General features: G+C 42.1%; 6 protein-coding genes across 11 annotated transcripts in view; 1 reads left to right on the top strand and 5 right to left on the bottom strand.

The window, feature by feature from the left end:
- The window catches only part of micall2a (mical-like 2a), an 18,941-nt gene extending 4,303 nt beyond the window's left edge, over positions 1 to 14,638 (bottom strand). Inside the window, exons 1-14 of the mRNA XM_083779946.1 lie at positions 14,424 to 14,638; positions 13,961 to 14,009; positions 12,266 to 12,407; positions 11,951 to 12,114; positions 11,613 to 11,743; positions 11,016 to 11,531; positions 10,552 to 10,739; positions 9,905 to 9,965; positions 9,244 to 9,440; positions 9,025 to 9,147; positions 8,846 to 8,910; positions 8,580 to 8,703; positions 4,395 to 4,497; positions 3,998 to 4,071 (exon numbers count right to left, since the gene is read on the bottom strand). Of these exons, the coding sequence (XP_083636072.1) occupies positions 3,998 to 4,071; positions 4,395 to 4,497; positions 8,580 to 8,703; positions 8,846 to 8,910; positions 9,025 to 9,147; positions 9,244 to 9,440; positions 9,905 to 9,965; positions 10,552 to 10,739; positions 11,016 to 11,531; positions 11,613 to 11,743; positions 11,951 to 12,114; positions 12,266 to 12,407; positions 13,961 to 14,009; positions 14,424 to 14,566 (2,080 nt within the window). The 5' untranslated portion in view covers positions 14,567 to 14,638. The remainder of the gene's footprint in view (positions 1 to 3,997; positions 4,072 to 4,394; positions 4,498 to 8,579; positions 8,704 to 8,845; positions 8,911 to 9,024; positions 9,148 to 9,243; positions 9,441 to 9,904; positions 9,966 to 10,551; positions 10,740 to 11,015; positions 11,532 to 11,612; positions 11,744 to 11,950; positions 12,115 to 12,265; positions 12,408 to 13,960; positions 14,010 to 14,423) is intronic.
- Positions 14,639 to 21,057: 6,419 nt separating this feature from the next.
- LOC310868539 (uncharacterized protein) lies at positions 21,058 to 23,054 on the bottom strand (the record flags this gene model as incomplete). Its single annotated transcript, XM_083778999.1, has 3 exons — positions 21,058 to 21,525; positions 21,941 to 22,098; positions 22,817 to 23,054. 3 exons carry the CDS (start codon positions 23,052 to 23,054, stop codon positions 21,058 to 21,060), a joined length of 864 nt encoding a protein of 287 aa, XP_083635125.1.
- Positions 23,055 to 28,809: 5,755 nt separating this feature from the next.
- Positions 28,810 to 80,494, bottom strand: ints1 (integrator complex subunit 1). Of its 6 annotated transcripts, none has more exons than XM_083779985.1 (50): positions 80,382 to 80,494; positions 69,494 to 69,622; positions 68,438 to 68,725; positions 65,422 to 65,618; positions 65,167 to 65,304; positions 64,902 to 65,061; positions 64,668 to 64,773; positions 63,174 to 63,360; positions 62,617 to 62,762; positions 61,975 to 62,116; positions 60,881 to 60,940; positions 60,360 to 60,536; positions 59,686 to 59,794; positions 59,475 to 59,595; positions 59,297 to 59,374; positions 58,560 to 58,717; positions 58,386 to 58,424; positions 57,908 to 58,004; positions 57,722 to 57,813; positions 57,559 to 57,619; positions 57,045 to 57,242; positions 55,366 to 55,495; positions 54,604 to 54,783; positions 53,513 to 53,662; positions 52,889 to 53,071; positions 51,295 to 51,399; positions 50,684 to 50,854; positions 50,415 to 50,526; positions 50,084 to 50,242; positions 49,429 to 49,575; positions 49,234 to 49,332; positions 48,418 to 48,542; positions 47,634 to 47,888; positions 46,473 to 46,632; positions 46,208 to 46,339; positions 45,410 to 45,581; positions 44,435 to 44,564; positions 43,880 to 43,995; positions 43,517 to 43,604; positions 43,001 to 43,407; positions 41,054 to 41,183; positions 39,758 to 39,891; positions 37,148 to 37,340; positions 36,859 to 36,983; positions 35,462 to 35,565; positions 33,383 to 33,496; positions 32,899 to 32,969; positions 32,185 to 32,276; positions 30,559 to 30,668; positions 28,810 to 29,312 (listed from the first exon to the last, which is right to left on the bottom strand). In XM_083779985.1, exons 2-50 carry the CDS (start codon positions 69,546 to 69,548, stop codon positions 29,197 to 29,199), a joined length of 6,819 nt encoding a protein of 2,272 aa, XP_083636111.1. In that variant the 5' UTR covers positions 69,549 to 69,622; positions 80,382 to 80,494; the 3' UTR covers positions 28,810 to 29,196. The 6 variants fall into 6 exon arrangements, with proteins under 6 accessions (XP_083636111.1, XP_083636109.1, XP_083636112.1 ...); XM_083779983.1 differs by lacking the exon at positions 80,382 to 80,494 and adding an exon at positions 70,064 to 70,191; XM_083779986.1 differs by lacking the exon at positions 80,382 to 80,494 and adding an exon at positions 70,064 to 70,191 and having other exon boundaries at positions 44,435 to 44,561.
- mafk (v-maf avian musculoaponeurotic fibrosarcoma oncogene homolog K) lies at positions 77,729 to 88,236 on the top strand. The gene is made up of 3 exons (XM_083779989.1): positions 77,729 to 77,865; positions 83,162 to 83,240; positions 83,379 to 88,236. Exons 2-3 carry the CDS (start codon positions 83,205 to 83,207, stop codon positions 83,811 to 83,813), a joined length of 471 nt encoding a protein of 156 aa, XP_083636115.1. The 5' UTR covers positions 77,729 to 77,865; positions 83,162 to 83,204; the 3' UTR covers positions 83,814 to 88,236.
- Positions 88,237 to 89,760: 1,524 nt separating this feature from the next.
- tmem184a (transmembrane protein 184a) lies at positions 89,761 to 115,678 on the bottom strand. The gene is made up of 9 exons (XM_083779440.1): positions 115,294 to 115,678; positions 114,619 to 114,861; positions 105,799 to 105,964; positions 104,025 to 104,115; positions 101,108 to 101,183; positions 95,342 to 95,433; positions 93,499 to 93,668; positions 92,772 to 92,975; positions 89,761 to 90,516 (listed from the first exon to the last, which is right to left on the bottom strand). Exons 2-9 carry the CDS (start codon positions 114,859 to 114,861, stop codon positions 90,284 to 90,286), a joined length of 1,275 nt encoding a protein of 424 aa, XP_083635566.1. The 5' UTR covers positions 115,294 to 115,678; the 3' UTR covers positions 89,761 to 90,283.
- Positions 115,679 to 117,778: 2,100 nt separating this feature from the next.
- Positions 117,779 to 121,464, bottom strand: psmg3 (proteasome (prosome, macropain) assembly chaperone 3). The gene is made up of 3 exons (XM_083779428.1): positions 121,302 to 121,464; positions 119,390 to 119,619; positions 117,779 to 118,276 (listed from the first exon to the last, which is right to left on the bottom strand). Exons 2-3 carry the CDS (start codon positions 119,606 to 119,608, stop codon positions 118,124 to 118,126), a joined length of 372 nt encoding a protein of 123 aa, XP_083635554.1. The 5' UTR covers positions 119,609 to 119,619; positions 121,302 to 121,464; the 3' UTR covers positions 117,779 to 118,123.
- Positions 121,465 to 144,179: the final 22,715 nt, after the last annotated feature.

The following is a 144,179-nucleotide window of genomic DNA, read 5'->3' as shown; positions in this document are numbered from 1 at the left end:
TTCGGGACACCGGTGGCAGACCTGTTCGCTGCAGGCGGGAACGAGAAGTGTCCACTCTTCTTCTCCCCGACAGGCTCACCGACGTTGGGACTGGACGCGATGGCACATCGGTGGCCTCAGGGCCACATCTTTCCCCTCCTCTACGACCGGCCCTGGCAGCTCCCTCTATGGAGGGATCTGCTTACCCAGGCGGGTCACGAGATATTCCACCCGCACCCGCAGGACCTAGATCTCTGGGTATGGCCGGTGAAGGGTCGACCCTAGTAGCCACAGGCTTGCCCCCTAGAGTCATTGAGACGATTTTGGGAGCCAGGGCCCCTTCAACTAGACAGCGGTACAACACGGCTTGGAACGTGTTTGTGCGCTGGTGTGCTGCGAGGCCGGAACGGGCGGTTCCTTTTCAAGCCTCGGTGGTTCTTATCCTAACCTTCCTGCAGGAATTGTTGGATAGAAACTTGGGGAACTCCTCAGTCAAACTCAACCTGGCGGCCGTATCGGCCTACCATGTGGGTATGGACAACAGACCAATAAGTGAGAACTTATTGATTCGTCAGTTCATGAGGGGCGTCAAGCGTGCTCGGCCGGTATCTAGATCCTTAGTTCCGTCCTGGGACCTGACTTTGGTGCTACACGCTCTGTCAAGAGCCCCCTTCGAACCACTGGACACAGTGGGTTTGAAATTTCTCACTAAAGACCGCCCTGCTGGTCGCCTTGGCTACAGCGAAGCGATTTAGTGACATGCATTCGCTCTCAGTGAGCTCAAGCTGCATGAGGTTCAGTGGGAACGATAACAGGGTTTCGCTCAGGCCGAACCTGTCGTTCCTGCCTAAGAATTTTCCTTCCGGATGTGCTCCGGTAGATTTGGCGGCTTTCCACCCGCCCCCGTTCGCATCGGCGGAGGACGAGAGACTGAACAGTCTCTGTCCTGTCAGGGCACTGAAACTGTATGTGAACAGGACTGCTGCCTTTAGGAAGGGCAGTCAGTTGTTTGTCGCATGGGACCCTCAGAGAAGAGGGACTCCCATAACCAAGGTGAGACTTTCACAATGGGTTGTGGAAGCCCTACAGTTGACTTATGCCGAAAGAGGAGCACAACCCCCGGAGGGTTTGCGGGCTCACTCTACGAGGGGCATGTCTGCATCCTGGGCCCTTGCAAAGGGAGCCTCACTTCAGGATGTGTGTACGGCGGCGAGTTGGTCGTCCCCTTCGACATTCGCCACGTACTATAACTTGGGCGTGGCATCTTTTGGAATTGCTCACGCCGTTCTGGGAGCTGCCGCTAGGTGATGGGACAGTTGGGAACAACGGTCACACACGCGCACTTCAGGAGATAGATCCTAGGGCATATAAGATGGGGAACCATCAGCCCGCGTCTGAGTGCTTAGACAGTTTACACTGGCTAGCTCCTTAGATAGGTTCTTGTCTACTGGGCCTGTGGTCCAGATAGCCTCCTTGCCTTTCCTTCTCCCCACGGGCAGGGGACTGCTGGGGGAGGGATCCCGGGTCGGGCCTCCTTTTCAACTGGTGGTAGTGATACGGGGGGTTTATGTACACCCTTAGGCGATTCTTGAGCGAGATGAGCTTAGATAAACTCTGGGTTACTTTAGTAACCTCAGTTTATCAAGCGAATCGAGCGAGAGAATCGCCCTTACTACCCTTCTTGCTTAGAAAGAGCACAGAAAAAGGACTGGTTGATAGGAATGACGTCTTTCCGGCTGGTGGGCTGCTTTAACACTACGACGTCGGAGCAGCCGTTCTGACCGGATTTGAGATTTAAAAGTTTATTTTCTTAGCCCATGGAGTCCAGAGAAAGTTCCCCTTGCATGACTTTGTCTAAATATTCGATTGAAATCTGTTTTTTTTCTCCATTTGAAACGTTTTGTAAATATGATTTTAGGCATATATCTCTTACTCAGTCTGGCTATAATCGGCACAATCGACCGCCGTCCCCCTTTCTCCCCCACTCGCCTTTTGTTTGCGCTGCTTGATAATGGCGTTAATGGTGATTCCCCGACATTTCCTTTTCACTTGATATCGTTTCGTAGAGAGGGCGTACACAACCGATCTATATACCAAATGAAAGCCCCAATTCCGTAGTTTACATGGTATTTTGAATTTTTTTAAATGAGCAAAAAATGAGCGAGTTATGATTTAAAGAAAAGAGGGGTGGAGAAAAAAAAAGAACACACAACACAGACAGCTGGAGACGGCATTGTTCAAGCCTGCATTTCATGTCCAACGAATTAAATCATATACGTTTGGCTGGTTAATTAACTTGGAATTTGTTTATTATTTTGATAAGATAATAGGAATATGAATACAATGATTATTATCCATGATGAGGGTGGGATGTTATTGAATGCATGCTCGGTTAGACTCGACCCGACATTTACTTTCCATGAAGCGAGAATGCTTGCCGATGCGCGATACAAAATAAAAAGTGTTTGAAATAATTCCAACCAGATAGACCTCCGAACCTCTAAATGTTTTGTCAGTCAAAAGACCAGTTCTTTCTGCAAGCGACGTGGAACGTATGTAGGCCTGCTGCTGTGGATTAATTTGTTTCACAGCCTATCCTGGCATATAGGCTCAATAACGCCAGCTCTTTGTCAGTCAAAAGAGTTCAGCCTGTCCGTCCTTTATCTGTAAACTTTTCTGCAAGCGACCAGACCCGTGGAACTTTCCTTTTTCTCTCTCTCCCTCTCAGGGAAGCATGTAAATGTTCATGAATTTAATAACTGCGCGATGTTATAAACAGCAGCTGAGCTGGGGTTTCTTTATTGTATCACCAGGCTGCAGACTGTAGCCTATATTTTTCTATTTAGTGTGCAAGGCTTACATCCGGTCTAAAGCCCACCCACTGTATGCGCTGATTTCCATACACAATACATACACGATCCGTATCCTCCCCTCACCGGATGTTGAATTCACAGTGCTAACGGCCGTATTTGAACGACAAAGAAATGCGATGTTTTTTATTAATTAAACTGATATATCATAACGTGGCTAATAATTGTTTATTTGGAATGTACTTTGGCTGGTAATTTTTTAGGTAAATATAACGCGACTCACTTGTATAAGTAATGTACCGCGGACAGGCCGCATTTAATGCAATACATTGGCTTTAGTAATGTTGTTAGCTTATAATATTAGCAACGGTAAGCTAACGGCTGGAGGACTACGGACAATCCGGTCAATAACATCATTACACTTAAACATTAATACAATTATGTCATGTTTACATGCCTAGTCAAGCAGTCTGTACATCGCGTGGGGTCACATATATTAATTACATCGATAACACACAAGAAAAGACAAGTGATCTTGGCTCTTTTGGAAGGAAAAAAAAGAACAACAAAAGGCAGCAACGCGACACTCTTCCATGGCTATGTTGCAATATAGTACTAACGGACAACGGCAAAATATATATCTTTCACATGTATCATTAGTTTTATACATTTTAGGAGTGAAAACATGTGTTTAGAAACATATATGATTTAATTCGTTGGAAATGAGATGCAGCCTTGAACAATGTCTTCTCTAGCTGGAGAGGGACGAGTGTGGGAGAGAGTGGCCAATCAAATCGCACCAAAAACACGGTCCCCCTGAGCCGACTCAGCCGACTGAGTAGTAGTGAAATTTTTTCAGACTTTCTAGTGTTAAAGGCTCCGGGCGGAGCCTGCAGCTACAGCCGTGACAGACAGCTGAACGACCCAATCAGTATTGTTTCGTGAGTATATGGATTTATTCTGTGTTGGCACCATGGAAATGGCGCCACCCTTAGGTGATTCTCTCGCTCGATTCGCTTGATACTGAGGTTACTAAAGTAACCCAGAGATTCATGCTACCGACGCACAGATTGTGTCATGCGTCAGAAATGGCGGATCTACTCGAAAAATGTTGGCACGCAACACAGTTTCCGTTTTAGAGGAATAGACAGACGTTGGTGTTGTGTGTTGTTGGTGAACAGACATTTGGTGCACAAGAGCTCTCACACCTGGCTTCTCCAGCAGCCTCCGAAGTTCCCCCTCCACACTTGGCTGTTGTTCCTCAAGGTCTTGAGTCTTCACTCTTAACATATGTACAGAATTCAGATAATTACCCATCACCATTAATACACAATAGTCAAAATTAACTCATTGACTTCCAAAGGCCCTCACTGCCAAAGACGAAGACAGGGGGATGGGGGGGCCGTTTCAGTGCGGCATGTCGTTTTCAAACGACGATAACCGTAGAACGCAAGCTCCAAATGGAATATTGTTTTCCCCATGAACAGCGCACCGATGCAAGCTAAATTGTTTCTACATTTGTGCGTACATTAGGAATTAAAATCAGATATTTATTGCGTGAAATTCTTTCGGAAATCAAAAACCAGGACTGATCATGATACTCACATGTACACGAGCTCAGATTCCCTCCTGACGTACATCTGTTTCTTTCTGATAAGGTTGAACCAGTCAACCATTAGTGGGTCCATCAAAAGGTCTCCCTTCTCCTCTGAAAAAGGTAATTCCCAGTTTTAAAAGCCATTAGATAGATATATACACACACACACACACCTTGAATACCCAAAATGAAGAGTGGCTGCCAGTGGTGTAATGGTGATTTAGCAATTTGGTTTGGGTACTTCGTGAATCTAGGGGGATGTTTTATATCGATCAAGTTAGGACGGGCTCGGGCTCGTATGCAACATTCGAAAGCCTATCGGTTGCTAGGCGATTAGTCTCGATACCCAGGCTTTTACTTTCGTTCGCATTCAGCTCAAAAATGAAAGCCTGGGGGAATGAGACACATTTCCTGGTCTAGGAGTGAACTACAGTGCAGAGGGGTGTCGCTCGAAATATGGCGACGTCAGTTTTCTCCGCCGTTTTCTACCAGGGAGGGAAGGGGCAGGCGCTCAGATCGGTGAACCAATATTATACAGCGCTTGCTCCATGCGCTACCTGCACCTCTATACCATCTGCTTTACCAGATTTCATATGTAAAGCGTGGGGAAAAGGGCAGAATGTTTGGTTTGTGAGAATAATAGTGTCCTATAAGTCCATGTGGGCTGGGCACCTCTGGTGCATGACACATAAATAAAGAATCCATCTATACCAGAAAGCACACTGGCTGGGTCAGGCTACTAGACGATCGAATGAACAGGCAGTGATCGGGAAACAAGATGGTCACCCCGTCGTCCTCCACTTGTTTAAAACACTCAAGCGAAGAAGACAGTACATGCTTTTATCTCAGATTCTTTTCAGATGGGGAGTAAGATTATTAATTAATCACTTTAAAGTTTAAAGGACAACTTTAGTTTTTTTCAACCAAGGTTCATGTTTATTTTTTTTCATTTAGGTTATTAGAGAAAGTAAAGGATGAGTGTTCATTATTTGCTGCTTTCTTTCGTTTTAGGGATTTTAGCCGTTTTTGACATATATATAATATTTATTTTTTTTACAAAATTGTATAGCAATTTATTTTTATTTTATTTACTAGAGTCCTACTAGACCCTATGAAATTATATTTGACCACAAAACATCACGGGATCTACTGAATGTGTCAAATTGATTAATGAACCCTACAAATAACAAAAATCTCCCCCCCCCCCCCCCCCCAAGGGGTACCTAAGCCAAAAAAGTCTGGGAACCCCTGATGTAGATGATTAATAATCTTAACTCTTGAGTTAATAAGGATCCATTTGGTTACTAACTCTGGACCCGTGTTGAGCCAATTGATCACCATAGCAACCCCCGGCCTAGGCTGGTTTAGGTAAATTCCCAACATGTGCTAAATCCTCCAAACCTGTATCTTGATTGGAATCAATCTCCACTCACACTCAGTCACTCACACTCCTCTCAGTCATGCAGCTACAGACACATCCCAGGCACACTTTGGTAGGCCTATAGACGCCATAACAGACAACGTCACACTGATAAGCACCAGCATGCGCGCATACCGGCAGCACAAGAACCCTGCCTCATAAGATGCAATGGAAAAGTTCTAACTGCACTCGCGTGTAAAAAATGCCCCATCAAACTTTCAGATGCTGTTTTTCTGAGAATGATTAGGATTTTTATTGTGATCTCTCGCCCTTGAAATATATAATCCTTGGTTTCTGTTGCGTTTGAACAATAGAGCGTCGCAGTCCCGCCCCCTAATCATGACGACGCCAGGCCCAGGAAATGAATCCCAATGCATTTTTCCCATAGATATTTCAAAACGTATTTATTTAAAGACCTTTTAAGCGTCGTACGAAGCCAACTCTTGTTGTGACAAATCATAACACACAATATTTTGGACCAAACAAATAATTACAAAGAAGAAAAAAAAAAAAGGAAAAAAAAGTGTTGTAACCTGCCGTTTTTTTCTACTTTCGAATTCTTTGTTTGGCCCAAAACATTGTGTTTGTTGTCATGATTTGTCACGACAAGAGTTGGCTTTGTCCGCGGCGTAAACGTCTTTAAATAAATACTTTTTGAAAAGTCTATGAGGAAAATGAACAGGGATTTCTTTTCCGGGTCTCTCGAGGGGGCGGGACTGCGACGCTCTATAGCAGTATTATTGACCCCCCAGTACCTCCCCAATGTCTGCTGTACTCCTGGTGAGAGCAGGAGTGGACCTGGTGAGACGTAGGAGGGGCCCCGGACAGGAGGCAACCCACAGAGCCTAGTCCCTCCACATGCCAGAATTGTACCTCGCAGTCCTGGCATAGTAGTTCCAGAGTGGTTCCAACGGATTGTGCGGCCCTTTTTCTCTCTTTTCTTTGACCAATCTCACAATTGAAGAATGATCCGTTCTGTCTGCGTTACTTTTCAATAGGGATTATTCAAATCTTTAAGTTATCTTCAAATTTACAGAAAGCAAAGACATCTAATAAAATTGTTCCTATATCACAACAGAGTATACGACAATTTCCACATAACATCAATGTTCCCAATACTGCTACAGATAATTAGCTACAGATCACACAATTAGATATTTAATATGAATGCCAATTTTCTTCCATCTGAACTGCAGGGACGATGTCTAAATATTGAGCATATTTTTTTACTCCATGTCAAACACTCTTTTTCTGCTCTGTCACTGATACCTTTAAATCTGGGATACACCAAGCTACAAACCAACAGATTTGCACACATTTAGTCCATCCAAAAACTATGGCCAGATTCTGAGCAGTTGGGGCAGACAATTCTTCTGATTAGAGTACAATGTAAATGGGCAAGACCTTTATGCCCCATATGGAGTTCCAAAGCACTGAGACTTTGAAACACATTTAAAGTTTATAGCATTAACAACTACCAAAGCAACCAGTGGAAGCTTCAATTATCTATATTCCTTGTGAAGTGACCTTATTATTCCCTGTGAAGCCTTTGTCCAGATTTGTGCTTTCATTTCTCTTATGGCACAACATTGTTCAAACGTTTATTAAGTGGCAAAAACATCCTTGATGATGCTTTGGCTGCATTTACATCTTGAGTTAACACCAATTGTATTCCTCCATACAAATTAGTGGTCACATGTTTGCGAAATACAGTATACTGTACTTGCCACGAGTCAGGCACCATGAGTCAGGCAAAAGGAGTCTCACGTTAAGTCTAACTTTTGTCATAATACACAACATATTCATAACAATATTCTGCTAGCAAGGCAAAGGTTCAAAGCAATCAGTGTTCTAGTCCCTGTGGTTGGTTTTTGTCACAACTCATTTTCTGAGAGATGCACTTGAAATGGCTTGTCACAGCTCTCTCCACTAGCGGCCTGTAGTTGACATACTACAGTATGTGCATTCCCTATGGTCAACCGTCTACGCACGAGAACGCAACTCTAAATTGGAACTATAGTCACACTGGAGTAGAAGCATAGGGATGTTTGTAAAGTACAGTAGATTTGTGGAGGTCATTCGTGGTGCGTCAACAGGCACGGATATGGAGAATTATCCATCAAGATCCTGTACTGCCTCGAATTCAGAAAGGGTGGGAGAGGGGATGTTTTTGTTATGACTTTCCACTTTTCTAAGCAGGAACAGGAGGAAGTGACAGGAGGAAGTGCCGAGTTGGGGAAGTGATGACACGGAACAAGTGGGAATAACCAGGTGCTCACCAGAGATATAAAAAAGGTGCTCACACGGATCAAACAGGATCAAGGCATGGAAAAAAGAGACAAACCGGGCACTCAGTTAAAGAGAGGGAAGCCTTTATTAACCCATTTTGGGGCGGGAACCCCTTTTGGTGTTTCAAGCATTCTGTCATACTTTAGCTCTTGAAAAATAGCAGATCTACAAGATCATAGAGTGGCGCGCTATGAACTTTTTTTATTTCGACGTCAGGCCTAAATGTGTTAAATTAAGAAGGCAACAGCCAACATGAATCGACCGTTAACTGGTCTTCATCAGGGCGAGAATGAAGAACATCACCAAACGCACTCATTGCTTGCTTTAATGAGTGATGTTCTTCATTCTCGCCCTGATGAAGACCAGCTAACGGTCGAAAGACTCAAAACATCTTGGCTGTTGCCTTTTTAATTTAATAAAGGCTTCCCTCTCTTTTTTAACTTTGAGTGCCCGGATCGTCTTTTTTTTCCAAGTGGAAAAGTACCTCGTTCAAAGCTGCGTAGCTTCTCTTCCAGCCCAACTCCCTCCCTCTCCAAGTTGCTCAGGTTTATTGCAATCTCATCCAGCTCCCCCTCGATCTGCTCCATTGGTATGTGATGCGATTTGGCCTGTCAGAAGCACAAGAACGCCAAGTGTCACGATGCATGATTGAAAATTTAACACAGACAACATATCACTGGGAATGTAATGAAATCATATTTTGCAATGCTGTTAATTAATCTTTTAAGAGACTTAAGGGAGAGAGCTTACAGAGGGTGACCTCATTTCAGGACTGGGGGCGTTGGTGGGTGACAAATACTTTCCCTTTTTAGAAGCTAAGAGGTAGATAAAATGGGATTAGATTCACCTTTTATGGCAGCTCTTCACAAAATCATGGTCACAAGTTACATCACTTCAGTAATTTCTGTTGAAATAGAAAGAGGCCAAACCTGGGGCACAAGTATCTGTGTCTCTGTCATTTGCTGGAACAGTCACGGAAGAACCAATAGATTGCATAGTGGACCAGCTGGATGGGAATTTGATAGACGAGTAGTAGTTCGCATGCTCCAAGCCTGAAATTATGACAGGAAGGTCAACAAATACTGTGCGTACATATATGTGCATATGTTATTACACTGGGGTGGACAATATGCACAGGAAGAACTTACCCATGTTTTCAGATACCGGATGGGGATTTTGAGGAGACAGATCCTGGCGGTATGCAGGAGCAACCACAGCAGAAGCTGGTGGAGATACAATAGCTGTTGGAGTTGACGTAGTACTGACGGAGATGCTCGAGGGAGGCTTGGAGAGGACATCGGGTTCATGTGGTTCAGCGGTAGCCAGTCCATCCGTTTCTGGACTTCTACCGAGAATGAGACCAATGAGACTTTAAAAATGTGACACAATGTACAGAATCCCTAATGTTTCGAGTGCGTTTAGATCACACATATTGGTGAAACATACTGAAATACACACAATAGTCAAGTAAATGAAGAGGCCTCACCTCATATTTTGAAACGGTGAAAGGTGAAAACAATAGAGGAATTAGTATGCAGGGACAGAGCAGGGATAGAGTCAGGCATGGCACTTCTTGGAATATGGTAAGGTGGGGGACAGAGAGGGGGGCTTCTTTCTGAGCCAGCCAACAAGAACAGAGATGGGCGAAGCAGGACGAACCGGCATTCTGGAGAGTGAATGAGCTCAATGGTCAGGTCGCAAGGTCAAATGTCGAGTTATTTTATCCACCCGAGTGACTTAGCCCGTTTTCCCTTATCCAGTGAGCTACAGGGGATTCATGATTATTAAGCTTGTTGAGAGAAGACTCACCTCCGTCCTGGTTCCGTTTGAACTGGCTTGAGCATTGATTTCCAGTGATTAGGGCCCAGATCTACAGCAAAAGACAATCATTTATTCAGACAGACCCCTGGAAGAGGAGGAACTCAGGCTACCGAAATTAAATGGATGGATGTAATGCTAACTCATTACAAACTCATTTTGTTTCACACGCTCCAGTGAATGCATTTACAGAGTCAAAAACCGGTGGGGAAATGGGTGAATTAGTTTCTGTCATGTTGTCTTTTAGGTATTAGAGGGAGCACTCTGAACAGGTCATGTCAAAGACTGACTGCATAGCATATGAACACATGAATTTGACACTACATTCATTTTACAGGACAGACATTCATAGCATGGTAGTGATGGTACAAATACATTTAAACAGTGCCAATATGACCTGCTTAGTGAATGGATTCAAATTGTCCACCACTGGTAAGCAGATCTCAAAGTACTCCACCTCAGAACTTGTGTCGAAACTAAATGTAGTGTAGTGAAAGTATCGATGCAAATTGCAGAAATACAAATACTCCACTCCAAGTACAGTTACTCACAAACGCTCTTTAAGTAGCCTACAGTAACAGTACTAAATGTAGTAAAGAAGTACTTAATTACTGCCCACCACTGCTGCGCCTGCGTACCTTTGCTGTTCCAGGATCCAGGTGTTGGCTTTGTGGGGGTGTTGTTGTTGATGGCATCATCCAGGCATGGGGATTCCTTGTTTTTATGGCTGATGGAGGGTTGTCCTGACCGTTTCCCCACTGGGCCTGGCTGACACTTATCCTGTCTCATACTGACCTTGTCAGACAGTCTTGGCTCCTCTACAAACCTGGGTACAGAGGAGAGTGTCGCCTTCAGATTAAAAATCATAAGAAATCACAGCCAGCAAGTAAAAAGAGGGGGGGGGGGGGGGGGGGGTGACAATTTGACATCAACTGTGTACAAATCCATTTGGTTATGGATCCATTTGGTTACATTTGCACACTTTAAGAGTTGAATTAACACTCAGGGTACACTCAGGGTTTTAGAACGTGGGAAGAATACCAAACAAAGGGAACAAATATGAGCATACAAAAAGGGAACAAATGGTGCTCCATTCTCTCACCTTCTTTCTGCCGTTCTGATGACAAAGTGGCGTGTGTTGTTATTGTTGCAGTTTTCCTCTGCTAGATTCTTGCCAATTGTTGCCCCCGTTATGCAGTTTTGCTCACGACTCGAGGGGGCCGTCAGCCTCCCAGAACCATCCGTGGGCCCACTGGGCCACGAAGGCAACCCATTTCTGTCTGGGACGTCCGAGACCAGCTCAGCAGCCTGGAAGAACCTCTGTCGAGCCGTCTGCGTCTTCTGGGCTGCGGCTGTCCAGGAGTGAGGGGCCGGGGCAGGAGCAACAGACTTCAGGACATTCTTCTGAGGGATGGAGAGCACCGAGGAGGGACGCGGTGGGGCGGGACGGGTTTGGCCATCACCGTTTCGCCGGAGGACAGCACCACCGGTGGGTCCGTTTTCGATCACGGCCCCAGACGACGACGACGGTTTGCAAGGAGTATTACACATGAAAGTATCTGGTGCCTTCCCGGCTTTGTAAGCTCCAGGGTGGAGCACACTGGAGCATTCACTGCATCTGGGATACGTTTTAAAATGCAATGGTTAGCACAGTGTACAACTTTAAATTCAAAACGGACAGGATATATTGAATTATTACTTGAAGCAGCTCCTGTGATAGAGCCTCCCTTCCAAAAATTGCCTCTGCACGAGATGAACATGGCTCTTGCATGCAGCACATTTGCTGTTGAGTGTCCCCGTTTTATTAGAGCTCTCAGCCAGGACAGTCTTCTGTGGAAGAAGAAATTCCAACACACATGACCATGTTAGAAGGTACTATACATTATTTCTATGTACTTTACATAATAACAATTACAAGCCTGAGCATTTTTGTTTAATATATCACATGAAATAACATCAACAGTGAGGTTTTGTAAACATAGCCTTAAACTTAACTGAAGACCATGTGATTGTTGTGTCATCCAATATAATACTGACCTTATCAGCAGCAGCTCGATTCGTTTTGGATGAGGTGTCAGCAATCAACTTGGAAGGTGAACAATTGGCTGTTTTAGACACAAAGGTTTTGGCAACCACAGGGAGATTCTTCTTTTCTGATGGCTCCTCCTTGGAGCCCTCTGCTGGCCTCTTTACACCTCCCACTGAAAAATTATTATTACAATTATCACAGAAAACATGCCAACGTGTCAATTCAACAACATTGTGTTGATGAGGCAGAAGCACACACAAAAAAAGGAAATCTTCGAAAATCTTGCAAATATTGGAGAAAAGGGACAATGCGAGTGTTCCTACAGGGAGAGCGTCCTTTGAAGTAATTGTAGTACTGCGACACATAGGTGAGAATGCTCAGTCTGTCTGGGACCCTCAAGGCCACCATGTCTTCTGCATCCAGCAAGGCAGGAATCCCCAGCTTCTCTTCAGCAATCCGGAATGCCTGGTGGTTAAAAAATAAAGTAAACACATACAGAGTACAGGTATGTTACTTTGAAGCTCTACATGGCGTTCTTGAAATCTGTGTCCATAGAATCTCATTAGCTCGTCAACATTTCGTTTACTAGGGTTCATGACATCGTTAGTTCACACTTGTTCTGGATAGTGTCTGCTAAATGCCTAAATTGATAATTGTATGGTAGACTTAAGACTAAATAAGCACTTGTTTTACTACACAAAGTCAGCCACTAAAAGGTTGCTCCCACAAATCATTTGAAAACTGTCAAGAAAGACAAAGGTTTTCTATAAATAGAGAAGTAGTACTGAATGCATGTTGTGACCCGACACGTGGGGCCTCTGGACAAGGGCTGTATAATGAATAGCACGTTTCCTGTGCAGTCTTGTGGACAAAGCAAAAGAAAAGAAAAGTAAACGAACAGGAGGATGGAGGGAGCAGGATATCAGGTCATTGTTTAGGATCACACATGGGACATGCTCATTAAAATCTAACAGCAGTGCTGAATACCACGTCTGCCAATGTACAGTTAGTTAGTAACACAATAAAATAAAGAATAGACACAATGACTGGCTTTGTGAGGCGGTTTGTTGTACATTTTCCAAAAAGGGGGGGGTAAAAAATAACTTGCCAGTGGCCACCTGTGAGAAAAAATTATAACATTACAAGCTGCCATGAAAATAAATGACAATTCTCAAACAGCCTACATTTCAATACGAGTAGCCTAAGACCTCAGCTATAGCCAAAAGTTAGACAAGCCCAATTAAACACACTATGACACATCGTGTTCTGCTTTAGACAAAACCGTTTCGTGAAATTAACTCTTCTTGGATAACCCTCCAGGAGTGTGTCATCATGACACCCCGTCTTAAAATGGACCAAGTATCGTGAGGATCAAGTGGCCTATGTGACAGTAAGCCTCATTCAAAATGAATACCCTGCAGATCTTCTCTCTGCTGAGCAAGCTCAGGTTCTCTGCTCACAGTGCCTCACACTGTCATGGGGGACCTGGACAGGTAGATCAGCTCTGTATGTACACTCTGAGTTCTCTGAGAAGAGAACAAATGAAACCTTGAGGTCAATTTGGTTCCATTTGTACTCCCTCTCTTGAGCTACAAATGGATAAAGGAAGACAGAGGATTTTTACTGGGCTCTGTAATCCTCAAATGTATAGGAAGCCAGGGGAGTTTATGTCACCCTGGACTGGAGGGGTAAAAATAAAGTAGGTCAAATGGCCAAAGGTAAATAGAAGACTCTGTCACTGAATAGTTAAAGTTTGAAATTAGTTTTAAATTTAACATTCTGCCTGGGATTATGCCGATTGTCACATTAATGTCAACTGTGTTTAGTCCACAATCACTAACCTCTTAATCAAAATATTTCACCTTGCATTACATTTACATAATTATTAATAAACACCTTGTTTTCTTTGCACTGTACAGAACTGATGTTTGTCTGATCTTTCAGATTTGACTAAATAATATAGAATAATAATTTCAAGTTCTCCAGACAAAAAAACAACAAATTGGGTGACATCTTACCAAGTCGTTGTTCTCAAACGTATCCTCTTTACTGAGAGCTTTAAAGTCTCTGGGAAAAGAAAGACATCCAATTGATGGCAAGTTAAATTAAAACATTAATTTGATAATTAAATTGTTACACTCGCTCTCTCCCCCTCTCTCTGTGTGTGTGTGTGTGTGTGTGTGTGTGTGTGTGTGTGTGTGTGTGTGTGTGTGTGTGTCTCCATTATTTCCATAATAGTCTACCACTGGCAGCAATTTTACAATAGGCTATAATTACGATCCAGAGCAAAATGATAAATAATTAATTGGCTGCAGGTGGTAGGCTACAAGTTACAGTCTGGCCGACTGGCCCACATTTATTTTCGTCCACGTTGCCCGTCATTAAGCGGGTGAATCTCTTGACACGAATTCCTACAAACTTGCAAGGAGGGGTGGTGGAGGAGGATCGAGGGGAATAACCGGCTGACTGTTACATGCTTACATGAGGTCCGGTCTGTATTTGTGGATAATGGCACAGAACGCTAATCCATTCTTGAATGAAGTCGTCATGTTGGTGATCGCCACATCTTCATATCCGTCACACTGCGTCTTGCACCACAGCTCCAGCGCCTTGATGGCTGCCATCCTTGTCAATGCTGTCTCGCCGTTAAGGTTTATTAAGCTCCCAGACAGTTTATTACAAACACAGCCCACGGACACGCTGTCTGACACGGTAAAAGCAGGACAAGGGTGGTCACCGCTGGCTATCACACAGACACACACACCGCTGCAGGAGGAAAGGAAAAGACGCGCCGCCAGAAGTAGAGAAGAATAGAAATAAAAACCCCGAATCCGGTGGTGCTCTCCTCTGTGTGTTGTTTGACCACGAACTGAACTGAAATGCAGCAGCTGCGTCCGGTTTCCTCTCCTCTTTTACCTGAGTGAGGAGAACACAACGGCCATTGATGAACACCACCACCGGTGTGAATAATAATGAAGCACCACCGGGGAAGGTTCATTAGACTAATTAACACACAGAGAGACACTTCACCTTTCACCACCGTGCACGGGCCGCGCAATGTTGATTGGAAAACGCATAGTAGCCTAATTTTAGCACCCTGGGCGTTTTCCCAAGTCTGTCTGTGTCTGATTAGATAGCCCTATAGTTCCCCGTTCGACCCCAAACCACTGAATATTATACTAGTAAAGAAACTATCCCATTCATTCAGACTCCTGCATTGGTTTATTAATTGGTAATTAATCTGTGTGTACTGTGTATACACACAGTTGCCTATGATATATAATTATAACCTCTCAAAGTAAGCAGCATGATATTAAAAAAATATATAAATAAAAAAAAGTAGGCCTGGCCTACTAACAATGTAGTTGTGCGGTCTATTTTTGGTAATCCATGTGGTATTGGCTGAGCTTCGTATGGGTCGAATATTAGGTTCTGCAATGGATTTATTTTTGCAGAGTTGGGGGTGCCATGGGGCCCAATTTGATGTAATTCCATGGGGTCCAAGTCCCAAGAGATGCATGCAGTGCCCCTGGACACTAGGCCTATATAGGCTACAGCTACACTATGTGTCCCACCCTTATATTATAGCCTATATAACATTTTAAATCTTAAAAGGTTCTCATAATTTATCGACTCAAACGTTATCAGTGACCTTTTGGTTTGATTCAAGTAGGCTTTCACTGATCATCAAATTATGGATAAATCATCTGAAATTTAAATTATGTAAATCCATTTATATACATCAAATCGAGCAATTTGTTCACATTGGGTTACAATGGATACTTTTGAGAAAATAATATAGACTTGGCTAAAGAGCGCACTGTATTGTAATTTTACAAAGGATGCTGTTGTGCTCTTTTCTCATATTGTGTCAGAATTTATGTTCAGGACAAAAGCCTCATGCAACCATCATTCAGATGGGCCTAAATAAAGATGTCTAGAATAAAACTATAATGAAGCTTATTTGCTTTACCAAGATTGAGAAGATGAAATTATTTCGTAAAGATATATGACATTTGACAGCCAGTGTAATGAGGTCAGTGTGCTTGGGGAGAATCAATGTTAGAATCAATCTATGGAAGAAGTTCTTCCTAATGCTCGTCTTTGTGTAGGACAGAGCAGGGCAGGACTAGCCTGGCTAATAAGCCAGACCGAATTAGCCAGGCTAGGGCAGGGCAGGCCACAGTATTAATTATTAATGCTCGTCTTTGTGTATAGGAGTACAGACTACAGAGTATTCAGTCTACCATTCACATTGTTGCTGTGAAGATTGAAGATCTGACCGATTATGATTACATCTGACCAATTACGATTACATCTGACCAATTACAGCTGACCGATTACTGTACATCTGACCGATTACGATGACATCTGACCGATTACATGATCTGACCGATTACTGTACATCTGACCGATTACGATGACATCTGACCGATTACATGATCTGACCGATTACGATTACATCTGACCGATTACATGATCTGACCGATTACATCTGACCGATTACATCTGACCGATTACATGATCTGACCGATTACGATTACATCTGACCGATTACATGATCTGACCGATTACATCTGACCGATTACATGATCTGACCGATTACATCTGACCGATTACATCTGACCGATTACATCTGACTGATTACATCTGACCGATTACATGATCTGACCGATTACATCTGACCGATTACATCTGACCAATTACATCTGACAGATTACATGATCTGACCGATTACGATTACATCTGACCGATTACATGATCTGACCGATTACATCTGACCGATTACATCTGACTGATTACATCTGACCAATTACATCTGACCGATTACTGTACATCTTTCCCATTACAGCTGACAGATTACATCTCACCGATTCAATCTGACCGATTACATCTGACCGATTACAGCTGACCGATTACAGCTGACTGATTACTGTACATCTGACCGATTATTGTACATCCGACTGATTACAGCTGACCGATTAGGCCTACTGTACATCTGACCGATTACTGTAGGCCTACATCTGACTGATTACAGCTGACCGATTACTGTACATCTGACTGATTACAGTTGACCGATTTAGCTGACAGATTACTGTCAGCTCACAGCCTTACCTTATTGGGTTCATTGTTTTAGTTTTATTTTATTTTATTGCGGGGTGATATCCCCTCCAACGTCTGGCTTTCACTCGTGAGAGTCGTGACTTCATGTGGCAGCCAAGTCTATGGACTTTTTACGGTCGCAGATTACTATGAAAACCTGCAAAACCTGACAGTACGCCCATCGATCCATCCGTCATACCACCATGTCCGTCAGTCCGTTACGCCTCATGACACATCACACCACCATATATGGTCGACGCTCCATATATGGCCGTCTCCATATATGAAGATCACGACACTGACCTCATCAAACCCTATAGCTATACATGGAGAGAAGACTGGATCATCACTTAGATCTGTATATATATGGAGCCGGCCAGCAACTCTACATCTGACCTCAAACCTCAAACCCTTAGATCTCCATATATGGGGCTGACCTGTTCTGACATTCCATAGGCTATGTTGATCCTTCTCCACCCATCCTTCCTCTTTGATGTCTCCCTTTTGACTGATACCTGTCCATTCAAACTCTAGATGGCACAAAGTTATTAGTGCAGCCGCACCAGGCAGCCGGCGAAAACTAGAGTTCTCAACAGGCCCGAAAAGTAAGGCCTGCCTGTACACTCAAGACACACACCATATATGGCCAGTACAGAATGAATTCCATACTGTATGTTGATCTGACAAAACTGACACCCCATGCCAAAGCTGCAGCACTCGCCCAGCAGTCTGCCATCACACAGGCGGATGCGTGCACACACAGGGCGTCTTACTGGTGGTAATGTGTGCTTTAAGCATCAAGCCGTGACGTCACGTTCAGGAAATGATGTCATGTGGCAGCCAAATCTATTATCATCGTACACCATGACGTAAATTCTCCATTCATTGTCAATAGGAATTTAATCTTTGTGTAGGACAAAAATAGACAATGTGGTTGTCCACATTAGAATAATAACTAACAGGAAACAAAACTGATTTTCAAAAGCGTTTCACTTATCAAGCTTCGAACGGCAGTCTCAATTGTGACCTACAGACCTACTAAGCAATTTTCAAATGTCTGACCTGGGAAATGTAATTCGTTTTATACCGTTGAACTTGAGTCTCCCTGAAACTTGAGAGCGACCCAAGCTGACCTCATTTACAGAAATGGGGCACATCGTGGGATATTTAAATTTGCAAAAATAGATATAAAGAAAAATCCCATCATTGTAAAAGTCTCACAGGGGTGCATGCATGCAACACATGAAGCACATGTATCAATGATTCAGTAATGATGATTAATGGAAAAAACTTTCCTCCTACATTGCCCTGTCTGAATTGATGTTTTAAGACAGTGGTTTTCAACCAGTGGTCTGGTTGAAAACCAGACCAGACCAGTCCCCTCAAGGACCACTGGTCCTTTGACCAGTGGACCAAATGACCCTTCCGGGTCCATTTGGTTTCATTTTACACTATCAAGAGTTACATTAATGTTAAACATCTGCATTACTTAATTTGCAAGAAGTCTACACAATTAGAGAATGTAAAACAATTGATCAACGTTTTGCCTGTTATCTCTCCTATGGTACCAAAACATCAAAACATGAAATTGTGTAAAAAATCTTATCCAACGATAGCAAAATGTTGCTTAGTTTTGGGTGTGCGAAGGCTAAATCTCATCAAATGGTGGTCCGTGGGCCGTGGCTCAAATGCCTGATATGAAAAAGTTTGAAAACCACAGTTTTAAGAATGTGCATGTCCAGTGGGGGGTGCTGTCACACAACATCTACACACGTTTTGCCACACTTTGGGGTAGAAAAAGTAGGCTACTCACAATCTCACATTTCTTCTTACTTAAGTAAAAGTATAAATACTGTAATGCAGAAGTACTTTGTTAAAAGTGAAAGTCCACTGTTCAAAATTTACTTGAGTATAAAAGTACAAAAGTAAAAGTTGTTGTGCAGATTGTCCCATTTCAAATGTATTAAAAATCCTTTGATAATAGCATATCTACAAGCTGAGCTTGTACATCGGCTATTTGCAAATAGCCGGAACGACTGAAGTTGTTTAATACTGTATGTTTTGTAATAATAATCCAAATCTACTAAAGTTTGCAAATAAATGTAGTAGAGTGAAAGTACAACCTCTAAGATGTAGTAGAGTAGAAGTAAAAGTACTGGAAACTGGAAATATACCTCAAAATTGTACAGTACTTATACTTGCACTACATAAATTATACCACATGAACTGTACACCAGAGGCACAAATAAAACAATGAATATTTCTCCAATAAAGTCAGTGATTTTACTAAAAGATTTTGAGAAATATTGGGTCATAGAAATTGAGCATTATTTCGTGCATTATTTTGAATGATACAAGGCTTGTGCCTTATATGAAAATAATATGTTCTCTTTTTACACACTTGATGTGCTAATAATACGTGGATTAATTCACTGTAAAACAGATATAGTATTATATAACACTGGTTACACTGGTTTTGAACAGTTACTGTAAGGTTTTTCTTTTTTAAGACAAAATATATTCTTTTATCATTGTCCTCACCAAATTTAGAGTTTGAAATTAAACCAAAACACTTTGACATGATTGCCTGTGTGCTGAAAAATATTTCCTGCTTTTACAATTAAGCATTTACTACTCCCACCTTAAAACACGTACGACTTACAGTATTCAATGGACTCACGTTCAGTTTATAATATTGTTTCTGAGTCATGTAATAAAATATTCACAAAGCACCTCCTTTTTAGTGTGTAGGGATCAATGAATCAACTACGAAGTTACAGACAGCGTATGTACCTTTCATCTTCATACATTACATATAGGCTACATATACAGTAGGCTCCAACATTATCCTGAATGTGTAAGAAATAACACTCAAATTAAACCTAGTTGTTTGTTTAAAGGGCTAAGGAGCTTAGCCAAACTGCCCAAGATGCCAAAGCATGTTTACCATAAAGTGCAAAGAGACTTTGACACGGTACGGCCTCTCGTCCCATATAGCCTTAGAGTGAGACGGATCTGGGCAGGTATACTACAGCAAGAAACGAGTTATAATGATGTGCCTACCATATATTCATGCAGAATGTGATGTGAAACATATAGCTCTATATTTTATAAATCACTTTAAGGTATAAAAGATTATTCCAAAACAATTGCTTTTAAATGAGCAACTCTGTACTGAACCCATGTCAAAAGCAATGGGCAAAAGGATATCTTTCCAAAATGCAAGATAATCAACAAGCTATATTTGCCATGTTATCTTTATAGGCTCACTGTTCCTGAGGTCATTTGTCAGCTATTTCCATGGTTTCCTTTGAGGACTTGTGGGTGCATGCAAACATCCTGCCTCTGTCTGTGACGGTAACAGGATAGCTCAGGGAATGGACTTGTCATCAATGAGATCATTGAGAAATTGTCATGAGTGTTTTCATTTTCAATTCTTCCTGAACAGAGTCAATTGGGCAACATTTCTCAGCAGATATACTTGGGAACAATAACCTAAAGCCCCAGAATGGACCATTCATCATTATGCATTACACTAGACATCATACTAGAATGACATCATACACATAATGTAGGAGGCAATTAAGGTAGGCTATATGAATTTGACATGTATGTGTAACATAACACAATTTGTTGCATTTAATAACAAAAAAGAAATAGTGACCGCTGTACAATCTAAAATATATAACTATAAGCAACTGTCTCTAAATGTGTTTTAAAGTGTCTTGCAGAATGGTTCACCACTAAATAATTTGTTCAAATGTACAGTTTTAGAACTTAGAAAAAAAGAAAAAAAAAGAATACGGCATAGAAGGCCAAGAAAGAAACACTTGTTTTGTGTATGACAAAAAGGCCCAGCCAACCATGATAATATTAATAACACATCAATCCCCCAAACAACACAGAATACTGATAATTTATACATGTTTATAATGATCATGCCTGGACTAAGGTTATTATTATTATTCACATTTTTGTTCTTTTTCTCTGTACACAGGAACAAGGAAAGCTATCAATCATTCTGCATGGCATCAGCTTCCTGTGTTTGTAACGGTTTGTTCCCTTCTGATGATGAGACGGCTACAGTGTTCTGGATCTCAGCCGGTTGCTCCCGGGCCATGGCCCGTACCTGGTGCTCCCGGGCCATGGCGCGTAGCTTTGCAATGCTACAGGTGCGGAGCTCCTCTGAGCTGGGCCTGTCTGCTGACCTGTCCCCCCAGCAGTCCCCTGGCCCCAGGTCAACAGCCAGCTCGTGTTGGGTGACCGTAGCAGCACTTTTTGCAGTGTTTGTCCACGGGTAGACTCCTCCTGCCTCCTGTCTCCTCTCCAAGTGTTCACTGTCAGAGTCCGCCTCTGTTTTACCATTGTTCAGTTTCTCCACTTTTTCGTCATGGTCCTTATTCCTGACATATGGCCCCACAAGCTGGCCCTGGAGTTTCAGCTGCCTCCGCATCTTAGCGCGGCGGTTTTGAAACCACACCTGGATGAAAAAAAATATATATAAATATAATTAAAAAATAATTATAAATAATTATAATAATAATAAAACATATATATAGTTTGTTAAAGTAAACAAGTAAAAAATAAAAATAAAACAATATTCCACTATTGGTCTGCTGTTTCCACTAGTTTTAAAATAGTGCTTAAAGAGATATTTCACTTTCAAATTAAAGAAAAGTCACAGCCCCCTCACCATTTAGAAGAACATTCTAATGGGGACATGCTTTTTCCATTACTTTTTCCCTTTATTTTGTATATATTTTATATATTTTTGTCATGTCTATTTCATTTGAAAGTGAAATATCCCCTAAAATACCAAAGTGTGCATGTGCTACATTCGTTTTTTTTAATGGCACCTGTACAATAGTGCCATAAAGTAGTTGTGAACAGAATACCTGAACCCTTGCTTCTATGAGGTCCAGTCTGAGGGCCAGGGCTTCTCTCATGAAGATGTCGGGGTAGTGGGTGGTCTCGAAGGCTTTCTCCAGCTCCTCCAGCTGCCAGCTGCTGTAGTTGGCCCGCGCACGCCGCTGCTTCACTGGCCTCTGTTCATCTGGAAAGCACACAGCACAAGCGCCAATTACACAATTGCCAACGGGTGACAAGAAACTAATGGCTCTAGATTGGATAATTAGCATAACGTTCATTAGACCCACTTTAACACTGCTTTGATAATTGATTGTTAGTTACGAGCTGTTAGCCAATCTTTTGTAAACATTTATACTGCTGCAATCAAATGGCGTCACTATGGCGACTATATGAATGTTGTCCGCACAAGTATTTAAATTCAGTTAATTGTGAGGTGTGACACACAATGAAGCATCAATTCTAGATCATCTGTGTTTATTTATCTATTTGTAACTCTGAAAGTGTGCAAATGTAACCAAATAGACATTTGTGCACTCATAGTTAAATTAACACTTTACAGCAGTGGTTCTCAATCTTTTTAGCCCGTGACCCAAACTAATGAAAATAGCAGACCTACAACTTGTGTGAGCTTGTAGATTGGCTATTTTCACTACTTCTTAAACTTTTTTTGAATTTACTGGAGGAAAAAAATATATATATCACTGTTTTTAATTCATGAACATTTTAGTTTTTTGGGAAGGTTTTTTGAAAATGTTTTGAAATAATAATTAAAAGCCAAATGTAGGAAACAAAAAATGAAGGGACCCTTACAAATGTGTCCGCGACCCACAAATGGGTCCCGAGCCAGTGTTTGGGAAACAGTGCTTTACAGTGAAGCGGCGATTTGAAGGCAATGAACTCACCTATGACCTCGGTGAGTTGCCCCATCCCTGCTGCATGTGTTGCAAGAAGCAGGGCTTCCTTGCATGGCTCTGGTTGGAGGTAATTCCTCAGGGACTCATAGCTGATCAGTGGTCCAGGGATCAGGATTTGAGCAGGCGAGCCCAGTCTGGTGGTCGGAAATGCAGGGAAGAAGTGAGCCATCGGCGAGTGGAACACAGCAGGTAAGAGGGTAGACACTAGTTGCCCGGGACCAAACATGTCCACGTTCTGAGATGAGTCCAGTCTTTGGTGTCAATCCTGTAAAAAATAAAAAGGGGGGCCAAGATTGCGTTCTACAGGGATGCTGTTTGAATAGTAGATAGCATCACCAGTGCAAAGTAGAAACAAACAAAAGTAGGCCTAATTATGAAATCGTAATGAAGGCACTGTATTGTAGCCACAACACTAATCTTTCCAATTAGTCGTCTGACAAGTTAAGAGTTGCACTGGAGTTAGGGAGCTCAGGTGAGACACAAGGTGCTAGTTGGAAAGACGAGGTATAAGACTAGAGTGGTGGAGGTGGTCTCACCTTAGGCTGATAATGTTCCACTCCCATCGGCTCCCCTCCTTCCCCTGGCTGTCACATGACTCCCAGTGGCTTCTGACAGACAGCAGTGTTGTGCTCATTCACACAACGTGTAAATTACCTGTTATTCACCCAACCTTTGATTGATTGTGAATTCATAGGATAATTTCAACAGTGGTTGCGGTTATAGTTTTCCCAACTAAAATGGCACCTGAAATGCCATATGATCTCCTTTTATTACACGGTGTTGATATGGTGTATTTACCCCAAGTCTTTCTCTGTTGAACTTGGACAAGTTAAGACACTCAGAGCTTCTGAAGTTTCAATCGGTGACATGGATGTCAGATCATTGTTTGGAAATGCAATTGGGGCGGGGGGCGGGGGGACGACTAATATGCGAATGCACAGTCAGACACGTACTCAATATTTTCTCATGTTCAACAGTTGCCAAGATTGAAAACAAATTACTTCAATGATGACATCATGAAAACGTTGTCGTTGCAATGATGACAACACAGAACCATTGGTTCCAGAATAAACACATTCTTCTCCGTAGCAAGGCAAATATGAAAGCTTGCTTGCTTGAATGTTTTCTTTCTGCCCCTTGCCCTCTTACACAGAGCCTGTTATTTTATCCCACTGTAGATCTGATTAGTTAATAAATACAATCGTTAATGATTTAGAAAATCTAAGTGCACACACACACACACACACACACACACACACACACACACACACACACACACACACACGCGCATGAAGAACCCAAAACAACACAGCTTCTCCACAGGTCCTCTGCGGTTTATACCTTAACACATTAAGAGCTCAGACAGAAAGATCATTAACACGTTTCTGTTTTTCTTTCTTAAAGGAAGGCAGCTGTGACTGCTTGTTGAAAGACGTCTGATGATGGGATATGATACTATGCAACAGTCTATGAGGATGAGACACAGGTGTGTCAATTAATCTGAAGATACATATCCTGTGGACGACATATCAGTTCAGAGTGACGGCAGCGAAAACATGCCGCTGTCAGTGTTGTCAGTTGTCACCACTAAACTGTTCTGGGCCAAGCAGCCTTTGATCAGCCCAGAACCGGAGCAGAACACAGCTGGTCATGGCTCATGGCTGTGCTCAGACCTATAGGAGCTGGTGAATCAGTGTCTGGTCATTCTACAGCAGCAGTGAGGACAGCAGCACCTCTCTCACCTGTTGGGCCTTTCATCTGCACCTGTTCAAACACTAAATTAATACCCATGTAGAGGTAATAACGAGGCCAGGGTGCAACACTGAAAATGTGTGTGCGGTGCGCGCACACAAACACATGAGAGAGAGAGAGAGAGACAGAGATTTAGAGGTGAGGGGGTGTGAGATTGAAAGTGTGTGTGAGAGAGAGAGAGAGAGACAGGGAGAGAGGGGGAGACAGAGAGAATCTTAGGATTTGCCATTTCTGAGGTGAAAAGGAAAATAGATTATAAGCGTGTCATTTGAGCGGTGGCTAAATAAACAGTGTGTGTGTGGTGGGATTGACGAGTGAATAGCCATTTCAGTTTGTCCCTGGCACACAGGTAGACAGAGCCAAGGATTTCTGTCAAGTCTGAAAGTAGATGCTGTGTTTGTCTGAGCGTTGGTCCTTTAATGCCTATTGATCCAGATAATCAGGCAAGAAATTGGCGAAGAACCAATGGGGTGATTGTGACATCAGTCTGCAAATGCTTGTTCAAATGAGCTGGTTGTGGATAATTGAAGGGGGCATTAAGGCAACAATGGTAATGGCTAACGCTAGCCTTTACTGGCCTCACAGGTATTTCCAACTCCCCGGATCACAAGGCAACCTTCGAGATCCACTGCCGCCTTATATGACAATCATAGTGTCATTAGCAGGGTCTAAAATGGAGGGAAGGATGCACATTCTCCATGGGTTTAGAAAACCACCAAAGGAGTGCCTCTTACCCATTAGTGTGGCTTTAGCTAGAAATGGACTTGTTTGAGCTTGCATCCATTCATTAAGAGCTACAGGGGAAAGGGACACCTGGAAGCCCCTTTGGAATAGAATGTGACAGAGCCATGGATCTCAGATAATGTACACCTTCCCATCCCAATTTGCTAATATGCATTTTAAATTATATATTAATTGCATTAACATTGATTAATGATTACACCCACACAACAGCATAATTTTAAATATTAATTGCACACAAAGTCTCAGAAAATTGTTAATTTATTTTTGTAAAATATTCTGTCATGAAATCTTTGAATGGAGGGGGTGCAATTTACCTTTTAGGAAATGGAAAAAAATAATGTGTACCAATTGATCCAGTGTAGTAATTTGTAAAAAGAAAAGCGCTATTTAATACTTTTCATTGGTTCAATATTTTTGTAACCAACACACAGACTAATACAAATAAATAAATAAACCTAAAAAATGGAGTTAGGTGGTTTCCCTACAACAGTAACTATGTATGACTTTCAACCAGGCATCCCCATTTTGTTACTTCAAGCTGTATCTATACATGTCCTGTGTTGCAACAGTTGCATAACTGATGTATTACCATGACAACTGAATTTCCCCATGTGGATAAACATCTGTCTGTTTGTTCATCCATCCATCCATCCATCCATCCAACCATTAGGGGACAACATAGACATGACAAAACAACACAAAATATGAAATATGGAGTTACAAGATTTCTGCCCTAGAGCGACAAAATGTTCACGTCCATGGCTGAAGTGGCTAAACTCTCTTCTCTCCTGATGTTTTCAAATAAAACCTGAGATTAGGCAACGAACAATGCACAGTATCATTCCCACCCGTCCATTAGAATGACACTTTAACTCATAAAACAAGAGTTCTGCCAAATGTCACGTCAAGATGGATGATTATCGTTAGTTCCGGTGTCATGGGAATATATCTATCTGGTGTAATTTGCAGCCTGGAACAGCAATGAGCAAAGATAAGATCAATATTTAATGAAAGTATAAGTGAGGCTTAAGGGCTGTCACTTGTGCCTCTGCCGTTAATGACATGTCACATTATCACACTTATCAGACTGGGTCAATCTTAACTGAAATTACTAGCCTTCTTTTATTTTTTTTATTCATTACAAATGCTAAACAGTTGGTCTTTTCCTTGTCTGTGCAAAATTGTCAAGAATGTGCTCGTGTCAGGGTACTTCCATTCATATTTTTACTTGTGTAGACAAACAAGCACAGCACAAACTCAAAAACTAAAATCTATTAACGGCCCCACAAACGCGTCTAATTCAATCATCACAGTGGAAACGTCTTTGTATCTCAGACAAGATAAAGAATAGTGTATTTCATGGCTGAAGAAGCCCCTATGCACGGTGCCCCACTCTCTCTGGTAATAGTATCCCACAGTGAGCAGGCTGATTGTTTTAGTCCTGGATCACTGGCCATGGGATAAACCTGAGAGCCCAGCCTGCTTTTCATGTCAAGACCTTCAAGGGAAAGCGGCCACAATCCAAGAGCAATCACACTTCAGACATCAAAGTGCCAGCTAGAAGAGAGGCGAGACCTAGTCCACATTTTTTTCCACGCAAGCCAAGTGCAACTCATGCGTGGAGGAAGAGGAGATGATCTAAGCAAGGGGTGCCATTGAGAGGAAGACACAGAGCCGACAGATGTGCGCGGCCGGGCAGGTAGCAGCACATCGGGGGCCCTCCTATAGTTGAATGCTGGGTGCAATTTGTAAAAACTAAAAAAAAAACAAAGAAACTGAGGGGGGAACTTTGACAATTTGCCTAAAATAGGGGGACATAGTGATATTATTATACAGAACTATGAAATATATCAGACTGTCTACAGTACATTTCCCAAAAGGAAATGCATGCATTTAATTCAGTCTGACAAAAAGCAGGGATAAAACATAAAAATTAATGACCAGAGTCCAGAGTGGGAAAAACGTCTGCCTCATGCCTCAAAAGAGGCATGGATCCGTGCCGAAGGGTTCCTTGTGTGTAGAAGAGCCTAATTGGTGACGCGGCTGGCCGGTGGACAACATGCACTGATTTCAGACACAAACAGAAACCGTTGCCTAACACCACAGATATGCACCCCACCTAGAGGGTGTGGTCGGTCGGTTCGGTGGACCGCAAACATCTGCCACAAACTTGCGATCACGTCACGGTCAGTCAGTGGACAACATTGCACCGATATCAGACATGGGTTATTACAAACTATGTATTGAAAGAATGTGTGTGTCACAGTTGCACTCACTGTATGGATAATGAATACATGTTCACACTGGGCATTCGAGAGTGGAAGGGTTTTAAAAGTTGCTTTGGAGGACATCAAACCTGCTGGGATGAATAAAACCAGAAGTTGTTAAGTTGTCAGTGGTTCATCAGGCTACTCAGTGACAAGCTGCCTCCCCTCCTCCTCGTTAACTGTCACTCATCTCTGTTCCGCCTCGCTGCCACCCAGCCAATAGGATGCTGGCGCCCTACCAAGAGCCTCGGCTGCTGCGACTTGTGTCGTAAGTTGATGGATAACTATAAACAGTGCTTTTCAGCCAGCTACAGGACACCGTACAGGTGCAATTAACACATCAGCCAGAAGGTCAGCAAATCTGGGGCACAGTTGAAGTATGATGGCAAAGACCCATTAGATAGATAGATAGTCAAGTGCATGTTAGTCCTAAATGACAGTTTCCACTGACCCGCCAGTGTGGACTTGTCTCACCCGCACAGCGAGGCGAAGCTAACCTTCACTGTGCAGCAGGTTAATCTCTGCATTCTCACATGTAACAAAACACCAGCGACAGCCTTTTGGGATGTGTAATGGTCTACCCACACCACGTCTTCAAAGGGCCCTCTGGTCTGAATGATTGACCAATTACTGCCACGGTTAATTTACCATAAATGGGAGCGTCCATTTCCAGCGCGTCGCAAGCATGCCTGCACATCATTCGACCGACCGCTTTGACTTCTCCCGAGAGGTTTTCAGATGAAGTCTGTCTGTGGCACTGGGCAAAACAACTCACACTTTCATGGCAAAACGGTTTCCATCACACTGGCAACATGCATGCCTTTAATTTGTTTGCAACACCTCAGTTAAAAGTGAGCACACTTGTGACAGCCGTTTCCAGTTTTATCAGGACACAAAAATTATTGGAATGAAATGAAAGGACACATGGTCTTGCTCCATTTATTTTCTCCCCATCCGTCTCGTTTGAGGTGCCGGAATATTAATATGAAAGGCAATAATTGGTTCTTGTGAAATTACCATGCTTTATGCTACAGTATACAATTTCTCCACTAAACTGCAACTGAAATTAAACTGTAGTAAAACTTTTAGCTGGTGGAGGTAACAAAGCTAACTGTTGAAAGATGCAACATAATTTATTTTAGTGTGGGATGAAAGTGGGATGAAAATTAAGTAAGATCATTTTTTTTCCAAAAAACCTTTTTATTCAGAAAACATTGCAGAGGTTTACATAATGGTATGGCATTTGAATGTACTGTATAATGCAAAGCTTAAGGAACTTTGAGTTTAGCCATTGAAGGAATTCACATACAATAAGCTCCAGTATGATGCCAGTAAAACAGTTTCCCCCCCTTTTTACAGTGAATTTGTATGTATTATATGTTATTATATGTATTGGATAAACACTTAAAGAGTGTTATTCTGCCTTTTTATGTACTTAAGTCAAGATAAGCCAAGATGAAAAGTGGGCCACCGACCAAATACTTATGGAAATAACTATCAATCACTGTCCATCAAGATAAAATTACCTTAGAGGGTTAAGATAACCACAGAAAAAAAGGAAAATTTTAATTATACTATAATTTCTGGACTTGTGCTAATGGGGATTTATGTTGTTGCTTCCATATGAAGGACCTTCATAGACTCGGAGATCATCGAACTGGTGTCAATTTGTCCATAGATCCCAACTAAGAAAGCCTTGTGGAGCAAGATGTCTGCATGCTCTGCAAGGGGGAAAATGGCACATAGATGTGTATGAATTATTTTGAGCACTGAAAAAACACACTTAATATTACCTGAATATTTTGTAGCAAGAGTCTGTCTTCTAACTGTGGTGTAGGTCGGACACACCACAGATTTAGTATTGATACCAAAGTGAAAGACCTTATTCTGCTTTGTGACATTATGGAATTAAAATAATCTATGGGTGAGAAAACCTGAGAGCGTACCATAGGCTCTAATGTTGGCACTAGCTGCCGGCTTAATTCTAGTATTATCTTAGTAGTCAAGATTCCAGAGAATAGTGTAATCCATTTTCTAGTAACAATAACATGATTGCTGCTGAGATTTACATTTTCTTTACCAACTTAATTTTCTTGCCTCAAAGAGGGGGTATTAAAAATAAACAAAAAATACAACATACAAGTTTGAGTTATGAAGCAATATGTAAAACAATGCTGACAGTGCACAACCAAGTATACATCAGGTATAAGTAAGTTAATTCCACTATTCATGTTTTTTTTCACCATGTGATGGAAAAGCGCCTGGACTACATTTGCTACAGTACTACCTCTAGCGACCGTAGTGGACACTTTTTCATGATTGGTTGCCACGTCTCTAGGCTGCCTCCAAGCCAATAAGAGACTTGCCCATAAAACCCATAGTCTGAACGGCATAAAACCCATACTCTGAACACCGCGACATGAAGCTGTGAGCTGATGCAGAGGCTGCACACACACTGATTATACTGTAATGTTCATAAAGAGAGAGCTTTCTGCACCGGGCAGTTTATATGACAAATTATGAAAATGATGTAAGTTATTTGTCATATCTTCCCTGTAGTACACCTTTTGATTATGAAGCCTGAAGCCAAACAGAAATGTAATTTTTTAAGAGGGAGTGCCACAATCTTTGTATTCTTCCAGTTTTTCATGTGTCTATGAGGTGACAGTACTTCATTAGACACCCTGGAATCGTAACATTATGTGCAATGGTGTATTAACTTTGTATTTAGGGTTTCTTCCTGGAGGCTGAACCCTTGACAGTCAAACGGGCCAATTAAATAAATAATAATATAGTAATAATAATATAGTGACATCACACTATCAGACCCTCCCCTAACCCCACATAAAACATAAACAAAAATACTGTACACTTTTTTGAAAAAATGACTCCATCTTTAAGTGACAATTAATCGTCAAGGTGAACGTCATAATGGTGACAGCTCTCTAGAGTAGACTCTGTTCTTACCTTGACAGAGAAGTACATATTCTGGCAGATTCCTGAGGGCTGTCTGTACCACGTCAAAGTTACCACTACCCAGGCAGTACATGAAGGTGGGCAGGAAGTCAGTCGCCAGGCTGGACCAGAAAAAGCATGTTACTGAACCTACATTTAGACCTGAGGCCGCTTCTAAAAGATGTCTCCTTTTTTTTTTAAATATATTTTTTATCCCACGATTTTGTAACCCATTTTTCACCCCTGTGTCAATCATCTAATGTGATCCTGGGCTCTACACACCCTCTGCCAACCTGGGGAGAGGAACGGACTTGAACTCATGCTTCCTTCATACCTTAGTTTCCCTGGTTGGACGTAGCGCGTGGAAGGAACACGTTATTCCAACCAGTTCCTTTCCCCTCCATCAGTCGCCCCGGCTGGCCAGGGGGAGGCAGTTTAGAGACCAGGATTACTGCATGTTTTAAAATATGTCTCCTAAATTATAACAGTTCAGTCAGGACAACTCATGAATGGATGGAATATATATTTATTGAAAATAAAATGAGCAATATATTTATTATTGGATCTGCTTTTTAGGTACTCTGATCAAGCGCATCAGTCCCAACCATAAGGACTCCGAATCCCCCGTACCTAAACAGCAGATCCAAAACGACAGGTGGTAGCTAGCTACTAGCTAGGGTGGAGGAGGGTGAGCAGAAAAAGATTAGCAGAACACAGCGCAGCAGCAGAGAGCAGGATGAGCAACGCAAATTTCCAGTTTAAATAGCCGGTATGAAGCTGGAATGAGTGTGTGATTGGATGAGTGAACCATGTGAATGAGCTACGTGATGCTGAGGCGGCCCAATGAACGGCCGGCAGCAACTGCACCGAGTTTCCTGACTGAACTTGCTTTGTGCATGTCTGTGACAGGCTCATTTTTCTGAAAAACGTATGTTGCTAAATATCAACGGTACTCAAAACATTTTCATGTCAAGAACTCCCAAAATGATATGCATTTGGTCACGGACCCCAATGTCTAGAGGCCGCAAGGCAAACCGAAGGTCAGGCGTTTCATTCCTGGACCCTGCATTGTGTCAAGGTGTCCCTGAGCAAGACACATAACCCTACCTGCTGCTCCCCCCCCCTGCGCTCAAGTCTGACCACTTGGGTAGCAATCAGCTGTAAGTACGTATTCAGTAAGTAAGCCTTGAGGAGCCATGAGACCCATAGCCTATCTCCTGTTTCTGTAGCGTGAGGCAGCTTGATGTACGAATACTGTACACCCCCTGGACACTAGTATGTCACAGGGACTTACCCCCAATCTAACCATTGATGCCGAGTGCCAAGCAGGGAGGCAGTGGGTCATTGGTATGACCCGGGCGGGGTCGGGCCTTCAGCTGGGTGAAGCTGAATTCCTCACGCGGGATCAAATAGGTCTAATTAATCATTATTATTATTCCAACAAATCTTGATTCGCATGAATACCCCATTTCAGTTCCGTCTGAACAGAATGGACATCGTACACTGTCCTCTCACGGTTCATTACAAGTAGTAGAATTAGTAATTAATGTGCCAGGCACAAAGAGGAATTCCTCCCTCACTCTCTCCACCTTCCAGAGCATCCATAGGGGGATGAATGTTTGAGCGCCGTGAACTTACCAGGGATTGTTCTGGATGCAGCGCAGGGCCAGGCTGAAGGCCATGTTCCGACATAGCTCCTCTGACGAAGTCATCAGTCTCTGTAGATCATTCTAAATTGAGAAGAAAAAAATAATAGAGGTAATACAACAAATAAGTACTATACCATAGCCTTTTTCTTTTTAGTTGGTGGATATTCAGTTGTAGGACCCTACGGAAACTACAGTATGTCATTTGGTTACAGCTTGCAGTTGGTTCAGCATTCAGAGTGAGCAACTGCTCAGACGTGGATTGATTTGAAAAGTCGATCTGAAAATAGTTCCAGGAAAAAAAGATTGATTTACAAAGAAAATGTCAACTTTTATGACTTCTTAACCACACAATGATGTTTAGCCATCACTGACATATACAGTATAAGAAAGGCTAGATGACTCGCCCGTACTGCTGGCCAATGGAGAGCGACGTTGCTGAATTTACGTGATTGGTTAGCCGATTTGCTACATAAGGTGGTTCCTTATTGGCTTATAATAATAATCATTGGGATTTCAATAGGGCTTCGCACTACTGTGCAGTGCTCAGTGCTTTTATTACATTGTGTGCACTGAATCTATAATCTATGAATAGAATTATGGAAATAAACCAACATTTCCATGATATTAATTTTCTTTAAAGGTGCTGTAAGTATGCTGACGTCAGAGCCTTTCTGTTTTTAGCTGCTGTTGTTCATTGACTCACGGTGAAGTACTGGATGATCTCTGGGCTCCTCCTGGACTTGTCGTCTACCTCCGTCAACACCTCCAGTACATCTGCAACACACAGTAGAAAACATTGAATGATCTGTATTTGATTGATAAACCTATGTTTCTATGTCAGTGGTGCTCAACCTTTTTCATGTCAAGGACCCCTAGAATTATCTGTATTTGACTGTGGACCCCCATCTGAAAATATGTTGTTCCGGGGACCAACCAGAAGCAAAGATTTGTGTTGAAAATGTTCGCTCTGAAAGAATATATATTCAAAGGTTTGCGCCACATTTTCGGGATTTTTCTAAAATAGCAGACCTACAAGCTATTTTTCAACAGCTAAAGTATAACAAAACAAAAGGTTGATAGAAAACATTATGGTCATCAACATGATGACCATAATGTCAAAAACAATGTACTGCTGCCTATTTCTGGTCCTTGACATGAAAAGGTTTGAGAAGCACTGCGTTAGTTACCCTCCACCGCCTCTCCTCTGGACATCTTCTTCAGGTACATGGTCATGTCAGCCGCGGTCAGAGAAACGGGGGCTGACATGTTGACCAGTGGAAGGGAGCCTGTCGATGACTCATCTGATGGAAGGCAAAAAAACAGAGAAGCCACCGACATTAATCTTTTGTGTTTTTGAGGAGCGCTAGCCCCTCCAATTGCTGGCTTTTGAAATGACGTCATATGGCAGCCAAGTCTGTGGACTTTTAATGTTGGAACACAAGAAGTGAGAATCTACCCTGGACGCTGAACACAAGCCATTCTGGATCATTCCATTTTTTTTTTTTTTTTTTTAAGATATTTTTTTTGCGGCTTACGCCTTTTATTGATTTTTTAAGGGACAGATAGTAGGCTGACAGGAAAATGGGAGAGAGATGGGGGGATGACATGCGGTAAAGGCCGTGTCGGGTCCGGGAGTCGAACCCGCGGCACACCGCGACTGGATCACCAGTCCGGTGCCCAGACCGTTACGCTACGGCCTGGGCCCATTCCATTTTTTAAGGGGTTTAAGTGAGTCTAGTCTGTCTAACCTAACGGGAGACCAACACGGAGCAAGGATGGAGTTGCAATAGTCAAGTCTGGAGATTACTGAGGCTTGGTTCAGGAGAGCTGGATGCCTTGATGAGGACATGGTAAAGTGTAACCCCTACTTGATCATACCATGGCGTCACACAGAAGTATCTAAAGTAGCAGATCCACAAACGAGCTTGTAGATCTGCTACTTTTGCTGTGTTCACAATGTAACGTAATGTCATTATTACATCATATTGTCTCTTTATTGTTAATGGCATTTAATGTTTCAGTTTGTGTTGGCACCGTTGGTTTTACATCACCGTTACATCACCTAATCAACATGAGTTAGACTTTAATATATTAGCACTCCTCACTTCACACAGGTGTGATTTTTTAATTTGAATCATGAAAAGTAACAGCTTTGGACACACAAGGTTTCTACTCGACAGAGACGATAATGTATCACTCATTGCATTTTCACGTAGCCTAATACTAATTTAGGCTACGTATACCTTACGTTAGGGCTGGGCTAATACTATTTATACACAGTGTTACACGCCGAAAATTGCGGCTTTACAAGCTCACAGCGTGTTGCGCACCAACGTGTTGTGAGCTTATAGATCGCCTATTTGTGGAAGGATAAATCGGGCTTAAATGAAACCGTGAGCCAGGCAGGCTCTGCAGACAATACAGGGACATGGGTGAATGACGGCCAGCTTGCTGGAAATGGCTTGATATCTCGCCTATTCAAAACAAGATTTACAAAAACATACCGAGGTGCTTTCAACATGCTGATAATAGAGTGAGTGCTACAGGGATGATGTCTTTCTGTAGTCCAACACCGTAGATTTCCAATGGATTGGGTATATTGGATAAATTATATCCACAATCCCGACAAATCAACACACCTTTTTACAATTTCTAAAGTTTCAAAAATCACACCCATGTGAAGTGAGGCGCGCTCTTATCATCATACATCATCCATTCACCCCTCAAAAAGCACATACCAGTTTAGATATTAAATAGAGTAATTTAGGTTGTAGTAGAAAATAAATCATGAAAACTATATTTTAACACGGTTTCATTAGATTTTTTTGCAGGCATGGAAATGCCTTGAAAGTTGGCGGAGGAGGCCATTGTGAAGCAGGGACGTGCACACATAGACGTCAAAGGGGGCTTCAGCCCCTGCCCTTTTACCCGTCTGTAAAACAACTGCCCTCACCAGACCACGAATGCAGCATTTACTATAGTGAAAGCAATGCAAATGCCTTCTTCCCCTTTCCATGCCATGCCGGAAGGCAGCATTCAGGATAATTGCTTTAATTGTTTCAGTCTCCTGAACTTGGAATGCAGCATTTTGTGTTGAACAAATTTGTTTCGAAATCCATGTTGTTCACCGCAGCTCCAGTAGATAAAGAGTGCTGGGTTGCGCCCCGAAAATAGCAGATCTACAACTTTACAAGCTCTCAACACGTCGCGCTGATCTGCTATTTCTTCTCTTTGCACGTCCCTGTTGTGAAGTGTGTTGTGTTTACCATCGTCACTGGCAACGTCTGAGGAGCGGCTCTTCACAGGCAGGGTGAGTCCAGCCAGGAGAGACTTCAGTTGGACCAGGTCTGGGTTCTCAGAACACAAACCCCTTTGGAAAAGAAAGAGAGAGAGAAAAAGGCAATGTTCATATCAGTGGAATTCCCACCGAAGACTGGAACAATTGCCAAAATCAATTCTACGTAACGAAATTCATTCAGCGGTTAACTTTTGTACTTTCACCAATGTCTTTTTAATTTATCAAAACAGTCAATCTATAATCTAGATCATACACATGTCTTTTGGTCTTGTCCTGTAATTCAACCATTTTGGAAGGAAGTGACAACACTTATCTCAAACATTATGGGTTTTGGAATAGATGATACATTCACATCTTTGTACCTAGGACAACTCCCAGATGGGCTAAATCAGGATGACTCCTACTTACTTAAGATTTTACTTGTAGCAAGCAAAAAAGCTATTACAAGAAATTGGCCCACTGCTGACCTATTTATCAACATTGTTTGTCTTTTGTGTCTCGTCTTGCATTATTAAAAAATTCAAAAATAAAAACAGTCAATCTACAACATGCTCACAACTAGGGCTGGGGCGGTATGGGATTTTTATTACCCGGTATGGCGGTTATTACTCTTATTATTGGGAATAATAAGAGTTACAGGTGCGATATTAATTGTGAGATTACCATAATGACGGTAATCATTAAAGGACCACTTTTGAACCTATCTTCATATAATAGGTCCTCAATAATAATCATGATAAAATGGCACGTTTTTTTCTACTCGGTCTGTGTCACATAGGAGGCCTAATCTAATTGAATACCCCTGCCATAAAGCATTACACTTGTTTACAAGAGGGTCCACCATTTTCAATTCATCATATCATTTTGTACACTATGCACTTCTATAAAGCCAAAAACAGGAAATCATCATAAAGGAGGTAAAAAGGGGGAAAAACGTATACAGTGAGGGGGGAAAGGGGTGGGTGGGTGGAGTCAAGGGATTTACATCTTAATGACAGTTGGTAGGGCGTTCCACATTTATGTGGCATAGGAGTGAAATGAATCTGGGTTGCACATGGTTTTTTGAACTCCCTCTGGTGTTGTTGTGTTGCTGGCATGATTAGACTGACTGAGCGTCACTGTTTATTATGATACACTTTTCATTTCATAAAAAAAAGAGAAAGAAATCATTTTTTATTTTTTAACCGCGGTAATTAACCCGATACCGCGGTATGCGTTACATACCGGCGGTATGGCGGTATTGCGGTTATTGCACCCAGCCCTACTCACAACACAGCTTGTAGATCTGCCATTTTAAAAATTGTATGATTTGTTTTGGCTATAAAAATGATTACATGCAGTCGTGCATGGGTTTGACAAACTCACTGTAAGATGTCAGAGTGCTTCTGAAGGTAGGGAATGCAGGCAGCGGCATCGTTAGTGATGTACTTCTGCGTGAACTGCAGAAACTTGTTGATGAACACCAACGGAGAGCGGCTCCTCTGGAAGTTCTACGTGGAGGACGTGGCACATTCAATAACACAATGAATATTAATTGTCAAAGTACATTATAGTAAGTCCGTAAAACAATTAAGACATCGCTCCACTTAATCCTAAATCCTCTGGAGCTGAAACACAAAAGAGGCGTGTGGGCTCTGCGCCGCGGTCTCCCCACCTGAAGGACCTTCATGAATGACAGAAGGCTGTCTTGCAGCGCCCTCTGGTGGTCACTGTGGAAAACCAGTGGCTGCAGCAGCTCCAGGATGGCCAGCACGTTGGTGAAGAACGTCAGGTGGTTCTGCTGCCGGAACTCCTGGAAGTTGAGGTGGATGCGGCCGTGGAGGAGCCCCGCGATCATGGGCAGGTGTCTGGGAGGGAGTACGGAAAAACGAATAAAGTCAATAGGCCTATGCATGGAATGAAGCAAAATAAAGACTGAAAATGTAATGATGTTTAAGGCATGATCAGTCTAAACCTATTGTTGCTGCATTTCCACATTACAGCCCACCAGCTGAAGAAATCTAGCCTCGAGTAGCCATCACAGATTTAATGCATTGCTTTTTATTAACATTTGTGAGACCATTCATGTTCATGGAAGATGCTTCTACACTTGAATTATATAATATTCCTAGTTTCATCATTTTAATCACTTTCATCTTAAATAACGAATGAACGAAAATAGCCAATCTACAAGCTCACGACATGTTACGGTGGGACGTATTGTGAGCTTGTAGATCTGCTATTTTCGGTGCACAGCAGCATGCTTTCACAGAAGACACGCCGTGGCTTCTATGACTGAAATCAGTCGTGGCGACTGAGAACTTCAATCCTTTAATCCGTGCCTATGTTGTGCCCATTCCATGTAGGCAAGGTGTCCGAGAGTATGGAAATATAAAATAAAGTCATTATGTTGAGGCCCCTTCCATAATAGCAAAGATTCAGATCCGTCTATCCGTCTGCCGAGTAAACGTCAACAAGCAGTAAAAATAGTTAACATGTTGTCGCTTGTTGGGCAGAAATCTTGGATCAACTTTTTAGGCTTTATCATGAATTAATTTCTTTTACATTGTTGCTCAAAAGTTGTAAAAATAGGCGATATATACGATGCAATGCATCACGATGTGACACGTTGGGGACTTGTAGATTCACTATTTTCCATAATGAACCAAAATAGAGCGTCGCAGTCCCGCCCCCTTTCATGACAAAGAGAGACCCAGAAAATAATTCCCTGTTTATTTTCGTCATTTAAAGACGTTTACGCTGCGGACAAAGCCAACTCGAGTTATGACAAATCACGACAACAAACACATTATTTTTGGACCAAACAAATAATTAGAAAGAAGAAAAAAACTGCAGGTTACAACACTTTTTGTATTGTTTTTCTTCTTTGTAATTATTTGTTTGGTACAAAATATTGTGTTTGTTGTTATGATTTGTCACAATTCGGGTTGGCTTTGTACGACGCTTAAAAGGTCTTACTTTTTAAAATGTCTATGGGAAAAATGCATTGGGAATTATTTCCTGGGCCTGGCGTCGTCATGGAAGGGGGCGGGACTGCGACGCTCTATAGTGATGCCAAGTTGAAAATGGTTAAGTCTGTCGGTAGGTTGTATAAATATTTAACCAATAAGAAGCCTTAACATGATATTTTTGACTAAATAATAACTACACTAATCCATTGGAACACAGGTTCTTGATTCCATTTCCTTTAAAGTATTTTGGTTCCCCCCTGATAGCGATGATAGAATAAAATGCTAAATAACTTTTCTTGTTGCCACCGACTTCTCTGGTGCGCTATCCTCTTTGATCAATATCATTCATGAAGGTACTGGGTTGCACACAGTGCGAGAGTGAGTTTTTCTCTTTTATTGAATTTTTACAAGTCACAAGAGATGCTATGCAGTGGCTGTCCAGTGTCACATTGACAAAGGCTGGATAGCCGAAACGTTTGTCTCTTGTGACATGTAATTTTTTTTTAAATACAATAAAAGAAAAAAACTCACTCTTGCCACTGTTTGTGACCAAGTACCTTTATGAATAATAAATTGTTAGCCACCCTCTACCTCTACTTTTTTTTATCAGCTTGCAGAGCTGATCAATGATCAGAGTTTCTAGTCCAAGCCCCCAGTAAGGCTATCCCACGTTGAAGCTGCCACTACCTACTGGCGAAATGTGGAATTGCAGCACTTCAATGGAGGTGGACGGACGTTCATGATGTCACGTGCGTAAGCCCGGACCGCAAAATTGAGGTCCGGTGCTAGGCTAGGCTAAACTTCCGCTCGCTCGAGCCATTGAGTTATAATTGTACTTCCGGAAATCTTCCGGGGGGCTTCAAAATGCCACTGAGCAACTTCTATTGAAATGAATAGCGGGGGGCTAACACTCCGGTTCGGTCTCTATCCTTTTATTACTCTATGTTCTAGCTTAGTCACGTGGTCTAGTAGCCATGCATGTAGTGGCGAGATTTTCATTATTGGCTGGCCTTTGAGCCAATGGGAGACTAGCCTTATACAGCCAATGGGATATTTCTGGCAGAAGCCATTGGCGGCTGATTTCACCCTTCTGCTGGGACACTAAGCCCCACGGCCAATGGGACACTAAGCCCCATGGCCAATGGGACACTAAGCCTGCGCTCCTCTCCCCCACCACACCATGACTAGACTGCAAACGCGACTACAGAAAGCACCACTAAGGTAGTAAAGGTACAATATGTAAGAGAATGGAATGCAAGCCGATAATATATAATAACTGGAGTCATTTCTTGTTTCATTCCTGTAGTGTTTACCTGAGCAAAAGGACAGGATGGGACACAGCCAGCTTCCGACATGCCAGGTTGGCGTCCGACATGCGGTTCTCAGCGCTCTTTGATTCTCCAGTCTCAGCGAGCAACGTGACCAGACGATGAACCAACACATCCAGCTGAACGACACAAAATACATACAACCATTTACACTGGTGCAGTGGTGATTCCATCGACTAATACTATAACGAAAAATGTTTGTCAACTACCTTTTTTCACTGACGAAAACTAAATGGAAACTAAATCAAAACTAAGCTATGCTGACTAAAACTAAGACTAAATATATTGACAATTTCGTCCACAAATAAAAACTAGACTAAATGTTAGGAAGGAACTAGTGGACAAGAGATCTAGTAGAACTAAAAGACACGTCATTTTACACTTGGTTGTACGCTGAAAATAGCAGATCTAAAATACCAAAAGTATATTGTGATGCCAAGTAAATTCTGAATACCAGACTTTTACTTTTAACACATTATTTCTACATTGCGCTAAAGTAAAAAACAATTGAGTACTTCTTCCACCACTGATCATTTACCTTACCGGTACCATCAACCTAAGCAACTAGCAATAGATCAGTTTATGTAAAATGGTCATTATTTCTCAGATCTTTGGAACATCTTATTAACAATGCAGCAAGACCTGGATAATCACAAAAGGCCAAAAACTATAATAAAACTTAACAGTTTATTTTGAAAATGTATTAGCTGTCCAAACTTTTCAGTGGTTGGCAGAACAAGTGTAAACTTGATCCAATCCGGCACAATTAAACATTCCTGGCTAGTGGCTACAGCTGCCAAATTGTAGGTCATGCCAAAACTCTCAGAAATTATTTTAGGAATCAGTGATTCAGTTATTAGTTGCGCGGTGTGAAGTGAGTGCATAATAAGTTGTACATTAGTTTGTTTGATTATCTATGTGTGTATGGTTATTGTTTTTAATTTATTTGTTTGTATTGTTTATTATTTATTTTAAAACCATTGAGATGTGTATCTCATCATTATCATGTGCCTGGCCAATGCAGCAGATCATTCTGTCCACCAGAGGGTGCTGACAATGCAACTCAACTACTTACACTTCTAGATTGTTTTACCATTGTTGCCAAGCAAGATGAACCAAAACACCTTTTTCTGCTGAAACGGTTAGTCTCCGCTGGTAACATTATAGCTTCTCAAGGATTCTACTGGGAGAACGGACTGTACAGCACCTTCTCAGAAAGATTGCCTAGTATCTAGGCAATATTTCTAGAAAGGATGCAAGGAAATTGCAAGGAATCCTCACCTTGCAGCTGCTGCCGTCGACTGCCCCCCCACTGTTCAAGGTGGCATCAGGCAGGGTCACATGCTGGATGACTTCGGGGAAGTGCAGGTAGATCTGAAGCAGCAGGATCTGGCAACGCTTGCTCATCACACTGAAGAGAACAAATCCACATTTAGCCGTGATTTACGCTTAGAATTTGCGCCGGTGTCTCGCACCCAAAACAGCCGACCAAAACATACCGATACGGTATAGAGGGTATGCGCATGCTTAAAGTGAATGGCAAATCGAGTGGCAAAGCAACATGCAAAGTGAGTTTAACATTGTTTAACGTTGTTTAATGCAATCAGATAGGACTTTTCTGTTTAGATGCATTGGGCTGTCAAGGCGAGAAAGTAGTTTTTTGCCACTCTGTGGGCATTCCTGCATAACTTCCGGGTTTGATGATGATGTCACGTGCATACCCTCTATAGGTGAGGCTTTAGCTCTAGTGTAGATAGAAGCTACAAACTACAGGGGCACACCAAGCCTTTCATTAGCTATTTTGCTTCCTGATTTTATTTACAGTGAATTTCTGGGTTTTCAAAATAAAATACCCTGTGCATCTTGTTGACAGGGAGCCACAGTGCCGGGTTGCGAGTTAAGTGTGTGTACTTGACTATACAGTAGACTAATTTGAATAATGAAATGCATACGTATTCTTTTCCAAGTTACTGCCATCTTGTAAAATCCTTGTGCTGGTGAAGGCTGTTATCAGTCTCACATGATGTTGCGTTCTCCAAACTCATGTTTATTAGTACTATACTGTATGTACAGTGAGCGCACTGTGCACTGGTCACACCAGCGTGCCCTTGCACGAGCATATTATATAGATAAACTTAACTAGTAATTCTGTACTTGGGAACAAACAAACACCATCTAATCTATTGTAGAAATGGGCTTTTACTAAAAGAACACTCAGCACACAACCAAGTGTTTATTCAACAGAAAGCCAAAGCCTTCAACTTTTAACACGGTTTTATCCCACCATGTTTTCAGCAGGAGCCATTTTACAAAACAGCTTAGCAGTACTTAAAATATTGTAATTCGGAAGCTAATTTTGCTCGACCTTGGCCAAAGTTTCCTCATTAAAATGGTTTAATAACCACAGACACATTCATGGAAGAAGGTTCTGCCTCCACAAAGAGTTGCACCCTGATCTTTGACAGCCAAGTCAGAGCAGGAATTCACAACACAGGCAAGTTTAGAGCTTCATGCCTTAATCCCCTTGGCTTCATTATAACACACTGAGCTTTTAAAGAGATCACAGTAGAGACGACTTCTGCTGGTTTTAATTTCACACCAATAGACCTAATTATCGACTTTCCCCGGGTCCACACAGCATTGTGCCGCACAGAGGATGCCTGAAAAGTTCATCTGCTCTAAGAGGGGAAATCTAGTGTGATTTATTTAACAGAGTCGATCAGCACATCCTAACAGAAAGCCCCCCCCCCCACATTCAGCATTCTGGGGCTAATTAGTAGGAGCAGGAAAATGTGTCCAACTGCATGACCTGCGAGCAGCCGAGCACTGGTGGTGAACCATGTGGGGAAAAACACTTAGACCTGTCACAATTATTGCATAATCGTCTAATAGCAATGATTTGGGACAATCGCAATTATTTTGTCATAATTCGTCATAATTGTTGTTGAAAAACGTTCATACATTAAAAAACATGCATGTAATCCTGGTCTCTAAACTGCCTCCCACTGGCCAGCTGGGGCGCCTGGAAAGGAATTGGTTGGAATTACGTGTTCCTTCCACACGCTACGCCCAACAGTGAAACTCCCCCCTGTCAGGTGTAAAGGAGTGACTTGGACACTCATGCATGAAGGAAGCGCGAATCTCAATTATCGGTGTGGCACGAGGCAGGAATTAGGATAAAATATGTTCCTATAACAAACATCGAAGAATACTGGACACCATCTTTACCTGTCGCCCCATTTCTTTGTGCAGCTGATGAGGTATTCTGCGACATTCTTGATGTTCTCCAGGTTCCCGTTGCAGCAGGACTGAAGGAGCGGCAGCCTGGACTGGATGAGGGAGCAGGAGGCCTGGTCCAGGGTGGTGCTCTTGGCTCTAGACTGGATGAGGGAGCAGGAGGCCTGGTCCAGGGTGGTGCTCTTGGCTCTAGACTGGATGAGGGAGCAGGAGGCCTGGTCCAGGGTGCTGCTCTTGGACTGGATGAGGGAGCAGGAGGCCTGGTCCAGGGTAGTGGTGCTCTTGTTGTCCTGATGGGGGGAGTCCGAGTGGCCACTGAGCTCCGGCTCAGACAGGATCAGGTCCACCAGGCTGATCAGCTCCTCCGGGTTCAGCCGCAGGACAAACTTTTCCGTTTTCTTCATTCAGACGAGGACAGAGAGGAGGCGGGATATAAGATGAACGCATTAACAACTCCGAACAAAACGGTGCGTAACAAATTTGTGGTAGACTTTGTTTTCATCTTACTTGAGGGGTCTTCTGGTCACGACCCTGCCAGATACGTGGGATATGGCTGCAGGCCCACAGGAAGTCCAGGGCAGATGAAGGGTCCAGTCTGATAAATAACAACAGGCAACTGTTTAATATAGAGGCTCACACATGGATTAGTTATTATTAGTTATGTCAAAAGGCCTACTTTCGTGTTCACAGTCCAAAACTGCTCCCGAAGTTGTTTATTACCATAAGTACAATAAACAGCGTATCTTCATATGGAAGAAAATAACACCCCAACAATGGAGTTTATACAGGAGATCAGTGCTGGGTCGGACGGGGGTTAACAGGTGAGAGGAAAGCGTGAAAGGTCCAACGTGTGCAGGTGTTTTAATGTACCTCAGGTCTCTGCGCTTGCTGAGAAGAGCACTGATGCACTGCAACAGAGTGGTCCAGTTGGACTGATGAGTCAGCAGAGCCAGAAGGTACGGCCTGTATGCAGGTGTGCCTCGCCCCTGAAATTGGTCAGAATTTTGGTCAGGATTTATTGAGAGCCTTGAGATGCAGCATCTAATTTTAGAGGGGGTCCTATACACATACAGTAGTAAAAGTAAAACATTACATATAATACAAATACACAATACACACACGTAGACGGTACAGTTAGCTTGCTTGCCAATTCTCACCCACACTCCCAGCCCTCAACTCATTTGAAACAAAAAAAAGAATGGAGAAAACTACTATGACCTGTGTCAAAGTTAGAAATAAACGCAAGTACAAGCAGTATTAAAAGCATCATGAACAGGTTGTTTCGAGATGTGAATACAGGGAAGTCCTGAAGCGGCATATCTGAGGGAAAGTGGAAGATTATGCTAACTAGGCTAAGTCACAATACCGACCCAAAAATGAATACAACACTACGACGAGGCAAGAAAAACAGCGGTTTACATTTACCTTGTTGTTGACGGCAAACAGCAGCTTCTGCTGCAGGTCTGGACAGACGGAGGTGACCTCTGGGTCGAGATGCTCGAGCCAATCAACCAGCAGGCCTGAGCTCAGGCCTGTTCTCGTCACCTCACAGCTGCTGAGGAAGGTGAGAATAGATTGACTGAGTGGTTACCCACGGAGGACAAACATGAACGGTCGGTGCCGAGTGAACACCTATTGAATTCCAATAATGTGCGGGTTCCCAGAAAGAGAGCATGGTATGGATGGTGTGTACAGTACTGTATGTTAACCACATGAACCCTAGCATCCCTAATCCGAGGCATGCGTTCAGTGAAAATAGCCGATCTGTTCGATTGATTATTGTAGATTGGCTATTTTCCATTGTGATCCTCTCTACTCAGTGTGTGTGGTGAGCTTGTAGATTGGCAATTTTCTGCAAAGATGCTTAGCGCAAAGCGAAAACAGGAGGGGGCCTAGTACAGTACATAGAGCCTTGGAGGACTGACTCTATAGGGCTTTAAGTGTAATAAGTACCTACTCTAAGCTCTTGTGTCGAAAAGCATTCAAACACCATGGAAAGTAGCAGTGCAAGAATATCACTTCAACAAATGTGTTGTATTTTATGTCCAGTAAGCAGAAGCAGTAAGCACAACCAGCTGCCTCGTTGACAACACTGATATGGCTTTCAAAAGGTGCCTGTCCGTGGCGTGAACACACTGGTGAACAGGACAGGCGTGCTCCACGTTATCCACACCTTCCGATTGTGCACACGGCTATTGGGCAACATTTAAAAAACCCAACATATCAAAGCTCCAAAAACAATACACGTAAAAGCCATCTTGTCTCCACGCGGCAATAGAGACGAGAAGTTTCAATTTTGCTATGTCGTGTCACTGTTGTCACGACCATGTTCGTTTGTCAAATATAAATGTGTCTTGCGTGAGTTCAGATGGAAATAGAATTGCCGCGGGTTGAGCTCACTTGTTGGAATCCACTTCTTTTTTCACAGCTCCCCGTTCCTCGGCCTCCTGGAGCAGCAGCGAGATCACCATGGCAACAGGGCCAGCTGTCCCATTCTGTGTACCGATGGTCATTAGCAGGGACAGCAGCTCCTCCAGATAGGGTGACTTCACCTCCATCAAGCCCTGCAACACTGTGGGGAATAAACAAGGTGCTTACTAATGGGGTTTTGGGTATGGCTGTCATTACAGTTGTTGTTGTTGTTGTTACGTAAGCAAAACTGGCACCAGTTTAATATTACACTGCACCGTCATCAAGCTTCATGTGAACATGTTGGAACAAAATGCTCATACACTAAAGTACTTTACAAGGCAGGTGGCCATTGTTAGAGCTAGTCTGTAGTTTGTGGTTTTAACCACATTAATGCTAGTGTCTCTTACTCTGGGACAAACGTTAGAGCAAAAATACCAGATCAGCTATTTTCAGCAAAGAGATTTGGTGTAGAGAGAAAAAATGAGCAGAGCCCTGTGTCACCCTGGTTAACAAAGTACTGTATATAGGGTTTAAGTGGTTATTAAGAATGCCTTCAAAACTCAGGGGGGGGAATGGGGTGCACAAGGGAACAGGAACATACTGTATAGAGATCCTGAAGGAGATGGTGAAGGACACAAGCAAGTCGGAGGCAATTGTGCAACACCGGCCACCAATTCAAAAGGACAGCAATAACAGAGCTACAGTTATTGCCACGGACAGTTTCCGACTGTCCTTGTTCACACACGGTGACACAGCCCCATAACAGCAGTAATAAAAGCTTCATACCTTTGCCAATGAGTTCGGCCTCTGCGTTGCACCGCTCCCCTGCCCTCAGCATGGCTATGATGGTTCTCACAGGCACCTCGGTGTCGCTGCGATAGGCCAGAGCCTCGGCCAAGTGGAGGAACCCTGTACGCACTGTGTGAGGCAGACATGCTCAGTCCTTTTAGATTGTATCGTTGGCCATTAAGATATACAAGCTCACACCTATTTAAAGAAATCTTTAAAGTGTGAGAACTACCTAAAAGGCTAAAAAAGAAGGGGTACTCACCATCCGTAAGCCTGTGTTTGTGAGAATATTCCCCAGCGAAGGACTTGAGCAGAGTCTTCAGCGGTCCCGCCTCCACAGTGGGGTTCTCCAACCACTTCACCATCTCTACGATGACCTTGAGGAACAGCGAGGAGAACGCAACGTCCTGGGAGACCAGGCGCTGCATGGATGGGGAGACACAGGACACCACGATTAATACTAATAATAATAATAATAAGACCAGGCGCTGCATGGATGGGGAGACACAGGACACCACGATTAATACTAATAATAATAATAAGACCAGGCGCTGTATGGGTGGGGAGGCACGATTAATACTAATACTAATATTACGAATAATAATAAAAAGATAAAGCAAAGTCCTGGGAGACCAGGCACTGCATGAGGAGGCACAGGACACGACGATTAATAATACTAATACTAATACTAATACCAATACTAATAATAAGATAAAGTAAAGTCCTGGGAGACCAGGCACTGCATGGGTGGGGAGACACAGGACACCACGATTAATACTAATAATAATAATAATACTACTAATAATAATAAGAGAAAGCAACGTCCTGGTCACTGCATTAGCCTAAAAGAATTGCCTGCCGGCATACCACGACAGTGTGATATTAGTCTGGCTTATTAGCCAGGCTAGCGCTGCATGGGTGGGAAGGCAAAGGACACGATTACTACTCAAAATAATGTTTTTGAGCGGTGCACACCACTCCAATGCCTGGCTTCGTGTGTCCCTATGACCATATGTCCCTATGTATGTTTAGAGTAAAAAAGTACCACTGGATGAAGTTTTACGTGATGATTAATTGTCATACAAATTATTGCGACTGATGATTAACGATTTAATTGTGTGGCTTTTAGGCAGGGCAGATATGAGCAAATTAAAATGGCATAAATACACAAAGAAATGACAATGGTCAAGGCTCAATACCAATAATCAAAATAAACAATACGGCATATTTTATACTAAAGATTTGTAATAAAATAGTGGAATTAGATGATCTACAACTCACAACACGTTGTGTTGTCCATTTCCACGATTTATGAAGATGTTTCAAAATGTATGAACATGGAAAAGGCTAAAAAAGATAATTGCGACTATCTCAAATAATTTCGATTAGACGATTGTGTAAATAATCGTGACAGGCCATGCACCTGGTAGAGGTGGAGCTGCCGCATCAGTGGGCAGGAGAGGGCGTGGCTTCGGTTCATCGCCAGGACGACGGGCCCGGCGTGGGCGGAGCTGAGCAGGGCCGCCATGGCCTGGAGGAGGCGGACGGACAGGCCGGCCTGCTGGACGTGACCCTGCTTGGCACGGAGCAGCTCCTTGGCCAGAGCCTGCTGCAGAGCCAGGGACAGCTGGCTGGGAGGGGGGCCGTGCCAGCGAGGGTCCGCCTTCAACGGGAAGATCTGTAGGAGGCAAATATAGAGATCATATATAGACACTGAACGCTGGCTGGGAGGGGGGCCGTGTCAAAACATGATCATCAGGTACTATGATTGATTATACTAGGAGGAAGATTTATTTCAAAAACGTGTACAGAAAGTGTTAAAATTGTGTTTTTATGTGGCCATTGTGTTTTTATGTGTGATGGGTGGTGAACCACCTGAACTGAAGCCACAGCTGTTGTCGTATGATACAGGGTGAGGGGGTTAGGGGATGATATTGTGATGTCACAATATCACTGGGAAGACATATTTGAATCTTCTAACCACACCTGGGGCTAATGTTAACTCCATAGGCAAGGCAAGAGACATCAGAAGGTCAGAGAAACTACTGGTGATACCACACAGAAAAATGCTTGTTGAGTATAAAATGTAACCAAATGAGCCCATGAATGGATAACCTAACACTGAATTCACATCATAGTCTGCTCAATGAGTAACAAATGCTATTGACACGACAGAAAACAACACAAATGGTAAGAAGCCGTAGTACCTGTAGCAGCATGCCAGTGAGGTCATCATCGGGCCCGACCACAGGGATCTGATTGGCTGCTCTCATCTTCACAGAACCATGGGGGGCTTCCACGGTCACTTTGGCCTTACTCACTTCAGCTGAATCTGTCATAAGGGTGGGCAGGTGGTGCAATACAGGCATGATCACCAGGCATCGTTTTCAATTATTCGTGGTCTATCCACGCATTCATGCAATTACATTTAGTACACACTGCGAGACCTTTATTGCTCAAAATAGGGCCAGTGATATGGGGTTTTAGTAGAGCAGTGGTTCTTAACCTGTGGGTTTTGGGGGGTCCCCATATGACAGTATAGTGACAATTTGAACCATTGAAAACATTTAATGACAAAATGTATCAACAAACTATTCTAACAACTGGTGAAACATTGGCCAAATTGTCAAATAATAGAAGAAACCAGAAAAAATGTTAATCTACAAGCTCACAATGCCGTTGCGAGGCATGCCTCAACTCCTACAATTCCAAGTGCGTGTCAGGGTGGAGGTTCAAGTATTCAAGTATGAACCTTTTCGGGTCACAGCCTGAAAAGGTTGACAACCACTGCATTAGAGCAGTGGTTTTCAAGCCTTTTAATATTATTATTTGGGTATTTGAGCCACGGACCACCATTTGATGACATTTAGCCTCTCAGATCCAAAACTAACGAATATTTTGTTGTCGTTGGACAAGATTTTGTCCACAATTACATTCTGTATTGATGTTTGTACCATTAGGAACGTTGAATTGTGTAGACTTCTTGTAAATTAAGCAATGCAGCGTAAAATGGTCACACTGACCTCTGCGTGGAGGCAGAGAGGAGCTCAGCAGGGTGTGGAAAGTGTGCCCCCCGGTGGCACCTCGCTCATGCTGCACCTCCACCAGGTGGGCCATGTAGTCTAAAGCAGAGGGAAATAAATGACATTGTTGTGAGATGATTATTGCCAAAAAACCATCAATGCACGTACAACAACGTCTTCAGATCACATCCTTACGCTTGTCCATGATGTTCTGCTCCAGGGTCTGTGGGTCGTGGCCGACAGCCTGGTCCAGATACTGCAGCAGTTTACTCATGCTGGACACCGGGATGCCAAAGGACTGGACAAACAGCAGCAGCTGCTGAGGCTCCAAGTCTTGTAGAGCTACCGGGTCACAAATTAAATATTCATCGTGTTGTCCTCGGAAATATGAGAACAGAGAGAGTGATGAGCTTGCTCTTACTTGTAGACTTATGTACTGTTCTTTATGAACTTTTAATCTTTTAAACCAATGACCTCTTCCTACAGGAAAGGATTCAAAATAAGCCTTCTGGCTTCTTCCCTTCCTTGCATTGTATTTTTGTTCTTCGATATGTTATGTCTATTTTTTGTACTACATGCTAAATAAATAAACCTAAAACCTTACTGGTCAGCTGACGTAACTTCTGTAAGGGTTGCCAATCGGCGACATTGCTACTCTGACATAAATATCTCCAGACAAGGGAAATTGGCCCCGATTCACTACTAAGCTATTTTACACACATATTTTGGGTGCACTCAAAATATGTGTGTAAACCGCGTAGTGAATCGGGCCCATTGGGATTATGCAGCCAACGCACTAAAACAACTAAATCACTAGTCTGGTGCACCCCTTATTTTGTGAACGTCGTACCTGCGTCAACCAATCGAGACACCTCGGAGCGGATCATCCTCAGCTTCAGCCAATCGGGCAGCAGAAGGGCCTCCTCCGAGGTGTCGACCAGGAAGGCGGTCGGGAGAGGCTTCTTGTCGGGAAACCAAATGTCCAAAAGACCGTAGAAGTCGCTCTCTCCTGCAAATGTATAGAGAATAACAGAAGTATAAAAGATTCATTTGAAGCCCGAAAATCATGCATACACACTGTTCATTTATTTCCCAAGATTGTACAAAGTAAACAAATGTCCATTTGGTTACATCCATCTGGATAAATGAACAGTGGAATTTTACGCCGTGGCCAGGTTCACCTTTAGGCGGCCCCAGGGTCAGCAGGATGACCATAGCATGGACGACCAGGATGTGCATGGTGGCCGTCTCTCCTGTAGTCCAGCGTAGAAACACCTGGTCCTGAGATTCAGACTGGAAGAAGGAAACATTCATCACGCTCAGCGATGACTTCCAAAAACACAACGTTTCATCACGGTTGAACACATTTTCCCTTAGACTCAGCACAGCAGCTCTTACAGGCAGATAGAAGGAGCATGTAAGTAAAGACAAGAGGTCTTCGCTCTCTCACCCAGCTGTAGAGGTCCTCTCCGTCCTTGGTCTTTCTCATCCTCTTGATGTAGGTGGAGAAGATGGTGAGGAAGGCGGAGAGCACGGCGTCAGACTCCGGCCTGTAGAAGGTGTGCTTGGAGAACAGGCTGTTCATGATGGTGGAGCGCTCCACGATCAGCCGCGCCACGTCCTGAACGCACGGTGCACCGACAACATGAGGGACAATATTATTGATGCCACTTCATTAAAGAAAAAACAAGACAAGCATTGGCTTCCCTGTGACTTCATGTGGCCAGGCAGTGAATGATGAAATCTAGGACCCCACATTTGGGCAAAGATTCAGCTCGATCCATCAGCATTCACTTCCATCCATTAGAAAAAGTTATATTTAAGAAAATATGAAATATGTGGAAATGAAATGTTCATGTAATTGGAGGCGGTTTCACACACACACACACACACACACACACACACACACACACACACACACACACACACACACACACACACACACACACACACACACACACACACACACACACACACACAGCAACATATAAAAAAAACATAATGCATGGTAGCAATGTACCCACAGTTAAATTAGATTAAGCAACAGTGCCGTGTGATTACCAGAGCCAGGTCGTTATGGGATGCCTGCTCTTCCACTGGTGCATGCTGGGATAGGTAGATGAGATAGGCGCTGATGGTCTGTGGATCCGTCTCCATGTGAATGGCCTTGAGAACAGACAGACGGCACATAACTACTTCAGCTACCATTGAAACCATACTTATTTTACATTAAAAAAAATATTTGGGATTATTTTTATTAACCATTGAATTGACCCATTAAGACCTGGTTCTATAAATTCCATCTAAATCAGCAGTTCTCCAACTTTTTCATAATTCAAAATGATTCAAACTTTTTCAAAGATAAAAAAAAGGTTTGTGTGTGTGTGTGTGTGTGTGTGTGTGTGTGGGTGGAGGGGAGGGGGGGGGGAGCATGCAGTTTATAGTTAAGTTCTCATCTAAGGGGTTAAGCCCAAAATAACTTGTGACAAATAGTGAAGATATTTAAAAAATATATATATATATATAATATATGCCTTGAATATGGGTGCCAGGGTTAACCAGTGGTTATAATCATTGAGCCATTATTGTATGGCAGTGGTTTTCAACCTTTTTCACATCAAGGCCCATTATTTATTCAGCATTTGAGCCACGGACCACCATTTGATGAGATTTAGCCTCTAAGTCGAAAATATTCTTTAGTTTTTGGTCTTAACCGTCTTCCTGCCATTGCCGAAGCCCTTCGGCAATTGAAGCATTAATTTGATATTAACGCTTGCTGCCATTGCCGAAGCCCTTCGGCAATTGCTCTTTTATAGTGCTTATGATTGATCAAGCCATAATGCTACTCACGTTAGCCGGTTAGCTAGCAATGTTGTTAGCACTGCACTGGATCGTTCATATTAATTCACCGTCGCCATAAGAATCCATTCTATCCGTTTCTTTCAATCGCCTGTATCTCCTATTCCTTGTCCCAGATGGCATTTTTGGTCAAAACAGCGTTTCTTTGACGGCACGAGCCGACGTTGTGGAGTGCTAAAATGTACCGGCATGATTCGATCATGTAAACAAAGGTTGTCTTGGCAACGTAAAGCTGGCAGGGATAAGCTCACTTCCGGTTGAGGCAAAATGTGGCTTTTCAAAATAAGAGCTCAAATTAAAAAAATGCTGGCATGAATTAGGTCCTAATTTCTCAATAAATGGCAGCAGTAAAAGGGTTAAGAGTCTAAGACCAAAAGCTAAAGAATATTTTGTTATCGTTGGATACGATTTTGTCCACAATTCCATGTTGGCAAATGTTGACCAAAATACCAATTATTCTACATTCTCTAATTGTGTAGACTTCTTGTATTCTTGTTTGACAGTAATGTAACTCTCAAGAGTTAAAGATCTATAAGGATCCATTTGGTTACCAACTCTCCTACCGTCAAATCATTTAGCTGGGGACGACCTGGAACCCCCCAAAAAAGGACCACTGGTGGTCCCCGGACCACTGGTTGAAAAAAACCACTGATCTATAAGGATCCATTTGGTTACCAACTCTCCTACCGTCCTATCATTTAGCTGGGGACCACCTGGAACCCCCCAAAAAAGACCACTAGTGGTCCACGGACCACTGGTTGAAATGAACACCATTGTTGTATGGGTAGATGCTGACCTGCTGCAGGGCGGTGGAGGTCATGCCTCTCACGGTGTCAAACAGAGGCAGCTTCGGGAGGTCCTGCAGCAGCCACTGGTATCCTGGCAGGAGCTCAGCAGAGTCTACAGAGTCCTCCTCCATGGGCTGGTCCCGCTCCTCGCCGTCCCGCAGGCTGCCCTCCGTCAGCACCAAAGACAAGCCCTGGAGAACAACGGTTGGAATTATGTTCCTGCGATGTAAGGTCCCGAGTGTTCACTCAAAGCTGCAATCGGCAACGCTTTTGTCTTAGCTCCCCTAGTACAAATGTACTGTGAGGTTTGAACCCCAAGGGCATACTGTACGTCTTATGGACTGCAGGTTTAACTCTAAGAGTGTACAAATGTTAGACGGATTACTGTTTAGACAGATGTTCTTAGCTTACTTATGATACTTTGACTATTTATATGTATTTGATGTATTACCGTTGTGTTGTTCTCGCTTACTGTAAGTCGCTCTGTATCAAGAGCATCTGCTAAATGCCTAAATTGTAAACATACGCTCTGCTCTCAGAGTTACAAATGGATAGATGAACACTGAGGATTTTACTGTGGGCACACGACGGCGGCGGCGATAAGCATCATCTTCTTCCCAGACGTTACTTACCTTCATGGCGAGGATTCTGGACGCCACCTGAGAGGAGCTGAGTCTACGAAGGAAGTAGTCGAGCACCTCGCATGTGGTCTGCTCGTCGGCCTTGGGGCCCAACAGCAGGTCCTGGAGCCTTCCCAGGAGCTGACGCTGCTTCTGTTGTCTCTGAACACGGGAGGAGAAATACAATGCATGTGTTGAGAATGGAATGGGATGCCGATGTGCTGCTGAGCCACCACAAGAGTGTGTCTAACTTTATTACAATGCGTTTACTTTGAGAGACACAGTAGAGATTTAGATGCATTACTGAGAAGAATTACAAATGGTACCAGTCTACCAATAGTGTCGTGCCGCCCTTGTGTAGTGGTTAGAGCATATGCCTTTCATGCGGAAGGTTGTGGGTTCGAACCATAGAGTTATAATATATCTAGAGAGTGGATGAGGAGCCCCCGTTCTGGGGGTTTGGTTCGAACCCTGCCTGGGGTCGACGTCAGCAAGGGCATGCGGTCGCAACGGGTTCCTAATGCCAAATCAAATGGGTTCAGAATAGATCTGAGCCAAGTCTCCTGAGGAGGCACGTCTGAAGTGTTTCCTCCTCCGCGTCATCAGTGCCCATACCCGAGGCGGGGTTGACGAAAGGGCCTTTCTGTGTGGAGTTTGCATGTTCTCCCCGTGTCCCCTAGGGTAGGTACCCTCACAAAAAACATGCAGTAATCCTGGTCTCTAAACTGTCTCCCCCTGGCCAGCTGGGGCGCCTGATGGAGGGGAAAGGAACTGGTTGGAAATAACGTGTTCCTTCCACGTGCTACGTCCAACCAGGGTGGTTACACCCTGTCAGGTGTAAAGGAGCCACTTGGACACTCGGACATGAAGGAAGCATGAGTTCATGTCCGTTGCTCTCCCCATGTCCCCCATATATTCAGGTTGGCGGAGGGTGTGTAGAGCCCAGGATCACATTAGATAATTGACACAGGGGTGAAAAATGGGTTAAAAAAATCATGGGATAAAAATTATATATATATATAAAACAAAATCCACCAGTCTACCAATACAAATATATAAAGGAGTTTGCTCACTGTGTTTTTGCTCACAGTTTGCTCACATACTTGTCTCTTCTTGGCCCTCTGCTCTTTGCTCTCTGCCTCGTCGTCATCCTCCACTGGCAGGCTGTCGTCCGCCGCGTCGTGGAGGAGGAATTCACACAGGCACTGGACGGGCAGCACGTCCAAGGACCCCTCACTGGACTGGACCAGGTCAGCCAGCCAGGGCATGGACTGAGAGGACGCCTGCAGATCACACACATACAAATGGTGCATTTATATAGCGCTTATATCCAAAGGGCTTTACATAGATTGTGCATTGCATGCATTTCACCCATTCATTCACACACACACACACACACACACACACACACACACACACACACACACACACACACACACACACACACACACACACACACACACACACCGATGGCGGAGGAAACCATGCAAGGCACCAACCTGCACATTGGGAGCAATTAGGGGTTCAGCATCAATAATCATACGTAAGCTAAGAACCTAACATCCATCTATATCATGAAACTATGCATATGCACTATAGAGTGCTATGTCTACGTGAAATGCGAACTAAATTACATAACTTCAGCCGTTTGTAAGGTCACATCAGACTTTGAAGATATTGGGGTGCCTTTGGTTGCTTTGAAGGCCAGCATCAGAGTTTTATACTCTGTGCGGGCAGCAATCGGCGGGCAGCAACCGGTAGCCAATGGAGGGAGTGGAGAAGGGGGAAGACATGCGAGAATTTTGGAGTGCGCATGCCAGTAAGGAGCTCAAGGACACTTTGACACCAACTGTTTGTTCACGTACCTGCCGCTGGATGATGTTGAGCAGGAAGTCTGGGTTGCGGCTCCGGCAGAGCAGGTGTCCCAGACGGAGGGACTGGTTGAGGCTCTTCACCTGCTCCTGGACCGCTGGGGGAGGTCGGCGAGGAGGGCCCCTGGAATTAGGACACACATGGTTTAACATTGCACTCCATGCTCCTACTAGCAGTGGTGGAAAAAGTACTCACATTTTGTACTTGAGGAAAATCAATACTGCAATATACTTGCAGATGATACTAAAATTACAAAAGAATTGGCTTAAAAATGTACTTAAAACTACCGAAAGTAGAAGTTTTGAAAATAACAGATCTACAAGCTCACAATGCATCGCATTGTGAGCCGAAATGTGTATAGAGCTGAAGTGGTTAATGTATGTTTTGTAATAATGATCAAAATCTACAATGTAAAAGTACAAGATTTGGATTGGAGATGTAGAGGAGTAGAAGTAAAAATATTAGAAATAATAATTGGAAAAGTAAAGTACAAATACCAAAAAGAAAATGCTTTATGTACACCACTGAAAGTTTTAACATTGCACCCTATGTTCCTACTAGTCCTGAATATATTCACCTTATAAGAGCATATGATCTAAAATTAGGTGTCGGGCAGGTGGCCTCGATCACATTCTGCATTCTGGAACACTGCAAATTCCTCAATGTCAATTTAACTGCGTTGAGCGTACAGATGGAACTGTGGGATAATTGAATAAGGGCTTTAAGGGCAGAGTATCTCAAATTGCGTGTGTAGGTGTCCTTGATCATGTTCTGGTATGAAAACCAAGGCCAAGCTGCATCAACATTCCCACTCAGGGACTCTTGATTAATTTGAGGTCGCCTACATGGAACTGATTTAAATCCTCCGAGGTTAAGGCTGAGTTATTTTTGCTGGCAGAAATATGAGTTAGTCCGTTAAATGTTGCTATGCAACCATATTTATTTTACAGGCAGCACCATTTAAACATGCTCCACAGCCAAGTAAGGAGTCAACGTTTCTGTTTGACCACATATCTTTAAGATATTTTTGGGCGCTTTTTTAGTCTGACATGAAATGGGGAGCGAGATGGGGCGGGGGGTTTGAATTTGACACGCAGCTAAGGTCGTCGGGATCTGGACTCGAACCGGATTACCAGCCTAGGTGCCCAGACGGCTACAAGGTACATTCTCTTAAGATTTTCTTTTTTTGAGTGGTGCAACCACTCCTATAGACAGCTATGTGTGTCCCTGGGTCCCTGTGCTGGATCCTGTGGCTGTGTCCGAGTATGAAAATAGCGTTTGGTTGGTTTTCACCACCAAGTGTCACTGTTGAGCAGCCTAACACAGTAACACATGCACACATATTAACTGTATATATGATGATTTTGGGTGTGACAGTATAGTGACAGTACAGTACAGTAGAGGGACCTCCTGGGGAACTCCACACGGTAACTCTTACCGTAGCACATTTACCGTAGCAGCTGCAGTCATGAGTGACAAACGGACTCTCAAGGCTTCATCAGCATATACACTGATGAAGGCCTGAAAATGTACAATGCGAGTACAGACGGTTTCTATAGTTCACTGAGAGTCTGCACCCATCCATCCTTCTCTTAATAAACTGTCCATAGAACATGTTCAGCTCAGGACTTCTTCAACTATGTATAACGGTATGAATGAGCGAGCGTCTTACTGTGGGTCCAGACTGGTGAGCTGACACAACAGCAAACTGTTGCTCTCTGTGATGGTCTGCTTGGTGGAGGCTGCTGCCAGGTGGCTCTCGAAGGCCAAGATCTCCTGCTTCTCCCTCTGGGAGACCTGCAGCTCCCGGCCAATCATCTCCGTCTTTGTGTCGTCGTCCGCAACGGTGCAAGGAGGGTACGAATAGTTACTGTAAGGAACAGAAAACAAAAAAGGTACAGTACTGTAGGTGGCTTCAAAACATGAACCCTGGCGTCCCTTTTCTGGGCATGCCCCAGTCCGCTGGAGCTGCCGGAGTTGTGCCTTGCTCAAGGGCACGTCAGCAGTGTTGGGGGTGGGTTAAGTCCTGACCATTCACATTCCCACCCAGATATGTCCTGCCGGTCCATTGAATCAAATCAGGAACCTTTTCAGGTCCTAAACGTGCTCCTCTAACCTTTAGGCCTTAATTGGTTAAGTATTATAACTTTGAAGTTAGGGTAAAGTATGCTGCTTGTATTACTTACTTTGTCATAACCATTTCCATGAGCATTTTCAGTGTAGGGTAGCTATCCCAGGCAGCCAAACCTGTAGGAAAATAATAATTATACTGTTATAGTGGAGTTGCAGTTAAAAAAAACATTATGCGACCAACAGATATTCAACTACTATCACAGAAAATTGTCATACCTATCTTCTGTGGATTGAATGCAGCCACCACAAGCAGCAGAAGCCATGCCTTCCAGTAGAGCGCCGATATAGCCAAATTCGGTGGTTGATATCTACAACAACAGTTATCATCAGTATCAAATAAGACTTTTTCAAATGTTTTACAAATGTTTTAGAACCCTGAGCAACAGAAACGTGAGGAGGTACCCTGCAGGCATCTGAATGTTCTCAGGGTGGTGGTATGTGCACAGGTTCAGCACCGCGTCAATCAGCTGGATCCTCTCCACTCTCAAAACATTCAGATCTTCAAAGCGAAAACAAAAAGGTAAAACAGTCGGACAGTTCACTGACATTGACTAATATGATTTAATTTTGACACTCAGTGATGTCCCAAGCTACTATCCACTTTGAAAAAGTACCGTGTTTAATATCAATGTACTGCATAGTAGCTTTAGTAATTGCCATTATTTTTGGGGAAAAGCCACAATCCATGAATTAACACCTATGTATAAATACCAGGAGCAGCCAAAATAATAATAATATTTAGTTATATAGTGTGAAAAGTGCTTAAAACTTAATAAAACAGCGAAAACACACACAATAGCAGTATCAGTGAGAATAGATGCATAGTTGCATACATACTGTTAAGGGGTAAAAGAAAAAAATGGTTATGGCGCTTGCAAACCTGAGGTCCAATGAGAGGCGGTTCCAGAGTCTAGGGGCCCTGATGGCAGACATAGTCTACTCATTACAAGGAGGCATTCCGTTTTGATAGAAAATAATTAATGATGTTCTGCCATAAGAAAAATACACATTTTTTAAATCGAATGTAATAACACTGTTGGCATTCTCCACGTACCATCAGAGCAGACTCCAGCAGCCCTCTTTACCAAGTGGTCTGCGAGCTCCATGGCATCGGCCGGCCCCAGGGGCAGGTCCCGGGACAGCCCGATGACCAGGATGCGCATCAGGGTGTCCTCAAGCAGAGGCACTTCAGAGCACAGGCGAAGGAAGAAACTGGGAGAGTGACAAATATGTATGTTTTTGTGTCAAATCAGATGTTGAAGCTCTAATTTGTACAGATAAAATGTAAATCATCGTATCCCTCTGTAACTCAGCGAGTGTATGAATGTAAGCGTACACTCCGAGTTAAATTATAGATGCAATCCATAACTGTGTGAATAAAAAGGACATTGTAATCAATGTGTATGAAGATACAATATAATTTGTACATCTGGTGTTCTCCCTATTCTTCTGTTGAGAAATCTAGACCCTATGCTTGGATAGCACACCTTTAATGAGTTTCAAATGTTGTCCTACACCTGCCATGTTGGGGACCAAACAGGTGTTGCAAACAAATTAATTTGTTCTACGCCAATCACACTGTTCAGACAAATTGAAACATGTGTTGATCCCCAACATGGCAGGTGTAGGACTACATTTGAAAACTCATGAATTGCCCAAATAGGCTATCCATTTAAAATCAGCAGCAGAAATGTTGGGTTCAAATCCAGCGTAGGACATGCATTTAACAGACAGCACCTCTAAAACTCACAGTGAAGTAAGTTAATTTGTAAAATGTAAGAGGACGCTCACTTCCTGTCGCTCTCAGGGGGCCAGTTGTCCCACTTGTAGTAGGTCTCGGGTTGCTCTGTGAAGAGCACTTTGTGAAGGCTGCGGACATGAGAAGGGACAGACCAGACGCATCATTGTTTCGTGTGCGACTTATCTCATTAAGCGCGTACACTTTAAGTTCAAGGAAAGCGATACCCACCAATGGATGTAGTCTTTTGACGCGACCTTGCTGATGGTGGGAACCACCGTGTGAAGCCACCAGACGGCGTCTCTCTGGATGGCGGCGATCTGATTCTGGAAGGACCTCAGGACATCCAGGTCTGACACAAGGAGGGGACATTCAAGGCAAGCTCTCTCTCTCTCTCTCAAATACCAACCGGGGTGAAATCAACACGGCGGACAATACTCACTCTTCTTCTCTCCTTTGTCCCATGCGACGCCAGCTTCTTTGACCTGAGCGGTGATGCCCAGCATCATGGACACGGTCAGTAAATCTGTCACCTGGATCACAAAGCGCTCCTATAGGGGAGACGATGACAGACAGTTTACATTCACATGCAGGGCAGTAACTATTGATTATTTTATCGATTGCTCGAGAAGTGTTTTTTTCTTTTTTCAGGTCAATGTGAAAAGATTAACATTGATTTTGTACTACATTGATTAATCGGATTAACCACTTAAGCCCTTATCAAATAAATTGATAATTTGATTTAAATCTATTACTTTTGAGGGGCGCTAGAACCTCCAATGCATGGCTTTTGAAGATTACGTCATACTATGGCAGCCATGTCTATGGGATTTTTAATTTGTTTGTTTAGATCACTTAACTCATTTGCCTAGTCTATGGACTTTAATGTTTGTTTAGGGCACAAAATGACGACGTAAGACGCCATGTGGCCGATACAAATAAGGTGGCCGCCCTTCACTTCACAGGAGTGTGATTTTATTTTTTATAATCAATTTAAATTACTTTGATTAACTGTACACTTTGATAAACTGCACACCCATTCACATGGAGGTGCATAGTATAAAGGGTGCGGTTGAAGAGGGGATTTTGTCGTAAATACTACAGTCATGTGCCGACCTTGAACTCCATCTCCACATAGGTGGCCTCCTTCCTCTCCTGCATCAGACCCAAGCAGAACGGCTGGAAGTTGATCTCGTGCTTGGTCTGCTTGATGATCTCTCTGAGCAGAGCGCGGGAGGCGCGCAGGTAGTCGTCTTTATTGGTCAGCAGGTCCTGGAACACCATGGCCAAGAACTGAAGAAGGGACAATGTGAGAAAAGGATGAGTAATGTATTTCAGTAAACACAGCATTCTATACAAAAAGGGGAGGGCAATCTGTGAGTGTCGAGCGGGCAAGGCAATAAATGAGTAGAGTCATATTCAAGACAACCTGTCATCACTCGGGGTAGAGACAACTGACTGCCTTTTATAGGGTGGGAACTGGGAACCCATTACCTGGTTAGCCCATACCATTCCCCCAGGTAACAACAACAATATTCCCCACTCTTAGAATCACACAATGCCATTTTATATAAACCTACTACATGTATATGCACCCTCAATACCTATTCACCGTTAGCATAGAAATATATACACACCCCCGGAACTATAAAAGGGGTGCCTATACCCAGAGGGAACTCATTTGCCCGAACACCACCCTGAAAGGAGGATGAGAATAAACAGAGGTAAGTTTAGACATCAGAGATTTACATTCCTTCTTCACAAGTCTTCTCATTATACTGGTCAATTAGAAAGTATGCTGTCCTATTTATTCCTAAACTAATGTGCCTTATATGTGTTCATTTGTAGGTGTATGAGGAGATCCGCCCCTTCAATGAATGAAATTAGACAATACTGTAAATCACTACACAAAGTACAAATTATAGTGTAATGAAGATTGTGTAATGATTACACAATATTTAAAAAGCACAAGAAACAACACCAACAGTCTGAAAGTTCCATTATTGGCTCACAAAAACAAGTTTCACACACTCTTTTACTTGTAAAACTGTGATGTGACGATAAAGACGATTCTGGTTCTGATTCTAGACATTTTGACTTTGAGTGGTGTAGATGAAAGGTCATAGTTTAGCATTCAGATGGTCAGCATTCAGCTTCCGAGGTTGCATGAATGAGGTCAGCAAGTTTCATGACAAATTGACCATTACATTTTTATATACATTGTGTGCACTGTGCAGTGGACATTCTAAGCCAAGGGTGGTGCTAGAGGAAAGGCCACAGGTTCCTCGATATCAGTAGTCTTTGGCCTCTGTGGAACATAAAGATGTACAGCAAACCCCTTTGCCAACTTGTAGACTTTTCTATTGTTCTTTATGAACTTTTAATCTGTTTAAACAAATGACCTCTTCCATACAGGAAAGGATTCCAAATAAGCCAGCTGGCTTTTTCCCTTCCTTGCATTGTATTTTTGTTCTTTGATATGTTATTGTCTATTTATTTATTTTATACTAAATAAATAAACCTAAACCTAAACCCCATGGCAATCCATACAGCAGACGGGCATACAGATGGACAGACATCACCATCATTAGAGTGCCAATCGCAATGCCTGCCAAACTAACGATAAATGGCAGATATATTACCCAGCTCTAACTGTATGAAATGTATAATGACAAAAATGCCCAAAACACTATTGGTCTTATGACTGTAGTAGTGTTAGTTTCAAATTCACCTTTGGAGCCTGCTCTGAGCTGTGCTGCAGGACTGTGTGGAGAACCTGCATGTTGTTAGGATTCCTGGCATTGGACAGCTCATTGAAGATCACCAGCTTCACCATGGTGCCCAGGTTATCTCTGTGTGCGTTCAGCAGCTCCCTGGAGGTGAGGTGACAAGACGCCCCAAGAAGGAAACGGGTTCATATAATATTGCGGATGAGAAGATCTTGACAGTGACAGTACACCAACTAACGGGGGACTAGGGATGGGACGATAATCCCTATATCGTTCATCGTGATAAACAACACTCACAATAATTGCATGGTTGGGATTTAAATGTATTGAAATTGTCCTCCGTCATACACTAGGACGAATTGGCGTTTTTTGAGCTGCAAATTCAGTACCACTTAAACCCTCTATACTTCATAAAAACTGACATGAAAAAGCTCTACTCTACAGAAATCGATTAGTTTTTGCAAAATAAATAGCCGATCTACAAGTTAAACCTGCGTTGCAACGCGTGGTGAGCTTATAGATCTGCTATTCCCCCAAGAATAGGGATGCTGGTGGTTCAACTGGTTAGCAAAAGTGGCATTTTAAGTTTAAAGCATATTTTGATATTTTCATATCGTCCCATCCCGGCAGTGGACCTCACAGACCTGACACAGAGCATGTAGTGATTGAGGAGGACTTTGGGTTTCAGTCGGATCTTGATCAGGTTGGAGATCACCTCCATGTCCTCTGTTCCGTGGGTGTTGCAGTTCATACAGAGGGACATGAGAAGGTCTTGAGCCGGTCGAGTCAGCTGCAAGATGCAGAAACGGGATCAGTTAACGGTCAACACTGATATTTTGAGTTGACTGGTCAAAAACAAAGTAATAATACATACCTACCCCATAACATGGCACCGTGTTGTAATAAACAAACCAGTAAACTATATTATACTTACACAATAGTTCCTCTTGAATAGAAAGGAAGTTAAAATGTATGTAGCTTAGTTTACACGGTCTGACATGTGTCACTTAAAGCCGGAATGGATTAAATGCACGCTGTGGTTAAACTCCTCCGAGTGTGTACACATAGAATCAAACGGATCCTTACGGATCCACTTGTACTTGATTCATCTGTACAATGTTAGTACGATGAACCACTGAGAGGAATTTTACTGCGTGGCAGCAGGCTGTCCTTTGCGGACGAGGGTTCTTCTACCATTCACCTTTGGGTTCTGCAGCCACATTTCCAGCCTCTGCACGGCCATAAGTCGTGCCTCCTTGAAGCCACACGTGGCTGTGAGGAGACGCAGTAGGTTCCGGGACACGTTGTCCATGGGCTGCCTGCGGTTCAGCTGATCCTTGAGGACGTCGAGCACATAGTCTTCCACACTCTCCGCCAGTTCCTCATACCTATATATATTATACCCATCATGGCAAAATCACAGAATAAATGAGACAGTCTTCTCGTCTTCCACACTCTCCACCATTTCCTATACCATGGAACGCCCTACCAACAGTCATTAAGACATGTGAATCCCTTGACTCCTTCAAAACCGCTCTCAAAGGGCACCTACGGATGGCTGCAATTCAAAACTGGCCTCTGTAAAATCTGAATCCCCCCACCCCCCCACCCCATTTCCCTCACTGTATATTGTATATTTTCCCAGTGCTTGTATATTTTCCCTTTTTTGCTTCCCATATGATGAATTCCTGTTGTTCTTTAACTACATAGAAATGTCTATTTGTATGTCTCTAAATGGTTGTATGTCTTTAAATGTTTTGATGAATTGAACAATGTGGACCCTGTTGTAAACAAGTGTAATGCTTAATTGGGTCGTCCACTCACAGTTGACAGTCTTTGTATTGAGTTTGTGCTTAAAATGTACTGTAAATTCTACAAACTGTTAATAAATATTTCAATCAATCAATCAATACCATGGCAAAATCACAGAAGAAGCGGGAATAACATTTCAGTGAGACGCTTGTGATATATGAAGGTTTATGGTCGAGCTGAGATCATAAATAATACATAAATATGCAAGTGCATAATTGTGCTTAAGGCATACATGTCGACTTCTTCAGGGTAAGTGCTAATATGGAAGTGAGATGTTATGGCATTAATACTGCAGAGACTTTCAAACAAAGGAAGATAATTTAATAATGAATGTGAGGATATATCCGTATAATTTTGCCTGTAAAATTGCCATACCATACAGCCCTGTAGACATTTTTGAACAATGCAAGCCTCGATAGTCCACGTTTTTAAGCTGCCTTAGAAGTAATACTCGATGAGTGTTCTGAAGAAAATACTTGATGAATGTCTATCAAAATACAAAATATCAGAGAATCTCAAAATGTTTATTGATGCAATGATGCTACACTATAGCATAGTAGCCATCCCATGATTTAACCCCCAGCTGCTTTTGTAATGCATTCAGTCAACATAATGATTCCATGGTGCTGTAGTGGCATACGGCAGTAAATGTGACATTTAACGTTACACAGGCTGAAATGGGCTGGAACAGATGGCCCGGCGACAAAACAGGTGATGCCAACAGCTTGAACTTTCTGCTTCACAAAACGATCTGCAGGGAAATCAGAGCTGGGCTAAATGCCCCATCTCTCTTTAGAGTGGAAATCCATCCATTTCAACTGGTGTCTGTCCGACCACTCAGCCTGTTCCATGAAGCATGTGTGTACACGGCTCCTCATTTTACCTGGGCATAACCTGTCCATCATCCTCCGGGCTAAGTTTCTCCTCCGCTATCAGCAACTCAGTCTGGCTGTCATCCTCGTCGGGTGTTGACGGGTGAGGGCTGCTGCCTGGAATAGAGATCAAAACAGAAACAGAAAATAGAATTAAGCATACCGATTAGCATGCATTCAGTCCATCACAACATTTTCATCAGTGCGTCAATGTGTGCCTTTTCGTTCTTCTTGGTATACCATACCGGCACTGAGATCCCCACCAGATCGACCGGTGTCAGCCTGCAGCAGCATACTTTTGGGGGGCATCTTGGTACCAAAAGCAGTCTGGATGTTGTCCACAAAATTCTTACAATGGGAGCTGTCCACCCAGATTCTTTCCCCGAGTGAGTCCTCAATGTACACCTGAAAACATAACCAATAAAACAATGTCAGATTTCCAATACCGTTAAGCAGGCGGCCGCAAAAATCCAACACATTTCTTATTTTCTTTTATTGGAGTGTTCTCACCTTGACAAAGATTTCTGGCCAGTTTTCATCCTCCTCATATGCAGACATCAACAGATTACAAGCCAGCACAGAAACCAGGCTGTTCCCCTTTGCTTTAAAGTTGATAGAAGCATCCCGACGCAGAAGACTGCACAAAGCCTTGTGATAGAAACAAAAATAAGGCAGGTGGGGCTTCAGTTAACCAGTTTTCTGTGACCCTTGTAAACATTTCATTACACAGCACAATGATATGTCGATATCATTCATTTCACTTACCTCTATAATGCCTTCAGTGGCAAAAACATTGGGCTTGATTTTGGCCAGAAACATGAGACTGAGGAACAGTGTGGTGTCAGGCTTGGCCCGATTCAGTTTGAGCTGTTTGACCGCTCCACACAGCAGCCCCTCGATGCGCTCATCATTTCCTTCATTCTCCGATGCATCAATTTCATCCAGCAGTACTGCTGCCGGAACTAAAACAAAGAAAGAATTATGAAGTCATATACAATTAGTGTCAGATTACATTTGGGTGTTCACACCAGACTTTAAATGCCAGTAGTCACACCATGACACAGTCAGACGCTCTCTGTTCTTGTCTATTTCATCTACCGGTAATAGAAATCATTTCCTGTATAGTATGATTCATCAATGGCATTGATTACATTACCATTATTGGGTCTATTTAATGGTTGTGGCTGTACCACTTGTGGTATAAACACTGCAGCTCGCTTGGTCTTCAACCAGCCAAAATTCTCACATGTCTCCCCCCTGCTCCGCTCCCTCCACTGGCTCCCGGTCGCTGCCCGCACAGAATACAAAACTCTGATGCTGGCATTCAAAGCAACCAAAGGTATGGCTCCCCCATATCTTACAAGTATGATTGAACCCTACAAACCCTCCCGCGCACTCAGATCAGCCAACGCAGGGAAACTGGAAGTACCCTCACTAAAAACGCCGGGACAACGCTCCACACGTCCCAAACTCTTCTCCCTTCTGGCTCCAAAACTGTGGAATGCACTTCCCATTGCAGTCAGAACTGCAGCATCACTCCCAATCTTCCGCCGTAGCCTGAAAACCCACCTTTTCAGACTCCATCATGGCCCATAGCACTTACCCTAACCCCTTAGATAGCATTTCTGTTGGCTTAGATAGCATTTGACACAGACTTATAGCATGTTATGTAGACAGCACTATAATTGTATTGTATATAGTCATAGCACGCCATAGTACATATGTATAGCATAGTAGTGAATATGTATAGTTTATTATGTATAGTGTATGTATAGTTTCATCATATAGATATTCCACTGTTACCTTCTTAGCTTACGCATGTTTCATGATAAATGCTTTTATGTGATGTATTCCCATGCTTTTGTTCTTGCTTAAATGTAAGTCGCTCTGGATTAAGAGCGTCTGCTAAATGCCTAAATTGTAAATTGTAAATTGTATTGTAAACCTGATGAAGCCTGTGATGAAACATGTTGTTCACATAGTTAGTTGCACTTTGTTACATGGTATCTAATACATGGCATCTAATACATGGTATTACTGAAGAAATACCCATATAAGCACCCTTGTGCATGATTCAACTTTTAGATTCATGATTTACTTAAACCTCTCTTCTTTCAACAACCCAAAGGACCTCTGTCTGAACTGAGGTAAGCATACTTCATTGCTATCATTATTATTACCGAGCATACCTATTTACACGCATCTCGACAGTGGGTGCAGGGCCAATAAGGCAATTATGGAAGGAGGTACACCATTCTTTTGGTAAAAGAATGACTTTATTGAATAAATAGACAACGTTTCGATCTTGACAGATCTTCGTCAGGTCAGTATCATTATTATTACCACCAAGTAGTACTGGACTATTATTTTATATAATATGATCTTACTTTGGAAAGAGCCTGCTATCTACAGCAGGGGTTCCCAAACTTTTTTGGACCAGGTACCCCTTTTGGGGTAGATATTTTTCCAGGTACCCCCTCATCCTCGCAACACAGATAACAATATATTTACAACCACAAGCAGTGTTTCCTGCAGGAAAAAGCTTTGGCATGGTGCTGGGCGCAGGCCGTAGGGGGGCCTTCTTGCGTCGAACATTTTGATTAATTAATTAATTTGATTCAATAATTAATTAATAAGATTAATAAATTAAGATTAATTTGTATTATTGCTCTTGTATTGCTATTGGAGACACTGGGGGGACACTGGGGGACACTGGGCAGGCACTGGGGAGACACTGGCGAGGCACTGAGGGGACACTGGGGAGGCACTGGGGAGGCACTGGGAAGGCACTGAGGGGACACTGGGGAGGCACTGGGGAGACACTGGGGAGCATGGGGAGGCACTCAGGGGAACACTGGGGAGGCACTCAGGGGGACACTGGGGAGGCACTCGGCTGGGCACTGGGGAGGCACTGGGGAGGCACTCAGGGGGACACTGGGGAGGCACTGGGAAGGCACTGAGGGGACACTGGGGAGGCACTGAGGGGACACTGGGGAGGCACTGGGGAGGCACTGGGAAGGCACTGAGGGGACACTGGGGAGGCACTGGGGAGACACTGGGGAGGCACTGGGGAGACACTGGGGAGGCACTCAGGGGGACACTGGGGAGGCACTCAGGGGGACACTGGGGAGGCACTCGGCTGGGCACTGGGGAGGCACTGGGGAGGCACTCAGGGGGACACTGGGGAGGCACTGGGAAGGCACTGAGGGGACACTGGGGAGGCACTGAGGGGACACTGGGGAGGCACTGGGAAGGCACTGAGGGGACACTGGGGAGGCACTGGGGAGACACTGGGGAGGCACTCAGGGGGACACTGGGGAGGCACTCAGGGGGACACTGGGGGGACACTGGGGGGACACTGGGGGGACACTGGGGAGGCACTCAGGGGGACACTGGGGAGGTACTGGGGAAGCACTGAGGGGACACTGGGAAGGCACTGGGGAGAAACTGCAGCCACTGGGGAGACATTGGGGAGACACTGGGGAGGCACTCAGGGGGACACTGGGGAGGCACTCAGGGGACACTGGGGAGGTACTGGGGAGCCACTGGGCAGACACTGGGGAGGCACCATGGCGGACACTGGGGAGGCACTGGGCAGACACTGCAGGGCAGACACTGGGGTGGCACTTGGGGAGGCACTGGGGAGGTACTGGACATTTCATATCACACACACACCATGATTCACTAGCCCCCTCAACAACAAAAAAATACCCCCTGGCTATGCGTCGCGTACCCCTAGGGGTCCGCGGACCCCACTTTGGGAACCACTGATCTACAGTACCTTCAATAGGAACCACTGATGGCTCCTTAATGGAGGGTGATATCGCCCTCTTGTCCACAGCAGCAACCTCAGCGAGTCGGCCCAGGGCACTCACTGGAGGTGTGGAGGACAGCTTGGGGCGCTTGGCTAGGCTGGATATCCCCGAAGAAGACGGGATAGAGGAAGAAGACTCTCTTTTACGGTCCGCCGGTAAGCCTGCAGGTGCTGGCTTCAGTAGAACAGCAGGTGCTTTGGACTCTCCCCCACCTTTCGACCCCAGAGCTATGAAATCCCCCGTTGGAGGATGCCCTGGAACAAGAGCACAACATTATGAATCGCAGGATTACACCTTCTGTCCTCAAGCCCTTGGATACAGTTTATAATTCTGCTCTGCGATGTGTATCTGGTGAACCTAATAGAATTCATCACTGCATCCTATATGACAGAGTGGGTTGACCTTCCTTGGCCGACAGGCGAAATAAACACTTGAGGGTTGCACACATCCAGTCCCTCGCTGGTGCTGGACTAAAGGTTGATACAGTGAAGGAGGAAGGGAAGCCCTTCCTTCTTCATTGAAATAAACACTTTTAAAGCAATTGATGGGACTTTACCGTTGTATTGGAATCCTGTAACATAAGTTACGTAACATGCTGAGTGCTGACATGCTACAGTTACTGGCTCAAGTCACAACTAAAGGTTCAATGGGTTCTCAAAGGTTACGAAGGCCAACGCAAGTCCAGGTCCATGCAAGTATGCAAAAGGAAATGAACACTGACCTGGCCCAGCCGGCACAAATCCCTAGTGTCATACCCCATGTGTACATGAGTTGTTATTTACATACTTGTGTATTAATGGTGGTGTTGTCTATCTATGTGAATGAAACAAGACAATGACATATTCCTATATCAACTCTGTTGAAATAGCAATAAATGGAACACTAAAGATGAGTAGTAGTATGAGATGTAGTTTAATGCTTTCCACATATTGCTATTGTTTCCATGTCAAACAGCAGTATATATAAACAGCAGTCAAACAGTGAGTATATATATATACTCACTATGTAATATTATTACATACCTGATGGTTTTGCAGTGCTGGGGCGTCTGAGTGTTGTGGGCTTGGGTCGATTCATTATGAATCAGTCCGTGTGTTGCTGTGTGGCCCCGAGCAGGTTAAATACTGTCCATCAACATTAGCTAGCCAGCTCTGTAACAAGAAACATAATTTAATGTTAGCTGAACCATTACACACATTTACGCAGAAGTACTATATAGTAGCGAGCTAGGCATGGTTCATGACGCTCGTATTAATATATATAATCATCATGTGATACAGTCATGTTTCAGGGCTAGTAGCGAGCATGCTATTTAGATCAGACACTCAAAATGTCATTCGATCATAGCAACATTATGACATGACTGTTCAAACCTAGCAGTCTGGTACTGGTAGCTGTAATGTTTATGCCAAAATCATAAAACAACGACTTCATAATTCATATGAAACAATGCCACGAATGATGCTAATGCTAGCTTAGAGTCAGTGTAGTGATAGTCATAGCAACTTAGCAGTGAAACTTCAGCTAGCATTACATTACAGGAGTCAAAATAGTAAGCCTAACAGCATAGCTAAAAGGAAGAAACACTGAACTTTACGTGTTTTTCTTTCTTTCGGGTTCATTCAATGTTGTGTCGTGTTTGTTTATATTCCTGTAAAACAGTTAACACCAGGTTAACACCGATAATCAACTATGAACTGAGCAGTGAGCACTCTTCTTCTGAATCTAAATGGGTCGCACTCGCACACACCAACATAAAAAGCGCTCGATTACTGCCATCTACCGTAAAGGATAATACATGTCACACAATGAAACGGCTCTATATTCTGATAGTAACTAATCATTGATATAGCCAGGCCTCCCTGTCTCTCCAGCTCAAAAACAGTAAACAGAAAATGCATTTTGGGATAGGCCTACTTGTATTCATTCATACAGTACATACTCTCATGATTCACTGAAATTGGCACCCTCCAAATAGCTGGACTGGAGCGATGGGGAGACCCCTGTGAGGCTGTGACTGACCATACATTTAGTAATGTAGGAAATTGAATATTTGTTTTATCGACCACTATTTGGGAAATACGTGCACTAAATGACCTGGTGACGTGCATTCATGCATCCATATCCGTGGATATGCATATGCTCCTGAGGAGGAGGATTCTAAAAACGACTTATAAATCCTAAAGCCTTGTTTATACTTCACTGTGCAACGGTCCTATATGCTGGAAAATAGCAGATATGCAAACTCACAGCACATCTCATTCAAGACCATTTTTGCCCTAAGAGATGCAGAAATTAACTAGAAAAAGTGCCCTTCTGGGCACAGGTCTCCACCAGGAGAATAGGAGATTGTGTGATGTTTGGCAAAATGTTTAGGAGTAATTTAAACATGTTTGTTTGGGTTTGTGTGTGTGTGTGTGTGTGTGTGTGTGTGTGTGTGTGTGTGTGTGTGTGTGTGTGTGTGTGTGTGTGTGTGTGTGTGTGTGTGTGAGAGAGACGCAACTTGGCCTGTTGTAGCGCCACCATGAGGCTGATTTTAAAAATGTCAAGTGGCATTTCTTCCTCAGCCTAGTGGGAATCCGTGGATATGCACGGATTGGATATCCGTGGATATGCTCCTGAGGAGGAGGATTCTAAAAACAACTTATAAATCCTAAAGCCTGTTTATACTGTCCAACGGTCCTATGCTGGAAAATAGCAGATATGCAAACTCACAGCACATCTCATTCAAGACACTGAACTTGCAGATCTGCCTTTCTTTACCTATAACTGGCAGGTTAAGTGCTCTGGAAATATCCTCTTTAATGAAACTGCGGGTGCTACCCCCATCTAATAGGCACCTGGCTACTTGGCTTTGCGTTGGTGCATCTATCCAAATGGTAGCTGTCTGCAGTAATACTGTACTATTGTCAGAGTTGCTTGCTACACTACTAACTGCATCTGCAACACTGGTCAGCCTGTCTGTCGTTGCCGTGGTCGGCGCGTCTATCATGCGCTGTATAGCAGGTATTGACTGGCTGTTGGATTGCAAACTGTTTTGTGGTGTATGTCACTCTTCACAGTGAATGCCCTGCGTTCTACAATTAGGCCTACGCGCGGCATGCTGAGAGATAACAAAAAAGATAAGGATAATAGGAATATTCTGAGTTTCAACAAACTGCAGTTGAACTTGAGCCAGGCTCTGTTTCACTCTCATCATGCAGTTGAACCAATCCATGCTGTTCCTCCGTCTGAACACTGGGTGGCAGTAAAACACATGCTATTGTATAAACTTCCTCCAGAAAGCTTTTCAAGCAGGAGGAATACGCCTCAAGGGATTCCTTTATATTATAAGTTTCTCTTTTGTTCTTTTTTTCTCTTTTTCTTCTATCTTTTTCACATGGATCACCTTTAACCACTAAGACAAGCATCTCCCTTTTACACTAACCTTGCAGAGTAGGTATAGTTATAAATGTATTGTAATTGTATCATATTACTGTTCTTCCTAGAATTGTGGGAGAGTGTAATGCTAACCTTATTTCATTTCCCAGAGGTCATATCTGTGACTGACCCATATCCCATTACTCCTCAGGTCACTTTGTTGGCTCTCGATAAATATAAAAATATATTTCTAAAGTAGGCCTACTTCTTATTGTTTACAAGGCTACAAATGGTTTCACTCCTGAATACACCTCTAACCTGAATTTGACCTGCTTACTGCCAATAAATAAACCAATCACAGACTTCTCAGATCATCACGTCTGCTAAACTGTACAAATGTACAAAATGTAAATCTGGCAATGGTGCATTTAGTCATTATAGGGAACTACTCTCTGAAACAAACCATGATGACCTGAGTGGTGTGACTGTGTGAGTGTGAGTGTGTGCGACTGTGCGTGCGCGTGTGCGCGCGCGTGCGTGTGCGTGCATGCGTGGCGTGCGTGCGTAGTCTGTTATGAGATGCTCAAGGGCGTTTGGGGAAGAGTTTCTTTCTTTCTTTTTACTTTTAATATTAAACATACGGAGATTACTCTGTATGAAATGTGCAATACAAATAAAATGAACTTGACTTATTCAGAGAGATGATGGCTGTATACCAAACAATACTGTATTGTTGCTGTTCCCATGGATGTAATGGTAGAGACTGGGAGTGAAGCTCCATTACAAAACCACATTGGCCCCAGTTTATCAGATTTCATTGTGTTTCAATTATGGTCGACACTAAATTGCACTATGCAGTAGATTTTCCTTAATATGAAGCTTAAAAATCACACCTGTGTGAACTGAGCGGTGCAGGCTGTGTGTGACGTATGTGTGACCCGAATGCGTGTTTTTGATTGATTGATTGAAATATTTATTAACAGTTTGCAGAATTACAGTAAATTTCAAGCACAACTCAATACAAAGACTGTTAACTGTGAGTGGACGACCCAATAAAGCATTACACTTGTTTACAAGAGGGTCCACCTTGTTCAATTCATTAAAAAATTTAGAGACGTCCAAATAGGCACTTCTATATAGCCAAAGAACCGAACAAGAATTCATCATAAAGGAGGTAAAAAGGGAAAAGAAACATATACAGTGAGGGGAAAAAGGGGTTGGTGGGGGTCTTCAGATTTTACGGGGGCCAGTTTCGAATTGCAGCCGTCCGTATGTGCCCTTTGAGAGCGGTTTTGAAGGAGTCAAGGGATTTGCATGTCTTAATGACTTTTGGTAGGGCGTTCCACATTTTGGTGTGACCCGAATGCGACCCCAATCATCTGCAGGGGTCAATGGGTCATGCTACAAACAGACAGACAGACACACACACAGCCCTTTATTGGAGCGGTGTGTACTGCTCAAACATAAATTACATATAATGCTCAGGTGACCTCATGACCTCAGATCTCTATCCCTATCTTGCACACACACACGCATAAAAAATGCCATGAAGAATAAATAACTTGTAACTGTAACCATTAATCAGTGAAATGAAGTCAGTCACTCTACAGTGCAGAGACATGGAGGACCACTGTGGACACCACAAATCCAACACCTGTCTGCGATCAATCCTCCAGATCCGCTGGCCTAACACCATCAGCAACAAAGAACTGTGTCAAATGTCAACGCACCAACCAAAAACCAGCAGAGGAAGAGATCCTCAAACGGCATTGCATTGGAGATGGATAGGCCATACTCTACCTACAACCACAATACAGTCCATCAAGTGGAACGAGAGGTCGGCCACGAAACACCTGGTGCAGAGACCTGGAGGCAGATGTCAAGAGAATGGGAGGTGTTGGCTCAAGACCGAGATGCTTGGAGAACTCTTGTAGATGACCTAAGGACTTTAGGAGGGTACCCCCCCCCCCCCCCCCGGCTCTAAAATAGGAGTATGAATCGCGCCTAAGCCCCAGAAGTGGTTGGAATCATTTTGAATGTGAAGCAAATTCCGTAACGACTAAACAATTCTCATAAGAGGTCTGTAGAAGCCCTCTTCACCAAAAAAAGCCTATTAACAAGCTCTCAAAGCATTGCAGCACATGTTTGCGTCGAATATTTGTATTGCCAAACGTTCACCCCCAGTACAGGGATGCTACCGTTCATGTGGTTAAAGAGCTGTGTTATTGGCTTTAAAGAACTATACTGTAGTCTGGTACTGCTACAGAGAGTAACTTTACTTCACCATGTGTTCATGCGACTTTAACGTGCCAACGTATTACGTAAAGTGTTTTCAAATTAAAAAGCAGTTCAGTGAAGTCAGTGGAATGTTTAGTCAGTGTTCTACTTTTAAATCCCGTGTCACTCATACGGCAGGTCCGCAAATCTGTGAAAACAATTAGGTTTAAAGAAGTCGTCATAATACTTTAAAAACTATTTGTTTGATCCTTTACTGTTTTCTCTGGTATCTGTACTTGAGTGGTTTTTTGCATCTATTGCACTACATACATAGACTTTTTTACTCCAATACATTTCCCAGTGCTCAAATACTGTCAATGAAAAAACGTGTTTCCTTTCAAAAGAAAATAGCGAGCAAGCTCTTATTGCTGCCAGCATGTTCAGCCCAGTCAACACGTCATTACCAAGATGGCAGCAGCAGATGCAGCTCTTCCCACGATGATGAAGAGCCAGCTGTTCATCACCAATGGGTGCTACAATGTTACGTGACTCTTAAAGTGTACAAATTTCAATCAATCAAACAATCAATAATAAAATACCCATCAGGACTTTACCGAGTAGCCTATGGGATCGAAGGGGAGATTATTATCATCTGCAATGTCTTTGTATGGTGTGCGGGTGGATGAAATTTAAGCATTCAAACATTCACCCATTTTAAATGTTATTGTCTTTTTATGTCCAACTAGAGCTAGATCCTCTACAGCGGTGCCCGTTGAGCACTGGCCTACTTGGAATGATGCAAGTTGGAAATGCATGCCCCACCCAGATATGATGTCTGTGTCCCTTTTATGTCCATTTATGGAGTTATTTGTCAGGCATGCCCAAATATGGAGTCTATGCAGACGTCAGCTCCATATTATGGACACTGGTAGGGGCCCTGTCCAGAGCCCGGACAGAGGCCTTTTTGGGGCGCTTCTGGACAACCGTGGGTCCGACCGACTCGACACCGGGCACTGCAACCCCTGTGGTGGGGTGGAACGCGTGTGACAGCTTTGAAGTCGGTGGGGTGAACGGTTCTCAAGTTACGTGGATTACAACAGTACACACACACACACACACACACACACACACACACACACACACACACACACAGAGAGAGACCTGCTGCATTTATACTAGAGTTAAATATGTAAGACAGTACCATATACAGTAGAACAAACACAATGGTATTAACAAAACAATGTCCATAGCAAAGTACCAACATCAATAGGGTTCATCCTGCAATAGTTAGGGTTCATTCTCTCAGGAGCAGTTTAACGGCAATCCGTTTACATCTTAAGGTATTTTTTTATTTAACCTTTATTTGACCAGTAAAAGCACATTCACCAAAATCAGTAAAGCCCTCCTCTAGGGAGCAGGATTCACGGCAATAGAGGGTATGAGCATACATAAAGTGAGTGACAAATCAAGTGGCAAAGTGAGTGGCAAAGTGAGTTTAACGTTGTTTAACGTTGTTTAATGATTGTTGTTTAATGATCAGATTTTCTGTTTGGATGTATGGGCTGTCAAGGTCAGAAAGTAGTTTTTTTGCCACTCAGTAGGCGTTCCCACATAACTTCTAGATATGATGATGATGTGACGCGCATACCCTCTCTATTCACCCATAGCTTGTGTCCAAGTAGAGATTTTGGCATAGTGGTGACACTAAAGGACAGGACCATCTGGGGATCAGGAAGCTGCATGGCAAATTGCATGGCGATCTAGCCAGTAGTTTTCCAGATATGCTGTTTGGGACCAAAGTGGTGGATGGATGGATGGACTAACATGTGTCACCCGTCACCCGTGATCCGCCACCACTAATGGGGCTAAAAAGTGCAAGAAGTTAACTCAATTAAGTCACCCAGAACACAGGGTGAAGTGCATGATTACTCATCTGATGAAGTTTATTTGCCTCCTACTCAAAACATACTCAAAAAACGTACTCACATGAAAGAATTCAGCACGCCATCACAAGTCTATAATTAATTCCATATGTCTCCCTCAGAGCGAGGAAGATTCATCTGGTGAGTCACTAGTGGTAATCCACATTCAGAAATGGTCACTGTCGGGCAGAAACCTTGTATGTCCAAATTTAATCTGTTTGTTTTTGTTTTTCATAAATGTATTTACAATAGATTCGAGATTTTTTTTAAAGTATCGATATTTAACTAATGAAAAGTACTGACAAGAGCTTTACTACAGATAAAGTGTTTCCCCCAAGTAACGGTTTTATTTTGGACAAGGTTTCCGTCTGACAGTGTCAAAATGTAAAAACATTACCATCCAGGACTCCAGGCAAAAAGTCCCTGTAAACGGAATACATTCCCAGGAATTACACATTTCCAGTTTGAGGATATCTTTCTACATTGTGCAAGAGACTGGACTGAAATAATAATGGGGACTGGACATCCCGTTAGTCCGACATCTGTGACCGGTTAAGACTTGCGCGTGGTTATGGTTAGTAATGTCAGAATAAATATTCACCCTCTTTCACTTTCCCAATTTACAGTATTGTTCAATGTCACATATTTTTCTTTAAATCTAGGTACACAAACTAAAATGTATAAAGAACATACATTTTGATGAATGAATGAATGAATTTGATCTTGCATTACATCATCACATGCTCCTCCAACAATCATCAACAACATAAAAGAACATCTGACATGAAATGACATCTGTACACATCCTATGATCAGAGTCACTGTGTGTGCGTGGGTGGTTGCATAGTCCATGTGACAGTGTATGTGTGTGGGTGGGAACCTGGGAGGGGGTATTATGATCACACAGTCAGTGTTGTTGGGGGAAGGGGGCACAGTCCAAGTGTGTACATGTGTGGGGTGGCGGGTGGGGGTTTGATCACCTCCTCCGTCAGTTGAACAGTGTTATAGAGTGAGGAACAAAATAGTACAGAATAGTATACATAATATAATTATGCAAAATATGTGACATAAAGCTCCAAAGCGGTAGTGTATTGATGTTGGATTTAATTTTAGGATTAACTATTTGGTGGAAATATGCTTGATGCTGTCCTTATCCTTATACATTCTGCTGACTTAATAGCTAATTTTCTCTTAGTGGTCAATTTCCCAAGAATAGCTTGACATTGCAGGCAACAGTGCACCTAAAATAACAGAAATCCTGTGACTCCTAGTCTACTATGGCACATACTCTCCTTTGGAATGGAATGCTACTGCTGTTCTGTTCTCAAGTCTGACCTTAACATTAGTCTACTTATGAGAGAGGGGGAGGGGGTTGCCACAGTTTATTTCATTCAATAAACTTAATCATTGTCTATCTAAAACACAATGCAAAAAGGTAGGCAGGAAATTTCATTTTTAAAATGAATATCTCCTCTGATGTTGTTCTTAGTATAGGCTAAGTCTAGCCAAGGCTTTAATACATTATGAACCGAATATTGTGTAGAGATAAGTTTCGTAAACTAAGCAAAAAACATTCACCAGCTGTATCTATCTTCTATTTATGGCCTCCCAAAGCCCCCCTCTCTCACTCTGATTCACGTCAGCAGAAAGCTATTTTCATGAATGGAGGGGGCGGTCACGAGGAATTGGTGACGTGAGTGGTTGCGGAAGCAAAGCGTGGAATGTTGATACATTGTTGTTGTTTTGTAGTTAATTTAGTACGCGGGGATACGTTGCTGGTCGCACGCGGGACGCTTTCAGCGCTTCTGTCACAAGTAAACTTCAAGACTTCTTCAAAGGATTCTTTACTTCACAAGTTTTTACGCAATCCCGTCACAGATATCCGCGATCAAAAGGTGAGGTTGTTTTTGGGGATATGTTTTGACATTCCTTTCTAAATTGCTCAAGTTCTCATGGTGACACATTAACGCATGTAGGTGGTCTTATTACATGCAGCCCATGTCGTACACATATAATTTAACTACTTGTAAAAACATAGTATTTAAAATTATCTATAGATTATGGAATGTTGTAGTCCTTTTGGACACGTGTGTATCGTAAAAAATGACAATTGTGTCGGGCGCGTGGAAGATTAAAATTATTTATAGAATAATTATTAGTATTATTTATACAATAATTGTACTTGCCCGAATATGATAATTTAATCCATTACGCTTTAGGCAAATTATCATATAATTATTAATCAATGTGGGCCAATATTTGGCTATTATCTAATTATTACAACACTCGAGTTAGCTTTTTGGAAGAAACGATGTGAAGTGAAGGATATTATAACTTTAGGCTATATTTAAAGTAACGTAGGCTATATAGCCACGTGTGTTCCCTTAATTATCCAGAAGCTGGTTTATTGCGCGCGCATTTCCTATATGGCAAAATATTGCTACTTTTTGACATTAGGAAACAAACAACACGTGGTCTGCATTTTAGACTAGTGGGACAAAGGGCACGGCGATCGTGAAGTGCGATCACCAGGACAGGGCTGGGCGAGAGAAACGCGCGCCGGCGAGTCTCCATCGCGGCGTCGCTTGCCGAAAAGAGCCGATTTACAAGCTACTATATGAATGAAGATGAAATAAACCATTATAAATGTCCCGAAACGCGCCTCCTTCACAAAACTCTCAAAAGGAGCCTTTGTCTTCTGAGTGGGACAGAAGACAGTTGGAGATGAATGATGACAGAAAGGTGTGTACTGTATAGCCTAACTGTAGGCCATCCAGGAAAAAAACTATGTGGATGATATAATACATTATTTACTAAGCAATTACACTATTACTCAGCAGCATGATTGGAGTGTCAACACTGCTGCCCCCCCCCCTTGTTGTGCTGATTTGACAGTTTTCCCCACATTTGTAAACGGTTATTTTAGTAGGTTGTATAACAAATTACGAATTTGACTTTCCTCTTTCCCCCTTTGATGGTATGAGATTGTTTGATTGACCATTTTATACCTTGAAATGTAGGCTAGGTTCTATTAAGTATTACGTGCTGTGTTTGTTTAGAGAAACGCAGGCAGATGTGTGTGCAATCCTCGTGGGGTTGACATGTGCTTCAATCAATGTGATGACGTCTTCATCAAATGATGAAGTTAGGCTGACTCATAACAACTCGGTTGTCAGACAGTGACTGAAGACATAAATGAGAACTTGAATGTGTATAATAATCCTAATTTGCTACTTAGTGTTGTGTTTTAACTTAGTTGTGAACTTGCAAAGGATGCAGCAACCAGCAGCCTACTTTACTGGTGTTATTTGTGGCTGAGTGCTGTGGAAGTGAAACAGCAGGGATTAGTGTATTATGGAATGACTCCCAGCCAGGGAATGCATGTTTGTTTATTAGAATTTGTTTCATTATTTTTCTGGGTTATTTTTTATAACATGGTGTTTTGATTAATGACATTAAGGTGTAGAAACTACAGGCTAAAACAAATAGAGATGTGTGTAGCCTACCAAACCAAACTGGGTTATATCCAGTCAAACTGTTCCACTCACTCACTCGGGCCACTCTCCTGTATGTCCTGGCTGGGGCTCGGTACACATACATGCTGCTCATCACATCACCACATATCGACCGAACATCGTACCCTCTCACTCTGCCACCCACAATGATGCACTTCCTGTCCATCCCTGCTTTTGTCTTTCTGAGAGTTCCTGGATTTAAAACCAGCGTTCTAACCACATTACACACAGGGGGCTGTGGATGGACCGATGGACTAAATGGAAATGCTTAGTGTTTTTGTTTTGTGGAGATTATGCTATTAAGATGAATGCTATAAATATAATTTACCCCTTCATTTACTGCTTTTCAAAGCTCTAATGTGATATTTAAGTAGTAGAGAGTGTGTGTGTGTGTGTGTGTGTGTGTGTGTGTGTGTGTGTGCGTGCGTGTGCGTGTGTTGCTCACAACCTGTCATGTCCTCAGTTTGGAAGGAAAATAAACATCAAATTAGTTATAAGACGTGAAGCCCTGCTCTCTTGTTGGCATTTCTCACTGGAAAATGTGAGCGGTAATCTATTTTCTTTCCCAAGAGTATTCCCTTTCCACTTGTAGCAGCTGAGCTGATCACCTGATTAGCAAAAAAACGGGACAGGTATTTCCTTGTTTTTTTTGCATATTTGTCATTCCTCAGAATCCCTGCATCGTTAGTTGGGGAATAGCTTTGCTGAGGTATTAAAGCTAGATCTCCTCCCTTTCCGCAGAAACGTTCTGGTACCAATGGCAACCATTTCTAAGGTTCTCTGTACTTTTCCTTCCTCCCTCTGAAACAACGGGATTTTCCAGGAAACGTCAGTTTGGGAGGGTGTGATTCCCTGCCGCTCGCCATCGTTTTTTACCAGTAAACAGCATGACTCACCCCTCAGCTATGTTCTCCATTTCCTTTACATAATATCCCACCAAAATGTGCTGCGCTGGAGAAAGCGTAGAATGCAGCAACACCCCAGTCTGTAGAATAATCTCTCCACCTCCCTGAGAAAACAGAGAAAGAGAAGACATTGTAAGCAGAAGGCAGCGCTTGCTTTCTCAGAGGAACTTTGAGCAGCTGTTTGTGTGAAGGCAAGCAACTTCCACTCGCAGCGGAACCAAATCCCAAAACTGAGAAATGAAAAGGCGAAACATGAGTAAAATGATTGTAACATACTCAACAGTACTCAATGTAATCATTACCAGTCATGATTAAAAACAGACGTGAGTTTGAACAAATACTTACGACTACTGTATAAGAAACTAAGTGAAGTGAAGATCAGTGTGAACTACAAGGAGGTTTGCATATCCCTGACCTATACAGACTATATTTTGGAACATATGCAATTACGCATGAGACACTTTGGAATTCCAGACATTTTAAGAATTTTGTAGGTTTTACTAGTGGGATTGGTTAAACTCCACCCCCACATTTGGGTGCATTGCAGGACATATTCTGACTGCATTTTTACCCAAATGAAGATTTGTGTGCGTTTTTCTTTTCCCTTCAGGAATGTGGTTCTTTCAACCATTATTTATCCATTGTCAATGGCTTTTCTTTGAAGTGTTTTCTGATAATCATTCTTTTAACATTACAGTGAAAATAAAATAATGAAATCAGGAGAAAATATTACAATCAAGTTAATTATAGAATATAATATAATTGTATGAAATTGTACGAAAATAAATACATTTAGCCTTGTAGCATATGTTCTAGTCCTCTCTGAAGCAACTTGTGCATGTTGATCTGGAAGGCTCTTCCTGGTGGTATTTGCAAAACATAAACACATGTATAAAGAATTCCAATGTGGCCTCTTAGCTAAAGATTGAGGCCTCTTGTATGGAGAGAGGGAGGGAGGCCCCACACCACTTTTCCAAAATCCTTGCAAGGAATACACCCAGGGACCCCCTCTGACGCAACTCTGGCTAAAGCAGGCTGTTTGGGTCGGCGTTGCTGTCGAGGAATCTTTGTTTGTGCCTGTGTTTCCGATATGGCTTTCCAAGTTCTGCACCATTACAACAATATAGTAATTGTGATTGGAGAACAAATTATTTTGATGCAGTTTTAAATGGATCATAAAGTCACTAGTATACACAGGAATGCATGTGGTTCTTGGTTGGATTCATCAGTTCAATTGGGGGATGATCTGTTTATTTTCTCTGTCAGGACTATCTGGGGCTCTGTTCCTTTATTATATGCTCATGGCTAAAACAGCATGGACACAAGGTGGCTGTCGCTGTTCTTCCAGTGATGTTAGGATAAGGATAGACCTTTGTTAATCCCACGGGAAATTCAGTCATAGCAGAATGTTGCATGCATGTTGACAGAAGGATAATGGATGACTAAGTGTATAGTATTAAATATAATTAATCCAGATGCATTAAACACTTTGTATTGCTTAAATTATAATTTCATATTTTAAAAAGAGAAGAGAGTAGCAGATGTCAAACTTGAACTGCAGATGGAACTGCACATCAGCAGTAATCACAGCACGAGAGCCGCACAAAATATTTGCCCTCTTACTGAGATATCACTTATCGCATGCTCACTTAAATTGTTTAGCTGGCAGAAATTTGTGTCAGCACAAGCGAGCTAAATATATCTGCTCGAGTTAAATAAGGGCATATGGCCGCTCGCTCGCTCAGGAAAGCCCAGTGTAAGAGGATCCAACAGACGAGACAGCACTAAATCTATGGGAGTACATTGTCTCACAGCGAAAATACACCAGTGACTAGAAAGGAAACTATTCCTCTGTGACACTCTATCTCCAGGAATGTTCCACATGCGTATCTGCTGCCCTGTAAAGTTCAGCATACCTTTAAATGTTATACTGATGTGATGGCCACTTTTACTGCCGCTGTCTGTGATGACGAGACACAGTGCTGAAGAAGAATGGCCTACATGGGTCTCGGGATGGTAACTGTTAAAAAGAAGACCACAGTCTTTTTGGAAACGTGGAATTGTATATATCCTACTGTACATTTTGAGCCAATTGACCAACACAAGTTAGCCAGGCCTGTTTCGATCATCTATAGGTTTATGCCGGTATTATGAATTAAGACTTGTTTACCCCTTTTTGCTGAACATGTGATTCACACTCCCACACCCATTTGCAGGGTGTTTCCATGGCAGCGGTCTAGTATGGAACAGTGCACTCGCAGTAAGCCTGGTCTTCAGGTCCTGAAATGGAGCCTTGGGGGGATGTGTGCCTCTCACAGGATCATAGCACAGTGATCTCTCTTTTTTTGGCCATGGCAGTAATCTCAGAAGCATGTGGCTCATGGTACTGAATACAGAGGGGCCATTCTAAAAAACACTGACAAAATGGCTCAGGAAGACTGTTTAGGCACAGAGATGTATGGAGACATGGAGAGATGGGACAGAGATGTATGGAGACATGGAGAGATGGGGTCTGTTTCTAATCTTGCTTGGTCTAGTGAACTACATTGTTGAGGCCCTCCAGGAAGTAAATAAGGGCACACAACAGTGCTGCCATCTCATGGTATGGTATAGTGCTGCCCTCTGCTGGCCAGCTCGGTCTCTCTCACAGAGCACCATGTAATGTGATTCATTGTATGGACAAACATGCCTATATTATACATACAAACTAAACCTTGATTCAAATTTATTAGATATCTTTCACTAATTAATTCTATCATCTCTTTCCACAGCGTGACTTCTGTGAGACTCAGCCAAATTGTTCGCATTCAGGGTATGACGACTCATTTTAAACCGAGCAACGCTTTGAAGGCAAGTGTGAATATCAATGTTTCACGTTATGGCTGTGTTTTACTACTGTAGGTTTGATTCAATAATGAAGAGAGACAGGATCATTCCTCATGGCCGATTTAGTAGTATATAAACCACCACTTCTGATTTGCCCAGCAGGTTAAGAAGGAGGGAGAAAATGCCCCGGGGGTCAGCGACGATGAGCTGGTGGCCATGTCGGTGCGGGAGCTCAACCAGCACCTGCGCGGCCTGACCAAGGACGACGTGGTGCGGCTGAAGCAGCGCCGGCGGACCCTAAAGAACCGGGGCTACGCCGCCAGCTGCCGCATCAAGCGGGTCACCCAGAAGGAGGAGCTGGAGAGGCAGAAGATGGACCTGCAGCAGGAGGTGGACAAGCTGGCCCGCGAGAACGCCAGCATGCGGCTGGAGCTGGACGCGCTGCGGGCCAAGTACGAGGCCCTGCAGTGCTTCGCCCGGACTGTGACACGCGGGCCGCTCGCCCCCGGCAAGGTGGCCACCACCAGTGTCATCACCATTGTCAAGTCCACCAACCACAACAAGTCCAGCGTGAGCCCGTTCTCGGCCGCCTCCTAGTGTTGACAGGACTGGTGCTCTCTCCGTCACCCACCCGCCTGGTCCTTCCTGACCCCCAGGCTGACCCCACTCGTCCCGTACTGAGAGGAAGCTCAGTGTTTAGACTGAGGGATGGAGTGGGGGGCGGGGGCGAACTCCGTGTGATACGATGCTGCATTCACTACTCTCACACTCACCCTCTCTCTCTCTCTCTCTCTTTCTCTTAAATAATCAACATTGTCTGTGCACTGTGCGACCCCACCCCCACCCACCCCACCAGCACCGGCAGGGCTTTTGGGCCTCACTGACCGTACCTCCATGACTGTTAGCAGAGATTTGCTGTTACTCCAGGGTGAATTGTGTATGGCATGTCTTGCTATGAGAGCACTGGTGTAAGACAGCTCTGATATTTATGGTGTTATTGCGCATATTATACACACCATCAGAGAGGATAAGAAATGTGTATTACTTTGATGGCCCTTCCCCCCCCCCCCCCCCCAACAGTGTCTCAATGTAAGTTAGTTGAGTCATATAAGCTTTGCCTTAAAACAACCTGTGAGTGATTTCTGTAATATAGATACTGATGGTCACACAGTTTAACATATTAAGGAAAAAAAATCTTTAAATCTGTTCACTCAGCCAGTATGCAATGAAAACTGACCAATGTTGAACACCAACCAGGGCACCACGTGCATCCAATCATGCCAAATAGTTTGCTTAGCAATGAGAAAGTCGTGCTACAAAAAAGGGCACCCACTATACTTCAGTGAACTAATCAGGACCCTATAGGCTACTGGGAACAAGTTTAGTGACATGCTCATGAGCAAGTTTTTCTCATGTAAGCATGGTTCAGATTTTAGAAGAAGCCTACCTGATTCATCAAAAACCTGCTGCCCATTTCTCCAAGTAGCTCTTCTGCCTGTATGTTGGGCGAAAAATGGTTTAATCATTGTTTTAACAATGCAATTGAAAGGGGCTGCTGGATACAATTTATCTGAAAAGCATATAGTTGTTTTTTTTTTCAATGAAAGCTTAAGGTCATATTATGGCAAGTGCTATGTTGGAGGAACTGAAAGGATTTGCCGTTACACATTTGTTTGGCTTAGGAAGATTTGACAATTTACCTGGGTTCATCATTAAATAGCACTTACTCTAAAACTGCAAAGAAACAGTATAAAAGCTATACACATTCAGAAATAACCTAAAATCACAGGGTATCTGTGGCCTGTGATAGAGGAACATTACAAACAGAGCAGAGTGTTGCATTTCTGAAGTTATAGGGGTTTGACTGTATGAGGAGGACTATATTGTGTGTGGTCTGAGCACTTATTGCATAGTCAAGCCAAGTTATAACTAATGCCAGGGGGGGCGTATTTATATTATCCAGAGAAGCACTTATGATCTTTTTGCCTATTTCCTTCATATGCAATGCCATTTTTGTGGTAGGTAATCCATATTGGATAAACTGATAATGGGATCTGCTCTGACAAATGAAATGCAATGCAACGCATTTCTTGTATATTACAGACAAAAGCCTGTAAATCAGTGCTTTTCAGTGAGGCTTTAGATGTTTCTTTTTTTCGTTTTGTTTTACCTGTGAGAGAAGGAAACTCAACTCTACAGCTCTCAATTGCCTCCTTTGTCACTTTACATTGAGAACTCCGTCCACGTAAAAATCATTCCTACTGCTACGTCATGAGAAAACGCTGCTGCCGGTGTTGGTACTGTATCTGAAACTGTAGTAACGTACCTTTTATGACACAGACTCTTATGCAAGAGAACTCCTGACACCCGTCTCTAGACGCCATGGTGCAGTGAAACATGTTGCTATTGTGATTGCAACACGATTGAAAATGAAATTAACTTGAAATTAATTAAGTCATACTTACCTAGGATCCATTCCTAATGTGGAGTGAAGCCAAATAGAGATTGTTCACGTCAGGATTTTCTCTTTGCAAAGAGGACATGACTGTTCTTCCTCTGTTCCATAGCTGCAAAGAAAACTATGGGGGACTTTGCTGCTGTATCACCTGCTGAGATTGTAAGCAGGGCCATTGCTGTGCTCTTATTCTCATTTTGTATTTTCACTTGGTTTATATGTTGATACATCCATGTTTTCTCTTGATATTTAGTTTTTATATTATATACTATATCTATATTATATATACATACATATTTTTCTATATTTATGTCTTGTAATATCCTGGGAGTGGTGTGATCCAGTAATCATTCTTTCGAGTCAAATTAGTATTGTTGAACTTTCTTAGAAAAATAGTTGTATTCATGTATGACTGAACACTTCTTGTGACCTAATCCTGTTTTATGCATTGAACACCCTGTGAATAGACCTTCCCGCCACCTAACACTCATTTAATCTGCAATTTGGACAGTCAATGATTAGGTGTGTCTACAATATACACAATGCAACTGGATTATCTCTGCAGTCTGCACAACCTGACTCAAGTCATGGAAATGTATCTGGATTAACATTTAATGTTGTCCTTAACAACTTGCAATTCAGTTGAACATTATAGTGAAAAAGGCTATTCTCCTTTAGAAGCACAAACACCCAATATCTATAAAATGCTGAGGTGAAAGGTAGCGGAACAAATATCTATGCAAAGGAAAGGACCGTAACCGCAAAGATTATGCATATTTTAGGCTGTCTAGTTTAAATATTCGTATGACAAATGCTTCATACAAGTGAAGACGTAATGTGAACAGGTTTTTTAAATGACCAATATTCTATGGCAGAAATTCAGAGGTAAATTACAGGCTATGTATGCCGTCTGAGCTGAAATGTAAGCAGTAATGGTGTGGATGCCTTAGTTTAAGTGTTAATGGGATAATTTCATTTATAAGTAATAAGATATCATGTAAACCTAGTTAGTTATATTACAGCCGTTGGTTGAAGTATAGAAAGACTTGAGATCATGCTTTTCTAAAGAGGCTTGATTTAGTGCACAGAAATTTAAATGATGATGGTAAAGCTTTTGTGACAACCACAAAACCTTACCTGAAAGTAATTCCAGAGCTGCTAGACTGTCCACCCTGACCTTTATTCTATCAATGAACTGTATTCAACACGAGTATAGATCGAGGCAGTGGAAAACACAAATCTATTTTTATTTTTACACAAGTTCACTTTTTCAGCACATTAGGCAACACTAATGTGGTATGCTTATTTTGCTACACTTTTCAAAGCATTACAGTGACCTCTTGTGGTAAAGTTCCAAACCTAAATGCTTTGTTTTTTACCACTCAATACTGTTGTGTAAGTCAATTGGATACAAGGTGAATGAATGCCCTTTAGTCGTTCACCTTTGAAAGAAAACATTTAATGTCTTCAATCGATACAAATATATACAGTATATGTTCTGTACTTCAATAACAGAGACAAACCTCACTCCAGGTGAATTAAGTAAAGATAAAGAAAACTTGTTTCGATCTTCTGATAGGTGGCAATGAGACCTATCGGTCTCAGATATTCTTAGTATCAGTTAACAAAAGTCCATTTTCAAGTGTCTTATTTTTTTTGCATTAACAGAACTTAGGGAGTTATCTACGTTTTTAAAGGGAGCCCTGTTCGTCCAGTTGAACACAAGTGCTTGTCTGTTTAATGTGTTTTAAGACATTGCACTGGGACTGTTAGGATACCATTGACTTGCTCAGATTTCCAGACAAACGACAATGCAATTTTATAGAAGTTTGGGTTGGTAATATATGAGTACTCCTTCCTTGTATATGTCCTGTATGCAGCCTTAAAGATTTGTTATATTATCTCAGAGTTTGTATTCGTGTAAGTAAGCTCTCACACACACAAGCTTTCTCAGTCCTAAAAGCTATTTGCATTCAAACAAATCACCCTTGCAATACCCAAGTCTTCTACATTAAGTGAACTAAATTTCACTTCATTAAATTTCACAACAAGCTTCATAATACAGACATCAAGTCTTCATGAATTGGCCGTTTGGTTAGGGGTGAAAGAACTATGGCTAAATTAAATGGTATGTTGCATTCATCGTATTGGTTCGTATCTTTTAAGTTATACAATGGACTTTAAAGACAAATGGAATCTCCCATTATAGTCTCATGGCCGTGTATATTTGTATAATGAAGTGCTCACAGCCAATGGTGACTGCAAATGAGGATATTAAGGCAGCATAAACTGAGTATATGTAACATACCTTTCTGACTTGTCATTACTCTGCTCGTATATATATATATTATATTTATTACATTGATTTTTCTCTAATTTTATTTTCAACATCTAAATTATTTTATTTACATACATTTATTTACATATTGTCTCAAACTACACTCATGTACAAATAAAATCTGTATTGGTTTGTTATGATTGAAAATGAGGTAAATTATTCCTATACATACCGTAGGTCTGCTGTGTCTGTTTTTGTACTTTTAAATAAAGCTTTTACTCAATAAATAGCTCTCCTCGTTAAACTCTTTAACACAAATGTTCAGAATGGGGAAGAAAAATAAGTTTTATTTTTCATGCATGTAAAATATAAATAAGAAAGACAAATGATACTACTTGTAAAAAATACAATATTTTGAATTATGACTTTATTCCGAACTAATTCTGTCTGCTTTCCCAGAAAGGCAGCCATCATTGGCACAAAAGGGTATCAAAAGACTCTTCTCTATTGCATTGTAATATATGCAATATGCAATTAGATTCTACGCTAAAAATTGATACACATCTCTCCCTTAGTGACATAAACTTATAGAATTGATTGTCTGGTTGGGGAAAGGGGAAAAGAACACCCACACAAGTATACTAAAAACACTGTTTTAAAAAGGTGTTTGCACACTTTCCGAGGACGTAAAAGATTAAAAAAAACTAAAAAGCAACCTCACTTTATGCAGAATATTTCATCTGTATGAAGTTTATTCGGACCAAGATCAATTTTATCCATTTTCCGCAGCTGTCTAGTGGGGTGTTGGTGACGGGCTAGTCGACAGCTAGTGATAGCTGACTACTTTCGGATATGCAAAACGGAGCGAAAGTGTGCAACCACCTTTAGTGTTTGCCTTCCCTCACTGTTAAGCTAACCCAATTCATATATTGAATATGTGCAACAGAATAAGAGATGTTCCAGAGCATAATATCAGAGCTTTGTTTCCCCCCCAACATTTTAACAAGAAAACAATTGATGTACATTTCTTATCAGATGAACAGGGACCTGAAACATCAATACAAGTCTGAATATCACAAATAAACAAGGCTCCGTCAAAGGTTTTCACAAGACAGAAGCTGCAGAATAATAGATTTCTAACCAAAGACAAAGCCATGTTTTCAAACATTCTAAAATATTTTCTTTCAGTTTCTTTATAGCCCATTTACAAGCTCACAACGTGCAGCATCATGACATGTTGTGAACTTGTAGAACAGATATTTTTGAAAGATATTTTTTTTTAAATCTTTAATGGCATGCCCAGAATAGGGACACCTGGGTTAAAGTGGTTAATGGTTACTAAACCACTGTCTAAGTTGCATTGGATTTTTACTCTCTTTGTGCATGCTGAGCAAATTAATGAGGATAAAACAATCATGCAGTTTACTGGAGACAGGTTTATCATCCAATTTGTAGAAGCTATGTTGAGAAGCGAGGAATTTCAAAGCAACCGACGCCTGCAGTTTGAAGTGGCTGCTCCACAGCCGGTGTGGAGCAGCCACTTTGAAAGACTTCCTTCTATTTGTTGAAACACTACAGAGGGACTGCTCTGCAAATACTTCAAACAAGCAAACGCACAAGTCCCCCCGCCCCCCACACACACACACACACACACACACACACACACACACACACACACACACACACACACACACACACACACACACACACACACACACACACACACACACACACACACACACACACACACACACACACACACACACACACACACACACACACACACACACACACACACACACACACACACACACACACGTGTCAGTCCTCAACATCAGTCACTAGTGGCTTCCTGGGTGCACTCCTGGTATTAATCCACTTCCTCTTTGAAACAGACAACAGAATTGGCCAGCCAGACAAGCACAAACCAATATGCCTGAAACAGACTCTGTAAGAGACCCAAGTGGGGGGAACACAGCTCCAGATTTGTCTGATCGCGTCGAGAAGAGAGGCCATTTTCCTGTGATTACTGCTGATGAGGTGACAATTGACATCACGTCACCTCATCTAAAAATCGACTTGCTCAACGATGACCCCCCCCCACCACCACCACCAAAAAGACAAAAATCCATTTCAGTCAATCTCTTGATGTTTGCATTATTCGTTAAAACCAGACAGAAGAAAGAAATTGATCTTAAAGGCTGAGATGATGAAACTTAAGGGCACGGATAGAAGCTGTTCATGTGGCCTAATATGCAAAACATCGGTTTCATCAGGATGGGCAGCACAGCAACAGTCTCTCCCTGTTACACCTCCACGTTGCTGGGTAACAGCCTAGAACTCATCGTCTGATGTGATCAGCATTATTTTGTCAGACTTACGGGGGCCCTTGTTGCTTCCCGGGCCTGCCTTGCCATTCTGGCTGGGCTGGATCACCTCCTGTGTGGACTGCTGGGTGTATTGTTGATAGGCTGGAGAGAAGTTGTGGATGGCATCCTGGACCATATCCCCGTGGTTTATCGTTTCTTTCAGACCACTAGAGATGCTCTGCATGGGGGCGATATTGTCTGCAACATAAATAAAGAGCAGAAATGGTGGGTCAGACAAATCGATGAGGATTCAAAGCTCCAGATCATTAGTGCTTCCCAAACGGTGTACCACTACCACATGTTTTGTTTGTGACCAGCTTCGGTAACCCACTACCCAGGCTTTTATTTTCGTTCGCGTTCGGCTCAAAAATAAATAAAGCCTGGGGAAACCCATTGGAAAATCTGCCATAGGAAGTGGGAGTCAACTTGTATTTTTCGCTAACCAATAACAGTGCAGAGGGGAAGGGTGGAGGGGGGTGGGGGCAGGCACTCAGATTGGTGAACCAATAGGATCCCCCGGCTGTCTTCTTCTAGACCAGAAATCACACAGGCTGGGGCAGGCTAGTTTGTGAAAAGTGACAACCACACATTATTGTTGATTGCAATAATATACAACGATGAACCAGGTATGCATTTTTTATTTACTGCATTAGTACTCTGTATGAACATATTTCCCAATACAGAGACAAATTCTATACCCTAAAAAGTCGTACTTTAAATACACTCAACCCCGATATACAAGCTCACACGTCACGTATTGCGAGCTTGTAGATCGTCTTTTCCCCCCCGCTATGGATACAGCCATATATTGGCATAACATGTTAATATATTTAAAATAAAACCATAGCACCACCATTAGACATTTTAGGACCAGAAGAAATACCCTCCCTTTCCTCTCATGGACAGTGGCAGTGATAGCACACAGCTGCACAATCCTGTTAATGGTAATGCTAATTTAACTACAAAGCGTGTGCTTCCATTTGTACAATGGCAATGACCACAGAATAAATTTAATGTGTGTGTGGTGTTGATGCAACATATTGGTTAAGAAATCTAATTATTAGTCTAGTCTATTACATAACTCTTATAATTGATAGCAGTTGGACAGCAAACAAAATAATGCCTGTTTTTTCCCTTATTGCCATGGACCAGAAAAACAGAAAATCTGCGACGATTATTTGATTCTCAAAATAAAAAGACTTATGCGTAAATTGATATTAAAGTGTTTATCAGCCCTTATCTCTCTCTCTCTCTCTCTCTCTCTCTCCCTCTCTCCCTCTCCCTCTCCCTCTCTCCCCCTCTCCCTCTCTCCCTCTCTCCCTCCCTCCCTCCCTCCCTCCCTCCCTCCCTCCCTCCCTCCCTCCCTCCCTCCCTCCCCCATAGCAGGGAAATGTGAATAATGATTGATAACACTGCAGAAGGCTTTTCCCTTGGTTTCTATTTGTCTTGGAAGGGTGAACAGTATTGACGTCAAAGGGCTACCTCTAGCTCCCTGCTAGTCTCTCCACTGAGGCTGTGAATACCACTTCATCTTCCCCTGCTTTGCTGTGCTAGCAAGTGTTTCCTCTGAGGAAGGGCGATCATGGAAGTTTAGTTAATTTTGGTTTACAATCATCATGTCAATCATACACACAATTACGATTAGTGTGGTTGGCCACAGGGCAACCAGACTATTGTTATTGTTAGTTTTTATTGTATGGGAATGAACTGGTGGTCCGTGGCTCAAATGCTGAAATAATGGCAAAATGACTGTTGCTTAAATTATGTGAATATGCTCAGAGCGAGCAGCAGTGGCTCAGGAGGTACTTAGAGCAGCCGCTTGGGAAATGAAATCAGAAGGTTCCCAGTTTGATACCTGGCTCCACAGGGCCAGTGTTTGTCTCCTTCCTTGAGCAAGACACTGAACTGAACCCATAACTACTCCTGATGAGCAGGTTGGTTGGTGTCCTTTCTTCACCATCACTGTATGAATGTGTGTGAAAGAAAGTGAATGTAAAGTATTATATTGTAAAGCGTTTAACAAAAAGGGTTAGCATTTATTTATTTGTTTTCCTTGTAGTTGGAATTGAATGCCAGCCCCATACTCTGTGATGGATAGGCAGGGACAGATTAACCCCCACGAGGGCCCTTGGGCTGGTAATTTTTGCAGAGCCCCCATAGTGTGACATTTTCATGTTTTTATCATCTTTTTGACTAAATCAATGGCTAATGAATGGCCCTAGGAGCCCTTTTCAGGGCATCAAACTCAGTACCGCACGGTCCAATTTCCCTTAAGGGCCCCTGAAAGCCACGGCCCCACTGGCCCAATGGCTAATTTGTCCCTGTCCAGGATAGGGACAATTACACCGTGTAACCTATTTTCAGGGTGGGGAATGAGGGAGGAGGGGCGTGGCATGTAATGATCCTCTGAACAGCTTGCGTGCCTCTCTCTAAAGACAGTGGTATGTGTTTACCTGGTCCTGGTAGGTCGTTCTTCTTCTCCTGGTAGACGTTGCAGGTGAAGGCGTAGCGCAGGGCGATGGCAGCGAAGAACATCTCGATACAGATGATGAAACTCTGCCACCCAGCTGCCACGGTGCCAGCACCAACCTCCTGGCCGTTGATCACCAGCGCTTTATCGATGACCCCACATCGTTCCAAGATGGCCAACACCATTCCTACATAAGAGATCAATATCCCACTGTAAGTGCTTTAATAGTGGCAAAGGACACAGTAAAACCCTTAGCGTAGATTGCTAAATAGCTTCTTCCACCAGACAATCAGGCATATGACCAATCAGGCGAGGGTAAAGAAAAATAAGCAGCTTGGGAAACAATAACCAATACAATCCATTTGTATCACTGAGAGTGCAAAGACGTAACCAAATGGACCCTCACTGGGCTACGTTTGTAGACTCTCAGTTCTCTCAGAGTTAAATTGACACAGACTGTGCATTGTTCATATCTTTGAAATGACAATTTACTATAATAATAATAATAATAATAATGGATTGCATTTTTATAGGGCTTTTCAATGCACTACGTGCTTACTCAAAGCGCTTTACAATGGTCCATTCATTCATACATTGGGTGAAGCGGCAAACAGTCAACGCCAGCGTCCTCACTCCACACACCAATTGTGGCAACTCTTTAGAGATAGTGGCTGTTGGTACAAATGAAGCTGAGGGATGGGTGGACTTGCCTTGCCAGAAAGACAGGAAGATAACAGATTTGATGGTGAGGAATTTGAGCACGGGTTCGAATGGTCTGAGCAGGTCGCTGGTGGCGAAGAAGAAGAGGAACAGGGCGTAGAGGGCCAGACTGACTGAAAAATTGTAGATGATGGTAATGTACAGGTAGCCTCCATTTACACTGTAAATGAAAAGAAGAAACAGTCAGTCAGTCAGTCAAAAGGCCCATCTTTCCACTCTCAGAGTTAAACTGACAATAGGGATTTTAGTTGGAAAGGTGAGTTGATCCAAGTATATTTGTTACAGTAAAATCGAGAAACCAAATCAGTAAAATCTGGGCGAGGAGTGCCCGGTTTCGGGGAGGAGCGCCCCCGGACCATGACTGGGGGGGGGGCAAACGGGAAGGCAGAGGCAAGCGAGCGGGCGCCCCCTCTGCCGCCCCTTTAACTGAAAGAAATTACCCGTAATGGACCCAGCAAGATGGGACAAAATGCAAACCATTCGCTTTAATCGATGGCATCTGCAGTTGAAGAATGAATAGCAAAAGAGCTGTAGGACTTCTTGTACATGGTCACCCGATTTCAGGATACAGCCCATAAACTCCACCAGATTCTTCAAGAATTTAACAGATCCGCTTTCCAGCCTTTCTGCAATTGAGTCTATTTTCCCAAGGATTCAGCTATATAACTATGCACTGCTCAGTAAATGAGATGCCAATTAGCCCGGCCTTAAATCACTGTGCCCCTTCACAGAGATTAAAGACCAACATTAACGGTTTCTCTCCGCCAACTGTCCTGTTCACCTCTGTGAGAGAATAAGCAGAGGGAAACAACAAGTTATTGATGTCTTTGTTTATACTCTGGCCGACTGAATGACTATCGTGAGCTAATTAAGAATCAAGTGAAGTCACAGCTTCATTAAAGAAGCTCCATGAAATAGAATGTCTTAAAAGGGAGCTGTTAAAACGTTATCCATGTTTTACCTGCCATTTCCAGACTTTTGACTACAAACTAATTGCATATATGATTATTAGGGATGCCCCGATCACGTTTTTTTGCTCCCAATACGATTCCGATCATTTGATTGTGAGCCCGATACCAATCTTTCCCAATCCGATATTTATATAGAACACGTTTATGCCATATCACAATAGTACAATATCCAGTCTAATATCATGTTATGGATATAATATTGATACTAGGTAATGTCCCAATCACTTTTTCTGGCTCCCGATCCCGATCCAACCGTAATGATTATGAATGAGTCTTTTTACCTTTGACAGGGGAAATGGCCTGAGAAAAGGCTGCAAAGCCTGTAATTAAGTGCCAATACCTCATAGCTGAAAATGTGTCAAAATATCAAAGTAACCGGTTCAACCTACTCTTAGGCTGTGCCTGCCAACAGCTTTGGACGCTACTGGCAAATACAAGTGTTTACATGAGTCACAAACATGCCTCCATACAAGTACTTTTAAAACGTGTGGGTATGCAAGATAGACAAATGAAACATTAAAAGGAAATGTAAGGGAAGGTGGGGCCCTCTTAATTGTCTCTCGAGACAGACTGTTGGCTCACACGATTTTCAAATGCTTTCCGCTTATGCTATAGAGCAAACAGAAGTGCTGCAAATGTGAAGAAACTACAGCGTCCCGTTTCGCATTTGCAGTCACATTACATTTGTCCTACTGTAAATCAAATTAGTCAAAGCATAGTTTAGAATGGAAATATATATGAAAGATATTAAAAAATATATATTTTCATTACTGGTCATTCACAGCTTTCTGTAGGCGCAATTGATTCCTTGCAGCGTTCAGAGAGTGTGTTATAGTTGTCTGGCTTGAGAGACTATACTCACTTAAAATCTCCATCATGGTATTTGCCAAAGGCCTGCAGAACGATGGTGATGACAGCCATGAGGGGTTTGACAACACAGAACTGAAGGGTTGCCTGGAGAGAACAATGACAAGCATGACTGAATAAGCCAAATTCCGAACCCTAATTTGACAGTGAACAAACAGATCTAATGAAGTTTTAGATCATATTTAAATATAGACAATTCTAGAGGGTTCACAAACTTTCAAGCACCATATATTCAACTATATATATAGTAAATCATATCATCATCATATTATTATAATTCAGTCAATGTCTGAGTGTGTGTTGCAATGGGTCTGGTCCACAAGATTCGATACACCACCAAGATACCCATGTACCTGTCTAAATACTTCCTTAATGTAAACGAAGTCCACACCCACAACACCAGAGGGAGTGCAACAAACCATGTACAACCCAGATTCGGCACAAACAAGGGACTAAATTCTTTTCGCTCCTATGCCACCAAAATGTGGAACGCCCTACCAACAGTCATTAAGACATGTGAATCCCTTGACTCCTTCAAAACCGCTCTCAAAGGGCACCTACGGATGGCTGCAATTCGAAACTGGCCTCTGTAAAATCTGAATCCCCCCCACCCCCCCCACCCCATTTTCCCTCACTGTATATTGTATCTTTTCCCTTTTTTGCTTCCCATATGATGAATTTAGCTACATAGAAATGTCTATTTGTATGTCTCTAAATGTTTGTATGTCTTTAAATGTTTTGATGAATTGAACAATGTGGACCCTGTTGTAAACAAGTGTAATGCTTAATTGGGTCGTCCACTCACAGTTGACAGTCTTTGTATTGAGTTTGTGCTTAAAATGTACTGTAAATTCTACAAACTGTTAATAAATATTTCAATCAATCAAAAAAAAAGTCTGTCTGTCTGTGTGTCACTGTGACTGCCGTAGCTCCTTACTGCATGCACCAATCACAATTACACAGGCATTGACCATAATAATATGGAGGTCTTCACAAAGCCCTTTTTTCGATTTGACACATTAATGATTAATAATGAATTTATTAGTGAATTAAAAATGTGAAAACACACCCAGGGCGCAGTACCCCCCGCGGCCAAATATCTCACAACGGGTAAGAGCTAGTATTACCAACATAGTTGCTGAGGTAAATTCCAGAAATGCGTAGAGCGGTGAGCTCTGCATTCATACAGTATACACAAACAGTATACACAGACTTTCTGGTGCAAGATTTGGTTGCTTTGTTAGTGGTGTGGATGGCATCTCTGCTCCATTGTCGGCTTGCTTATCACAGGCTTATGACACACCAGGGCAATGTGCACACCCATACCGTCAACACAGATCCTTTCAAATAACAGCGTCATCACTCATTGTAAAATGGAGAAGCGGTTTGAAATGCAGCAGGCAACTCATGGTGGAGAGATGGAAGTTGAAGTAGTCATAAACAAGGACTCTGCAGATTCTTATTAAATTATTTACGCCAGAATGCTTTGCATCGGCGGCCCCCCACACACACACACCCCCGTGCCCCCCTCCTCCTCCCTGCCATCATTCCAAATGTTTTTCTACAGAGTAAGGCAATTATAAGTAAAAGAATAAGAATGTTGGCGATAATGGGGCATACAACTTTCAGTGACTATTAGGGCTGACCTCGATTAGTCGAATAGTCGACTAATCGATCGGAACGGGTCTCAATCGACTGACCACCTCTTAGTCGACTGAGCAAAAAATAAAAAAAATAAAAATATTATTATTATTCCACTAGGTCTGTGGGGGACATAAACACATTTGAACATTCTGACTGTTAAAATCTCCAATGTGCATGTGGAGTGTGTCTAGCCTGGTTAATAAACCAGACTAATATCGCACGGACCGCGGGATATTAGTCTGGGGAGGCTCAGCTTGGATTTCATTTCCAGGGGAGCGGGTTGAAACATTTTCTCTTTGACACAATTGGTCAGAGCTACTGTCAGTCAAAGGTCTCAAGCATTGAAAGTCACTGTACCAAAGCCCGCCCATATTGCATACCGTGTCCCGATTGGCCGCCCCATTTCTCTGATGTGGGAAATGGGCGTACAATTGAGCCTCTCCAGACCGTAATCCGCCGGCAGGCAATTTATTTTTGCCAACGGCTGATTCGGTCTGGTTTATTAACCAGGCTAGAGTGTGTCTGCCTGTGTGGCAATGTGCCACTGCCTGTGACTTGAATCGCACAGTGCGCTGGCCTGATAGACTCCAGAATCTCAATCTCACCTGCTGTGCTCAATCTGGCTAATGACAAGCCTCTCAGTTGTTCACAAAAAAAAAAGTCTATCAGTCGACTAACAGCAAATTTATTCATCTAGCTGTGCACTAAAGCACAGCTAATGTCCCTGGGTCTGCGGTTCTGTACCACTTGACCCAACACATTAACTGTGAACTGTCTGCATGGGGGGATGCAGTAGCTGTTAGATTCTTAGAACTTTGGATAAATCAGTGCTACAACGCTGCCGTTGAGAATCTTGTCATCAACATATCAACTGTCATGAAGGAAGCATGAGTTCAAGTCCGTTGCTCTCCCCATGTCCCCCATATATGGGGACTAGGTTGGCGGAGAGTGTGTGTAGAGCCCAGGATCACATTAGATAATTGACACAGGGTGAAAATTGGGTTACAAAATCGTGGGATAAAAAAATAATAAGAAAAAAACATATCAACTGTCCATTTACTGAACTGGAAATTCATAATTTGTTCAGAAAGCATTAGTGGTGTACTGGTCGTGTACAGCTTGCAGGGTGCCGTCTCATTTATAGTGCTACCTTAAAGTTACTACCCAATTTTAATTGGAAGGTTTATAGTATCTTCTTTTGTCATGAGTAGATAAATTAGAATAAATCTGTTTCACTTTTCATTAAGATTAATAAGTATGATCATAACTCATTTAATTCATCTTAACTTGACTTCCAGTTGACCGCCATGTGGATACCACTATAAATACCACTTAAATCTATAGGTTCATGTACTGATCGATAGGAAAGGTTTTTAATAATATAAAGCACTGCAGCTGTTTTCAAAGTGTAATATTGGTCACACAAGCCAACCTGCAAAAACAGAATTAACTAGAACTGCACTCTGTCGAGTGCATACTTGCTTGTTGCACACTAGTAGGCCATAAATGGCCAACTAGTGCGCAAGCAGAGCGCGCAAGTCCTTTCGACCGCTGTAAACTGTCAAATCTCAGTATCTCTGTGAAGGAACGTTTGAAATGTATAATGTTTAGATGTAACTATTTGCTACCTACCTACTTTATGCATATAAACACCTAGTATTATTAAGTATGATTCAAGTTTCTATCTATATTTTGGGTGAAGAGCTAGTGAAGAGCTAGTCATACATATACACACCACGTACTCTGGTCCCAGCAGATCAGGCACAACTTGCTATTTTATTTTTACTGATTATGTATATAGTATACGTATGACTAGCTCTAAATGATGACGTAAGATATATGGTCATTTGTGGTCGTTTGGTCCCAGCAAAGCAGGCATAAGGCATATACTATATATAGTATATAATAGTATATAGGCATATACTATATACGTATACATATATACTATATAGAGTGTGTAGTTGTAAGTTGATTAGCGGTATACTGTGGTTACTTTGCGCCAAAAACCGTGACAGCTGTCCCGCCATTTGATGTTTATGCAAGAAAACAGCAAATCTGTGCCTGGTTTGCTGGGACCAAATTACCACAAATGACCATATTTCTTACGTCATCATTAAGAGCTAGTCATACATATACACACCACGTACTCTGGTCCCAGCAGATCAGGCACAATTTGCTATTTTATTTTACTGATTATGTATATAGTATATGTATGACTAGCTCTAAATGATGACGTAAGAAATATATATAGTATATACCGGTATATAGTATATAGGCATATACTATATACGTATACATATATACTCTATACTCTATACTGTATAAAGTGTGTAGTTGTAAGTTGATTAGCGGTATACTGTGTGGTTACTTTGCGCCAAAAACTGTGACAGCTGTCCCGCCATTTGATGTTTATGCAAGAAAACAGCAAATCTGTGCCTGGTTTGCTGGGACCAAATGACCACAAATGACCATATTTCTTACGTCATCATACGTATACTATATACATAATCAGTCAAAATAAAATAGCAAATTGTGCCTGATCTGCTGGGACCAGAGTACGTGGTGTGTAAATGTATGACTCTAAATGATATATGGTCATTTGTGGTCATTTGGTCCCAGCAAAACAGGCACAGATTTGATGTTTCTCTGCATAAACACCGAATGACGGGACAGCTGTCACGGCGGAAGAGACCGGGCGAAAACATTACTTGCGCGCTCTGCTTGCGCAAGTAAAAAGCCAAAGAACTGTCTTTTTCAGTGAATGCAAATGAGGATATTATATTTAAACAAGAAATGTCATGTCATTCTCTTGCATATTGTACCTTACTGGGGCTTTCTGTCGTCACGTTTGCAGTCTCTAGTCATGGTACGGTGGGGGAGAGGAGAGTTAGTGTCCCATTGGCCGTATAGGGCTAGTCTCCCATTGGCTTAGAGGCCAGCCAATCATGAAAATCACGCCACTACATCACTAATAGTACTCAGGGCTCGCATTGATCAGCTCTGTAAACTGATAAAATAATCTAAGCGCCAGACAAAACATGGCTTATATGGATTTTTAAAAACAGCCACAATCTCTACTCCTGCTATCATTTTTGTGACACACCTTGGGGGGGGGAATTGGCTCCCCAATTTCAAAATATGCCTGGTGGTGGTGTTGGTGTTGGTGGTGGTGTTGTTTTAATTCTGAACAGTGGATCCAGAGATCATGATTCATTAAAATAATGCCACCAGAGGAAACGACAAGGCTTTGCTTTTAAAACACACCACGTACTGTATGAGCTGTCAAAAAGTGTTTATCATTTCCCGTTTAAAAGAAAAAGACAAAGCACATTTCATCTTGGATTCCGTTTTGGAGACGCCTCTCAGATCCAATTTCCATCATCATAGTTAAACAGGGAGCTCGAGCTGCATCCCGAGACACTGAGCAGGGCTCTGAGCTGACAGCTCATGTCATTTCTCAGTGTTTATTACTAAACAGGATTCACCTGCTTTAAATTACCTTTTCTTTTTTTAAGCAGCGAATGTCATTCTCCAAAATGTATACAACCAATGAACGGCTGCCATTTTGAAAAAAACCCAGCAATCAGTTTATTTAATGGGTAAATTACATAATATATTTTTATCCAGGTACCCCTTGTGAGATGGAACAGAAGGCACAAACAAGGGACTAAATTAATTTAGCTCCTATGCCACCAAAATGTGGAACGCCCTACCAAAGGTCAAGACATGCGAATCCCTTGACTCCTTCAAAACCACTCTCAAAGCCTTTGAGAGTGGTTTTCAGTCAAAGGGCTGCAATTCTAAACTGGCCCCCGTAAAATCTTAATCCCCCACCCACCCCTTCTTCTCCCTTCACTGTATATGTTTTCTTTTCCCTTTTTATCTCCTTTATGATGATGATTTCCTGTTTTTCACTATATAGAAGTGTATATTTGTATGTCTCTAAATGTTATGATGAATTGAACAAGGTGGACCCTCTTGTAAACAAGTCTAGGGCTTTATTGGTCGTCCACTCAATGTTTTGTATCGAGTTGTGCTTGAAATGTAATACTGTAATTCTGCAAACTGTTAATAAATACTTCAATCAATCAATCAAAAAAAGGAAAGTGAAGCTCACCTGTTTGCAGAATCTTAGAAATCCGATGGAATAGCTCATTCCATACAAGCAGCAGGTACCGTATAGACAACTCGACCTGTGAATACAATTTGATTAATTTGCATTTAGAGAACAAATCATCATTCATAAATGATTACCGTGGCTATGCAGGATATTTTGAAAATCACTCATCAAAATACCTCCCCTTTTTTTCCTCTATTGTGCGTAAATGTTTAAATGTTGCATTTATATAGCGTTTTTATCCATGGTGCTTTACATAGATTGTAGAGCTTGTAGATCTGCTATTTTGAGTTATTATGAAACAAGCATGGATATTATGGATATAGACTAGTAATACAAATACAATCAAATAGACTTAACCACCAAAATGAATTCTCATCCATCAATTATTCACACAGTGAAGCCTTGAATACATGGTGTTTTTGTCTCATTCCTTTACATTGAATGAAAAACTAAGCCAAAATCTATTCCTTATGACACAAAACGTATTGCCTCGTCTCCACTGGCCAAGGTCAGAGCCATGTCTGGCTCATAGACAGAGTCTCCACTGCCTTTCTCCAGCTGCCTTTTTCACAAACTGGGCAGGTGTGGCCAAATCCAGAACATTAATCAGAGTATGCACATCATGCACATGTATCACTTTTAGCCCCGGACCCCCCCCCCCCCCCCCCCCCCTCGTCTAGACTGAGTGGCAAAACATTGAGCAGCATGGAGCATTGGAGTTTGAGGTCCTGCGAACCACCTGTTTTTAAATTGCACATAATGCAGGAGGCAGCAGGACGTTGCGTTATTGAAACGATCGCTTCCAAACTCTGACACTCAAGAAAGATAATCACCTGCACGGAATTTCTTGACAGAAACTAGCTCATAACATGTCTATATGGTGGAACTTTATGAAACAAAAAGAAATATAGATGATAATATGTTGCAGAGTTTAACGTTATTTAATGCAATCAGATGCAACTTTCCTGTTTGGATGTCTTGGATGTATGGGTGTCTGTCAAGGCCAGAAATTAGTTTTTGCCACTCAGTAGGCGTTTCCGCATAACTTCAGGGTACGATGATGTCACGCTCATAGCTTATTTGGCAGTCCCTGTCAGCTGGCCAGGGGAGGGTGTGTAGACAACCACATGTCTCCTCCAAATCACCAGCTGCTGAGTTTCCCCGAGAGAGAGCATAACATACACAACGTTTCATGCCGTCTCCCTCAGATCCCCTCCCTGCTGAACAGGTGCCTCTACCAACCAACCAGTAGGAGTTCCTAGTGCTGCAACAAGGACACGATCCCCCGCCGCCTTCCCACGCGAGGAGGGAGTCGTCCTCGGATTCGGGTTCTTGGAAACGCCCCCAGCCACTGCGTTAGTTTTACTGAGGTTAGGTTTACTGAGGTTAGGTTTAGGTATAGTTTACTGAGGTTAGATTTAGGTATAGTTTTACTGAGGTTAAGGTTAGGGTTAGGTTTAGGTATAGTTTTATTGAGGTTAGGGTTAGGTATAGTTTACTGAGGTTAGGTTTAGGTATAGTTTTACTGAGGTTAAGGTTAGGGTTAGGGTTAGGTTTAGGTATAGTTTTACTGAGGTTAGGGTTAGGTATAGTTTTACTGAGGTTAAGGTTAGGTGTAGGTGTAGGCTGACAATCACAGCGACTGGCCAGTCACAGCGCACCCTCTACGTCACTCTGTACTCAACCCGAGGACGGAACCATGCTCGCCCTTCCCACACGTACTGTAAAACCCACTGCAAATGGGCTCTATGCACACAGAATAATTCTTCCTACTTCCAGGTCGCTTCGCTACTTCCTTCACGGGTGTTACAGATTAAATAAGGCTCTGTTCCATTTAGTGTGCAGTGGCTCTCAAACGTTTTAATTTCAAGGACCACAAATGGAACCAAATGGACCCGTATTTGGACACTCTCAGAGTTGCACACCCATACGGGGCCATTTGGAACCCACTCAAGGACACTTTGAGACCCACTGGTGTGTAGCAGAGTGTTTACAGTGAGCCAACATGCACAATAGCAGCAGCACCCTGACTCTGTTTGACAAGAATGGAACAGAGCCATCATGAGTATCATCGTAGGGAAGGGGCCCCAAGTTATTTCCAAAATGGCGTGTGTGCATGATAGAGCCCAATTGTGTTAGTGCACCTGGCCAAGACAGAGTTACTGTTGCCGTCGTGGAACAAGCCCGGGCGAGTGTTTTATATAGTCATATAATACTAATATAACTGAAGAACACCCAGGGGAGGTCGGAACGTTGTTTAAAATAAAAAAGGAGATTTGCAAGCCTTCCGTTTTTATATTAAACTCATATAATCCACAAATTAAGCAATGAGAGAACAATACAGGTGAAACGATTAACTGCTTGTTTTGCCGTTTTCTCTGTCTTGTGCCGACATTATATACAGGTTTTAATTAACACTAGTACTTGTTGTTCTCAAGTCCTGCTGTTCTTTGGGTAGACAGTGGAAATATAAACCAAACATAAACCATACCATTGGTTATATAGTCCAAGAGAGACAAGACATACCGGTATGTTGTGAATCCTAAAATAAGTTGCATTGTTTGAAGAACAGTAGGGGGTCTGCAGCCTTAAACCACTTTGTTAGGGCTCTATACTCTCTTTTTCCCCACTAAATCTCTACACCTGAAATCTCTACAAGGGTTACAACAATATACAATCTCACAACGCGTCGCAGCACAACGTGCTGTGAGCTTGTACAGGGCTTAAAGCCAAAGAAATCCCAAGACTGAAATCCGTCCCCAGGACTGAAAACTTGAAGCCCCGCTTGTAGATCTACTATTTTCATTGAATGTCATGTTGTGACTTGCCCAGAATAGGGACGCCGAGGTTCATGTGGTAGAAATGGCCAACAGTTCTTGAAGAACAACAACAAGACAGGAATGAGGTCACTCACTGAATGGGCTTTCCTCGGATCTCTGACATGATTGCACTTTCTCCACCCAGATACTCAAATGACAAGGTCAGGAAGTTGTATATGACAAAGGCTGTGATGGAGAGAGAAGAATTGCTTGTTTACATCATATACAGTAGCATGTATGTCAAGACATGATGTAACTGTAAACAATATTACCTTACAGTTTATGTCATAAATATGTGATATAATCTTCAAGGGAGAAAAAACATATTTCAAATAATAATAATAAACGTAATTGGACCTGTATTTTTGAATAATCACACAGTTTCAGTTTCTAACATTAAGAGGCTTTCTGAGCGACCCTGTGCTGGAAATCCCCTCCTAATCTTTTGTTGCTATTTAAGGAGGGCTTAAGTCAAGCTAATGTTAGTGGTGTCCACTGAAGAGCAAGACCATCACGTTTTACGCATAACACATTTCCCTGCTTTCCAATTCCGAACGTAGTGCAGTATCAGCCAACCACAAAATTGACCCACACTGGAAATTAATCTACTCAATTATGTAATTACCAAACTCTTTAAAGTTTTGCTGTTCTCTCAGATTACACCTAATTCATTTTGCATAACAGTTGACCTCTGCCTCTGATAGATTCAGTACATATTCATAATTATAGTAATTATATAAATGGCAAATTAAAGAGCAATCTACTGAATTTTTGTCATTTAAAAAAAAAATGAATTTCTGCATGAAAAATGAATATTTCTATTATATTTGTAATAAAGAAAGAAACACAAAACAAAAATAATCCATCTCAAATGGATAGGATGTAATACGATAAGACATCCACTAGGTTACACCTCCTGAGGGCAAAACACCACAGACAATAACACATGGAAACAATGACGGGTAAGAAAAACGAGTTTGGTCAGTTGCACTTAGTCTCCATCAACTACCCATCTTACAAGTGGGGGTAGGGGTGCACATCCTATGCACTTGCTACAATTGTAAAGTCCTGTGGGGCCACTCTGAACTGGTTCAACTCTAGTGGAAAAGGGGCCACTCTGAACTGGTACAACTCTAGTGGAAAAGGGGCCACTCTGAACTGGTTCAACTATAGTGGAAAAGGGGCCACTCTGAACTGGTTCAACTGTAGTGGAAAAGGGGCCACTCTGAACTGGTACAACTGTAGTGGAAAAGGGGCCACTCTGAACTGGTTCAACTCTGGTGGAAAAGGGGCCACTCTGAACTGGTTCAACTCTGGTGGAAAAGGGGCCTAAATGTTTCAATAGAAGAGCTGTACAACCACAAGATACAGTACAACCACCCCAATAGAGCGTCGCAGTCCCCCCCCCCTCCCTCGAGAGACCCGGAAAAGAAATCCCCGTTCATTTTCCTCATAGACTTTTCAGAAAGTATTTATTTAGAGACGTTTACGCCGCGAACAAAGCCAACTCTTGTCGTTGTTTTTCTTCTTTGTAATTATTTGTTTGGTCCAAAATATTGTGTGTGTTGTCATGATTTGTCACGACAAGAGTTGGCTTCGTACAACGCTTAAAAGGTCTTTAAATAAATACGTTTTGAAATGTCTATGGGAAAAATAATCTATTAGGGAGGGGCTCACCTTCCTATAGCAGTCTCTAATGGGGAGGGAGAGGCTCACCTTCGTAGCAGTCTCTAATGGGGAGGGAGGGGCTCACCTTCGTAGCAGTCTCTAATGGGGAGGGAGGTGCTCACCTTCCTATAATCAGTCTCTAATGGGGAGGGAGGGGCTCACCTTCCTATAGCAGTCTCTAATGGGGAGGGAGGGGCTCACCTTCGTAGCAGTCTCTCACAGAATCAAAGTAGACAAAGTACTGGTCGTTGCTGATGAAGAGCAGGCTGAGCCACGAATCAAAGGCATACACTGGCACAATAAATAGGATCCGGATGATGTAACGCTGCTCATTGGGGACAGTGTAGTTCCTGAGGTGTGTATAGATCTGCAATGGAAGGTGTGCAAACATCAGTGGTGCAAAGTAGCCAAGTACACTAACTGTAGGACTGCACCTACGTACATTTGAGGTAATTATACTTTACTCGAGTATTTTCGATACCAATACTCCACAACATCTCAGACTCTACTACACTTATTTGACAACTTTAGTTACTTCGTACATTTGGATTATATTACAAAACATATACATTACCCACGTCCCCTATATACATTTTGGCCATTTGAAAATAGCCGATCTGGAAGCTCACAATGTGTCGCATCCCAACAAATCGGCTATTTTCAAAAGATTGTTATACATTCGAAAACCTTAAATGAGATATTCTGCATAAAGAGTACTTTCTACTTTTGGTACTTTAAGTACATTTTTTTGATACCAATACTTTTGTACTTTTACTCACGTATTTTTTTTATTCCATACATTTACTTGTAACAGAGTATATCTATCTATGTTGCCGTATTGACACTTTTACTTAAAGGACCACTTCACAACTTTTCATCTTATCTTCATATATAATTGGTTCTTCTCACTAATGTTCATGATAAAATACCACAATTTGTTTCTACTCAGTCTGTGTCTCGGCTGTGGGCAGTTCAGAAACCCCATGAACATCAGTGAGGACCAATTATTATGAAGGTAGGTTGAAAAGTGGTGAAGTGGTTCTTTAAAGGTTTCATGGCATTCATTTTCATTTATTTTTCGTTTTTCTTTTAGGTTTTATGACCTCAATTACATAAAAAAACCTGAACTTTGAACATTCAGTGGATTTTCTGCGGTCTGGAGCTTTCTCTGGGGTTTGGAAGCCTTTGTGAGCTGCAATGAAAACAGGCAAAACTGTGACATCTGCTGGCAAATCCCATTGACATATATGGGATGTTCTGTCTCTTACACAAACAGCAGGAAACTCAAGAGCACCTGTTTGAGCCAGAAAACCCCACACCACAGAAAATCTCAGGGTTCTTTGGGTGCAATTGAGCTCAGAAAAAATGAGCTCAGAAAAAATTAAGAAAAACTACAAAAATCTATGTCACAATCCCTTTAAGTAAAATCTTTGAGTACTTTTTCCAACACTGGCAAACATGCAAGCATTATGATGAACATCATCAGACTGTAGTGAATGATACAATGACTGAAATGTCCACCCCAATTTCACCTCTAAAGAGATACATTCATTTCCCCTAGTCCAGTTACAGGTCGGTTTCAAATATCAAGTTCATGAATTACCATAGAAAGAAAGGGGCCGTTTTGTTTTTTGAAAGGTGAAGACGGTAAGTAACCTATAAAGACCTGAAGCCGAATCAGTAGTTCTCACACTTTCAAGATTTAAAAAAGATGTTAAAAAATAGCAGAATGTAAAAGCTTGCAGCGTGGCACGAAGTGACGTGTTGTGAGCTTGCATATCTGCTATTTTTGAATAGAGGGTATGCATGTGACAACATCATCAAACCCGGAAGTTGCGCAGGAACGCGTACAGAGTGGCAAAAAACTACTTTCTGGACTTGACAACCCATGCATCCAAACAGAAAAGTCCTATCTGATTGCATTAAACAACGTTAAACAAAACAATGTTAAACTCACTTTGCATGTTGCTTTGACACTCGATTTGCCACTCGATGTGCCATTCACTTTAAGCATGCGCATACCCTCTATAAGTAAGTAGCCTTGCCGAGCCATGAGGCCCATAGGGCAGGAGCCTATCTCCCGTTTCTGTAGCGTGAGGCAGCTTGATGTACAAGTACACCCCCTGGACATGACGCTAGTATGTTGCAGGGACTACCCTCTATAGCCAATGCTAAAATGACAGATGCTTTCCCGGTTTTAATGGTTAACAAATTGCAGTCATACCAACTAAACTAAAAGTCACTTTTTCTTATTCGTTTTTTGTATGATAGATAATGTGTTATTAACTATCATGAAGCAAAAGGAGAGTAATTGATTTGGTCGTTTCTTGGAGTCTAACAACCATCCTGCATTTTGCTCAGTTTAATGATGTGTTAAGCACTTTGCTTCCTTCTGATCTGCTGACTAATGTACTCACAAGTAGGGCTGCAATTATTGATTATTTTCTTAGCGATTGTTCTATCAATAAATGTTTTGATTAATTGAATAACCGAGAAGCGTGCGCGCACGCGCACACACACACACACACACACACACACACACACACACACACACACACACACACACACACACACACACACACACACACACACACACACACACACACACACACACACACACACACACACACACACACACACACACACACACACACACACACACAAATTATCACACAATTATCTGCCATTACTTACATACTGTAAGTAAAAGCAATATGTATTAAATTCTCTTTATTCAAGAAGGAGTTATTTAATTCTATTAACCAGAATTCCTCTGCTGACACAGATTGTGCCAGTCATGGGTGTCTAACTAGAAGCGTGGATCACCTTAAGATTTCAACTTGCAATTACAAAACCGGGTCTGCAATGAGGCTTTTGGGTAGGTGTCCTGCTCAAAAGAAATAAAAGTATGTTTATAATCCATCAAACAAGTCTACGGTAGGAGACTCAATTGAAGGTCAGGAATGCCGTAAAAACGAAATAAGTCATTTTTGGGGTGGACTATTCTTTTAAGCCTAAATCAAATGTATCATCAATCTACAGGTGGTCATTACAGAAGTGAAGTTGACGCAATCATTTCTCCTGATTCTACTTAGAAGACCTCCTGCATACTTTTGAAAATAGCTGACTTTTCAGACATAAAGAGAGGTAGCAAGAAAGAAAACACGTGTTCAAAATATCATTAGAAGCCAACAAAGCCACAGGATTTTAAAAGACAAGAAGAAAATCCCATGACATCATCTGTTAAACACCAGAGGGAGACACGGTATTCTCTCAAATGACGTAGCCTGCCATGATGTGGAATGAGAAACAGCTGGTTGTGCTTGCTTTTAAAGAAGAAGGCGGGGAAACAGTTGAAAGCCCAAATAATTCATGCAGATATTATTGTTTGTTTACCTAATTAAACCAAGTTTCAAGAAAGACTATTGCCATTTGCCTCATATGAGGTCCATACAAGGATTTTTCTTTTTTAAGACCAACAAACTGTCTGAACACACTAAACTAGACAATAATCATTGATGGTGAGGTAGACAAATGTAAAATTGCATATGGTGTAGGAGTAGGCTTGCAACCCATGAATTCTATTCTATTCTGCACCAAATATTTGGCCAACTTAAAATAAAAAATGGTGTCGAGGGAAAAGGAGGGGACCAAGTATAGACCCCTGGGTGCCCGCCTCGGTCAACTTACTAAGGCGCGATTCATACTCCTATTTTAGAGCCGAATAAAAGTCATGCCAAGAACCCTGATTGGGAGCCCCATTTAAAAGATGTTGTGCCAGGGAGAGAGGGTCTTTGTTGTTAAATTAGATCAGAACTGCAGTGGGGAGAGTGAAACCCACGCACTGAATAGTATTTTTTTCTTCTTCTTTTTTTACTTAATTTGAAAGAATAGTCATTCTTAAAACAGTACATTCTCTCTCATTTGGCAAACTAGCTGGAGACATAATCATGACATTTAGATTTATTTCAGCAATTTAAAACCAAATGGTCTGACTGTTTTATATAAGCTAAGGCTAACTATTTTCCCGACAACAATAGCTTCTCAAAAGGCAAAGTGAACGGAATAGGATATGTACCATGACAGCTGTGACAGGAAGTATCATATTACGTGACCTGTCCTTGAGAACACTGTCTGCAACAGAACAGACAACAAAAGCAGAGCAAACATGTAGGCCATTGGTTCTCAACTTTTTCAGGCTGTGACCCCCTGCCAAAAATAATAAATAAAAATAATAATAATCATTAAAGTTGAAGCATTAGATTTAGTTTCTTGGTTCCACAGATAAATATTGTGAAAATAGCCGATCTACGTGAGATTGTGCTTCAGCTATGTTCACAATCTTTGCCTCTTTCTTATATTATTTGACAATTTGCCAATAGTTTGTTGATTACTTTTCTCCATTTCATTTATTTAAGTATTAAAAAGTACTAAAGGTAATTACATTGTCACTTTACTGTCATCTAGGGTTGAGAACCACAGTGGGCGACTGTTCAGAAACAGGGGTTAAATGTTTGAAGATGTGTTGATTTGTTAGTTAGTTAAATTGCTAGTAGAATAGAATATGTACGGTTTTTCATCTTAAAATTAACCAATTATAACCAATGATTAGTTAAATTAATTGCGACTGCAGGTCGCAATTAACTATGAAATTGTGCATTTCCCGTCAGTTGGTCACGACCCATATATGGTCATGCCTCGTGACATCACGTGATGAAATCAATATTAAGTCCATATATGGAGATCCCTGATGTCATCAATATTGGCCAGCAATTCAAACCCTTAGTTCTCCATATATGGAGCTGAACTGTTCTGACATTCCATATGTTGATCCTTCCCCATCCATCCTCCGATGTCTCCCGTTTGACTGATACCTGTCCATTCAAACACTAGACGGGCCTGCCCCAAAGTTATTAGTGCAGCCGCGCGCGGCAGGCGGTGAAAACTAGAGTTCTCAACAGGCACGAAAATTAAGACACGGCCCTAACTGCACCCTCATCAAACCATGTGCGGCCTGGGCCACAGCTAAACGGTCCTGGTGCCTGGGCCGGTGGTCCGGCCTGGCGGAATGTTGCAGGTTCAAGTCCCGAGCCCCTCTGCCTTTGCCGCGTGTCTTCCACCCCCCCACCCCCCCCCCCCATCTCTCTCCCCCTTTCCTGTCTAATTACTGTACCGGGTGTACCCTATCAATAAAAGGCCAAAGACGCCAACACTGCCCCTGCTGCCACCCATATATGGAGTTGACCTGTTCTGACATTCCATATGTTGATCTGACCTCATCAAATCCTGTACACTCTCAAGACATGCTCCATTTATGGCCAGAACAGAATTCATTCCATATGTTGATCCGACATCAAAGCGCCAGCGCTCGCCCAACAGCCTGCTGTCACCCAGGCGGATATGTTGATCTGACCCCCCCCCCCCCCATTTCAAAGCGCCAGCGCTCTCCCAGCAGTCTGCTGTCACCCAGGCAGATGCGTGCACACTTCTCGCCCTCAGGCGTCTTACTGGTATATTAATAAAAATCAACTGCAGGGATGACCCAGTCAATGTGTCATTTTACCACTAATTATGGCATTCTCCCTAGCGTAATCTATGGTCTTTCTTGCATAATCCGTTATGTTGTGCGGTAGAATTTCAGCAATTATACATTTAACAGTGACATGATGGGTGTGTTTGGATATGCGATCATGCGCACAGGGAATGCACTCACGTATTAAGTTTGTATTGCACAGTGTGCTATATCCGAATGCACACGATGATAGTGGTGTTGCTGGTGTATTAGTGAACATGTTACAACACTTCCCTCCATGAATGTTGCATTAACTTTGCAGCCGACGTGTATGTTCCATTATGGTGAGCCATTCATTTAATGTTTAATGTAATCTATTCTGGTTCCTTGACATCGTGTTACTAGTTTGAAGAGATAAAAGGACATAGTTTCTGTTCCTTAAGTGAGATATAGTAAAAAGCAAGCAAGTTTTGTATAGAATCACGATGAGTGACTGTTAATTAATACATGGCTAATTGTAAAGTGATGGAAGGTTTTTAGTGTAGTGTAGCGTGATTTGAATATAATTTTAATTAAATGACCTATACTGAATAATTATCATCATACACATGTTCAACTCACACATGAATATTCATAAAAGACGGCACAAGTTCAAAGTTCACAATCTACTTAAACACATGAACAATTCGGAGGAGAAGATTACGTGTCGTTATTGGTCACCTTCAAGTTCACTGTATTAGAAGCTTGTGGCATGATTTAATGGCCATTAGAGGCTGCACATTAAAGCGTGACCACAGTGAGCCTGGGGGGGGGGTGATGTATCTGGCCCTGTTGAGAAGTGAAGCGAACAGGCTGTGTAGACGGATGTCTTCCATTTTGCTAGAATGGCTAGAGAAAGCTATGGTACTCCCGGCACCACAATGCTGACCTCACAGTTAATACAAAGATGCACCCTGGATAACTGCCCCAAGCGCAGACTAATTTCAGCTCAGAAAGCCAGCCCATCATTCCACTGAGGTGATTAAAAGTGTAAGCTTAAATCAGCCCCGTTGTGACAATAAAACGAAATAAATAAATAAAACCGTAGTGGTGATTGCATAATATTGATGTTGAGTAGTGTATCTGAGTGAGAAAGGCCATTAAGCTGCTATACAGAATAGACTGTGTTGATCCTCTTTATATCTGCTGACGTAAAGTGCAGACACCAATAAGCCCACCAGATGGATGAGACAAACAAACGGACAAGCAGCAGACAAACAAGTATTGACAACTTTACAGCTAGGGGGATGTGAGGTGGTTGTGTTTAGTATGCACATTGTGAGAACAGCCAAGGTCTTAGAGCAAAGTCAGATTGCACTTGACCAGCATTCTAAAACTAGAGCTGAAGACAATGTTATCCTCCCATGGGATTCTAACTTATCTACCTGGCTGGTGTTATTATTTCTCCACATCGCTACTTATTTAACTGCACAATTAATATGCGTTAATGGAAAGTGATTGGACAAGCAAAACTATGATCAGACGAAAATTGTGTGTCACAAATTCCATGAACAACTAGAAAAAGTGCCCTTCTGGGCACAGGTCTCCACCAGGATAGGAATGTAGGACATTGCAGCTTGCCTTCATCTGGTGGTTGGATAAAAGGGCAACAAAAGTAAACTAGGGAGTTGGCATACAAAGTTATCCACAGATCCGTGCAGTTAGAGGTAAAAACACTTTTCGGCCAGTTATAGTGCCACCTTGAGGCTGAGTTGAAATTGTTCATGTGGCATTTCTTCCTCGGCTTAGTGGGAATGTGCGTGCACAATTTCACGGAAATCACGCGATGTGTTCATGATTTGCAGCATTTTGTTTGAAACTGAGCACTTTGGAAGCCAATCTTAACCAATCAGGATGGAGTCTGAGAAATCTGAAAGACCCGTTTCGTTGAATGGCTCTAGAGACTGTGTACCAATTTGCGCGATGTTTGGACAAAATCTGTAGTTGTACTGTGCAAAAACTTGTTTTGCACAAAGCGGCCTCCTGGTGGCGCTATAACAGGCCGTTCTGGAAAGTTTGGGGCAGAGGTTCATCGTTGGCATCCAGGGAGTGTGTGTGCAAAATTTGGCATCGACCGGGTTAACGGTGGCCGAGATTAGCTGCTCACAGACACACACACGGACGGACACACGGACGGACACACGGACGGACACACGGACGGACGGAGTGCAAAACATACTCTCCCCCCATGCCTTCGGCCTGGTGGAGACAATGATGGCTTTTAAGTGAGACTGTAAAGTAACTCATCCCGAGTGTACCACACACGTGACTTGACCATCCCTGCCAATCCTGTTGGAGAATGCAAGTTGCAGGTACAGTCATTACTGTAAGTGTAATTCATGAGCCAAATGTGAAAATTAGGGATGTTCAATATTTGTTTTTTTGCCAATATGTGATTTTACGATATTGTTCAACTCTTAATATCAACCGATACAGATATATAGGCTTTTTCAACAAATACAGATACATGCAGATATAATAATATAATAATATAGTTCGGACTACACTGATGCACAACGGACAGAAAAACATACAAGTTGATTCTTCTGATGAAGATTTTTGTTCAGTCGGTAAAATCTTTTCCAATATAACATTTTTAAGCTATTATCTGCCAATAATATCAGGAGGCCAATAAGCAGACATCCCTAGTGAGACTGCTGACTAGTACGCACATTTGGCAAGCAGGCCTGAAAGCAAGACTTTAGTTCTTTATGATGCTGTAAATGAGTTCTCAATATCAATTGATTTCCCCGTTTATAACTTACTGCGCCCAACTGCATTTCTGAGAAATGTACTTATATAATAAAGATAAGCTATCGCGTGGCCCCTACAGAACAAAAACTAACCACCACACCCACTCAAAAGGCAAAATTCATTTATAAAGAACCCTCTACTTGCTTTTTAATAAATGTTGTTACGGTCAATCCACATGCCCTGATGAGCTATAAGGCTATGTATTCTACAGACTGTCCATTGGATTGTATCAACCCATTTAAATCGCCTGAAGCAGCTCATTCCATTTCAATGTGATTGTCACTGATAAGATGAAAGCCAGCAAGGAAAATGTCCCATGATAGCATGAAGGAAACGATAGCATCTGTCAACACAGAACACACCATTACCTTGACTCATGAATAAATGTGGTTATAGAATAGGCTGCACTGTACTGGAATCATTAGCTCTAAGAAACTAAACAAAAAACAACATTGAAACCTAAAGTGATGGCCGCCATTATTCATGTGTATTATGTCACTGTCCTCTGGCAGGGGTGGAGACAAAACAGATCCTTACTATCTCTTATTACCCTTTGAGTACACTGAGACAGTGAGTAAATACCTTGAGGCTACTTCTCTTTAAGACAGGTGTGGTAGAAGCAGAGATTTTGTTTCCTTGGCGTGTAGAAATATTAATTTAATATCAAAAGGTACAAGTTAAGAACTTAAGATCATTGCAAGATTCACAAAACTCACCTGATAGCAAGTAATAAGCAAGGCTGCCCAGACAAAAATCCCCGATATGGCTTGGGCAGCCACTGTATTTAAAAACATCTGGTCTGCTTCTATGAGTGACCCATTGCTTGTTTGGATTATTGTCAAATTGGATTTGGAGATATCAGTCTCGCGTCCAATAATTGGTGCTGCAGGCAAGTGAGGTATAGAACCATTCGAACCATTCTTGTTTGTCGAGTCCATGTAGTCCAAAGAAATATTCATCTGAAACAGGAAAACACACACAATGTGTAATAATTAAAGGCCTCCATGTAAAAGTTAATGACATTCCCATGTAGTGGCAGTCTGGCAGACAGTGTTGCTTCACTCCTATCTTCTCATACAGTAGGCCTATCATACTGTATCATGCATGTAAAATCAGAGCACAGTGGCTCTGATTAAAGACTACTGTTTCAGCACATGAAACATGATCAGATTTGTTTATTAGAGTAAAGAAGGAACAATAATTAGCCAGAGGCAATATAGTTGTCAGATCAAGCATGGTACAGGAGTTGTGTGTAGCTACTATATCTGTAATTAATTTCATGTAGCCAACACACACACACACACACGCACACACGCACACACACACACACACACACACACACACACACACACGCACACACACACACACACACAGAATAGCAGCTCACGCACCTCGTCCTTGATGTCGTGGTGACGTGACCAGCTTGATGATCCAAATAGCTTTAATTCCACGACGAGGTAACCATTTGTCCACGCAGAGACGCAGACGAGTAATGTATTAAAAATAGGACTTTGCCTATTCAAATACCATGATCGTCCGCTTAGAAATGCCCCGACAACTGCGTCAATGGACAGTTCCAACAGTCAGCCAGAGGCAGCTACTTCCTTGTTTGAAACAAACAGGTAAACTGATAAGGTCGAAGTCCACACCGGCGGCTGCTAGGCTACTGTAAGCACGGATCGATAAAACATATATATAATACTATGGTACTTGACCTTGTTCCGCTAAGCAACCGGTACACTAGAGTCGTGCTAATATTATCATCGTTGAGCGACAAGTCGCACACACGGGCACCGGGCAGCAGATAAACAGGTTCAGAACAGGTGAATGCCTGGCTGGGTCACGTGATCAGTCAACATCATCAACATCACGTTGCCTCACTGCAGTCAGAGCATTACACAGCTCATCCTGGCTGTGTCACGGACTGACTGCATAATAATGTCCCTTTGTCCTGTCATCAGTCACACAGACTATTGAATGGTTTTGTAAAAATAAATAGTGTATACATAGGTGTATCAAAAAAGTTGAGTTAAAATGACTTAGGCAGAAAGAGATTTTGCAATGTAACAATAAGCATTCTGATAGGACATATAGCCAATAAGGCACAATGAATGAAGCAGCAGTGGAGTTAGGCAGAAAGATTTGACCACCAAATTACGTAGACAATTTTGCTATGACTCAGGCTAACGACATTGGCATTCCAAAGATTGGAATTGTCGTGGAATTTAACTTAGTGATCAGTGATGGATGTGCATCTGACAGGGAAGGGTTGGTGCACTGTTATTTGCCTTGGGGAATGTGTAAGGCCTATTCAGTATTCATACTCAATAAGGTGACCACCGAAATGGTGGTTAGTAAAAACAGAGATGTGTTTGTGTGAGTGGTGACCACCGTCATATTGTATGAATAGGCCTTAACAGTACTATGTATTTTCATATCATTTATTCACCATTACTATGGCTTTTATTTTCTCTAAATTTGAAGGGAACCTAGCCCCTCTCGGAACCCTCCATAAAGCTTTTCTGAAATGTTGATGAGTTTTATGTAGGGTCCCTGTTCATAACTATATTTTCGTATGGGAATTTTGGAACGCGGACATAAATATGCTCGCTAAGATCGTATCTGCAGCGTTTGACGGCTTTTTTTTGTTTGAGTTATTCTGAATTCGTGAACTATAAGTACCTATACATCCCGCTGCGAATATCTCCTGTGGCGCGGAAGCCGTTAAGTATTTTTAATCTATGTTTGACCGATTTGGTCGCTTTGATTCTTCTTGTTTGTTTACCGTTTATTGTACCGCCTCCCGGCGTGCGGTTGGCTTGTGCCGGCTACGTCCCTGCCTCTGATCTGCTCTGTCATAGCTATAGCGCCACTAGCTAGCCAGATAGGCGGTACAATGAGGTGTCAATAAACAAGGAAGGAAGAGAAGAATCAAAGCGGCCAAATCGGTTTAAACGGCTTCCGCGCCACAGGAGATATTCGCAGCGGCATGTATAGGTACTTATACTTCACAGATTCAGAAGCCCTCACACGAAAAAAAGTCTTCAAAGAGCGCAGACAGGCCGTAAACACGTTGTTTATGTTTTATGTATGTCCGCGTATCAGGTGGCATGGTACTGCTGGAACAGGACCCCATGGTCTGTGTCGTCAAAAAGTCAGAAACTTCAGTACCATTGGGTTCTGCTTGGAGGGCTAAAGGGAACCCTGAACAGGGGCAATTACATGAGTTTGAGTTGTAACAGTACCCACTATACCCATGTTGTTCTTTGCCATTTAACTTTTCTGGATGCCTCTGCTACCAAACCCACCTCAAAACACATGACACTCAGTGTACACACATTAGCACACAAAGGACCACAATGGAAGTAAGCTCAGGAGTTGTTTCATCCTTTTGACATCCAATTAAATGTATTGAAATATTGAATTGAGTTGACAGATTTTGTAACAACTTAAACCCTAAATACATAGTTAATATTAATATCCCAAATGTATATAGTGCTTTTCTAAGTACCCAAAGACGCTTTACGAGAGTAGAAAACGACAAAAGGAAAGAAACTTTATTACGTAAAGCACTAAGAAAAGGCTAAGACTCAAAATGACTGAAATGGTGAGACAAGGGGGTGAGCAGCTGGGGAAAGCCATATTGAAGAGGTGGGTTTAGGCGGTTTTGCTTCTCTGTCTTGGGGACTTCAAGGAGGTTGGTGGTATTACCCGTTACCAGACCCGAGGGTACTATGAAAGTCTATGATGTACGTAACTCTACTGATGTCAGCCTACACATCATCGGTTTGATCAAGTAGTGGAAGGTGGTGTATTTTAAAAATACAAAAACCCTATAATAAAGATTTTATTTATTTAAAATACATACATCCTTCAGGTTTAGCAGGACCAAGTGGCATTAACACGGAATACAGTAAACTTGCTTTTAAAACAACACATTTTATTGCCAAGATTCAACTCAGTGCAAGAATTTGAAACATTAACTTTAGTTTAATGTAACTTGGCCCAAGCCAAGGACATATTCCTTTAGGCTACCTCATTACAATTGTTACATTCCAAGTTGACCTTTACATAAATGAACATTTAGAAAACAAGCAAATACAACTTTAAAAGGTGAAAAAACAGAATGAAAATAAGAGGTTCAGCACAAAGGCTGAATTGAACAAAAGTTAGGCTCTATGTCCTTTGTTTGAGTTACCTTGTTTCTCCAGCTGACTAATGCTACCATACTTGACAACTTTTGATAACAGCTTTCATTTGTTTTATAGAGTCAATGGAGGAGTCCTTAAGTGACAGTCCCAGCAAAACAGGCCTGTTGCCAGCTTCTTGTGACACAGACGTTGCCAAGTTTTTGGCACAGACATGTGTCAGAGCCTGCAAAATCAAACACAAGACATTGTTACATTCATCATACAGTATACACGCCATGTATAGCACTGCCACTGTCACGCTTTCATGTCACACAAAGGAATTCAGTTTTTTTGCTTTTAATTAACCACCCTAGCTCCCTATTCTGGAAAGAACCCCCAAAACACTCACCCCAGGTCAAATCCGGCGACTTCAGAGTGGTCGCCACCAGGTTTTCCTAAATCAGTCAAACTATCCCTAACCTTATTCCACAACATAACCTCAGTAAAGCTATGCATAATGTTAGTAAAACAAATACAAGACTACAAGAAAAGCTGGGTCCAGTGGTCCACCACTGTCCACGGGGGGGAAATGGGGCGAGTACTGTATGTTTTATTTTGAGTGACTTTTCCTATCCACTCCCATTACTCCAGACATCGCATTTGGCATACAAGTATATATATGCCTCGTTGACCAAGATGCAATAGACCATGGATAATATGCATTTCTTTATTGATGTTCCTACAACGAACACAGATCGTTTATATGGAAAGAAGCCAGGCAGACCTCTGAAGTGAAATCTATCCTTGGGCACATTTAATTAGGCTCGCTATCTACCACAGCAGTCTCTCTACACCTGCATTTTGTTTTTGATTATACAGTATTATTTCAAAGCATTTTAAAAAAACATTCCCCAAAAATGCAACATTTTCCATGAATTAAAAACAAAACATTCAGCAATTTCACGAAGTAAAAGAAAAATCTAAGCAATTCCATGACTTAGAAAACAAATGTTTAAGAAGTAGTGAAAATAGCCGATCTACAAGCGACATGTTGTGAGCTTGTCGATCTGCTATTCTCACTAGTTTGGGTCATGGGCAAACGTCAAATTTATTTATTTTTGGGTCTTACTCTTGAGTCAATACATTTAGGAACCACTGCTTTACAGTCTACAGTAAAGACTAAAGGTTCCTGTAGACTCTACACAACCTTTCTTGCCTATTTATTTGCAGCATGAAATGAGAGCCCCACACTGTAAAACAGCTGGGAGTGACTACTAGTCTCGCAATTATGGTCCATCTGATCGAAGCCGTCATGTTGACAGTACCATTTATTAGAAAACGTCCATTTACAGCGTACCTCATCTTTTCCCAGCAGGACTTTGGTGGAGAACATTGAAGAGATGGTATCATGGGTTCGGGAGTCAGGTGTCACGGATACCAGTGTTCCAATCTTGCCATACTGTGTGATAACAATGAATATGTAATTGCTAAATGCAGTACAAACAACTTGCGTTGAGATGCCATTGATTTCTTGCTCCGTCTGCTTTGATCTGATGAGGGGCTCGGTGGAAGGCATATTTTAATATCCTGTGTGGGGTGACAGGAGAAAAGCAAATGAATAACAATTAAGTCTTTTTTTCCTCTGCACATTCAGTATCCTGTGTGTGTGTGTGTGTGTGTGTGTGTGTGTGTGTGTGTGTGTGTGTGTGTGTGCATATTGCCATCCCTGATGAGTGTGTGTGTGTGGCTTTTAATTAGGTTTTTAATCATAATGATCCTGGCCTACATTTCTATTGAATAATAAATTAAGCGATCCATCCAGGCTCCAGCCATCTCTGCAGCTTTCAACTGTGTAGGCTACTATAGCTCTGGTCCATAGCTAATAGCTATAATCTAATGCGTTTCATTTCATTCTAAATGCAACGCATTAGAGCTATATGGACCAGAGCGCTACTAGACTACTACCCACTGCAATATCATATTATGTATTGTATTATTTATTGACTTATAACATTAAACTACAGGCAAACACTGCAAAGACTGGAAGGCTGAATCAATGTGAATGCGAGTGTAATAATTCATGAGATTCAATCATTCAATCACTTCAAGATAATCTGAAGCAAGCCCCATCGTACGACGTACGTGTCGCTTCCCGAAATGGCAGATATTCAATTCAAGCACACGGGTTTGCAAAGCGTTGTTGAGCTTACATACAGGTAGCCCTGTAAACATGACTCTCGTATTCATAATTATCATGGCAGTCATGTTTCAGGGTAGCCCTCCAAGCAGACCCCAAATGCTACTGAAGTTTCTGACATTTGTTCGACCCAGTGCATTGGGTCCTGTTCCTCGTCGTCCATGCCACCTGATTAAAACATTTACTGGCTGTGTTTACATGTTAAAACGCCTCCCCGCGGCATGTGACGCCATTATTTTCCTTGAGTTATTCTGAATTCGGTAACTTTAAGTAGCTATACATCCCGGTGCGAATATCTCCTGTGGCGCGGAAGCCGTTAAGTATTTTTAATATATGTTTGCCCGATTTGGAAGCTTGGATTCTTCTTGTTTATTGACACCTCATTGTACCGCCTATCTGGCTAGCTAGTGGCGCTATAGCTATGACACAGCAGATCAGAGGCAGGGACGTAGCCTCACAAGCCAACCGCACACCGGGAGGCGGTACAATAAACGGTAAACAAACAAGAAGAAATAAAGCGACCAAATCGGTCAAACAAAGATTAAAAATACTTAACGGCTTCCGCGCCACAGGAGATATTCGCACCGGGATGTATAGCTACTTAAAGTTACCGAATTCAGAATAACTCAAGGAAAATAATGGCGTCACATGCCGCGGGGAGGCGTTTTAGAGAGAATCTCCACATCCGCATTTAGGAATTTCCATACGAAAATACACTAGCGAGCAGGGACCCAACGTAAAACTAAACAAAATATCAAAAAAGTTTTACGTAGGGTCCCGAAAGGGGCTAGTTTCAGGGCTAACATACAGGCAGCTGTTATTTTCTTCGACTGGCACCAGCGTACGATTAAAATATAAAAAATAAAGTAAACTGTGATATGTGGTTTCTGTTTTAATGCAGCGGAAATGCTAGAGGAGTTGCCTTTATGTCTCGGCTGCAGAAACTAGGACACACCGAGGCTGATCATGACAGCCAGGGCTACAGCTAATGTTAGCAAACTGCTACGAATGTGTTCTCTCAAATCACAGGACTTGCTATTTGTTCTGAATAAAAATGAATACAAATCCTCACCCTGTGTGTGTCTTCTATGGAAACCGAAAGTCTGACTGATTGGTGTTGCGTTAACACAGACCACGCATCCAACTTTTTAGGTTATTTGTTATAACTAACATACATGTGTTGTGAAATCTATGAAGGAAACGGCCCTCATTCATTATTTGTACATGTGCACAGCGTCTCCAATAAGATCCCTTTAGCGTGATGACGTCATATGTATTCTAGCAAGGCTGCCTAAAGAAGGAGAGGTCATATACGTCACGTTGTAGGCAAACTGCTAGTGGAAGGCAGAGGTGGATTTTGAGCCCAAAATAAATGGCCACCTCGGCTCAAACACAGTAGAGTACAGCATAGTTTTTTTTCTTCTCTTTTCTGTTTTATTGAGTATGTGTGTACAGTAAAAAATATATCAAATTTTTGCACACTATTTGTGAAATAAAATAATTATACATTGTATTGTATGTCTTGTATTATTTATTGATTTATGTAATTGTATATATATATATATATATATATATATATATATATATATATACATACACATACAGTGTATATATATACAATTACATAAATAAATAAATAATACATATACATATATATATATATATATATATATATCCGCTTGGGGTCCGCCAACAAAAGGACAATGCTCATTAATCAACATGTCAGTTTTCACATCCATGTAAATGGGCCAGAGTTAGCCAGAAGCTAATTTACATCTGTAGTCCTTGAGCAGGCTCTTAAAAATGATAAAACTATCCATACAAAAAACACATACAATAAATTCAGGAACAAATAAACATTGTACAGGGGACAGAACGAAATAAATGACACCAGTGAAAATAAACTCGTGATTATAGATTTGATTTGTTTTTAGCCACCTCTTAAGGTTGAATTTGAAGGTCAGATAGTTGGAGGTCTCTCTTACTTCTGTAGGGAGACTGTTCCAGTGATGGGAGGCTCTAACGGAGAAGACTGTTTTACCAAACACACTTCGCAGTCTCTTCTGGTAGTTGCCCTTGTTGCTCTATCACCACTGTCCCTTTGACCTACAGTTTCAGTGGTGGAGGTGCAAGTCCATTTAAGATCTTTAAAATTAGACAAACATCTGCAAAATCAAAATGTTAAGCTGTCAAAAAATTTAAAAAAATCAATAAATTGTACTTTTGACAATGGTGGTAACGGTTGGGCTTTCGGTCCAGTGTTTTTAATGTATTTTTGTAAAGTGATTCTATGGGTTTTAAAGTTGTCATATTTGTCTGTGACCAGGTTGTGAAACAGTATGTTATGTGTGGAAAGAAAATCATAGCATGCATGAAGAGTTTAGCTGCATCTGTTGTTACAGGTAGATATGGTCTTATGTGTCTGGAATTGGATACATTTAATTAGATTTTATTGGCTACATTTTTAACATGTTATGTGTCAAGTTTGAGTCTAGTGAAATTCCAAGGTAGGTGTGGTGCTCCACCTCAGTAATCCATCTCCCAGGGGTCTAGCGCATTGTAATGGGAGTGGGGACAGACTCCCGTGTGTTACCGGCTGATACTGACAATAAGCCACTCCCGACCTACTTATGTAACAGTAAAAATGTTAGGTGGCCCACTGGCCAGGTTTAATTCCAGAATCTCATCACATTTAGGCAATGATATGTGGGTTATTCTCTTGCCTGCGAATGGAAAAATAAGATAAAAGATAAGATAACATAGAACTTTATTGATGCTTGAAAGTAAGTTAGAGAGATAGAATTAATTAATAATACAATAAATATACCTGGAATCTTACCTTCATCTGCACATGGTCTGATATGTTCTACCAATATATTAATATAATGTATAATCTATCACTAATATATGCATGACTATAGAGTACATATTACCTATGAGTGGATCTATGTAGATCATTGCTGTCAAACTTTTCATGACCAAACCGTTACTTTTTAGGAAATGTGGTGAAAATCAGTGAACAGTGAACACTAACAGTGAATATGTAATTCTCATATCTATATTAAAAAGTTAAGTTGAGTAAACCTCAACACAAAATAACTCTGCCTCCAATATAATCCATAGGCCATGCCAGAATTTGGTACCATAATTTAATTTCGGCCGCATTATGCAATAATTAAGTTTGAGTCCCAATCTCATGCATAAAATAACATGCACAAAGAATATAAACAGGTTCTATGAGTTTGTCCATTGCATGGCAGGTTCCATTCTGTGGAGGAGAACCCCCTCCTCCCTCTACTATGTAGATATAAATAGTACCAGGCATTTTACCCCAAATGTGGGTCAACCTCACACAACTTGCAACAAAAAAAGTTGAGGGAGTTTGTGTCCTCAGTATGTTCTGAATGAGAAACATTTCTCAGGAATTGTATGTACAGTAGGTTGAAATATTTGAAAACCAGCTAATGGTTATATGATGCTTTAAGCCCTTATTTTGTTGATACAGTCAACAAAATCAGGGCTAAAAGCATCATATTTAGGTATACATTTGGTATGCACGTACATATTTCATTAAGACCTTTTGTATGGTACACTGTCTATGATTGGCCACATGGGTCACATGGGTGAAAGCTGTGAATAATGGTCTCCTTGCATAGAAGATTTCTATCATTTTCAGAACAATTTATTCCAGCGTTAGGGCGTTCATTTTGCGATACAAACACATATAATCTCCAATGTCCACCTTCAGAAAGAATCCTATAGAGAATTGGGAGGCAGCTAATGCCAGGGCCATGACATGTAGGCATATGGCTACAATGTGGACAGAGTTGACCCATCATGGCTGGAAATTGAAAATAATCTAATCTTCAAAACCTCTCTCCCTGCTCTGCTTTTCTCAGCTTCGAGGCCTCCTAAGGTTTTTAGGGGGGACCACTTCATCTTGTCCCTTGGCCCAGAAAATTTGGAACCAGATCAGAAAATCCTGTGAACTCCCAGACATCTCATTACACACCCTGATTTGGCACAATTTGGTTTCTCACCATCTGTTACGGAGGATGCCTTTAGAGAATAGAGTCAGAAGGGCATATTCAGTATAAAAGATCTCTACATAAACAAAAAGTTTGCATAATTCGAGAAATTACACTCAAAATTCTCACTACAGTACAACTCTTCTGATACTTACCACAACAAAATTACAAGTTAACATATGACATAATTTGAAGCACAACCATCATTGCTCAAATATGCTGAGAAAGAGTTGAGAAATATGGTTTGTGGCCAATTGTTTTTAGTAATTTAAACAGCAAAACAAGCCTGGGAAGAGGAGCTGGACATTGAGATTGATGATACTGTCAGGGATGACGCTTTGGCAGTTATTAAATCTGTTAATGCCAGATTACAACTGCTTCAAAGATACTCCATAGACCAGAATCATTCCTGATGTGTCACCAGTTTGCAGCAGATGTAAGGGTGCTGATGGTATAGCACAACTCTTCTGGTTCATAAATTTTTGGTGTTTAATGTTCCAATGGTATTCTACTGTGTTTTACATTTACACAATACTTGACACAGGAACTGCTTTATTGCTTTGACAATCCACTGCTCTTGGAAGATTTGACGCCAGCACTGATCATGCACCTGCTGACTGTAATGTATGGCATGCCAACTGCCAAGAGATGCATTGTCTAGTGTTGAGAGAACTGGTGGACATTTTACTGTACATGCAGAAAGACTGAAGTTCAAACTGTCAGGTAGCCAGGATGTTTTGTTGCTAGCTGCGTGTATGTTGATTATTTCCCTTTCTATTGATTGTTTGCTTTGTTAAATTAAACAACATTTTGCCAAGACTTTATGTATGTCAAAGAGGACACACACTGAACATGCTATATTCATCATTTACAGATTTACCTTTATTGTTTTGGTATATTATTTGCCAGTGTTGCTACTTGTTGTACTATAGGCTTCTCTTATTAATAGGGTATAGGGAATGAGACATTACCCCAGGTGAAGGAGTTTAAGTATCTCAGAGTCTTGTTCACGAGTGAGGGGAAGGCTGAGAAGGAAGGGGCAGTATTGCAGTCGCTGTACTGCACTGTTGTGAGTTGTGACGAAAAGAGATCAGCTGAGCCAAATGGAAAAGCTCTCTGTCTACCGTGCAATCTTTGTTCCTACTCTCACCTATGGTCATGAAGTGTGGGTCATGACCAAAAGAATAAGGTCGCGAATACAAGCGGCCGAAATGAAAAATGATTTGACGGGTGGCTGGCATCTCCCTTAGAGATACTGTATATATGGTGAGAAGTTCAGTCAAGCGAGAGAGACTCAGGGTAGTAGTAGTAGTAGTAGTACTGCTTCACTTGGAAAGGAGCCAGCTTAGATGGTTCGGTTCGGGCATCTGGATGCCTCTCGGGCATCTCCCTAGGGAGGTCCTCGAGGCACGTCCCACTGGGAGGAGACCCCGGGGCAGACCAAGGCGCAGTTGGAGGAATCATATCGGACTCACTGGCCGTGGAACGCCTCGGGATCCCCCAGGAGGAAGTTATTATTGTTGCTCTGGAGAGGGAAGTCTAGAGCTCTCTGGTGGAGCTGTTGCCCCCACGACCCGACTACGGATAAGCTGTTAATAGGGACAATATCTCTTTGTAAATGCTTCGTAAGAATTCCTGTCCTATACCTTCCCAGATTATAATACAGTCTCCACTGTAGAATGATTTGTTTTTAATATGCATGCCCTTGTCAGAAATTCTTGTGTGGACAAAAGCCAATATTGGATTAACACCGAAATACACGTTCATAAACATGATTGACAACATATTAGAGTCCTCCAATCGTGGTAGTTAAACGGCATGTTATTTGGTGTCACCCATACTGGATGTAAGACAGGGCCCTAATGTCCACACACACTTTCAATTCAGTCAGAGCTGTCTTATGTCAGTTTTTAGCCCCTTTGAGATTAGACTGCTGGCGTTTGCCAATGCATGCATAAAAAATAATATACCCAATGCAGCTCTCTGTGTTGACATCACAGATACAGTGTACAGTTGACAAACAGGCATGCTGGAGTTGAAATTAACATGTTTTTGTTGATTTGATCAGCGCATCACTACTGAATTTAATGTTAATTATATCATAATAGTGACTGGTATTCTCTCTCTCTCTCTCTCTCTCCCTCCCTCCATCTCATGTGGATTGTCACGCACGTACACACACGTCTGATGTCTCTTTCCTGAGACCGTACTGCCATGGTCTGCCACCTTCCAGATAGCTGTGTACATATCATCCTATACATGCCATTAGCTTTTCAGTTTCATGTACAATTAACTGTCAACTTGTGGAGCCATAATGTTATCGTAAAGCAAATGTGTTGAGAGACAGCTAGGCAGATAGTAGAGATGAAGCACAACTGGTAATACTTTGTAATAGTTCTGATATGACATCAATTCAATGTCTTGATTTGAAAACGTTTGCCTCGTTTACGATTAAAGAACGACCCTAAAAATATATAGTGAAAATAGCAGATCTACAAGCTCACAAAGTGTTGCGATGCAACATTTCACTGCATAAATCATTATTATTTTAAGGGTATAAATCCACCCTTCCACTATCCGTATAGGCCCGGTGTATGGCACGTACTACTACATATCTGAAGTGTTTCATAACACACACGCACGCACACGCACATGCACACGCGCGCACATGCACACACACACACACACACACACACACACACACACACACACACACACACACACACACACATATACACACACACACACACACACACACACACACACACACACACACACACACACACACACACACACACACACACACACACACACACACACACACACACAATCATTAGGCTTGTGGCCACTAGAGTGCTGTGCTGTATTACAGATAGAAGAAAGGTATGGAGTTACTTTACAGTGAGATTTATAGTAGTAATGATCTGTATTCTTTTGTACTTGTAGTCATTTGGACTTCCTTCTGTTAAACCACAGTTAAAGCACAGTCTAAATTAAGAAAAAATATCTTAATTAAGGATATTTGTTATTCACAAATAAATATGGATTTACAATCTGTGACCAATTTGTGAATATATATCAGTGATATTTTATTTTATAACGATAATAATATTCAGTATTATAATTATTTCATTTACTGCCCAATTTAGTAGTTTTGGGCAATTCCCCCATGTTTGTATATTCCCTGTCACTGCCAACCCTGCCGTGGGTGATGTGGGGAGGGTGGTTTCTTTTTTAGAGTATAGACAAACAACCACATCTTCTCCAGTACACAAGGAGTCAGCCGCTTCTCTTCACCTGACAGTGAAGAGTTTCACTGGGAGGGCGCATGTTATCCCTCCCAGGCCTTTTAACTTTTGTCTCAGCAGAATTCTGCTAGAACCTTTCTTCCCTTTACTGTACATACAGTAGACATAGTTAGTCAGCTGCATCTAAAACGTTTTGCTTGATGAAGCATGTCCTTAAACAGAGAACTATCTTCTTGATTTAGAAATATGATCATAGGCCCAGGCCGTAGCGTAACGGTCTGGGCACCGGACTGGTAATCCAGTCGCAGTGTGCCGCGGGTTCGACTCCCGGACCCGACACGGCCTTTACTGCATGTCATCCCCCCCATCTCTCTCCCGTTTCCTGTCAGCCTACTTTCTATCCCTTCAAAAATCAATAAAAGGCGTAAGCCGCAAAAAAATATCTTAAAAAAAAAAAAAAAAAAAATATGATCATAGCCACAGTGTAAAAATGAAATTGGCCTTGTTTCAAGAATGAAAAGTTGCATGAAATGTAGCTATTAAAAGTCACAGCAAGTTATTGCTTCTTCCATACTGCAGTAGCAGTAAATAAAACATCCAGTACAGGTGCTCCACCTTAAGTTGCTTAATCACTGCCAATCACCCGTACCCACATAAACCCTGGTGCCCCCATTTGGAGACCTTGTGAGCTTGTACTGCAGTAGATCAGTTATTTTTGCTATTTTCCTTACAACAAAGTACGTAAATAGGGTTTAAGTGGTTAAAGTATAGTTGCTGTACATATACAAGGGCATATACAACAGCTCTCGCTAGGAGATATTAATGAGTTTCTATGACACCGTCTCACTAATGTTTGATGAGTTCATTAACTACAATCATTTCCAAACATTACTTGACATCGGTATGTAAATGAAACATTAAGCACCATAACCCTTTTGCATTGTTTAAACTGTCACACAACTGTAGCAGCTGATTCATTTGAATACGTTTGTTATTTTGTGCCAATGATTGTCTGTCTGGTCTGTGATTCAGCTCCTCATTAGACTGGAGTTGCTGGAAGGCATTCTAATCTTCTGACTGAATTAAATATTCCAATCAATGAATACAGATATTCAGTACAACTATGTCATTCCTGATTGAGCTATCAAAGGTATTTCTCAGACTCTGCTTATCATTTCAAACAGTGCATATAACTGGATTAGTCTAGAAGACATACCATGACGACATACCATGGACATAGGAGGGGCTAGCCGCCCTCAAAAATACAGCACAAAAAGGCAAGAACGATCAATGTCATACTTCCTGGAAGATGGTCCAGGAAATTGATCAAAATATATATATAAATCCATGTGTCCCTTTTATGCCCACATATGGAGAATTGGAGATCCCAGATGTAATCAATATGACGTCAGAGTACTGATATCATAGACTGGTTCCAACCAAGGACTATGATGGGTACTGCATGCACGAGTATACTGACAACGGGTACAATGGATACTGCACTAGTACTACTGATAATGGGTAGCCTACAATGGATACTGCACTAGTACTGACAATGGGTACAATGGATACTGCACTAGTACTGACAACGGGTACAATGGGTACAACGTGGTTGGCAGTCGCATTGCATAAACCTAGAGGCATGCATTCGCAACGGGCGTCATTCCCAACAGGCATTGGTCTAGTTTCTTATAATTTAAGTTAAATGGACAAAAACAGACCGTCAGGTTTAGTAAAAGCAATTGTATAAAAGTTTACTTTAAGAAGAGATTTAAAAGAAAACGCTGAATTGCTATAGCATGAGCTGTTCAGGCAGGTAATTCCAAAGTCCAGTGAAGGTTTGATCGTGTCTTCAATCTTTTCTAGATAGACATTGGAGGCTTGGAACAACCAGATCAATGCTGTCAAAGTAGAGTAGAGTTCATCATGCTTTTCTGTCTTTTTTGACATTTGTCTTTGTGGTTGTGTGGCTTCCGCGAAATATAATTCCATGATCTTTTTTCTCCCAGTACTACACTGTACACTGTTCCTACTCAAGGGCTTGTTGAGTTTTAATTGCACCCATTCATTTCACATGTAGACAATTAAATCTCTATCTGCATCCCTTGGCGTACACTGGAACACAGGCCGAATCTGTAGCAGCTCACTACAGTACAGAGTAGTCTCAAGGTGGCTACATTTTTAATGACTTAGTTTTTAATTGAACACGCTGAAACATTCTCAAATCCCTGAAGAGGTAGGGAGCGAGTAGCTTCCGAATGTGGAGCACGTACTGTACGGCATGACTCTGTTTACTCAATAGACTTAAAATTAGAATACATTCCTTGAGTCTCTAAGGTTGATCTTTTAACATGTTAAGAATCAAAGCGAAGAATGGAATACAATAGAGCGAGAAAGTCTCACAAATGGGGCGAGCGAGTTGGTGGATTGGTTTTCATGTTGAATCAAAACAATGTACAATAGTATTGTACTGTACTGTACTGTACAATAGTATAAACCGATCAGAGTTCAGTTCTCAGCATTGCTTTGCTGTCAATAGGCGATGCACATCTGCATATCCATGATGAATGTGTCTTTATCAAAATACCATTAGTGAAACAGCTGTAAATTTGACCCGTCGTGGCTACATATAAGGCTCAGTGAACAATCAATGAATAAAACAACACTACCGGCTTCTGTGAGGATGAGTGTTTTACATTTTCTGCCCAGATCAGCCACTGCACCCCACTCAATTTTTCAGTAGTCTCTCCAAGTCGCTGCTTAGCAAGGGTGTCTCCTGGGGAGCTGTATGTGGTCCGTGTTTGCCTGTCCCTGTGTCTGATGGGAGAGTGTGGGTGGGAATTGGTGTGGGGCTGTGGGGGGCTTCTGCTGAAAAAGAAATATTTTAATTACTGCTGAGGTCTCAAAGCAGTGCAACAGGTACACAAATGAGATGCAGGTAGGGGTTCTCTATGGAGAAGAGACAACATAGAGAATGGTTTAAAGGCTGATCCAGATAATCAAGAATTCATGTCAATCTAAAAAAGCATCCATTTACTAGTGTCCTATACAGAAAGGAAATATTGTATAGTTCACATAATACAATATGTTTTTGTGTATTGCAGTATGGTATTGTATATTATTTTTGCATCACTTTACACCTGACAATAGGAGATATTGGAACAGCTAGGAAGGATGATTTAGGACATGATGTATCCTACATCATGTCCTAAATCATTTACTGTGTGACACCAATGCTAATTTGAAATAAAGATCCTCATTTTGCAGCACCATCATTTATCAAGTCCTTTGTATTTTCTCCACCATACTATTGATTTTTCTTGCAATAGTCATTTGACATTTGGATGCTATTCAGCTCATTATTTGATAAATACTTTGGGTCCACATGGACAACCTAATGGGCACAATTATTTACATTGACGAGGAAACGTCTTTGTAGGCAGACCGCCTTAAATTCATTCATCAATCTGGGCCTTTCTGTTTGATGACCTGGTGGCATTTTGTGAAGACTGAGCACAGGTGAGGTATAGAAGATCTGTGATTCTGCCATGGTATTATTTACAGACCTGGCAGGCACACAAATACATTACACATACCTGAGAAAAGGTCATGGAGAAGGATGGAGCGTGGCAGTAAATTGCCTCTCCCTGCCATTACTGCTCTTTTATGTTACCACCAAAGTTCTGTCATTGTGTGAGGCTACACACAGTAAACTCAGTGGTGTTCATTTAACTCTGAGTGTACAAATCCAACCAATGCATTTGTTTTTTCAGAGTGTGAAGACTGCAGGTTTAACTGTATAGGGCTCGTACGAGAATCTCATTTATGGTCAGGAGTCAGGACTCAGGGTCGATCTTCTATATTCCATGATATCTGAGTTTTGGGTTCTCAATGATAGCATTGAGAAATGTCTTCTGTAGCCTATAGTGTAGTACACTAGAGTTGTTGTTAATGTATCCATTTGTGATACTGAGAGGATACAAATGTCCTTACATGTGTACCCTCTTAAATTAATAGTGCAGATTTTACAGTGTAGAGCATTGGTTCCGAAAACGTTTTTAGCTCAAGATCCAAGAGAGAAATTAGATGTTTGCCTGGGATCCAAACTAGTGAAAATAGCCAATCTACAAGCTCACAACACGTCACTTCACGTTGTGAGCTGGTTGTGAGATAGATATCTGTGAAAATAATCTGGATTATTTTGAGACCGATCCGATATGGCATTTTTATGGCCGATATGGCAGACACTACAGATTATATTGTGCATCTCTAATTGCATTGTGGGGGTTTGCCTATACTATAGAAGCTCAGCTGTGAAGGGAGCTGACAGGCCCTTCTTGATGTCAATCGATCAAGTCACCTTAATTCAAGTGGCAGTGGCAAAGCGTGGTCCACCATCCGGAAAATAAACGGTGATAAGATCACACCACCCGCTATATCCGACGTAACACCAAACCAGGTTGGGAGCCAACTGGTGGCCAACGGGAGACGAGCAGAAAAGCGCAGGGCCAAAGGACAACACCATCTCACCATCATCCCGGGCAATCAGCAGAAGAATGTCCATCTTAACCAAGCCCTTCACTCTTGAGGAGCTTGAAACAGGACTAAACACCATGAAGCCGGGCAAAGCTGCAGGTCCTGATGACATACTGTCTGAGATGATAACCCACCTAGGCCCAGTCGCCAAACAATGGCTCTTGGACATGTACAACATCTGCCTACAAACCCAGCACATACCAACGATCTGGAGGAAAGCCATCATCATTGCTCTTCTAAAACCCGGAAAAGACCCCAACCTCCCCAAAAGCTACCGGCCCATCTCCCTGCTTTGCACCACCTACAAGCTGTTCGAGAGACTACTCCTCAGCCGACTATCCCCCCAGATAGACGCTGAGCTAATCAGAGATCAAGCCGGATTTAGACCGGGAAAATCATGCACAGACCAACTGCTAAACCTCACCCAGTACATCGAGGACGGCTACCAGAAGAAGCTGATAACAGGCGTTTCCTTTGTCGATCTTTCGGCAGCTTATGACACCGTCCAACACAGGCTGCTGATCAAAAAACTCTTCGACATTACAGCGGATGCCAAACTGTGCAACACAATCAGATGTCTCCTGAGCAACCGGATGTTCTACGTCACACTCAACAATAAAAAAAGCAGACGGTTCCACCAGAATAGCGGCCTGCCGCAGGGCAGTGTCCTGGCACCTCTCCTCTTCAATGTCTACACCAACGACCAGCCCCTACCAGAAGGATGCAGCAGGTTCATCTAAGCAGATGACCTAGCCATGACAACGCAGCAGCATACCTTCCCAGAAGTGGAGTCAACCCTGGAACAAGGACTGACAGATATGTCCACGTACTATCTGGAAAACCACCTGCGTCCAAACCCCGGGAAGACACAAATCTGCAGCTTCCACCTTAAAAACAAGGAGGCCAAACGGGAGCTCAACGTAATCTGGGACGGAATAAGGCTTGAGAACCACCAGCACCCAGTCTACCTGGGAGTGACCTTAGACCGTACCCTCAGCTACAAAGAGCACATCCAGAAGACGAGAGCCAAGGTGTCCACCAGGAACAACCTCCTGCGCCAACTAACCAACTCAAAGTGGGGAGCTCACCCAAGCACGCTGCGCACAACGGCACTAGCCCTGTGCTTTTCCACCGCTGAATATGCCTGCCCTGCATGGTATAAATCAAGTCACGCACACAAACTAGATCCCATCCTCAACGAGACCTGCAGGATAATGACTGGGTGCATCAAAACAACCCCCATACCCTGCCTCTACGCCCTCTCTGGAATTGCCCCCCCTGACATCCGCAGAGCAGTCACCGCCAAAGCCGAGTGCACAAAGCAGGCCCATGACAACCGGCACTCACTGCACGAACAGTCGAACACTCTGCCCCCCAAAAACGGCTCAGGTCCAGAACCAGCTTCCTGGATACCACTGCAGAACTGGAGCTCACACCATCTGTCGCCAGGACCACGGAATGGCACAACCAGTGGAACAGCATGGGTAGCCAGACAACCCAATGGACAGAGAGAGGCATCACCCCAGAGGAATGTCTCGCGACTGGCCATGACCAACCTTGGGCCGTCTGGAAAACCTTGAACCGTCTGCGGGTCGGCGAAGGACGCTGCAAGGCATCCATGAAAAAATTGAGTCTAACTTTTTCTGATGCATGTGTGTGTGGCGAACCACAAACAATGGACCACATCATGACATGTATCTCTGCTCCACAATGTACTGGAGATGACCTGGCCGAACCAAATGCCGCTGCACTCGCCTGCGCCAACCACTGGAAAGACGTGATATAGAGGATGGCCAGACACGAAGAAGAAGTGGCAGATGCCAAAAAGAGAACGAGTTTTGTGTTTTTAGTTGATTGCGAACGCAGTGAGCCACTTAGTATGACAGCAAGGGCTGAATGTCTGTGTGTCACGCTGTTACACCACCCGCCCGCCACCAGAGGGCGCAGCTAGACAGCAAGGGCTGACGCAGCTAGACAGCAAGGGCTGAATGTCTGTGTGTCCCGCTGTTACACCACCCGCCGCTGCTTAACAACGACACTGTCTGTAACTTGCTCGCTGTTACACCACCCGCCGCTGCTTAACAACGACACTGTCTGTAACTTGCTGTACTAGGCCCAACATAAAAATAATACTGTCACAACGACACTGTCTGTAACTAGGCTATGTGTACTAGTGTGTGCATATGGGCTAACGTTAGCTAAAACTAGGCTATGTGTACTAGTGTGTGCATATAAAAAATATATATATATATATATATATATATATATATATATATATATTATGGGGTTAGCGGTGCTGAGCCTTCTCGTGGCGGCCCTGTTTTCACTAATTTCACAGTACCACACACTTCTCACTAATTCGTAATTTATTCTAATTGTTATTGCAATTTACGATCTGCGTTCGCTTCCCGCGTTCTCGCGTCTTACTTGTAAATATCTTTATTTTAATTAGTATTCTTTAGGGGCATGTCATGTGGTGTACCTGCACAGCCTTTGTGTTCTACTGGTAGATCACAATCAACCTTTTGGACACCCGTGGTGTAGACTATAGTATGTACACTGTACAGTAACCCTCCATTAACCCTGTATCATATTCAACATAATGTACTGTTAGGGGGGTAAATTGAGGGTTATGTATGGGTTACATCACACAATTATTCAAGACTACTAAGACACATTTTGATATTCTTATTCATTTCAACAATAATGTAGAACGGCACTAAATCTTGTTGTAGGCCTATGCAAAGAAGGTTTTACTTACTACTAGTATTGTACACTTCTTAACAGCTGAAATACAAATGCATCTTCTTAATGTTTATTTATTTATTTTGGGCCTGTGGAACCTTTCTCCAGCTTTTGGAGTTATTACTTGCAAGCATGTATATGTATGTATGTATGGTAAAGGCTCATACATAGTCTGGATTTTCGGTGGTTAGGTGACCACCGAACTACAACATGACGACACGAGCCGCGGTGAAGAGCAAACCACCGCCACCGCTCCAGCCCTTCTCTCTGTTTTTACTCACCACCGCTCAACGTTATTTCAGCTCCGGTGGTCAGCTCACCAGACTATGAATAGGCCTTAAGAATGTTGGTCCCTTATTGACTGTTGATGGTGACGTAACTAAGGTACGTTTCAAGGTTGGTATAAGGTCAATAACGGGTCTAAAGGGTCTAAACTTGTGTGCAAGTTGGAACCTCGACAGAGTACATTTCTAGTTATTTCTTTGAAACTAGCTGAATAAAAAAAAATATATATATTATGAATTTGTGTCTGAATTTCGTGGTTTCTTTTTGCATTGCTATTTCTCAAGGTTGAGGGGGTGATTAAAATGAATAAGCCTATAAGTTGTAACAGGGTTAACAGTTTTACACCAAATCTCTTCCCTAAGAATATACACAATATACACAACACCGACACAAGCTCAAAATGCGCTGTGAGCTTGTAGATCTGATTGATTGTTTGTTTGATTTAATACTTTATTAGCAGTTCGATACAAGGTTTGCTAAGAGGATTTTAAACCCAAAGAAATCCTATGGCTTGTTTCTATTCGGGTCCTTTGTAGGCCTACTGCTATCTGCTATGTTTGGTGAATATTCCCCATGCTGGGGTTCAAGAGGGGATCAAGTGGTTAAACTAAAAGGTTTGGATGTCTGTTCATGAATGCAGGGGCTGGTTTAATTTAATTATGACTCCAGTACAGCTATAGTAGTTGACAGGACCACCACAAGGAGTGTAAATGCTGCATTTCTATAAATAAACCACTTGAATGAGTGCTGACCTCTCCTTTAGGAGAGTGTGAATTTGTGTTACTCAGCAAATCAAGCTTATTGGTTGCTTGATTTTAAATTCCCCAGTAGCGCTCCACTATAAATTGTGCTGGGGCTGTCATCGTTTACAAGGGCATTGGGGCATGTGCAATATGTATGTGTGCGCGTGTACATAGTCAAATCCTCAGGTCCATTTGGTTCTATTTGTGCACTCAGGTTCACTGAAACCGAGGATTGTCTTGTGAGTGAGATTGAGTGGTTGATGAGGTTGGGGAGGTCTGTACCTCTGGGGGTCTTCTGTGGGCTTTTGCTTTGGTTTGTAGTTTAAAAAAAAAGAAGAAAAGAAAAGAAAAGACCTCCAGCTAAGCTTGAAATGTTCAGGTCTGTGTTTTCTCAAGAGCACTCAGTGTCCTGGTGCTTGTCATGCAAGGGAAAGCTGAAATCTGTGGCTTTAATGTGCTCACTGAACAGGAACATTATGTTTGACTTCAACTGTTCTTATCTGCCCCATGGTACTATCCTTCACGCGCTCTAATTTACTTTCCACTGAAAGGCGTTTTTATCATGACATATTATTCAAATGACGTCGGTTGCCACAGAATATGAATATATATATATATATATCCGCGGTGTGAGCTTGTAGATTGGCTATTTTTGGTGCGTGACACCGTCGTACGATGATGTATACATTACGCTTTTAAAGTGACGGTACACAATGAACAGTTCCCTCTGTATGTTAGAAAGGTAGGCTACTAGTAAAATGTAGTGCAGGTTGTAGGTTGGTTAAAATAAAGAGAAGATTATTAAAATAGAATAAGATAAAAATATATATTCTGTTTCTGTGTGTGTGTGTGTGTGTGTGGGGGGGGGGGGGGGGGGGGGTCTACGATGAACCCACCCGACACAACAGTGGTGGTCCCCAGGCTGCTGCTAGTCAGAATGGTGGTCCCTGGATCAAAACCAGTTGAAAACCCTGTTTAGTCCATTGAATAATCGTATAACCCAAAGCATCGCTGCAAAACAATGGAAAAGAAAGTATTATGAATTGAGAAAAGATGTCAAACTCACAAGAAGTCTCATGACAAAATGTGTTCATTATATTTGAATTAGAATTTGTTGTGATGGCTTCTGAAGCCAAGAAATAAAATAAGTACATTTCAGACAAAATAATTCCAAGGAGTTATGAGCATTATTAGACCACTGACTCAAAGAAACCCAGGGGTCGATCCTTGAGGGGTTTCCAGGGGGTCCCCAACTAAATGATTGATGGTTTAACTAAATATGGGTCTGTAACTCACAGTGCAGAAATGGAACCAAATAGACCCGGGGCGGCTAGGGTAGCGGTACAGACACCTAGACTGCTGACAGCGTGTTGCGGGTTCGACTCCCGATCCCGACGACCTTTGCTGCGTGTCACTCCACTTCTCTCTCTCCCCATTTCCTCTCAGTCTACTGTAATCTATCAATAAAGCCAAAAGGGTGAAAAAAAATGGAACCAAGTGAAGGGTTACATTTCTACGCTCTCAGAGATAAATGAACACTGAGGAATTTACAGTGTAGATTGGGGGCCCAGAGGTAGAAAATGTCACCAAAACGGCCATGGCATAGTAATAATGCATATCAAACCGTGTCCTTGAAAATAAAAAGATTGGGTGTCACTGGAATAGACCACCACTGAAATGTACAATATATACACACAACCACTGCAAGGGGCTATCTTTCTCTTCAATTAACCACGGAAACCCTTGTTGACCGGGGTTCCCTAGGGCTCTATATTAGGTCCCCTTCTTGTTTCCTTCTACACCGAATGCCTTTGGGGAAAGTAGCCGATGTACAAGCCCCAATGGCTATTATGTTGAAATATATATATATATATAAAATAAATACATCAAAATGTACTTAAAGTACCAACAGTAGAAAGTAGTCATTATAAAGAATGTCCCATTTCACAAGTTTTCATATGTATAAAACGTATAAAAATCTTTTAAAAATAGCAAGCTACAGCGCACAATGCGTCGCATCGCTGAAAATATACTGAAAACTTGAAATACTCAAGTAAAGTAAAAACAAATACCTCATAATTGTAGTTAAGTACTTGAGTAAATGTACATAGTTAGTTTACAAGATGCCAGAACAGGGACATTAGGGTTCATGATGTGGCGAATGCATGCAGTTTTAACATTCTCTGTCACTTGCTGGGGGTTCACATCCCAACCAGAGTGTTCATTTACCTCTGAGGGAAACATTTTTACACTTCCTGAGTGAAACGAACACATTTGACTGTGCAGCAATTTATAGAAATGCTAAGTTTGCTCCAGTTTAAAGTAAGAAAGTGGGCCCTGGAGCTCTTAAGATTTAATTTGGAGATTTCTAATGATGGAACCATGGTCATGAATTATCCATGTCTTAAACCATAGAAGGAGCTAGATCAATCATCAGGGAACTCATCACGAATGTTTCTCATTATTTTATTGGAAATGCGTGTCACCTCATACGATCCCTCTTATAATATCGAATAATTATTATGCTTGTTTGTAATGGATCAGTTTCCATTAAAAAAACAAGACATTTAGCATGTCATGTCTCATTACTAATCAGAAAGGCTGGCTGAAATGTGTGCACATAAGCAATTCCTTTTGTTTCGCATATCCTTCAGTCTCAGTGTGTCCTGGCATGCCCCCATTCTTGAAAGAAATCCCCTAATGTGGTTCTATCAAATCGAATTAAGGCTAATGCAGTGCTTCTCAAAGTGGGGTGCATGGACTCACAGGGGTACCCAGGGGAACCCCAGCAGAATTATTTGGTTACTGTTCTTTGTTTTATGATTATTCCTTTCTATTCATTTATGTCATGAAAGGTGCTATATTATATAAAGTTTTTTACATTTTATACATAGGCTATCAGTGTTAGGGGCTCCTTGACATGAAAATGCTGGAGATTCTATTTTATTAATTTGTGGTGAGCAAATATTCTGTAGCGACTGAGAAATGCTGAGTCATGTGCGGGTCACACAGGTAAGGTCGCTCTGGTGTTGCTATGGCATTATCAGACTTGAGAGTCGTCTTTATGTTTCAAAATATCACAGTTACGTGGGAAATGCGTATGCAGTCGACGCCCCCAAGAAATGAGTCATATTTCCGTTTCCTATGTTAATTTAACTTGCAGAGATAACAACAGTACAGTTAAGTTAACTAACTGCTGTCCTCCAGAGGTTTACACTTGGCCTCATCCATTTTTTCCTCTCTACAGCCAATTCTCTTCACTGCAAGTCGTCGTCTGCTATTTTGCCTATACAGTATGACACGCCCAGAATAGTGGTTAAATTAACATTTCAGAATTGACTGTACGTAGCCTTATTATCACATCTCGTATGGCTGCGACAGTACTTTGACAGATGGACTACAGTGAATACATCAACATTCATAAAGGTGCTCTAGTGAATTGGCTGTTCAGGCAATATGGGACATCAAATTAATATGTAAATGGTGCATTTTTTACATAGATTCTGCATCATGTTCACCCATTCATGGTACCATGACCAATACAAATACACACATATTATAAACCTGGGTTACACACACACACACACACACACACACACACACACACACACACACACACACACACACACACACACACACACACACACACACACACACACACACACACACGCACACGCACGCGCACACTTGAATTATTTTATTTGGATCTGCACAAGAGGTGCAATACAATAGACCCAAACACTGATCAGAATTAGGTTACATTATATGGTGCAACCAGATATAACTGCTGCACATGGTTAACACCAGAGGGGGGAAAAAATTACTTGACACTAGTAGACAGGATGTTTGTTTTGGGGTTTTTTAAGCCACCTAGGGATAAATTAAACAACGCCTTCTCCAGATAGACAGACTGCCCATAGTAGCTGAGACAGAACAGTATTTAGCCAGCTTTTTTGCATTTGTCTTTTGCAATCCACCCAATTGCACACACACACACGCATGCGCGCGCGCACACACACACACACACACACACACACACACACACACACACACACACACACACACACACACACACACACACACACATTTGTTTTATGGAGGGACAGACAGTAGGCTGACAGGAAATGGGGAGAAGACAAGCAGTAAAGGCCGCCGGGATTGGGAGTCAAACCCGCGGCACACTACCAGACTGGATTGCCAGCCAAGGTGCCTGGACCACTGAGCCATGGCCCAGGCTGTGTTGTTGCATTCTAATAAACATTTAAGAACTAAGAATGATTTGGTGTTGCAAAACCTGAAGCAATGCCAAAGGGTTGAAGACCGTTTTAATGTAGCTCAGGCATTCCTACTGTAGGTTTACACATGCGCTAAAATCCAAAAAGACATTTTAATGGAATTGTTGGAGGCCCTTCAAGTTCTAAGCTTCCTCCAAAAGTTAAACACTGCTAAACAGAAATGTACAGTATGCTTTGCAGGAAATTATCATGGAAATTATTTGTAATTTGTCAGGAATAGTAGTAGGTATTGTTGGATGAGTTGTCTAGTTTCAAATAGTTTTCTTAAGATTAACTATATTGTTGTTCCATGTCATGTACATTCATCTGCATGGAATGATACCAATGAAGCATTAAATTCAGGCATGATCTAGGCATATTGTATCTTTGCTATCAAGTTGATATACTAAGTTTGATATACTAAGTTTACTAAGAGTATGTTGGTATTCCATACCAACATACTCCAATTAAAACATAGGACAGATTGTTACGAGAGGATCTGTTGTTTATTATTTTTTAAATATAATGTCCATCCAGTTCACTCAGCTAACATTTAAATTCTGCTTATTCATTATCATGATTTAAGGATCATACCAAACATCAATCATTCAAAATTTAGCCCATTATAATGTTAAAGTAGCATAGTAGTCAGTCAGTAAGCCTATTTAGCTACTCTGACTGCCATAGAACTTAATATATAGCCAGAGGCAGACTTTAATCCCAAAGCAATGTGAGGTTTAAAGAAGAGATTATAGTACAAACAGCTCCAAATTAAATTATATCTGGCCAAGGTTCATAAAAGAATGAACTGCCTGCTAAATGGATGGTTCTTCATACATGTTTTTATTTGGAAGTTTTCTAATATGTATCTGCATTAGAACAAAGTCAAATCTTTTTCATTTAACAAAATCCTGTTTTATGTAATTCTCCATACTGTTTCATATTATAGAATATACACAGCAAAAAACCTGGGGTGTTCATTGAACTCCGAGAGTAAATGTGAACCCAGATTGTACTGTGTGGCTAGGCTGTATAAAGGTCAAAAGCATCCCAAAGAGAAGAATGAATAATACATGTTGTTTACTGAATGAGCGTGAATAATAATGTCACTAAGTGCTAGAATATCTGATAAGAAATCCAAAGCTTTTTGCTTGTAACACGTTGGAAGGCATAATTATGCTTCTCGTTGTGTGAACATGCAGCAAATGTCATGCCCAAATAGATTTTATCCTGGTCATAAATTTAAATGACAAACAGATGTGGGTTTTTTTGCACATAAAATTAACATTTTAAATAGCCACCTATTCACGCCCTCTCTCACCTTCCTGACCTCCTATAAAGAACGACGACATCAGCTGAATTTTAAAGAATCAATAGTGAACCTTGTTGTAAAAGGGTCAGGAGGTCTCCTTTTTTAATTTAGCCTCTGATGTTTTGAGTAATTGTACTTGTATTGTACTTTTATTATTATTAGTATTATTATTATTATTACATTTATTATTAATATTAATATCCCAAATTAAATGTTGAGATTGAGAGAGAATTCATTAAAGACCACTTGGACATCATCTATTCTAGCCCCATATGTGCCCTCTCCCTACGCTCATTCTGTAGCTCCGAGATGAGGTCACACCCTGGGCCCCTCCCACCACGTTTCAGAAACGGTGCAAGTTTCCACAATACACGCTTCTTACCCTTTTCGCCACAATGAATCCAAAACGTGAAGGGGCAGAAAGGGTTTACACTAATTCAACCTTAACAACGCCCAAGAAAATCCAACTAGCCATTTGAACCGAGCCTTTACGTCCCATCTTTTGTCAGTCGCTTCCATGTTTTTCCCCTGGTCGAAAATTTCCAACTGACTCAGTTCACTCGACATGCACGCGCACGCGCACGACTTCCTTGATAAACAAGGTTTCCGTGTGGGGTGGGTGCTAGCTAGCTTTTCTGGTCCCGCGGTTATGCATATGCACTCATAATGACTTCATGACTTCATTAGATCCTCTCATCTGCATACAATATGTGCAGTGAACCATGAAGCATTGCACCTTAAGGACAATGTGTGCCACTATGAAGAGAGTCTGCAGTCAGTCAGTCAGTCAGTCAGAACCTTGAGGAGCTGTCTGTTGTAACAAGGTTTACCTTGACAGTCTTCTGTATTAACCGGAGATCCTGGGTTTTTGGGGAGAACTGGGCACTTAGTTTAAAACAATCAATCATTAACAATGAGTCATAGTCCTCCTGGACTACACGTTAAGGAAGGCCATCAATGGACGATAGCAGGATCTTGACCTCACCCTAGCACCAAGGAGGTCGAGATGACACCCCACAGTAGTCCTGACAGACTATGCGGACATCAGCCTGCTCTCCGACCAAGTGGAACAAGCTCAGGAGCTCCTGAACAGAGTGGAATCAGAGTGTGCCAAAGTTCAACGCCAAGAAAACTGAAGTTATCACCTTTAACATCCCATCGGAGCATCCACCTCTGACAACAACATGGAGGCACTGCTCTGAAGGAAGTGATGAATATGAGATTCCATAATTCTGCAATATTACATGCTCTTGTGTCCTTCTGCCTTTTGCAATTTACATAGCCTACTACAGTAGACATTTGGTTTTACATATGCAATAAATGTCGACACCCCACGCCAATGTAAAGTGCTTAAGTAGTCACCTAGAATACAATCATTTGGTCAGTTGGGGCGCAAGCCTTGTGTGGAGACGTCAGCCACTTTGCTGGCTGGCGTGAGCTATGCTTTACTGCTGTGCTGTACTCTGAATAAATAACTCATGGAACATTGAATCTCGTCTGTCTGCCTTGCACATTTTCTCCTCTGTATGGTATAAAATATACTTCAGAAGTCAAGGACTTCAAGTACCCATGGGTCAACTCAAAGGAGCAAGATCTAAAAGTGAGGAAGGCACTTGCATGGATCCGAGGGCCCTGAACGGCATGGCCAGCGTATGGAACTCCAACCTCCCGGTCAAACCAAACTCAGCTTCTTCTATGCAACGATAGTCTGTTCTCCTACAGTATTATACGGCAGTGAATGCTGGTCCCTGAAGCCAACCCTGCAGAAGTCTAGCTTCATGTCCAGATTGTGTCATTAAATGAAGAACATGAAGCAACTCAATTTAAAATGATACATGTACATCCAAAGCTAATCATAATTGCTTTGTTTACTACAAACCAACAACAGAGCCTTTTCTGGCCCCCCTTCCGGCTCTACCCCCCCCCCCCCCCCCCCTCAACTCTAACCTAACCCCCCCCCCCCCATCCTTGATTCCTTACAGCAGGCTATACACAGTGTTAATTTATTCATTTATACATCCGAGACTTAGATTAAGATGTGTGAGAGTGCATGTATTTTTGTCTGATTATCTTCCTTTCTGACTCTCACCAACACCTCTGATCCTGTTGTCTACTACTGTATATTATACATGTTAGTACTTAAATGCACAGTTCTTGACTTCTTGTCCCTTCATGGACAAAATGTTTCTGTAAATTCATTTGTTATGATGAAGTATCACCAAAGGCATCCATTTCAAGTTGAAAAACAAGTTGAATCCCTTTGAACATTTCAACCGTGGGCATTTATTTATCAAGTAAGTATATAGTAGATGGCATTACGACTATATAAACGAATGAATAAATAAATAAAACATTGCCCAGAAAACAGAGAGATGCTCCTGAAGGAAACATGCCAATTTGCATATTAATGTATGTTAACGTTATATTTTATGTGGTATGTGTTGTTTAACTATCATTAGTCACTGAAACGCATATTTCCTGAGCTTTCAACCTCTGCCACATTGTGAATAACTTTACACAAATAATAATAATAATAATCATAATCACATAAATATAAACTATAAAAAACTATAAAAAATAAGAGACAGTCACAACATTACCGACTCATAAACAACGCAAAAATCTAAAGATAACATCAAAACCAAAACAAAGATGTTTTGATTTAAATGAAGCTATTGCCTACTTTGACTGTATGTACCTGTACGCAGGCAAGATGTACCAATAAAGTCACGTCTGACTAACATATACTGATATTGTTATGGTTAGCGAACAGGGGCCC

The sequence above is a fragment of the Protomyctophum parallelum genome (assembly GCF_964188405.1).
Source record: "Protomyctophum parallelum genome assembly, chromosome: 13".
Taxonomy (NCBI): domain Eukaryota; kingdom Metazoa; phylum Chordata; class Actinopteri; order Myctophiformes; family Myctophidae; genus Protomyctophum; species Protomyctophum parallelum.
This window is presented reverse-complemented; position numbering and strand designations above follow the sequence as displayed.

What these genes read in the sequence shown, in the direction of transcription:
- psmg3 (XM_083779428.1), bottom strand. Translation starts at nt 119,608, where the DNA reads ATGCCTTCCACCGAGCCCCTCATCAGATCAAAGCAGACGGAGCAAGAA. An exon ending in TCCTGCTGGGAAAAGATGAG is followed by an intron (nt 118,277 to 119,389) that starts GTACGCTGTAAA and finishes TTGATTTTGCAG; the next exon opens with GCTCTGACACATGTCTGTGC.
- mafk (XM_083779989.1), top strand. Translation starts at nt 83,205, where the DNA reads ATGACGACTCATTTTAAACCGAGCAACGCTTTGAAG. An exon ending in AACCGAGCAACGCTTTGAAG is followed by an intron (nt 83,241 to 83,378) that starts GCAAGTGTGAAT and finishes TTTGCCCAGCAG; the next exon opens with GTTAAGAAGGAGGGAGAAAA.
- tmem184a (XM_083779440.1), bottom strand. Translation starts at nt 114,861, where the DNA reads ATGAATATTTCTTTGGACTACATGGACTCGACAAACAAGAATGGTTCG. An exon ending in TGCTTATTACTTGCTATCAG is followed by an intron (nt 105,965 to 114,618) that starts GTGAGTTTTGTG and finishes CTTCCATTGCAG; the next exon opens with ATCTATACACACCTCAGGAA. An exon ending in TGTGAGAGACTGCTACGAAG is followed by an intron (nt 104,116 to 105,798) that starts GTGAGCCCCTCC and finishes TCTCCATCACAG; the next exon opens with CCTTTGTCATATACAACTTC.
- ints1 (XM_083779985.1), bottom strand. Translation starts at nt 69,548, where the DNA reads ATGAATCGACCCAAGCCCACAACACTCAGACGCCCCAGCACTGCAAAA. An exon ending in GGCCAGAAATCTTTGTCAAG is followed by an intron (nt 65,062 to 65,166) that starts GTGAGAACACTC and finishes TTATGTTTTCAG; the next exon opens with GTGTACATTGAGGACTCACT. An exon ending in CATCCTGTCCTTTTGCTCAG is followed by an intron (nt 37,341 to 39,757) that starts GTAAACACTACA and finishes ACTCCCTCCCAG; the next exon opens with ACACCTGCCCATGATCGCGG.